Genomic DNA, 121,896 nt, shown 5'->3' with positions numbered 1-121,896 from the left:
ACTTTTTGTGCCTGGTACCTATTATTGTCCCTGTGCCCATCAGACATACCTAGAATGAATAAGGCAGGGAGGCTGGAAGGCAGGCAGAAAGGAAAAAAAAAAAAAAAAACAGGGTCCCAGACACCCCTAGCCCGAGAGGCTCCAGCTGACAGCAGAGCCCCCTTTTCCACCCCCACATTCCCACTTCCACCTCGGCCAGAAAATTGCTCCCTCTGCAGCCACGCTGCAGCGCATCAACTGTGTCATCTGGAGGGAACTGGGTGTCGTCCGGCATCGCGCGGCGGGGCGGCGCCGGGGGGCCCGCCCTCTCGCACCCTGTGGCGTGTGGTGGTGATCCCTCGCAGTGTGCCAGGCAGCCTCCGCACCCCAGGAGGGCATGCACCCCTCCGCGGGCAGCACGAGCACGGAGCCCCCAGCCTGCGGAGTTGCCCAGGAGGCCGGGTGGCTCCTCCCCGGGGACCCTCCCCCTCTGGGGCGCGTCATTCTCCCCACCCCCGGGTCCTGACCCCAGGGAGCTGGCCTCGCTGGGACAGTTCTCAGCCACCTGCTCCAGAGCCGGGGAGCCGGGGCGCCGGCAGCCCGTGAGCCGGTGCGAGCGCCCAGAGCCCCATGGAGCTGCCGGCCAGCAACAGCAGCTGCGAGAACGGTGCGTGGGGCCGGTGGGGGCCGCGGGGACCCGGTGCACCTTGCGCTTTGCCTTCCCTTCACGCTGCTCCTTTCTTCCGCGTCCTCTCCTGCCAGGGGACCCCAAACGGGGCAGGGGGTTCGCGCTTGTCCCTCCACCTAGTTCTCAAGCCCGTCTTGGGAGGAGCAGGCTCCTGGCTGGCTTTCCCCCACTTTGGACCTGGGGGGCGGGGAGGAGGGGAAGAGGGGGGAGTGGGAGAAGGAGGCGTGGCTTGATTGATTGGAGCTGGTCCATCCAAAGGGTTGAGGGGAGGGTGTCGGGGCTTCTTTTATGTATAGTTGCTTTGGATATTAGTACCTGCCCAGGCCTGTCTCCCTGGGGCTCACCAGAGATAGGGGAGTGGGCACAGAGCCCCACCACCCCCAAATCCATATCCACCTTTTAGGAAAAAGAGGGAAGGAAAAACCCAGGAAAGGAAAAGGAAAGATGCTGAGCCTCATGCTCGAGTTATGAACCTGCAGAGTGGACTAGGCTCTTCACTTGCATTATCCCAACTAATCCTTAACACAGCTCTAGAAGGCAGGTAGATATTACCACCTCTGTCATCATCCCAGAGACAGACAGAAATTGAGGCTCTGAAAAGTCCGATGAACTTGCTCAAAGTAATACAGTGGGGATATGGAATATAAAACCAGGCTTCTTGGATTCTAAAACCTGTGCTCACACCACTGTGCTCACCCCATTTTCTGGCATATCTCCATTTTTCTACCTGTCTTGGTATTGCAGCCTGTGGAATATCCATGGTTTTCTAACTTCTCTTCTCCAGTGAAGCTTTCAAAACAGGCCTGTTGGGTGTTGGCTGTCTTTGGTTTTCTGAACAACAGTGCAGTCCATTTTCAGCCTCACCTTCCCCTGGGGATAAATATGTTCCGGTCCGAGCATATTCTAGGGGAGAGGTAGGGATCATCTGGCCCAGCATCCATTTGGCAGCGGCGCATCCTCCTCAGGATTGGGTTCCCTTTGGCCCTCAGCCTTCCCTCCTTTTCTTTCCCCCGCTATGGGAAGACTTGACTTGATGGAGGGCACTCAGCTCCTTGGGCACCTCAGGCCTCCCCCAAACTGCCAAGCCCACCCTTTCGCTCCACCTGCTGGAGATGTACCTTCAGGAGGGCAGGGGAAGGGCGTGGGGGTGGGCTTGGACTTCCTCTGAGGAGTTGCCTTCCTTGGCCGGCATCCTCCCAGCTCTGGCTGTTTTCCTGAACTCAGGGAACTCCCAGGACTTGACTCCTGTCCAAGTGGAGAAACAGGAGTGAGCAGTCAGGACAAGTCTGATTAAGGACCCAGATGGTTTCTCGTCTGCTCTTCTCTGGATTGTGACACAGGTGTGGGAAAGAGAGGTCTCCCACTGCAGAAGACGCCTGGGTGTCTCTGCTAGGTTCCAGACCCAGTTCTGCCTCCAGGCTTTTGTGAGACTCAAGCAAATCCTTCCCCATCTCAGGGCCTCTGTTTTCCCAGCTGAGAAGAAAGATGGTTAGATGGGCTGCTGCTATTCCATGCTTTCTCTGCTGTGGAAGCAGGGTCAACATTGCCCTTCCTTTGTTCCACCAAAATGCCACTCTGTGCTCCAGGTGTGCCAGAGCTAAAGCTGCCTCACCTTTTGGGCACTGAGGCTCTTCCAGTACAGGCCCAAAGGTCTAGCTTGGCCCAAGGGGAAGTGCTAGGCCCAGCCTTATATCCTTGGCACAGGAGCTTGGCTCTTTGTGACACACAGTTTGAAAAAGACCTTCTCCACCAAAAGTCACAAACTCAGATGCTTCAAGGGGCCGAGAACAAAACAACGATGACTGAGGAGAGCTGGGTATGGACTCTGGGGAATCGCAAAGATCGTGTCCTATCTAGGGGCAAAAACCCTGCTGAGCTGTGGCCAGCGGTTGCCTATGGGACCGCATACCCAGCGAGGTAAGCAAAGGCAGCCCTGAAGTGGAGTTTTTGTGGGAAATCTCCTGATTTTTAAATGTTAGCGGTGAGTTCATATTTTACAATAACCTTCAAGAGGCTGAGTGAAACCCAGCCCCCTTGCCGCCTGCTTTGTGAAGGGTATGTAGTGACTGAGAGCATGGACTTTGACATTCTATGCTCTTGAGAAATAATGCTGGTTTCACTGCTTATCACCAGTGTAGCCCCAGGTTACAGAGCTTGTCAGGGCCCCAGTTTCTTCAGGTAAAACCCTGGGCATCATCACTGTGCCGTTTCCATGACAAAGATGCTCCTGGAAAGTCCTGGAGTGGTGGGCCTTGTGAGTCCCAGCCTGTATTTTGTCCTGATTCCTTGAATTTGGGCACCTTCATTCTACTGACTCAGGGTCTGCCTCTCATGCCCAGGTTTGTCCTCTTGTCTTTGCTGTTTGGGCCAGAAGAACCAGCAAGAGTGTGCTGGCTGAAGGGCATGAGAACTGATGATTCTTGCAGACTCAGGGACTTGGAAAGAGAGCCTAGACAAAGCCTGTGTGGGATGGCAAGGACCCTGATTCCTCTGAGGCCTGAAGGAGGCCCCAGCCACTGACCATGCACATCAGAGGTCTTCGAAGTAAGACCTGGGATAGTTGGTTCTCATAGACAAGGATGCTGGTATTTCATCACCTTCAGGCCTCAGAGGGGCTGTGCACTCCAGCCTCGCTCACTCCTATTACTTGTAGGGACTCCCTGCTATGGCTGAAGTTAAGTATAAGTGAAGAAGCCTCTGGAAGGGGAGAATATGTGTGCTCCTGAGCTGTTGGAGGCCTCTGTGCCCGGAGGGTTGGAGATGTTTCCTGTGGAGGCCAAGAGGTTGGATTCAGTGATGCTTGAGAGCTGGGGGGACCCTGTTTGGTGTGTGGGAGCATCTTTCTGGCTTAGTGATGAGGTGCTGGAGCTCGGGAGTCAGACAGCCTGTGTTCTTAGGCAGGGTTCCTGACCTCTCATGGCCTCCGTCTCCACATCTATGAAATGGGAATCAAAGATAGTGCTTACCTGACATGTGGTTGGAAGAACTTGATGAGTTCATAAAATCCCTTGCCTAGAGTAAGCACTCGGTGAACCTTAACTGTTCCTTGTTAGTTTGGAGCCCGGGATGTGGATGGAATGTGGCAGTAGCTGAAGCGTGGAGTCTGAAACAGTGGCCCGTCCCAGTGCTTGTAAAGCACACAGATGCCCCCACCTAACTCTCACCATGCTCTTCCCAGGTTCCCTGATCAGCCTGTACTGCTCCTCCCAAAAAGTCCTGTGCCAGATCATCAGTGACCTCCAGCCTGAGGTGCCCAGCAATGTCACCTCCAACAGCTGGCAGGAGAGGTTCAGGAAGAACTACAGCTTCTATGTCGGTCTGGGACTGGCCATCCTGTCCAGCTTCCTCGTCGGCAGCAGCGTCATCCTCAAGAAGAAGGGCCTACAGCGACTGGTGGCCTCGGGTGCCACGAGGGCTGGTAGGCTCCTGAGGGGGCAGGTGCAGATGGGGTGTCGGGTGGCGAGCCCTCAGCCAGCCCTGTGAGCCTCTATTTGTGGGCCCACTGGAGCAGCTTGCAAGCTGGTCCTAGATGGGCACAAAAGGCCTGCTGTCCATCCCATTGGGAATCTCATCCACCAGCAGGAGACCTTCCTTTATAATCCAGCAGTTCGTGAGAACTACATGATCCGTTAATTGAGGTGAAGACAGGGAAAAGTCCCAGGGCCAAGACTAAGAAACCCCACGTCTAGTTCTGTTTTTTTGTTTTGGGCTGCACCAGGTCTTAGTTGCGGTACTTGGGAACTTTGATCTGAATGCAGGATCTTTAGTTGTGGCATGAGAACTCTTAGCTATGTCATGTGGGATCTAGTTCCCTGACCAGGGACCAAACACAGGCTCCCTACATTGGGAGCATGGAGTCTCAGCCACTAGACCACCAAAGAAATCCCCTGGCTTTATTTCTTACCGATTGTGTCATTGTAGGCAAGGCATAACTTCTATAAAAAATGGGAATATAAAACTTCTGCCCATAACAGTGTCAGGCAGTAATGTGTCCTCACTTCCTAGCAATCTGAGCTCCTCTATAGGCTACAGAAGAATTACTGAGTCTCTGTCCACTGGGATTTGCTTGTTTGGAAAATAAGATGTGTATCCATGAAACAGTTGTTGAGAAAAGGAATCCTATGTAAAAGAATCTTGCCATTTAATCAACATTCATTATGTCCCTACTGTGTGCCAGGTGCCATGCTAGACCTGGGGACACAGTGCCCTTGTGGGTCATTGGGTTGAGTGAGAGAGATAGGCTAGTCAATGAGCACTTGTTCTGTAGCATGTTAAGTGCTATCATGGGGAAAATGGTTTTTCCAGTAGTCATGTATGGATGTGAGAGTTGGATCATAAAGAAAGCTGAATGCCAAAGAATTGATGCTTTTGAACTGTGGTGTTGGAGAAGACTCTTGAGAGTCCCTTGGACTGCAAGGAGATCAAACCAGTCAATCCTAAAGGCAATCAGTCCTGAATATTCATTGGAAGGACTGATGCTGAAACTGAAGCTCCAATACTTTGGCCACCTGATGTGAAGAACTGACTCACTGGAAAAGACCCTGATGCTGGGAAAGATTGAAGGCAGGAGGAGAAGGGGACAACAGAGGATGAGATGGTTGGATGGTATCACCAACTCAATGGACATGAGTTTGAGCAAACTCTGGGAGTTGGTGATGGTCAGGGAAGCCTGGAGTGCTGCAGTCCATGGGGTCACAAAGAGTCGGACACAACTGAGTGACTGAACTGAACTGATGGCAATATTTTGGAGGAGCATGTAAATCTTAGGCTTGGAGGGTAGGGTAGGTTTCCTGTAAAGGCTAATTTGAGGAGCTGAGACTATATGACATTGAGATAACAAGGTGGGAGAAGGAGAAAGATGTAGAATTCCAGGCAGAAAGAACAGCATGTGCAAAGGCCCAGGGGTGAGAGAGTGTGATTGATATTAGAAGTTGCAAGTATCTCAGGATGGCTAGAGCATGGAGGGGTAAGAGATGGGGTGAGGGCCAGCTCATGAAAAGTCTTATAAACTAGGCTCCAGGGTTTAAGTGTAATTGTAAGTGATGAAAGTTTTAAGCAGGCATAAATGATGTAGTTCGATTTATGATTTGAAAAGACCCCTAGCTGCTGGGTGCAAAATGGATTTGGGGGTAAGACGGGAGGCTAACAGACAAGTTAGGGGAGAAAAACAACAGATCTTGGGCAAGGAAACTGCAGTGGGAATGGAGACAAGTGGTGGAGTCCAGGGATAGTTTTTGAAGGTACAATGTACTGAATTCGATGGTGCCTGGCTCCAAAGGGAGGGTGAAAAAGTGAGTCAGGATGACTCAGAACTCTCCGATTTGGGCAGCTGAGAAGATGATGGTGCTATTTTCTGAGATAAAGGATTCAGGAGGAGCAGGTTTATAGGAAGCTGATGTGTTCAGGTTTGAACGTGTCCAATTTAATGTTCTGCGGGACACTGAGCTTTGGAAGCAGACTCCTTGAGTACCAACTCTAGCTCCTGGTTCCTGGTGATGTGATCCTGGGCAAGAAAACTCATTTTTCTGTGCCTCAGCTTCCTCATCTGACAAACTGGGGATAGGAATAGTCCAGGCTAAAGGATTGTTGTGGAAATATGTCGTGTGTTTAGAGAGATACTTGGCATAGACTAAGCGCTAGTATTAGTATTACTGTGATCTAAGTGGGAGGGCCTGACACAGTTGGATACCCGGGACTGGAATCAGATGTGCTCCAAAAATGGAGAGCTGTGAGGTTTGGGGATAAAGTCAAGGTCAGCGGTCATTGCTGCTCTATCTCTATGGAGACTAGTGTTCCAAAGGCCGGAAACCCCCTAAAGTACCAGAAAAACAGCTGCTTGCACTCAGGAGAGAGCAGGGCAGGTATCATTGATCATTCAGAAAGGCAGCTTTCCTGGAATGAGTTTTTTTCTCCAATCTGCTATTTCGATACCTTCTGAGATTTCAACTCAATAAAATGCTCTCAGAGCTCTTAATTTTTATGGGAGATTCTGACTCCCTTAAGAACCTGATGAAAGCTAAGGGCTATCTTAGAAAAATGGGCATTTACAAAAAAAAAATTCAAGTTTTAGACAAAACTGTCTAAAACCCATCCTCCTTCTCCTCCTCCTCATCGCTAACCTTGGGTTTTGACTGTGTGCCAGGCTCTGAGTCCACCATGTGACCAAAGCAGACACAATTCTTGGCTTCGTGGAGCTTCCATTTTAGTAGGGAAAATGCCAGAAAATAAATAGATCAATTCAAATTATAGACAGTAAGTGTCACTAATGAGTGTGATGAGAGAAAAACCCAAGGGAGGGCATTTTAGGGAAAGCAGCGTCAAGTGGAGACCTGTAGAGTAGGTAAAGATACAGGCAAATATTGTTAAGAAGACTATTCTGAACACAGAAAAACACACACAAAGCCCTTAAGGTCAAAACAAACTCATCATTTTTGAAGAATGCAAAGACAGCCGGAGTGGCTAGACTATAGTAGGAAGAGTGGTGGGAGATGCCTTTGGAGAGGTGAGCAGGGTCACAACTAGGATCAGGCTTGTTAGGAATCCTGGTCTTTATCCTAAGAGTATTTTGAAGCCACTGGCCAGCTCTAAGCTGAGGAGTGACATAATTGTTAAAAAACCCTGGCTACTATGAAAGGAATGGATTATAAAGGCGCAGGATTGAGCTGGAGGAATCCTAGGAGGCAGTTGCCTCCACCCAGGCCAGAAGTAATAGTGCCTGGGAGTTGGGTGGTAGCAGTGGAGTGGACACGTGTAGATGCTGTTTGGAGACAGAATGTACAGGATGGACTGGATGCAGACAGTGGAGTAATGGGAGGGTCCAGTGTGATTCCCTGGTTTCTGGATCAAGCAACTAGATACGTAGAGGTGCCCCTTACTGAATTTCATTTGCGGGTTATTGCTGTTTTGGTCGCTAAGTCTTGTCAACTCTTTTGCGACTGTATGGACTGCAGCCCGCCTGGGATTTCCCGGGCAAGAATATTGGAGTGGCTTGCCATTTACTTCTCCAGGGGATCTTCCCAACCCAAGGATCAAACCTGCATCTCCTTCATCAGCAAGTGGATTCTTTACCATTGAATCCAGCCCTCATTTGGTGGGTGGGAGCATTTTAAAATCAAGAGTTCCATTTAGGACAGAGTTTGAGATGCCTGTGATAGACCCAAGAGGTGTTGAGCAAGTAACCGGATACACATCAGGGCTCAGAAGAAAGGATCAGAATGCATACATGAGCTAGGGACATGAGCATCCAGACAGAACTTCAGACTTTGGAAGGGATGCACTCGCTCAGCAGAGGGCCCAGAAGGAAGCCTGGAGGATGCACCACAGCTGCCGTGTACTGAACCATCGGAGGCTGGGGAGGAAAAGGAGGGAAGGAAAGGTGCTGGGACCGTGTGGCCAACCTCTAACTCAGGGCGCATTCCTTTCTACAGTGGATGGAGGCTATGGCTACCTGAAGGATTCAATGTGGTGGGCTGGATTTCTCACGAGTAAGTAGGTCCTTTCTCTCTCTCTCTTTGTTTTGGCTGTACCTGGTCTTAGTTGCAGTACACAGAATCTTTGTTCCCCAAACAGGGGTCAAACCTAGGCTCTCTGCTTTGGGAACTCAATGTCTTAGGCACTGGACCACCAGAGAAGTCCCTTGTAAGTGGATTCTTTGCTACTAAGGACACTGCCCTATTGATGATAGAGGCAGAGATGAAAGAAGGAATAGATGTCTCTATTGTGCAAAATATGCATCCAAGGCCCAGATTTCTAAGGGGGAAACCTTGATAGTCTTTGCAGGTAGAACATTTTACCTGGCCCCTCAGGTTACTTTCTCCATCCACAGTGACGTCTTTCATCCACAAAGCATCTGTCCCCAGAGGGGTTTGTACAGAACTGGTAATGATAAAGGTATAATTTCTCAACTTCCCCTGAAAGGCAGGGAGCTATGACTGCCAGAGTCTCCCAGACTCCTACAGGGCACAGCCCAGGACTCCTAACTCAGCTGTCCCATTCCACAGCAGTTGTTGGCTCACTTAGGATGTGACTGGTCTGCCACCTAAGGTTTGTCCAAACTTGCACGTTCACACATTTCCCCCCACTTTCCACCACCCTTTCTGGCTTTCAAACTCTAATTCTTTGGGTTGGATGGAGAAGTAGTGAGTTTTCTGTTTATAATCCAAGTCAGGTTTTGATCCCTGTCTTAGCCTGAGTTATCACATTTATCACCTGCTTTGAAAGGGCAGACCCAGATCATTCTCTATGAGCAGAGAGACAGGAGTCTGCAAACTGGAAACTCATGTGGGGAGAAGTAGACCCTTTGGGAATGTCTGTCTAACCACCTGCCTGTCAGTCTAGACTATCCACCACTACTCTGGGAAAGACAGCTCCATGGACCATTTGGTACCTGGAGAATCGATGACTGTGGCTGTTTCTTTATTTGATAATTCACATTTCCTAGTTGTTGTTGTTCAGTCACTGAGTCATGTCTGACTCTTTGTGACACGAGAGACTACAGCATGCCAGGCTTCTCTGTCCTCACCATCTCCCAGAGTTTGCTCAGATTCATGTCCATTGAGTCAATGATGTCATCCAACTGTCTCATCCTGTTGCTTCCTTCTCCTCTTTGCCCTTAATATTTTCCAGCAACATGGTCTTTTCCAATGAGTAGGCTCTTCGCATCAGGTGGCCAAAGTATTGGAGCTTCAGCTTCAGCACCGGTCCTTTCAATGAATACTCAGGGTTGATTTCCTTTAGGATTGACTGGTTCGATCTCCTTGCTGCCCCACTTTTTAGAACTTACTTTAATCATACAGACCAATCATTGGTCTGAGATACCCTTAACTGTGCTCAGGCTAGAACCCAAGAGACCTCTAGAACATGAAGGTGCCGTATGACCCTGGACTCTAGGCCACCTCCTTATCTTTGAAATGAGAGGATCTGGTCAGGATGGTCTGGGCCTGACCTTTAGATGAGATTCTGCAGGGAGAAAGCTTAAGGATCGGGATTGTAATGAATGCTGGTCGGGGATTCTGTGAATGGGTGAACACCAAACGAAGCTGTCTCCACCCACATTCATTTGGGCTGCAGATGGCGCATCAGAGCCACTGTGACCTCTTCTCTCCCTTCGTTTCCTAGTGGCTGCTGGGGAAGTTGCCAACTTCGGGGCCTACGCGTTCGCTCCTGCCACAGTCGTCACCCCTCTGGGAGCGCTGAGTATCCTCATAAGGTTAGTCCCCTCTCCTGCTCTCTCTGACTCCTTCACGTTTTCAGTTGATGTCTGAAACTGCCAAATGGGGTCAATCGCTACTTGCAGTCAGGGACCTGGGTCAGTCCCAGCTCCCGGAAAGAGGCTCTGCACTGGGGACTGCGTGCTGCCTGTTATTCTAGCATCGCTTCTACTGCCTGGTTAGTGAAGGGACAGGCCAAGCCCCATCCAGGGAAAGGGCTGTCCCTGCCACCAGGCTGAAGGTCTCATGTCAGTGTTTTGGTGCCCACACATTGAAAGTACAAGCCCTAGGTTAACTGTCCCTGAGTTCTAACCTTATCTCTGCCACTTTGTAGTTACAATACATGGTAGGTCACTTAACTACTCTAAATGTCAATTTCCCATCTCCTAAGTGGGGATGTTCATAATGCCTGCCTGAAGGCATAGCTTCAAGGCCTCAATGAGATAATGCACAGAAAGTGCACAGTACAGAATCGGCACTGAAGAATATCCATGGCTAACGTGTTTAGGGGTTTTGTTGTTGTTCTTGTTTAGTCAGTAAGTCGTGTCCAACTCTTGTGACCTCGTGGACTGTAGCCTGCCAGGTTCCTCTGCCCATGGAATTTTCTAAGCAAGAATACTGGAATGAGTGACCTATGCTTTCTCCTGGTATCTTCGCAATCCAGGTATTGAGCCCGAGTCTTCTGCATTGCGGCGATTCTTTACCAGTACACCACCTTTAATCCTCACAGTATCCCTACTAATTAGAAAGGAGGGGAGACCTAAGGCCAAGAGAGGTTAAGCATCTTGGCCAAGGTCACCCAGAGCCCCGGAGACTGAGCCAGGATTCCCTCCCAGGCTGTCTAATTTCAGAGTCTGGATGCTTAATCACTAGGCCATGTTTCCTGGAAAATGTTTGATGATTTTAAAGGTAACTGCTATTACATGTGTGTGCTTCCCATTGCCCTGTTCCTCCCAAGCTATAAGACCCCTCCTCTGTGGGGGTCCTGAGTCCCATTTGAAGCTGGCTCTGATTGTTGCCCTAATCATGGAGTCCTGGCAAGTGCCAGCCTACCACACCCAATACCTATAATTTCCTGTTTTGTTTTACCAGCTTGAAGATAATCTTGCAACATCTATACACTCAAAAGCCAGATAGAGCCATGACTCACACGGCATAGTTGGCTGATGTAGCTGTGATACCACTGTTGCATATCTAGTTAGTTTACAAATTCCCATCCCAGGTAGTTAGGAGAGGCAGGGAACCCTTTACTTTGTGACCCCTGCCTTTGCTAAGGCCACCAAATGCTGGTAAAAAGGCATCATGGGTAAGATGCTTTTGGAAGTTTTAGAGGAGAGATGGGAGACATTTAGAGGAGCTTAGACAATAGTCCCCTCTTTCCTGATCTCTTTAAGCAGGACTCGTGAAGCTTACTGGGTGACCTTAGGTCAGCCAACAGATTTTTACCCTAAAGTAATGCCACCCTTGAAAGCAACAGAAGCACGCCCCAGGGATCATACTTGTCTTGTCCCATTTCCCTCCCATCTTCCCTCACTTTCGCCAGCTCATTTGGAGGAATGAAAGTCATATCACCAAAGAACAGCAAGGAACTGGAGGTGTTTTGCCCAGAAAAGACTCAAGTCACAGTTCTCCTCAGTGAGATGTAGAGGGAAAAACCGTAGGCTTTACAATTAGACAGAATTTGAGCTCAAATTCTGGCTTGTCTCATTAGTTGTATGATCTTGCCGCCATTTAAGCTTCTATGGGACTCGGTTTTCTTATCTATTAAATGCACATAAGTGTATTTTTTACTTCTCAGAGTTGTAAGATGTTAGTGAGGTAATACAACTCTGAGAAGTAAAGAATATACTCCCATTTAATAGATGTTAGTGAGGTAATACGGAGAAGGCAATGGCAACCCACTCCAGTACTCTTGCCGGGAAGGTCCCATGGATGGAGGAGCCTGGTAGGCTGCAGTCCACAGGATCGCTAGGAGTCGGACATGGCTTCACTTTCACTTTTCACTTTCATGCATAGGAGAAGGAAATGGCAACCCACTCCAGTGTTCTTGCCTGGAGAATCCCAGGGATGGGAGAGCCAAGTGGGCTGCCATCTATGGGGTCTCACAGAGTCGGGCACAACTGAAGCGACTTAGCAGAAGCAGCAGCAGCAGTGAGGTAATAAATAGAAAGTTCCTAGCATAATGCCAGTGCAAGAGATGCAAGAGACATGGGTTCGATCCTTGGGCCAGGAAGATCCCCTGGAGTAGAAAATGGCAACCCACTCTAGTGTTCTTGCCTGGAAAATTCCGTGGACAGAGGAGCCTGGCGGGCTACAGTCCATGGGGTCACAGACTTGGACGCAGCTGTGCCTGCACGCATGCAGTGCCTGCTGATAAAGTGCTCGAGACGCAGTGCCTGTGATGGTCATGATGGTTGTTTATGCTAGCATATACAGATGGAAGAAGGGATGGATTTGTTCTGTATGGTGCAAGGAATAAGATATGGGACAAGTAGAAATAACCACATTTGGGTAATACCTCATAGAATGAACCTACAATGGATTCATCCACATTGTGAAGGGGTGAGTTGTTTGCCACGAGAGACATACAAGCCAAAGCTGAAAGCGTTTCACATTTGTTTGCAGTGTTACAGCAGATGTGCTCACTGGGTAGGAAGTTAGACAAGAGTGCTCTGAAGGGCTCTCCCAACTCTTCTGTTTGGGGATACTCTCTGTCTCTAAATGAAAGAAATTCACGTGGCTGTTGTCCATTCCTCCAGCCTACACTGTAGCCCTCCCATGTAAGTTTCTATTTCAGACATTTCCAAGGGGTCCAGAAAAGCTCCCACGTGGAAGAGCAGTGAGCCCTTGCTCTGCCCTGGCCTTTCTCCAGGATGCTGGGGCCAGCCTGGCTACTCTGAGCCCTTTCTCCTCTTCTGCACACAGTGCCGTCTTTTCCTCGTATTTCCTGAGGGAGAGTCTGAACCTCCTGGGGAAGCTGGGCTGTGTGATCTGCGTGGCTGGCAGCACAGTGATGGTGATACACGCCCCCGAGGAAGAGAAGATCACCACCATCATGGAGATGGCTGCCAAGATGAAAGACACAGGTAGGCTCCAGCTCCCCTTGAGCAGGAAAGCACCGGGGGTGAACCCTGCGGAGGGCTGACTGGGTTATGGCTGTCTCAGGTGCTGCCACCTGCAGGAGGAGGAGGAAGCAAGCCTGGGGAAGAAAACTGATGGCCTGGTACTAAGGCTAGTTTCAGGGTCCCAGTATGATAGGCGTTGATGCTGTTTAGTATGTAATGGGTACTGTTCTAAATGCTTTGCACTGTCTTTGTTCAAATACGATAGACTGGGTGGCTTATAGACAATAGACATTTTTCACAGTTCTGGAAGCCATCATCAGGTCCTTGATCAAGCCCTATAGATTTTGTTCATAGACATCACCACCAGGTGTCCTCACCTGGTGGAAGGGGCAGGGGAGCTCTCTGGAGTCCCCTGGGGCACTAATCCCTTCATGAGGGCTCTACGCTTACGCCTTAATCACCTCTCAAAACCCTCACCTCCAAATACTGTCACATTAGGGGATTAGGTTTCAATATATGAATGGGAGGGGGCATTCAGTCAATCGAGTATATTATCTCATTTAATCTCACCAAAAAAGCTCCTATAGGGAAGGTCCTATTATTATTCCTATTTTAAAGATGAAACTGAGATCTTGGGGGTTTAATGAATAACTTGTACAAGTTATTAAAAAGTTGTGTTGCTGGGACCAGAACCCATGTTTGATTCCAGAACCTAGATTTCCTTTTTTAACAACACAGATTTATCTGTTTATTTTTACTTATTTTTTATTTGGCCGTGCCACAAAATGAGCTTCCCAGGTGGCGCTAGTGGTAAAGAACGTGCTGCCATTGCAGGAGACATGAGAGACCTGGGTTCAACCCCTCGGAAGGGAAGATCCCCTGGAGGAGGGCACGGCGACCCACTCCAGTACTCTTGCCTTGAGAATCCCATGGACAGAGGAGCCCGGTAGGGTCAGAGAGAGTCAGACACAACTGAAGTGACTTAGCATGCATAGTATAAGAGGGCTTCCCAGGAGGAAGTAGTGGTAAAGGATCTGCCTGCCAATGCAGGAGATGTAAGAGATGTGGGTTTGATCCCTGGGTCAGGAAGATCCCCTGCAGGAGGGCATAGTAACCCACTCCAGTATTCTTGCCTGGAGAATCCCGTGGACCAAGGAGCCTGGTGGGCTATGGTCCACAGGGTCGCAGAGTCAGACACAGCTGAAGAGACTTAGTTTCCTGACCAGGGATAAACCCACACCCGTTGCACTGCAGGTGCAGAGCCTTAACCACTAGACTGCCAGGGAAGTCCTCCAGAGCCCAGATTCTTAATGTGACATCCCGCGGCCACGGTGGATGCTGGTGGCATCCTCCCAGCTCAGGTCCTCTCTCTCCCTCCCCCACAAAGGGTACATCGTGTTCGCTGTGTTTCTGCTGGTGTCCTGCCTCATCCTCATCTTCGTCGTCGCCCCACGTTATGGACAAAGGAACATCCTCGTCTACATCGTCATCTGCTCTGTGATCGGGGCCTTCTCCGTGCCTGCCAGCAAGGGTCTGGGCATGACCATCAGGAACTTCTTCCAGGGGCTGCCAGTGGTGCGGCACCCTCTCCCCTACATCCTGTCCCTCATGCTGGCGCTTTCCATCAGCACTCAGGTCAACTTCCTCAACAGGGCGCTGGACATCTTCAACACCTCCCTGGTGTTCCCCATCTACTACGTGTTCTTCACCACGACGGTGATGACCTCCTCCATCATCCTCTTCAAGGAGTGGTACAGGATGTCGGCCGTGGACATCGTGGGCACCCTCGCCGGCTTTGTCACCATCATCCTGGGTGTATTCATGCTTCATGCTTTCAAAGACCTGGACATCAGCCAGAGCAGCCTGCCCCACATGCACAAAAACCCACCTGCCACTCCTGCCCCAGAGCCCAGTGTCATTAGACTTGGAGACAAGAATGTCCTGGTGGACAACATGGAACTCTCCAGCACCCCATCACCAGAAGAGAAGCCCAAAGTGTTTATAGCCCATTCGTAAAGCCTGAGGTAGAGAAGTGAGAGGATGAGCCCTGTGGTACAGCCTGACTGCTTGATTTCAGAGCCACCTGGTTACTTCCAACAGAACTCTTACCATTGGGCTCTTTTCTTGAGACTTTGATTTATACCTCATCGCTGTTTCCAGGAGAAAAATCCCTACTCAGTGAGCAGTGGTGGTATAACTTCCTGGAAACACAGCCTCTGTGACCAAATACCCTACTTTACTTGGTGCCAGCAGGTCCCCTGGACCTCCCTTCCCACTTGTTTCCTCTGTGTTGTGGGCAAGAAGATCAGATTTGACCCATTGAATGTAGCGCAAGCCAGGAACTTCCCTGAAACGCTGGTCATCGGGAAGTTCTCCTCCTGAGACTGACTCACTGTTCCCAAGTCCAAGGCTGAAGTGCACCTGGCTCCCCGGGGCCCAGAGAGCAACTCGCCATGCCCCCCATCCAGAACCAGTAGACACACAACTCTTGGCAAATGTCTTGTTGCTGTTGCCACCTCATTTTCGGAGACGGAAACAAGACCTCAGCTGACCTTCTTACTGTGAAAGCCGCCTGATGTCTCAGGGAAACCCTGCCACCAGCCCCATTCCCAGAGCAGCCAGCCTGGAGCTTAGCATCTGCTTCCATCCTCCCCACCCCTACCCTTACCTCTGTGCTGTGCTCAGTTGCTTCAGTCATGTCCAACTCTTGCAAGCCCACCCCTCTGTCCATGGGATTCTCCAGGCAAGAATAATGGAGTGAGTTGCTATGCCCTCCTCCAGGGGATCTTCCCAACCCAGGGATTGAACTCACATCTCTTATGTCTCCTGCATTGGCAGGCGGGTTCTTTACTGCTGGCGCCACCTGGAAAGGCCCCTCTCTAGATGCACCCCAAGGAGTTGGTCACAGAGACATTCAGGTGGTTGTCCAAGAACTCAACACAAACAACCACCACAACAAAAGGTGCCTCCCAGCTGAGCTCTGCTGGCCAAGCCCAGAGTTTCATTCTGCCTTACTGTAAGAGAACAGCAGTTGCACCACTCTTAAAAGCAGCCTGGTTGTCGAGTAGAATGCACTTTCCTTTTCCTCAAGGAGTAAACCACAATATGATTTGGGGAGACGGGGAGAAGAGTGAGGAGCAGAGTCAGGATTTGGCAGAGAGCAGACACAAGCTCTCTGGAAACCAGAGGCTAACCTGTGTTTACTCTGGTGGCTGACCAAGAACCCAGGTTGGAAAGGTAATCTCTGGGTGCGTGTGTGTGTTTAAAATGCAGCATGCAGGATCTTAGTTCCCAGACCAGGGATTGAACCCATGCCCCTTGCAGTGGAAGCATGGAGTCTTAACCACTGGACCACAGGGAAGTCCCCTTCTGCAGTGGAAGCTCAAAGTCTTAACCACTAGGCTGCCAGGGAAGTCTCCTCTGGGTAACTTCTGGGCTGAAGTCTTGGAGGCTTGGCCAGTGGAATCAGCTTTGAACTTCAGTGACCAAGTAGGGGCATAAGCTAAGTACAGGGTGTCATTCTGGCCATGGACCAGATTGCCACCAAGTCCCCACTCCACTGATGAGCTGCCCACCCTGGGAGGCGGCATGCCACAACTGCTGCACCACCACCTGCTTTGGGGACTGCCTGTGGTCCCCCCACATTTGGCTGGAGGCAGTCAAAAAACCAAGAGCAGCTGGAGAGAGAGAATTAATATCGTCTCCCTTCCTGTCTTCTTTCCAGCAGTGAGAATGTGACAGTTGATTCAAGGATCACTGATACGGAGGTAAGGGAGTCAGTATATTTGTCAGGAAGGAAGCCCTGGCCCTCAGCCCCCTGAGCTGGTGTAGAGCCCCACTGTGTAACTCCATACCTGTGCCTGTGTTTATGTCCCGGGCCCTCAGCACAGCCAAGCCCAGGCCAAATTCCTGCTGGCCTTAGAGCGCCAATGAACAGACTGGCTTTCTGCATGCACTCCAGCCTCAAAGCCCCAATTTTGAATGACTGTGGATTTCTCTAACTAAAATCAATGCAACCCGTTGGATGTTGAGAATGGTCATGATCTGAGGGCCCTGAGAGTGTGGTCTGTGGGGTCAGTAATAAAGACCTCTGAGTGTGTTTACTTGATGCTTACATCTCGGCCCTCCTTGGACATGGAACAATTAAACTGGTTCTTCTAGTGCTGGGGGTGGTGGGGCCAGGCCAGGCCCCAGTCTCTGGAGTATTGTGGCTATCAAGGAGGTCCCGTCCCTCCAGTGTCTTCTGTAGCCCAGCCTTCACTAGAGAGGGAAAGGTTGTCTGGGGAACACAGTCCGCTGAACACTTCCGCACATCCCTTGGTTTTTCGTTGGTTTGTTTTTACCATCCCTTGTTGATGCCTGAGCCCTTAGGAGGAACCAATCACACTGCTAAGAGCCTAAGCCCTCACAAATCCTCAAGGTAGGTCTGTATCACTCATGTCCCGAGTGACCCCAGACCTAAACTAGACCAGCCTTTGTCCAGGTGCAAAGACAAGCCAAGACCCCAGGCTTCTCTGTGGCTCAGGTTCTTCCACAGTGGTCTGACAAGCTGGGTGGATGGTCCCCGTGGGAACTCTTCTGAGGAGTCCTCAGGGATGGATCCTATCCAGGCTAGCCAATACAACATGAAAACAAACAAACGAGCTGTCAAACCAGCCAACATTTCAAATGACAATTTAATTAAATACAAACAAGGAAAAAAGGCACCATGGCCCATTCAAGTATTTTGCATAGATATACAAATATTGTAAACAATTAATAGGTGAATGAGAGAAAAGAGGATCTGTTTTCCGTGAACAATCTCCCAAATAAAAAAAAAATTCACATTGCCCTGGATCCCAGACACATACGTACGTACACACAGTGGGTGGTGAGAGAGGGTGGGTGGCCCTGGGGGCACTCGGCGTGGATTCTACAGATCCTCTCCTTTACCAGGTTCCCTAGGGAGGGGTGGGGCACCATTCCAGTTGGCATAGTCTTGGTTTTCTTGGGTGTCCTGCAGAGCTGTTGTACATACATTTAACGCAATCTCTGACTTTAAAACCAGTCCCCAATTTAAAACATGAGAGTTTTCTATACCCCCGGCAAAAAAAAAAAAAAAAAAAAATTCTGACATGGGTAAGAGGAGGCTTTGTTCTAAAGGATTACAGCAAGAGATGGAGAGGGGTCATGGCCATAGTGGATGGGACTACGACATCACTGTAAGATCTGCAACGAGACTCTGCAAGGTTCTCAGAGCTGGGACAGAAAGGAGCTTTTCTTTTACAGGGAGAAGTAAACAAGGCTAAAAAGAACTGAAGGTAAGCAGGCAGTTACCACTGGAGCCCAGTGCCTGGGCTAAAACCCACTGAGACAAGGAGAGCCAATGCAAGCTCCCTTGAGATCCCTTGAGGCTTACATTTCAGAGATGCCTCCCAGGCTCTTAAGGAAAACAAGTCTAGGGTTGAAAAAAATGGTAGGAGGCTAAGTTAGCTTCTAAAAAGATTTACATAGTCTCCATCTGAACAGAAGGCTGGTTAAGTCACTCCACCAAGCCTCAGTTAAGCTCCTTTCCTCTCCATCAGACCCTGAGCATGGACTCGCCCTCAGCCAGAGCCAGCATCAGCCCCTCCCGCAAAGGCTGAGCACAAAGTCTGTCCCTGAATGTGGTTCTTTCCAGCCATGCTCACTCCTTCCTATAAAAGGCCTCTTCCTTCTGAGCTGTGAGATGCTTATGGATCTTGCAGCCACTCAGCTCACCCAAGCATTCTCCTAAAGCAACTGCCCAGTGCCCCTGACTCAACATTCCCTTCCCCAGTCTTGCAGTAATCCCTATGAGTAAAGTCCTTCCTTCCCTAAATCCATACTGGGTTTTGTCACCTCAAAGCAGCACATGGACACAGGAGGGGAAAAGCGGGCCACAGTAGCCAGTCTTGTCCCCCTGGGCAGCCTCCCTGGCCTGCCAGAATGGTGCCTCCTGCCTCCCTGAACAGAACCAGGAGAGAAACAGTAAAGAGAACAGGTTGCCCAAAGTCTTACCAGATTTTAAAAATTCAACCATCTTCCAGTTCACAGTACAATTTTTATCACATGGAGGTGGTACTAAAATAATGGGAAACAAACACACAAGAAAGCAACAACCCAGGTCTCTTTCTGGTTTGGTTCCAGGGAGGGTGGATTTCAGATTCAAGAGGCTCACACCTCAGAGCCTTCCACCTCCTGATGTGGGGGAGGAAAGCTGGACCGAACCACAGGATCATTGGTGAGGCATGGGATTGGGCTTAAGGGTGATTTTGGTGGGGGAAGTGTTTTAGCCTTTCATTTTCTGGGACCCAGCCGTGAGGCCTGGGGCATCTAGAGTAGCATGCTTAAATGGAAGGCTGTCCCCTGACCCCACCAGGAAGTGAGGATGATGGACATTGGGTGTGGGGGTGCAACCAGAACCCTTGTCAGCAAGACAGAGGTGTAAATATCACCAACATCACAACTACCTAACTACCTGAGGGAAGAGAACTTCATTTCCTGAGCTCTTTCTAAATCTACCCCAAGAGTCCCCCAGGTGCACAGCCCAAATCTCCCACTTGTCTCCAAACCCAGAACATCGATTAAGCACCCATTGTGTATGGAGAGCTAGAATGGGGCCCTGGGCTAGTGGCTGGGGGTGAGAACTCAAGCCTCTTCCTTGAACTGAGGTTTTCAAGAGCAAACATCTGTTCATTGCAGGAGGTGGGCAGCCCCCAGATAACCAGCACATCTGGGGTGGGAGACAGTCCCAGAGGACCTCGCCGGTGACTCTGACAACTGTCCCAGCCTGCAGAGCACCGCACAGCCCCCCTCCCTGTGGGGAGGACAGGACCAGAGGAAAGAGCACAAGGAAGTAGATGAGAAATCGTCTCGCTGGTCCCAGCACAGACTCTGTTCCATCAAGGCTGCTTCTCTAGGAAGTTCTAGAGACAGGTCTGCTCTCTGCTCAGAGGACAACAGTCCTGTCTCGTTGCTGATCAGCCTGGGTATAGGTGGGGTTCCCAGGACATCCGCTCCCTTCCCTACACCTACCGCCGTCCCTGAGGACCATGCTCAGATTCAGGGCAGGGAGTAAGAGGAAGACCTGCGTTCTGCTGAGGTCACAAAACCACGGAGAGTAAAGCCAGGAGCTCACAGCCATGGCCCGAGGCCACGCCAGTCATCACTCTTGAGAAACCAGGAAATCCCGGGGCCAACCGTCAGGCAGGACCCTGACCTGCAAGTCAGAGCACCAGGTCCCAGGAAGTCGGGACTGCTGGGGAATCGCATTCCACAGCACCACACATTGGGCAGGTCCAAGCAGGGAAAGAGAAATCAAAAGCACGAGGCACTTGCAAAGTGCAGAAAAGAGAAAACAGAGCAAGCAAGAACCATGGCGAGCGGATGGCGAACTTTGGCTTGATGGCTCAGAGGGACCCAGGCTGTGCTCCCCCTGCTGTCTAAACGCCTACAAATAGTACCTGTCTGAGTCAGAGTGACCCGTGGGAATATGGGGAGGTAGGGGTTTGGGGGTGGTGGGGGGTGGTAAGGAGAGGGCTTGATTTGTTCACATGTGACCACTGAGCCAGGAGTTATGACCTTGACCAAGCCCTGGGAAGTGGGAGGGACCTGTCGATCCCAGAGCTAAAAGGGAGGCTAAGTGCCCACCTCCAGCCAGCCTGGGACCATGGAGGAAGACAGAAGCAATAGAAAGCTCTCACGTGTACCCTCAGCCTCAGACGTGGATGAATGGCTTCTCCAAGCTGAGTCCTGGCCTGAAGGTCGAAACCAGCTTCCCAGCTTGGCTCCAGCTGGGACCACCGGCACCAGCTGGACTGGCACCTCTGGGGGGACGGCCCAGCTGGAGGGTGGATGGGGGAGAAGCAGCCATTCGTCCTCCTCTGCTTTCCTGTTTCTACCTGGGGCTGGATATTGCACAAAACAACACTTGGATGCCGTGGGGTAGTAGTCACTCTGGGCCCCTGAGGAGGCCGAGGAGGCACTGAGTCGAGAAGGAGATTTTCAGAGATGCGCTGGTTCCAGAAGGAGGGGAACTGGGGAGGAGGAGCTCGGAGGCGGCCAGACATGCTTCTTCCAGAGCCCATGGCTAATGGCTCCTCTGTGGTATTCAAAGTCCTCAAGAGAAGGGAGAAGCCCCTATAGACGAGTCTAGATTTTCGAGCTAGTCATCCCCACAGCCCTCTGTGATCTGTATTCAGGAAACTGGGGGAAAAACGAGAGGAGGGAGAGAGACATCAGATCCGTGAGGATTAATGGAATCGTGGGGCGCTGTCCTCTTGCTTGTGATAGGTGAGCAGATGGGACAGACAGCTGGGAACGACGGTTTCTTGTCCATCAGCTCTCCAGTGAGAGGCATGGTGGCGCTGCCACCCCACTCCTGACCCCAGCTGATCAGCTATCCCCACTGCTCCCTCTCAACAAAGGTGTACCTCAGTCTGCAGTTTGCAGGGCCTCGTGGGAACACAGGGCAGTCAGCCAGCTTCCTCACTGGCTCCCGTCTGCCCCAACCCCCAGGACTGGCCGCACAGAATACATCAGCTTCGAGGGAGATATGTTAGGAAAGGCCATTGTGCACAGCCTACCAAGGCTGGCAGTTAATGGCAATTAACTGTCTTGACCTTCACAGCAACCCGGGGTGGGGGTGGGGGGTTGCCTACTGCTGCTTCCTAAAACCTCTTTCAAGATAAGGCATCGGAGACTCAAGAGTGACTTGCTCAGGGCCGCTCAGCTCATCAGCTGCAGAGCTGGTGTGAAGGTACCGGAGCTCAGCCTCCTTAACATCAGCTTTCATGTGAAACTAAAACACCTCTATCATCAGGGGGTGATATCACCAATTTAAGGGACAGTGATTCAGGCACCAAGAAACACTAAGCTTTTTGTCCTTGGCTTTTGTTCTGGAAGTTCAGCCTTACCCAAGAAGCATGAACTGGTCAGTTTTCTCAACCATATTTTTGCCCCCTGGATCCCTCTGCTCTCAGCTTTTACCTCAGGGGTTTCTGAAGACTCACCTTTGGGGCAGGTGCCACCAGGGGCCGGGTCTGCTGAGGGCCGGAGGGAGGGGGCCGCAGGATGGAGGCACCGCCTGGCCTAGGCAGGTTCTTGCGGCCTGGCACTGGGTTAGCCGGGAGCGCCTTCTGCGGCGGCCGAGGCCTGGAGAGATCCTGTGGAGAAAGCCACAAGCCTCACTCAAAGGCCAGAGGCGCCCATTCAAGAGAAAACGTCCTCAGTATGTTACAGGCCAAAAGCAGATGAGAAGAGGGATATACCATTTAAAAAGAATGGTCCCATTTATAAAAACAGATTGTGTACGTCCATGTTTACCTGCTCAGGAAAAAAAGCTTTTTTGTAGAGCAAGTTGGCAGTATCTATTAAAATCAGAAATCATACTCAATTTAGAAGTGATCATTCTCTGACCTAAATACATGATTCCACTTCCTTTTACCCATGTTAGAGAACTGTTTGCACAGGGCCACAGAAATGAAACCGCAAGGATGTTCCTCGAAACACTGTTTATGACAGCAAAAGAAATTATAAATAATTAAAATTTTCATCAACAAATTACTAAAATTACACAGTGACACATGAGGCAGCATTTTAAAAGAATGAAGTAGGCTGGTAAGTGCTGAGGTGGAAAGATGACCAAGAGGAATGGCAAGGCGTGGTACAGGCTGCGGAGGATAGTTTAGAGAAACAAGTCACCCTCCCCCGCCCCTTACCAATGTAAATGCAAAGGTATGGTGGGGGGAGTCAGAAAGGATGAAGACCAAATTGACAACAGAGATCAGAGGTTAAGAGTGGGCTGTGCATGGTGAGACGGGTCATCCAAGTGAACATTCAAATTTTTTTTTAACAAGAGTATATATATGTATATTACCTGTGCAAATAAAGTTTTTAAAAAGAAGAAATCATATTTTCCACATGGGTTGTCTGTGGGTGGCCCAATTCTTTCCTTTGTACTTTCACGTTACCTTCATGTTTTATTACCTTCTCAATAAGGCCTTCCCTAATGGCCTTATTTAAAATTATCACACCCTGCAAAACACAACCACACACAATCTAGGGATGCTGCAAAAGCAGTCCTAAGAGAGAAGCTCATAGTGACACAGGCCATCCTCAGGAAACAAGACAACTCTCAACAACCTAGCCTACTACCGGCAAGAATCAGAAAAAGCAGTTTGGTTTATACAAACAAAACTTAAAGTCAGTTTATGGAAGGAAATAATAAAGATCAGAGAGGAAACAAATAACAGAGATTAAAAAACAATAGAAAACAATCAATACAACCACGAGCTGGTCTTCTGAAAGGATAAACAAGATCAATAAACCTCTGGTCGGGCTCACCAAGAGGAAAAGACAGAGGACCCAAAAAAGCAAGAAATGAAAGAGGAGAAACAACTACAGACACTGCAAAAATACAAAAAATCATAAGAGAAAACTCTGAACAATTTTACACCAATAAGTTGGACAACCTAGAAGAAACGAACAAATTTCTAGAAACATACAGCCCTCCAAAACTGAATCAGGAAGAAATAGATACTTTGAACAGATTCATCACTAGAAGTGAGACACAATCTCTAATAAAAAAAAAAAAAAAAAACTGCAAACAAAGGTCCAGGACCAGTGGCTTTACTGGAGAATTCTACCAAACAGACAAAGAAGAACTTAAATCCTTCTCAAACAACTCCAGAAGATTAAAGAGAAGGGGACACTCCCTAAGTCATTCTATGAAGCCACTATCACTCTGATAGCAACACCAGACAAAGATCAAAAAAGAAAATTACAGGCCAATATTTTGGATGAATGTAGATGCAAGAGCCCCTAACAAAATATTAAAAGGCTGAATCCAACACATAAAAAAGATCATACATCACGACCAAATTGAATTCATCCGAGGGTCACAAGAATAGTTCAACATACGCAAATCAATTAATATGATACACATCAAGAAAAGACAAAAACCACTGATTGTCTCAATAGATGAAGAAGAAACATTTGATAAAATTCAACATTCATTCATAACAGAAATTCACCAAAGTGGGTATAGAGGGAACATATCTCAGCATAATAAAAGGGATTTATGACAAACCCACAGCCAACATAATACTTGACAGTGAAAAGCTGAAAGCCTTCCCAACTACAATCCCGAACAAGGATGCCCACACTCACCACTTCTATTCAACATAGCATTGGAAGTCCTAGCCACAGCAGTCAAGACCAGAAAAAGAAATACAAGGTATCCAAATTGGAAAAGAAGAGGTGAAGTTGTCATTATATGCAGATGACATGATACTATATATAGCAAATTCTAAAGACTCCAACTACAACAGCTGGGATGTTCAGTGGTTAAGACTCTGTGCTTCCACTGAGGGGAGTGCAGGTTCAATCGCTGGTTGGGGAACAACATGCCCCATGGGGCAGCCAAATTTTTTTAGATAATAAAAATAAAAGGGAATAGGATTTAAAAACCTGCACCACCCCCTCATTCAGCATTCCCAGACCCCTTTATCCTAATCTACTTTTTTTTTCTTGGTATATATCACTTGCCCCATCCCACCACAGTATACTCCCTTATTTTTTTCTTTTCTCTCTCTGTTCCCCACTAGACCAGAAAGAGGAACAGAGGTCCTTTTCTGTCTGATTCAGGGATACAGCTCAAGCTTCCTGAACAGGGCCTCATATACAGTGAGCACTCAACATCCACTAGTTGAAAAAAAAATAATAAAACTCTGCACTAGTCAGAAAAGTTTAAATAACTGTATTTCTTCTGTGATCAAAAAACAAATTTTAAGGGGCAAAGACTGGACCATGCCACCACCCACAGATCCCCAGGCTGGTACAAGAGAAGCTGATTCCACAAGTGAGGGTTTCAGGGCCTGCTGACCTGGATGGTTCCCCTTCTTGAGAAGGTCACGAGCGAGCATAAAAATGGCTAAATGGTAAGCATGGGGAGAGGGTGGGAGTAAATCAGAGATTTTCTGCAAGAAGCTTCTCAGTCAGCAGAAAACTGGGAGCAGAAATGAATAAGAGCAGCAGATTCTTGGGACCAAAAAACCACACCATCCGGCTCCATTCCTTCCCCTAAGGACCAAGAGATCCCACACGCTTCCAGGCCAGACAGCTGCCAAACCAGAGTGGCTCCTGGAGGCCAGGACAGAGACATTCTGGCGGAAGCAACAGCTGGGTGCAGATGTCAGGATGCAGTGGGGAAATGCTGTGCTCCCTTGGCTGCTTGCTGTGCAAAATGTGTGTTTGTGTGTGTGTGTGTGTGTGTGTGTGTGTGTGTGTGTGTGTGTGCTCACGTGCACACATGCTAACAGAGGTGATCTGGGCAGGAACCTCCTCAGCATGGCAACACTGGGCATCCCCGTGCAGGGTCATGCCACTGGCCATGTCTGCTCCAGCCCAGCTCGGCTCTACCGGAGGCCTCACCCAACACTGTTTTTCTGGGGTGGAAACAGTCCCTGAACTGCTCTGGCCCAATGCTCCATCCACAGCAGCAGCACCTCTGTCAGTCAAGCTGCACAAACCAAACCAGACACTGGGCAGCTGTGCAGGCAGGGATCATCCCCTCCCAACCCTTAGCAGTAACTGTTGCCCAAGTCCTGTCTATTTTCCTTTCTATACACCCCTCATGGGCTTCACCCTGTCAATGCTACCATTGCCTCTCCCCCGGACATAGTTTAAACCTTGTAACTGATAATGTCTGTGTACTCAGCCTCATCCCCCTCTGATAAAATGCCACCAGAGTGGGCCTTTCAGTTTTTAAAACTACTTTTTAATTAAAGTGTAATATACATAAAAAACATGAGTCATAAATATACAACCAAATGAATTATCAGAGTGAACACACTAACGTAATCCTCACCCAGGTTTTAAAAAAAAAAGGAAGATTAATAGCCCCAGAAACATCTCTCAACCCTCTCTTAAGCACTGTGCCTCCCTTTCCCCTAAATGTAGCCCAAAGAGAGATCCCAAAGCAAATCTGATCACATCACCCACACCCCACCACTGCCCCCCTGTTCCCATTGAATGCAAATCCAATTTGTAATCCAGGCCCAAGGCACAGTCTGGCCTCTCCTGGCTCTCCAGCTTCTTATCATAGCCCCTTGGGCCCCAGGCAAAGGGGCTCTGAAGCTCCTTCTATCTGTGGGCTCTCTTCATCAAAAAGCTTCCCTACCAGCAGATCCCTGGTCCAAGAACCTCTCCTGCCCCTCACAGCCTGCTAACTCCTGCTCACCCCTCAGGTCTCAGCTCCAGTGTCACCTCCTCAGGGAAGCTTTCCCAGATTTTCCAGACTAGATCAAGTCCCCGATAACTCTCTTTGTAAGCAAGCTGAACCTCTCCTTCATAGCACTAACCACTTCTGTAACTACACACATACCAGTGTCTTCCCCAGCAGGCTGTGAGCTCCAGGAGGCAGAAATGGCTTCTGCTTTGCTCACCAGTGCCAGGTACAAAGTAGAAGTTCACACACATGTGCAGAGAGAGCAGAAGAGGTTACAAAGCTTTGCCTACCAGCTCTCAAGAGTGGTCCATGTCACCAGGCTAGGAGGTGGTGGAGCTGAGACCTGAGTGTGGATGCTCCCAGAGCCTACCCAGGGCCTGACACACAGGGTGGTGAAGGGTCTGGAGTCAGCCCTAGGTGCAAGTCCTGGCTACTCTACTTACAAACCGTGCCCTTGGCCTGGCCCCTCCAACCCTGTGAGACAGCTCCCCCAAACAGAAACTGAGGGCAGCAGACTCAGTCCTCGGACGGGTCCCAGGAAAGCGTCTGCCCAGACTGAAGCCCTGCCGCCTGCCCTCAGCACTGTTGAGAAATCCCTGTTTGGGCCTGAAGCCATGCTTGAGGTGTATATTTTGGGGTACCTGCCACTGGCCGAGGGGCCTTCTGGGCTCTGGATTCCTGCTAGCAGCCTCCAGGGCTCCCTGCAGCTGGAGTCCACTACCCAGCCCCTCCCCCAACCTATTGCTCAGCACCTTGGGCTCAGGCTGAAGCCATCTCCATTCAACAAGCCTCCAGTGCGAGATTTTCTGGAACACTGGTCTCAGTGGACTGCCCCCTCCCTCCCTCCTCCTCTGTTCTCCCCTCACACCCTTGTCTGCACATGGTTGCTTTCTCCCCTCTTAGTCCCTTTCTCTCTCCTTCTGTGGCCTTCAAAACTCACATGTGGGGGCCACTCTAACCCCCAGTGTCTCAGAATGTGAGTGTATCTGGAGACACAGCCTTTAAAGAGGTGATTATGTTGAAATGAGGCCCTAGAGTGGGCCCTAATCCAATGTGACTGTCTCTGCGGACACACAGAGACATCAGGGCACACACACACAGAGGAGAGCCCACACGAGGACACAGGAGAATGCAGTCACCTGCAAGCCAAGGAGAGCTGCCACAGAAAAAACAAACCTGCTGGACTTCCAGCCTCCAAAACCGTCAGGAAGTAAGCAGTCTGTGGTTTCCGCACCACCCCACCCCCAGACTCTGGTGTCGGTTACAGTTGCCCAAGGAGCCCAGCACTCTCCCTGTCCTCTGCTCTCCTCCCTCTTCTTGCTTCTTCTCTCCCTGTCAGTCTTTCTTTTCTCTTTCTGTATGGAATTTCCTATCCCACTCCTGCCCCAGATGAGAAACACGGGAGAGCAGCAGTTTTGCAGGGCTTCCCAGGTGGCGCAGGAGTAAAGAATCTGCCTGCCAGATTCGGGAGATGCAGGTTCAATCCCTGAGCCGGGAAGATCCCCCTGGAGAAGGAAATGGCAACCCGATCCAGTGTTCTTGCCTGGGAAATTCCATGGACGGAGGAGCCTGGTGGATTACAGTCCACGGGGTCACAGAGTCGAACATGACTGAGCAATGGAGCATGCATTTGCAGCAGCTTTGCATCATCAGAGAACCAAACCTGTTGCTCCTGGCTCTGCTGAACCATGATGCTGCCATGTCCCAGGGACCCCAGGACCTGGAGCCAACCACAGTCCTTAGGGGCAGGGACAGCCTGGGCCCCCTGGACCATGCCCAAGAACAACAGTCCCAGGAGGAAAATGGGCAAGTCCCCTACCCCAACTGAGGGTAAAACACAGGTGGTTCCGGAAGGCACCACGCCTGGCCACCACCTAACATCTGTGTCTGTGCTGTAGGAACTCCTGCCGGAAGGTGTAGCTAGAGCCATCAGAACACAGACACGCCGGGTAAACAGACTGCTGGGGAAGATGGCTCTGCTTCTAAAGAACACCAGTGATGGGGGGAGAGCCCAGACCCTGCCCACCCCTCCCAGAGGCCAGGCCCCTTGACCTGCCCCCCAGATGAGCAAAGCATCACCCTACATCCCTCAGGAAGACTTCCCGACTAGTGCAAGGTACTGATCGGCACAACTTGGTGGAATAAGTACTATGATGAAAGACATGCAGGGACATCAAACTTGGGCTTGGGGGTCAGAGAAGGCTCTTTGGAGGAAGCAGCATTTAACAGGAAATCTAAGAATGAACATGTGATGTTGATGCAAAGTGTATATGGCAGAGGAAACAGCATTTGCAAAGGCCTAGCAGAGAAGAAAAGACCATGGCGAACTGAAACACTGACTGCACATGCATATTTGGGGTGGAAGATGGGCGCTGGCTGTCACAGGGGAGGCCAACCAGGGAGGACGTCCCTGTAGCATATTTCCCCATCGCATCACCCCACATTCTGTGTGCCCAATATGGACCAGAATGCAGAAAAGGCAGCCAGCCCAGGACTCAGCAAGCTCTCTTCCCAGCCTCCATCATTCCTCATGGCTGATGGCTTGACAAGTGATGCTCCTGATCCAGGGTTGCTGAGAAGCCACTTACCTGGGAGAGGACGCACTTAGGTGCAGGGGGCACTGGCCGGCTTGGGGGCGGTCCCCTGGATGATTCTTTCCTCTCTACTGATGGTCTGGGCCCTGGGGAGTTTCTAGCAGCCTTGCTGAGGTGTGCTGGCGATGGTGCAGGTGGTGACACGCTGTGCAGGTAGTCTGGAGGGGGCCGGGGAGGAGGCTGGGAGGGCTTCCGCAGGGTTTCAGGAGTGTTCGTCACCTGTATGCATAAGACGAGGAACGTCTGAGATACAAGAACCCTTAATGCACTTAAAAACTTGGGGGTGGCCTTGGGTGTCCCACTGGCACGAACAAAGACCTCGGACCCCAGAGGTCAGATGCAACTTTTAAGTCATAAGGGGATGGTAGAACCAGCTGACCATCTCTCAGGCCAAGAAAGTGTCGTTTATTACCAATCCCAAGGGGCCCACAAAGGTGCTTAAGGGAAAATCTAGCACAGTCCTAAGAGAGAAGGTCAAAGTAGCAAAGTTCATGGTGCAAAGCCCTTACCTTTCGCCTGCCCTGCGGTGTCTGCAACTTGAACGTCGGGTTGGCATGGCCTGTTCCACTGTTCTGAGACACCCTGAAGGGACAGCTAGCAACAAGGAAGGAGAAGCACAGGTTGTTCGTTGAAGGTCATTGCCCGAGTTCGCTCTGACCCAGGTGTGGCCAGCCAGCAGCTCAGTCTTCCCTGAATCTGCTCTGGCGGAAGTGGGATTGGCCCTCCTGAAGCCCGGCTCCCTCGGCATGGAGACAGTGGCCAGTGGAAAACTCCCAAGGAAAGACAGCTGGCCTCATACACAGTACAGCGTGCCTCAGTATCTTTTCTTCACCCTTTTAAAACCTTTCTCCCCCCAAGAAGACAAGGATGTTACCCGCCATCAACCAATCTCCCTCAGGCATCATTCCAGGAGGACCTGGGATTTAAAAATCTCCTCTGGAAAAGGTATGATTTATAACAGAGGACTTGGAGACTATACATTTCCAATATCCACAGGAATGAATTACTTAAGACAAAAATTACTCTCTGTCTTGAGCTGATGTCTAGCCACCTCTGTGATTGACTTGAGCTAGTCAGTTTTCCTCTGCTGCCTCACTTTCTGGGCTCTAAGATGGGGAGGAAATCCATTAGATACAGGATAGATTTCATTTCACATTCCAGCTTGAATTGGTTGGGGCATTCTGCTGAGAAGGCTTCGGAAGTGATGACCAGGCTCAATCAAGCTGACTTACAATAAAAATCAGGTAGTAATGTTTGCCGTGGTCATGGAGCGTAGCAGAAGGGGAGAGGGTGACGTGCACTGGGCATTTGCCTTCCACCTAAATGAGACCCACCACCACCACCTTCTTTTTCTAAAACCAAGCACTACTTTCAGAAAGCTGTGACCCCCAAGCAGCCCTCAAGTCCTTCACAGCACCCCATCATACCTGAACCGTTGCCTCAGCTTGGAAGGGAGGGCTAAGGACTTGAGGTAGCCCAGCTTGTTGTTCTGCTTACAGCAGCGGTACATCAGGATCAGGGCTACCAGCACAAAGATGGCTGAAAACACTCCAGCTACCACAGGACCAGCGCCTTCCAGAAACAGAACCCAAGTGGCAGATTTAGAAGCAGCTGGAGCTTCACTTGCTGTGTTAGTCACTCAGTCGTGTCCGACTCCTTGCGACCCCACAGACTGTAGTCCGCCAGGCTTCTCTGTCCATGGAATTCTCCAGGCAAGAATACTGGAGTGGATTGCCATTCCCTTCTCCAGAGGAACTTCCCAACCCAGGGACTGAACCCTGGTCTCCTGTCTCACAGGCAGATTCTTTACCATTTGAGCTACAGGGAGCTTCAGTAGTGGATTTCAAATAATATGCTCCAGATACTCTTCAGATCCTTGATTTTCATTTACCTTGTATTACTTATTTTAACTTAAAAACTATAACAAAAAAACACATACTATATCCCACTGTGAAGTCACTAATATTATTACTAGCTTCAATAATCAGGTCAACTTGCTTGGCAGAGACTTCACAGTAAAATTTCTCCAGCTACTTCAGTTTAATTGAAAAGCATTCCTTTTCATATAAGGCAAGAAGCTCTATTATTCCAGCTCTATTATTATTTACCACCTGTTTTCTGCCTAAATCATGATTTTCCTGGACACAAAGCAACCACAAAACACTGAGACATATAGATTGATCTAAGATTAGAAGTCTCACACATAATCCACAATTTCACATTTGGTTTCACCAAACTCACCTCAATGTTCTCATGAATTATAAATCTAAATGTACAAAATATATATAGATCAGTGAAACACTACTTTTAACTGTTTTACATATTGAGGTTTCCTCCTTGAAAGATTTTGCTCAAAAAAAAAATTTTTTTTGGTATTATTTTTTTCAAGTTTGGAAACCAAAGAGCTAGAATCCCTGAAATACATTTCTGAGTTTCTAGCTCATTTTAAGCTTTGTCCATCAAAGGGCATCTGAGTCACTATAATGTGACCTAGGTTCATGATTAATTTTAAGTGACTGAGAAGGCGTAGTTGCTACCACTGACCCCCAGATAGAATGGGTTATTCAATAACCTGTGGTCTGTCTTAATCTCTCTGTAAGCAGGAACAGGCTCCTCAACAGAAGGGACAGAGGCAGGGGAAGAGCAACTGAGCTGGGCCCCACACCAGGCCACTAGCCTGGGCCACTCCTCCCACTCAGTCCCTCTTGTTCTCTCATCTATAAAAATCAGGACGACAGTGCTGACTTATCATTCCTCTGCATTATACCACCCATCCCTCCTCACAAAGCAGGGCAGGAACCACGCAGGCCGGCCACTCACTCTCGGGGGGCGTGGGCCCACTGTCAATGCTGCCCCCTTGGCCCGGCGTGTTGCAGAAGGGTGGGGCCCAGCCCCGGAAGCAGTGGCAGTTCTGGTTGTTGTTGCAGACCTGGAGCAAGGGCAGGGCAGGGAAGAAGCGTCAGCACCCTAGAGAGCTCTTGCCTCCCATAGCGCCTGCCCCCATGGACGTCATCGCAGAGAAGCCCCAGAATCCCCAGCACGCGTACCCCGTTGCCATTGCACTTCTTCGCACAGCCTTCCATTTCAAAGAACGAGGTGTTCCTGCACTGCCCCTCAAAGCAAATCTGTAATGAGAAGAAACCAGTCAGTACAACAGAAGGGACACTGGTTGGCAATTAGGAGACTGAGATTTTGCATTCAGAACATGTGGGAGTCAAAAAGGCAGCCTGCTTCAGGCTATTATCATGAAAAAAAACAACCTAAAGAGTCGAGGACAGGATGGCAATTAACTAAGTTCTGCTATTTCTCTTGCGATGAGGGAGAAAACAACAAATACCACTTTTTAAGAAAATGTAATAATATAATGTGCGTGTGTGCGTGCTCAGTTGCTAAGTTGTGTCCGGCTCTTTACAACTCCATGGACTGTAGTCCACCAGGCTTGTCTGTCCATGGGATTCTCCAGGCAAGCCTACTGGACTGGGTTACCATTTCCTTCTCCAGGGGATTTCCCTGACCCATGGATTGAACCCGAGCCTCTTGAATCTCCCGGCATTGGCAAGCAGGTTATTTACCACTGTGCCACACTTGGGAAGCCCATATAATAAATATGTCTGATTTCATTCTATATTACTATATATTGGTTATATGTTAATTGCTTAATTGTATATTAATATGTACTAATTTAAATATTATACTTAAAGATAATGACCATGGTGATAGCTGTTTACTTTGTGCCAGGTACTACACCGAGTGCTTTCAGATGTGTTAACTCTCAGATAGCGGGCCCAGGCTTCCCAGACTCCTAGTTTAGACCATTTCATAATTCATATGATAATTAATGATGAGGATAAAAGAGATATAATAGCCAATCCTTCTAAACAGTTTACAGGGATTATCTCATTTAATCCATACAACAATTCTATGGGGGTGGGTCTTGCTCTTAATAACATGCTCTATAAAGAATGCAAGCCATAGGGCTAGAGAGTTTGGGGAAGCTGGGATTTGAACCCAGGCATCCTCCCCTAGACTCCCACTTCAATCACTGCCCTCTGCAACCCAGAGGCTGAGTGAGGCTGGAGGAAGGAACTTACGTGGTTATGGCCACACTTGGTACCGGTCATCACCAGGCCGGGGTCCAGCATGTCACCCTCCTCCTCAGGACCTCGGTAGACGTGGGTGCCCCGACATCGGATCTGCCTTCCGTTTATCACGATGACAGTGTCAATGGGCACTGCATTAGACTCCAGGGGCCGGGCCTCAGAACTCTGACACTGAATCTTGCCACACTTGGCATCTCTGAGCCCAAGAGAGGAGAGGGAAGGAGATGGAATCAGAGACAGGGAAGAGCTGGGACACCAAAGAGCTTCAATCTTTCTCGACTGGGACAGCAGGTTTGTATGGCGGAGAGGCAAAACGCAATGAGTGTGCTGTAGGGACTCAGCCAGAATTCCTCTGTGCGGTCTTAGACCAAGGATAGGATGCTACATCCTTATTCCCAAGCAGATGTAGCCAGAGGGCTGGCCTTGGGAAGTCCCCTTTACCACAAGAACAACTGCCTGACCTGAGCCACCTAACCCCTTGTGCTCTCTGTACCCCCGCAAGCACTCGGGTGTTGCAGCCAGAAGAAGCCTGGTGTCATCCCAAACCTCCCTCCTCCGTCCTATATACCAACCCAAATTCACACCACCATCCTCTCTCACCTAGACACCAGGAAACTGATCTCCCTGCTCCAGACTTGCCCTACAAGGGCCTAATTTCCAAACTGCTCTCAAGCCAAAGTCCAAACTCCCCTAGCCATGTACTCAAGGTTTCTCATGATCTGGTCCCTGCTCAACTAACCAGGCTCATTTCTCAGTAGCAGGCCTCCCCCAACTGCACCCCAACATTATACTTTATTAAGTTGCTATCAATTCTTCCTACCACCAGCTTTTCTCTACTCATTTCTCTGCCTGGGACACTCTCCCATATATCAGCACCATTCCTCATCCTGTTCAAATAGATACTTTCTCCAGATTGCAGCTTAAGCATAACTTCCTCTGGGAAACCACTTCAGCCCACTAAGGTGGGTTAGGTGGCTCCCACCATATTTCCATTATTACACTATCTGTTAAGTTCCATGTACTCAGCCCAGTGTCTGGCACATGGTAAATCCACAATAGATAGTGGATGGGTGGGCAGGTGGATGGATGGTTGAAATGAATGAATGACTGGGTGAATGACAGGCTCTTCAGATGAGGGTGTAATTAGTGCCCTGCGGAAATGACTCAAGAGGGCTGATGGGCTGCCCTAGTATAAGAAGGTCCCAAAAGGAAATGTGACCAGTCTTCTAGGAAGCATTGCATCCACACCCTCCCTCTGACTTCCTTAGGGCTGAATGGTGCATTGTCGAAAGGGCCTGCTCTAGGGCCAGCCAAGCTGATGAGTGGGCAGGAGTGACGAAAGAGCAGGGCTTGCTTTCTCATCCTCATCTCACGGGGTCTGCCTTATGGTCATCACCTCATGTTGCACTTCTTGTATTTTCCATTCATGTCCTTCCCACAGTTTCCAAAGGTGTCCCCCGCCACATTCACCTTCTCGAAGCAGAGATCAGGAGCAGGCCGGGCTCCTGGGTGGGCAAGAAACATTTATTAGCACACTAGCCAACTTTAGTAGGAGTCAGAAGCCCCCAAAGGACAGAGCTAGCCCTTGGCAAAATCAGGAAGTTAAGGAAGTTTTGTGGGAGGGAATATTCAGCCTTTTCTTTACCCCTATCTGTTATTCCACCCCCACCTTCTCAAGACCTACTCATAAAAAAAGGTTTTATATCAGTTCTTTACATTTTATTGAGGTTTCATATCTGTGGGAGGTTTGTGTGCTAAGCCTTCTTTCTAATGAAGAAGCCCTGTCTCATTTCAGGTGTTTGTTATGGTTTTTTTTTTTCTTTTCTTTTTTAAATAAAGGTAATACCTGCAGAAGATTTTTAAGAATAAAATATGTCTTTCAGTTTTTTCTACTTAGTCATTCCAGTTCCTACATCCCTAAAACCTGGAGAAGCAATCAATTAATAGTGCATTTTCTAAAGATAACTTAATCTCTACCTTCTAGATACAATTCTTGTGTATCTTCTAGAGATAATCTCTCTCTAGTGGCAGCATAGTCTAATGAGTGGCAGCATAGTCTATTCACATGATGTTTTTTTACTTAGTACATACAGAGCTGCATCCTTTTATTCAGCTTATGGAGTTCCAATGTATGCGTGAACCAGAATTACCTTAACTGCTAGGATTTATTGAAGGATTTATGGGTTGTTATTGCTCTAACAATGCTGTAATAAATATCCTTGTAAATCTACTTGGCCAAATACAAAGGTAGGACACATCCCTAAGCAGTAGAATGGATGGGTCCAATGATAGGTACACTTAAAATTCTGCTATCTCCAAACTGCTTTCCATTGGGGTTGTACACATCTGTTCCCCCACATGTATAATATGTTTTTCTCCACAACTATATTACTATTGTTCTTGTTACAGTATTATCATTCCAACTTATCATATTAATTCTTCAGTCTCTGCCAATACGATACATGAAAAAAAAAAATCCCATCTCATAGTTGACACTTTGCTCACAGCTCTATCCTCCACCTGTTTTATTGGATTATTCTTATCCATTCACTCACTGTGAGAATTTAAAGCATCAAGATACTAGGAAGAACACTGTCTACTGCCTCCTACTGAAAGTCTACCTTGAGGCAAGGGGATTTAAAAAGGTAATATCTGGAGATGCTCTTTTAAAGCCTGATTCTAAGCAATCCAGAGTGTCTGAAGGGGGAGGCTGGCTAGGAAGCAGTGGAGCGGCAGGAGGGTGGTCCGCTCCCTGGGGAGCGCCTTACCAGGGCCCCACAGCTGCTGGCACTGCTCCTGGTAGGTGAGGCACATGCCATTGTAGCAGTAAGCCTGGCCGTCCTCACAAGGGGTGCCGTCCATCTGGTAGAAGTTGGTGGGGCACTGGGGGGACTTGCCCGTGCAGAACTCCGGGAGGTCGCACTGCCGGGCCTGTTCACGGCACAGTGTGCCCGGGGCCAACAGCTGAGCCGAGGAACAAGAAAGGGGGATAAAGTCAACCTCCCACCTGTCCTCAATCCTCCCAGCAAGGGCTCATGAGCATCACTCCCATGGAACAGAATTTCCCCTTAGCATTATTTCAGAGCACTTTTCATATGACCTCACTAGCTTAAACCACCATAAATCATCTAACAGGAAACATCTAACACTTAGTTTCAAGGTGGTTTTACAAATGTTAACTCTACATAGCAGTCTTAAGAATCATGTAAGAAATAATATTTATGCAACTATTTACAGTTCACTAAGTGCTTTAGTAATAACAGCTTATTTTATGGAGCTCCTACTTAAATGCCCAGTACAAATAATATTTCATTTAATCTTCAGGACAGTCCTATATAATATAATTATCCTTGTTTTATAGATGATGAAATCTGAGGCATGTCTTCAAAGCCTCATGGTTAGTAAGTGGCAGAAGAGCAAAGCCCACTGGTATATATGTACAGACACGCGCACACACACACACACACACAAACTAGCATTCATGCATCTTTGAAGTCACAAGCACTCTGGCAATAATACACCCACATTACTGAGTCAAGCTCCAGGCCAAGTATGTTGCACATGTTCATCTCATGAGATCCTCACAATGTCCATGAGCTAGATACTGCTATTTGCCCCATTCTGCAGGTGAAATAACCTGATCAAACAGCACACCTTGGGCAACTGGTAAAGTCTGAGTTTCTGTTCGAGTCTTCCAGCCTCCCTGGGTGGGGTCAGTGTTATTAGTACTCTTCCCATCTTACAGATAAAGAACTCAGGCTTGGATGGGTAATAGGCTGCCCCCGATCACACACACGGCTGGAAATGAAGATCTCAGACTTCAGGGCTCATCTTTTCCCACATACTTCTCTGCAGGGAAACCCTTTCCAAGATCCAAGCTGAAATCCTTAGACCCGTAGACGAGTGCTCTCCACGTTCATTCTCAGGCCTCAGCCTGAGACCCTGACCTGACACAGCAGAGCCTCTCTGAGGGATGCCGGGTCTGTCTTAAATGAAACAGATGGCATGGGAGTTCCCCTGAACAGGCAAAGAGACCTATGTCTGAGAACAGCACCCTGCCACACTCCTGGGTGCCTCCATACCACCCACGAGGGATCCCAGGAGGGAAGGTGGGAGCGGGCCAGCTGAGCAGCTTGCTGACAGTCTCAGAGCAAGGGTGGCCTCAGATGCATTTCCCCACCCAAGAGCAGATTGGAGGGGAAAAAGACTCACCAACCCTGGAGCCAGTCTGCCTGGGTTCAAATCCCAGCCCCTTAGGCCGCAGACCTCTGTTCATGCACTTTCTCATGCGTGCATAAGGATAATAACCCTCTCGTGGTTATTGCTAGAAGCTCATGCTAGAAAGAATGTTCTAACAAAGCACTTCAACAGTATGGGGAACATAATGAGCCCTGAGCACAGTCCACGATCTGATCTAAAACCCTGGGACCAGATGGGCCCCAGACTTCACAGATTTGAGAGAGCAGACATTACACAGATGTACATACATATGTATATGTGTATATCTCTCTATATATACATACACATGACATATGTATATTACATAACCCAGCATCAAGGCCTAGGATTATATGTTATAATCAAACACACTAATGTTTTTGCAATGAAATACACTATTTGCTTTAAGTGTGATTTTTTAAAAAGACTATAATTAGATCCATGTCAATTCAAATCCAATTTTGCCACCAAATGAGTTAAAAAAAAATTTTTTTTTCAGTTTTTAGAACTTCCTGAATTTCAGAATTGTAGATAAGAGAATGCAGACCTATAGTAACATTAGTGGTAAAAATGGTGTGCTCTTCCAATCAATACTAAGAATGTGGGCTCCAGAGTCAGAGAAACCAGGTTCAGCCCCCTCCTCACTGTTTAACCCTGGAGAAGTCACTTATACCCTCTGAGCCTCAGTCTCTGCATCTTGAGGATATTAACATAAACCCCATAGGTGTTCTATAAGGACTGAATGAAATGACACACATAACATTCTCTGCACTGTGCCTGGCACCTAACAAGCAATCCCTTAATGTTAATCAAAACTGTGATGAGAAATATTATGAACGCCAAATAAAATCAAGCCTACTCTCTCTGGACATTTTTTTTTTTTTTAAACAATTTCCCACTTTCCAGGAGGCCCATACAGCCTTCTGGGATAGTCTGAACTCAGTGAGGTCAAATATAGAAAAAGGGAAAGTTTGTTCAAAGGCTCTTTCTGGCTCCATGTTTCTGAAACTTTGACACCACCGCTTCCCCAGGACTGAGGCTGAATCCTGGCCATCAGCCCCTGCAGAGCCTCGGACTGTCAGGTCAGAACCCTGGGCGGGGCGGGCCCCTTACCTTACAGCGGTGGCAGCAGGAGCCATGCGCACACTCGGCCCCCTCTCTCAGGGTGCAATTAGCGGCATTGCAGCAGGGGTTATCACATTCCTGGGGAGGCAGCGAGAGGGGCGTGAGCCTCAGAGGCAGCAGGGCAGAGAGACGGGAGACAAGGCAGGACGAGAGGCCTTTACCCCCTACCCCACCTCATGTGCCCCTGGAACTCTAGCTCCCTGGGAAATCTCTACCCAAAACACTACTTTAAAGCTTTATCATTAAGATAGTATGTATATATTATAAAGAATATACATAAGCAGAATCATCAGTAACACACAACTTAGACACAACTGCATTTTGACACATTTATAAACATATAGTTATTTTACAAAATCACAATATCCATACCACTTTTAAACTTAACACACTACCCCCACTTTTCCTTGTAATCATGGATTCTTCTAAAATGTGATTTTTAGCATAGTACTACATTATAAGGAAATGTCATGATTTGTTTTTCTCATCCCCAATCCAACATCCAGAGACCATGTCTTCCTGGGATCCAGGCAGACCCGTGTTCCTCCCCTTCTAGAGCACCAGGCATCTTCCCACCCCAAGGCACAGCTCTCCTACTAGCTAAAGTGTGCCTTCCCCTCCTCGTGCCCCTCGCTAACTCCTACCTCAGCCTTCGAGTATAGGATCAGAGTCTACCCCCACCTGAGTAGGGCAGCTCCCCTCATATTACATACACTCCTAGCATCATGCTATTGGCTCTCCTAGTATTTACCACAGTTGTATTTATACATTTTTGCAGCTATTTGGTCAATGTGTGTTTCTGGCTTTGGACTATATACCCCATAAGGACAGGGACCACGTCTATTTTTTTCTACCTATTTATTTTCCTATCCCTGGGACATGACCTAGTATCACATACTCATTTGTTGAAGGAGAAACTGCTCTGAATATAAGCCATTGGCCAAGCCCACTCATAGGAGTGGGCCCCTCAACCTCACTGGGCCCTCCATGATAATACAACTCTGTCCTTTCTGAAGGGTCTGGGCTGATCTCTCTGAACTCATGCTGGTGCAGGTGGGAAGCCTTTAAATGGTTCTTGTTTTATTAAAGTTACGTGCTGGCATTTAAAAAAAGTCAAACCATAGAGAAGATTAAAACAGCAAATAGTCTTTGCCCACATATATAGACCATCAATCTCATCCCCAGAGTTTATTCTAAATCCATAGACTACTGACACATTCTCCCACAAACTGTTCTGCACGTTAACGTTCATATTTTCACGCTTCATAAAATAGATATGAAACTATCCAGTTCTGTTTTCTGCAGAACCACTAGCATCTGTTAGAAGTGACAGAGCTATGATATGCCCACTATATTCATCCTGAAGATCAGAAGGAAGGAAAGGGCTTGTACACCACCAAATCTGCTCTTTCTTCCTCCTAGAAGCCCCTTTCAGACTTGACAGGACTTCCTACATCCCCTTTCAATCATTTCTTCTACAGTTCAAAGAGCATGAGCTTGTTATTTTAAGTATCCTCATAATGCCCAGGTTTAAGTTCACGTATCTGGCTGTGGACAGCCAAGGAGGCCATCTGTAGCTCCACTGGCCAGGACAGTGGTTTCTGGGTAGATCAGATGCTCACAAGGAGAACTCCCCTGCATTTTGGACACAGATACTGTCAACCTCAAACTGGGAGAATCTACATAAATGGTCCAATTTTAAGGCTTACTCCCGATATGTTATTTGTGATGGGGTCTTTGACTGCCACGTGTATGCAGGAAATGCCTATGACTAATTTTCAGATACATGCTCTTTGACCTTGAGATTTGAAGTCACTGTAAATTCTTCCCCTCCCACTAACATGGCATGACACCTTACCTCCTCCTCCCCACAGTCACACTCTTCCCCATCTTCCAGGTACCCATTTCCGCATCTCCGGCCTCCATACAGCGTCCTGGTGTCTGGCATGTTGGAGAGACACATCCCCCCGCCTGACTGCAGATACCTGTCCAGCTCCCTCCTGTTGCATCTGTTGAACACTCTGGGAAAGGGGTGCCTGGGAGGAGAGCCAGGGCGGAATCAGCTGGGGGATCTGAGCACCAAGCTGCCACAATAGCATCAATCCTGCTGCCCATGAGGCTGATTCCAGCTGGATTCAGACCCCCACAGGCCCATGCACATACATTCTGCCCCCTGAGAACATCACCTGTACATTAACTTTCTATGAGCTAAGAAATATTAACTACCACATAATGGTTTTTTTTCCCTTTCTCTCCATGGAGGATTTATTTGAGAATCTGAAGCAAAGATTTCAGCCCTTTCCATGAATGAGTTGCAATAAATAAAGGATAACTAATATGTTACAATAGGTCTCTTGAGCCTTAGAGTGGAATAAAATTCCAGCCAACCCAAACTTTTCCTGAAGCTGATATTAGATGGAGATTTTCTTAGAACAGAAGACCAGGCCAAAAAAGGCCAAGTTTATGGGTTTAATTTCTTTGTTGGGCCAGTGATCTGATCTCTGCTCTAATGATGCAGGCAGCACTCCAAACTCAACCGCCCAACTCACAAACACATGGCCTGTATCGCAAGAGTGTGAAAGGCCCTGCATCCCGCTATTGGGGAAAAGAATCAGAAGTCATGCACTCCTTGGTGAGAGGTGGGTACCATGATTTGGGTGTACAGAGGAAGAGTTATCCTGATCCCAATTACCTAAACCAAGTGCAGGTTAGACACTGGAGGGTTTCCTTCAGTTGTCAGGAATGTCACAAAAAGCCCGTCACTAAAAATTGTTAAATTACTAAAATGTCTGAACAGTTTAAAACAAATTGTAGTAATTAACATAATTCTCTCAACCACCTGTCTACAAATAAGATTTTTAGATTGAGAGAGAAAGAGGTGGACTTAACAGCGAGCTTGAACCCTGTTCAAACAGCAGAGATTTGAGCACGCACCACAGAGCTGTCTCCTGCATATCAACATCATCCTTTGTGTGACACTTTCTCCACGAAGTGAGGAGAAGACACTGGAACACCAAGAAAGCTGCATCTCCTCTCAGAGACACAGCAACACGACTCCCTGAGCAGCATGAGCCGGCCCTAGTGGCTTTCCGTAGGAGGAACACAAGCTCCCACCGTGATGCCTTCTGAAGAGTGACTCGGGTCCCTGAAGAACCTGGTGCTCTCTGCTGTGTGAGTCCAGACACTGACTCTAAGTCCTCTGAAGCAACTTGAGAGTTCTCTTTAAAAGGCTCTGGTTTAAAGACCCCTCAGAACTACAGTGAGATGGAGCTGCCTTGTCCCTGTTCCTTGTGGTAAATGCAGCCTGCAAAACCCCTGAGGAGTCACCGTGGGGTGTGGGGTTGCTGTCCTTCCTTCTCCTTGTTCTGGAGGCAACATCAGCACTTCCAGGCCTAGGCGTGACAGCCCTGATCACACTTCCTTCACATGAAGGGATGAAGGGTTATGGCTGTTATAAATGGGTTCTCAGCAAAAAATCGTGAAGTGGAAAAGACACATGTGTTCAGACCAATTTTACAGCTGAAGACCACTGAAGCAGAAATTAAGTGAATCTCGGGTTTCATCAGCTTCCCTGGTGGCTTAGTGGTAAAGATTCCACCTGCCAATGCCAGAGATGCAGGTTCCACCCCAAGGTTGGGAAGACCCCCTTGGAGAAGGAAACGGCAACCCACTCCAGAATTCTTGTCTGGGAAATCCCATGGACAGAGAAGACTAGTGGGCTACAGTCCATGGGGTTACAAAGAGTTGGACTAAACAACAACAACAGGTTCTACCACACCAAAGTTTCCGCTAGAAACCTGCGCTGCTTCCAACATTTGTTTTCTTTGTCTTCTTCCCCTTCTCTCTTCAAGGCATGTGTCAGAAGTATAACAGAGGCTCCCTGGGCCAGGAGCAACACTTGGGCTGCACTGGCCTGTCGCACTCTGCCCTCCTCCCTGTACTCAGCTTCCCGCTTGACTCACCCGGTGGCCGCAGCCATGATGCACCCACCGTCAGCCGCGCTGGCTGAGCAACAATCCGCGGAATCGTGGCTCATGCCGAAGTTGTGACCCATCTCATGGGCCATGGTGGCAGCCACGCCGATGGCATTCTCGGAGTGGTCCTGCTCGGGGAGAGAGCTCAGGTCAAAGACAGCAGCCCTCTGCAGCCCTGCCTTTTCCTTAGCCAAGCTCTCCACTGATAACACAATTGCTGGGTACACAGGCTCAGGGACTAAAGTCCATGATCTTAAGTACCCTGCAGCATTTGTCAGTAAGCACAGGTCACAGAGAGGTTGGCAGATAAATGCCCAGCAGCCTCCTTGCTGTCTACTTCACAGGCCAGAAATGAATAGCACAAACATTCTCACAAACTCAGAGAGAATGTCAAAAGAAGGCAATAATTTCCTAACTGTGACTTTGAGACAGGCTCTTGCTCCATGAAGATACACAGAACAACCCAAGGCTTGAAATAAAATCATTTTTATCTCTGTATCTTAAAATTTGTCAGCCCTGGTCTGGACCATATAAGAGATGTAGTGATGTATGATTCATGTAATTGCTTCAGGGTTCTCCTGAGTTTGAGAACTGGGGATAAATGACAATAAATGAAAACTCATCCCTTAGTACCTCCATCTCTTAGAACTTAATACCTTCATTTAAAAAAAAAAACTTCCCTTCTTTATATCCAACCTTTTTTCCTGTAATACTTCATACACAATTATTGTTAGAAGATGACCTCCTATTTTGTAGGGCAGTTTTCTACTTTCTACGGCATTAATAATGGCTTGAGACTCACCATGTTGACTCCTCCAGACTGGTACACAGAGCACATGGCCATGAGGGGGGCCAGGCCAATGGTGGTGCCATGAAAGGACATGCCCCTGCGGGAAGGGAGGAGAGGTGACTAGGGTAGGGGCTGAGAGGGCTGCTCCCACGTGCCCAGAAGCCATCATGGCCTTCCTCGGCCCTGCTGACATTCCCAGATCATTCCCAAGGGGAGAGGTTCTGCTACTCTAAGCCAACGTAACAATTCCCAGGTCACCACACCTCTCTATTCTTCTCACCTACTCTCTAACTGCTCTAGACAAACAGAAAAGAAAGCAAAAGGTCACTTCTTCCCACAGTACGGCCATAATCCCATCCCCTGGAAGGAAATGGGCAGGGCTTGCAAAGCTGCATCCCATTCCTGCTAGAGAGGAAAAGGTCAGAGGGTGGGGATGAGGGAAGGGTGGCACAGATTCTACTGCTGAAGTGAATCATGCCCACTTCCGCCAGCTGCCAAGGTCCCCCGCCATATCCCTGGCTCTGTGGTATGTGTACGGCAGGGGACGGGGTCGGGGGAAGGGGGGAGGCCGGTGCGGTCAGGGCAGCAGCTGTGGGCGCTGATGTTTCTCTGCTGAATCACTCTGGGGCCAAGGAAACAGCTGTGTCCCATAGGGATAGAGTGCAGCTGGGTGTGAGGATGAGCTGTTTCTGCCTTTGTTTTGTGACTGTGACCCTAATCTGCAACAGCCAGCTACATTCCCCTAGTTTAATACACTCTTTTCTCATCTGTCTGCATCCAGCACAGGGGCAAAGGAATGAATCAAATACCGGTGTTTTCATGCATGCCACAAACCATGAAATTTATTTAAAGGATCTACATGGAAATTCATTACGTCATGCTTTCGTATCTCTGTGTTTGCCTTCTTATATAGTCCATGACATCTCAGAGAGCCAAGACTATCTTATTTATTTTGGGATCATGAGAACTTAGCTTAGAATCAGACACACAGCGGGTGCTTAACACATGTTTGCTGAATTCAATGCAGATTTATCTTTAGAAGAATAATTTGCAAAAAAAAAAAAAAATACATGCAAATCTCTAGGAAGCCCTATTGATTGTCTGATAAACTCAGACATGGCACTGAGGAAGTTATACTGGAAACTGGATTCTAGGTCTTGCCCAAAGCAGGACACCAGACTTTCAAAGATCAGGCCAAAGCTTTGGTAATCAAAGACTCTTCCTAGGTAAGTGTGTCATCAAGAAATAAGAACTTAGGTTTTGGGTAGAGCTATTTCCTCGGTCTCTTTTAAAGTGGAAACAAAGGTTTAAATGATTGTTGTTTCAGAGATATTTAGGGAACAGGAAAAAATGGCTTTATTATTTATGTGCTTTTTGTTGTAACTTCCTCAGAATACCTTTGGAAGTCAGCACTAATAAATACCAGATTGCCATCATGGGGGACTGTCACGGGCCGCCATGACCCCCATCAGTTTCTGCTCTTTTCTTTCTGGGATTGAACAAACTCCAACACAACCACTCTCTCCCCACCATGTCTCCCTCCCCTCAAACGCGCTATTCCTGCATCATCTGCCACTTGACTACCTCGCAGTTGGCCCTGAGACCCTGGGAATGACATGAGGACAAGCTGGGGAGGCCCCTCTCCTGGGCCTGCATGGGGAGATCCACTCCTGCACTAGAAACGCCATGAAGATCAGAGTGAGCCCCTTAGAAAGTCTGTTTCAACGCGGCCATGACGAACAGTCAGTCACTTCCCAAACACACAGCCAGTTGATTCAGAGACTCAGCTAAATATGTCTAAGGCACTAATTTTCTAATTTGGGTTGTAAACACTTCTTGGAATTGTTATGACTCGGGCTTTTTAGTATTTTCCTGAATATACTGGGCACAGAGCACATGCCTGAGGAATATTTGGTTACTGGAATGGAGAGTCAGGATAGCTTAGTCCAGCCAACTGTCAACACTGGGGAGAAAGGACAGACGGCACATGCACTGGGGGCAGGGGCTTTGCAGCCAAGGGCAAGGCAACACACATGGAAAAGGCTATTTACGTGATTAACTGCGCGTTGTCATGGTTCTTCCGGGTGAGCAGCTTGCGCCTCCAGCTCAGAAATGACCAGAGGGTAGAGTACGGGTTCTCTGAAACTTCACACATGTTCCCATGAGTCCACACTTCCAAGCCCACAAGGGCAATCCGGATATTCAAGGATCGATAAAACTGAAAACACACACGGAAAAGTCACAGCGTCATCTGTCGGCACCACCTGAGAATATGAACCCCTTCCCAGCAAAAGTGCTCGGAGCTCAGATTCCAGATTTCTCTTCTCTACCTGCCTCCAGGGGAGGAGGGAACAGGTGTTGCTCTTCAGATTTCTCAGAAGGGGAACATCCTGAGAGAGGCACAACATCCTGAGAGAGGCTCAACATCCTGAGAGAGGCTCTGCCTCTGGTAGTAGAGCTGGGATGACTTAGCTTAGAGAAATGAAGACTGAGTCAGGACACAGGGTTGCTTTGAGACATGCACAGGGCTCTTAGTGGAGAAAGGGGCAGCACTATTACACATGAGCCTAAACTGGGGCTCAGTTAATAGGTAAGACAGACAGGAAGATACATTTCATTTTAAATTAGGAAGAAACTTTCAAAGCTGCTCAAGAGCTAAGCCTCACTGTCATCTGTAACAAGTACCCTTGGCTCATGTGTCTGGTACAATCACCCCACCCAATTCCTTTCACGGCCCTTATTTTTATATATGTCTAAAAAGTTCTCTTGTATATGAATATTTAAAACAACTTTATTAAGGTGTAATTTATACATCATAGAATCCACCCACTTTAAGGGTAATATTTTTTAGTAAATTTACCAAGTTGTAAAGTGATCACCATAATCCAATTTTAGAGTATTTTCATCATACGAACAAGAAACCTTATGTCCATTTACTATCATTGCCCGTTTTCACCCCTAGACCGGGGTAATCACTAATCTACTTTCTATCTCCACAGATTTGCCTTTTCTGGATATAGCCTATAAATGGAATTATATAATACGTGGTCCTGTGTGTCTTCTTTCATTTAGCATGTTCTGAGTCTCATCCATCTTGCTGTCTATATCATTCTGCCACTTCTTATTGCTGACCAGTATTCCATGCCGTGGATATACCAAATTGTATATGACTTTACTGAAAGGTGTCTCCCACTCATTTTGGAAGTAAATGGGTATAAAATGATAATATATACACATAGATGTGCTTACTCTCAAAATTTCCTTCCCCATCACTGGAAGTTCTCGGGTTTTGTAAAGGATACCACAAACAGGTTGTAAGCACGAGGCTGTAAACGTCCCAGATAATCCTCATGATTTTACGCAATCCAGAGATACTGAAATTCTATAAATGAGACCTGATTCTTGGGCTCCTAATGCTAGAGCTATATCTAACCTTTATTACACAGTATCTTTCATCTCACGCACACATAGCAGGAAGAAGGTTTTCTTTAAAGCTAAGTACTGGAAGGTATATATACCAGAAATTCCCTGACTGGCCAAGCCCTAGAGAATACTGAGGCAGCAACTTAAAAAAAAAAAAGTCATCATGGGGACTTTCCTGGTGGCTCAGTGGTTAACGCAAGGCGGGCACGGGTTCGATCCCTGGTCAGTGAACTAAGATGCTGCATGCCTTATGCTTTGGCCTAAAAAAAAAGTCATCACAGCCAAACCTAGGTCATATAAGCAGGAGATGTCGTCTCAATCCAAAAGTGGCAGGTACAGCCCCTGGTAAAAATCACAATCGTAGCAACAGTGTTTATCAACTACTTCCTACATATTAAGGACCGAGGCTTAGAGAAGCTCAGTAACTTTCTGAATTCTCAGCAGGAAGCTGGCAGAGTTGGGACGAAGACTTGGATTATTAGACCTCAGAGTCTACTCATGACCCTACATGAAGTGCTGCCCTATTTACCCATCCAGAGAATCGACTTGCCCCTAGGAAATTGTGGTGTAAATGGTCTCCAGATCCAGCAAAATATCAGTTGATTTCAATGGAAACTGTGATTTTCCTGTTTTGTGCCAGGTCAATCATTCCAGAAAATGAAGGGTTTGGATTCCAATTCAAACTTGCTTCACTAGGGAGCTTTTCAAGGACTTGACTTGGCTTTTTCACAGGGAAGGAAAAACATTCTAGACTGGGTTCATGATTCGGCAAATGAGTCCAGTGCATTCCAGTTTTAGTTCCATAACAGTTCAGTTCAAGGAGCTGGGTCAGCAAGCCCGAGAGAAATGGGCTTGCCTGTCCTCACCCCAGCCAGGGGTGACTAACCTCAGCTGAAGATGAGAGAATCAAGGCTGCTTCACAAAACAAACCAGCAGGCAAGGTTGGGGACTTCCAGCAAGGATGGGGGCTGGCTAGTGCCTCTCTTCTCCTTCCACTTTTCACCAGCACCCCTAATTCTAACACCCGGACCAGCTGCAGAGTCCACAAAGGAAACCTAGCCAAGTCTCCCACCTGCAGCGTCTCCAGAACAATAGCCGTCACGTGGGTGATAACAGGGTCTACCCCAGGGAAACAGCTTTTCTTATTTTCCCAGATGCTGAGTGTTTGGGTTGTGGGATCATTTCAATGTGATTGTTGAGGAGTTGAAGGCGGGAGAGAGGACTGGACTGGGTCCCTGGAGTGCTCCCTTCCAGGAAATGCCAGTGTTTGTGTTTAACTTTCACCTGTCAAGGACCATCACTTCCAGAGTCATCTAAAGCAAAAACAGAGGGCATAGACCCTCCCATCCAATGAATCCAGAACACTACCAAATTTGCTTGTAAATCCCTAAAAATATTGAAGTTCTCTTCTTTATCCTCCAATATTTAAAAAAAATGATTCCCCCTTCAGACTTGGGATCCATGAATCCCTAGCAGACCAAGAGTTAAGCCTCAGACATTTCCTGAGTGCCCTGAGACTGTATAATAAATGTGATCAGATTCTCAGAGACCTGCAATACCAAATGATTACAATCTACTTTTAAAAACTATTTACTACTTGCCTACCAAGACGTCACTGTCATTCTAGGTTACCTCTTTTACTTCATTTTGCATTCTTTCATATAAACAAAGTATTTCCAAATCCCAGACCAGCCTATTCTAGTCAAATTAAAGAATTTGGGTATTTCCTAACAGCATGTTTTAAAAGAGCCTGACCTAGAAAAGTTAACCCTCTGCTCAGCCTTTCTAAGAGACAAAACCAAATAATTTTAGAACTGTTTAACAGGCGGAGATGACACAGATTGACCCCAAGCAATCCACTCCTCAACTTTAAGGCAGGGATGAGGGGGAGGGTCTCAGAGGACAGTGCTCTGGGTCCTCAGCCCTGCTTCAGCTTTGAAGAGTCTGTTTTCCTCAGACTTTTATATTAGACGTTGGAAAAAGGAGCCCACTGGAAAAACACAAATAATCAAAAGCTATTGGTTTAAATCAACCCTATTTTGTAAATTAAAATACAAAACCACAACCCAAACAAGACAAGTTACTTGGCTAGGTCCATGCAGCTGATGACTTGTCGTGAGCACCGAACCCCTGCAGCATCACTACTGCCTCCTGGAAGCTGTCAGGGCAGCCGCTCCAGGAAGAGGCAGGTCAGCTCCTGCTGGGCAGCTCCGCTAAGGTGCTGGCACCTTTCCCACAAGTACACACCTGGTCTCACCTTATCAACATAATTGGCGATCTCCATAAGCTTGTGTCTGGTGGCATCTTGGTCCCGGCCGTTCTTCTGAAACTAAATGGGGCAAGCAGAACTAGGTGAGAACCCAGAATCCTTCCCAGGACCCCACGTGTGTCTCATTACTTGTCTGTGAATTCCTTCACTTTCTCCCATCTTCTGTGAGCAGTCATTTCCTTAGGATTATCTCCCTTTGACAGCTCAGCGAAGGCAGAACCTGAGTCACATCCATCCTGGTATCTCCAGATAACAGTTCAGTTCCGGGCATACAGTAGGCATGCAGTAGCTGTGTAGTGAACTGAACTGTCTTCCTCCAGGTTGACCCTGTTCTCCTCTCCCCCTAATTACAAGGCCTTCTGCAAACTCCCACTGTGGCTTAGAAGAGGGACCAATCCAGTCCTTGCCACAGTCATTTCCCCAGCATGGAGCCACCATCACAGGGATCACCCAAGGACTCCATGCAGGTAATGGTCAACAGGGTCAAATAGTTGCTGAACACCCACAGTGTGCAAGGCACTGCACTTGGTGATGGGTAGGGCTCAAAGTATGAGGTCCTGGCCCTCACCTTGAAGGAGCTTCAGCTAGAACACAGAAGGGATCAGAAATAACAACGAAGGCAGATTTTGTATTTAAGGAGTATCAAATTGAAATGGGCTGAGAAAACCTGCACAGAAATAACTGCAACAAGAGGCCACGTGAATGACACAAAATGAGTGCTAGCAATGAGGATCATAAGATCCTGGCAAACAGGCTTCATCTGGCTCATCACTCAGATCAACTGAAGTGCCTTCCACAGTGAGAAGGATTCTGAGGCTGCAAAGGGCTCAACAGGAAAGAGTGCTGTACTCGATCAGAAATGTCTGCCACAGGTACCCGGAGGAGCACATTTCCATAGGTAGCCTCACATTCACCATGCCTGCTTCAAAAGAATATATCATGTTCAGTTGCAATGATGAAGGAATGCTTCATGGCATAAAGATAAGATTTGCCACAACTGCAGCCTAAATTTGAAAAGAATAGGTATGTCCCACACACTGCTGTGGTAACACAGAATTACTGTGTTACTATCTGAATTACTCTGGATATACATGAATATATGTTACTTCAAACCTTCACATCCTTCCTCCACAAAATCCCACAAGAATATTCAAGAACAAAAAGAACAGACACCCTGGGGTATTTGTCTGGATAGGGGGGTGTCTCAGCAAACAAACAGGGAGAAACCTGTTTCCTTTTCTCCCGCTGCTTTGGGACCCTCCTGGGCCTCCATCAGAATGGCAACCAACTCATTTTCATGACTGCTTTTTACACAGTTAAAGTCCATGTAAGACTGTGGGACTGAGACCTTTCCAAGGTGTCAATCCTGAAGCTTCTCTTTACAGAGTCACTGCATTTCTAAACTGGTCTCACTGCACAGCAAGCGTTGCAGCATTTACTGAATACTCCTTAGAACATCAGAGGCAGACTTCATTGTCTTTCAAATATATTAACCCTATCTTCAAACAGCTACCTGATAATACCACCACAGTTTAAGGAAAGTATCATGCTGTCCTGAAGAGCTTCAGGCAGGAGTCAGTCAACTTTGTTTTTTGTAAATGGCCAGGTTGTTAACATTGTAGGCTTTGCAGTCATACTATCTCTACCAGAAGCACTCAAATCAGCCACTCTAGCTCAAAAGTAATCATGGACAATACATGCATGGATGTGTTTCAGAAAAATTTATAAAACCCTGGAGTGGGCTGGATCTGGCCATGGGCTATAGCTTACAGACCTCTGACATAAAGAAAACAGTGCCTCCCCTTCACACTTTCTGGGTGGACACAGACACTGCAATACAGTGCATCGGCTGGTCTTTCCCAGCTGGCCCACGTCCCGTCTGTGTCTTGAAAGTCCTTGGCACACCTGTTCTCACAGCTACCCTGTCTCCTACAACATCCCATCTTGCTCTTCCTCTGCCTAGGTATCCCGCTTTACTGAGGAATGAATAAGCTGAAAACCACTCCAGGGAACTTCCCTGGCAGTTCAGTGGTTAAAACTCTGGGCTTCCAAAGCAGGAGGAGCAAGTTCGATACCTGGTCAGGGAACTAAGATTTGACATGCTGTACTGCGTAGTCAAAAATAAAATAAAAAGCTTAAAAAAAAAAGTACCTGCTCTTTCTAAAAACAAATAAACAAAAAACAAAACAAAAAAGCAAAAGACAAACCACTCCAAGTGCTCCAAACTAGGCCCAGGGAGCTGCTTGATCATTTTTTCTGCTACAAACCCTCTCTCCAGGCAGTAACGCCATCCTTGTCTCTATTCCCGATGCCGAGTTCAGAGCCCAGGAGAAGCCTGGCCTGTCTCAGCACCAGGTTATAAATCACAGATAAGGTAGCCTGCCCTGTCCCTGTCTTTCCATCCTTTCAGATTAACTCATTGTCAGGAATACATTGCTGCCTGTGGAGGATATGAGGCCACTTGGACAGGGAGTGGGGGAAGAGGAAGTGACGGGGCAGGGATTTGTGAGCCTGTGGGCCCAGCCTGGCCTCTCATATCCTCCACTCACCGTTGTCATAAATCAGCCAAAGCAGGGACCTGGGAAATTAGCACAGAGCCTATCCACCATCCACAGAGCGGCAAGAATCATGGCCTGTGGCAACACCTGCGAGGCTCCTCCTAGTGGAGGTGCTGTCTTCTAGAACAGGAGACAGTTTTCCAGGGCACCATAGCCCTGAAAGCATCTGGGGCCGACAGTTTTCCTGTAGGGGTTTTGCTGTGACTCTGGAGGTCAGGAGACTAAAGACCCCAATTAATACCCTGCTCTCACTTCTCCAGCTTCTAGACTCACACTCACTGAAATCTTAAAACCCAGCACCAAGAGTCCTCTGGGGAGACTATAGGGCCAAAGGGCAGCCTCACCCCATCTTTGCTTTAGAGCAGCTGTGTTTCTACACGCTTACCTATTAGGATCCCAGGAGCTGTCATCTGAACAAAGATTCTGCGGCTCAAAACAAAAAGGACACCCCTGGTCCAGTGGCTAAGATGCTGTTCTTCCACTGCAGGTGCCACAAGTCTGATTTCTGACTGGGGAACTAAGATCCCACATGCCACACAGCATGGCCAAAAAATAGGGAAAAAACAAAAAAAAGGTTCGAGACGACCTTATTAGATGACCTTAGGTATAAGAGGGTCCTCACCCCTGCTTCAGCTTGGAGAAGTCTGTTTTCACTGGACTTTTATATTAGACATTGGAAAAGGAAGTCCCACCGGGAAAACAAAAATAATCGAAAGCTACTGATTTAAATCAACCCTAGAGGAGCTCAGCTTTCAACCAGCAACCCTCCCAGGAGAGCAGGTCTATGAGTCAGGGGCCAGGGCCGTTAGCCCCTCCCAGACTGCATAGCTGCGGCTTTCAAATCACCTTTGGCTTTTGCTCCCCATATCACTCCCCCAACCTGCACACACATCAGTCTTTGGAAATGAAAACAAAAGGGAGAAAAAAAAAAAAAAAAAAAAGGCTGCTGGAACAACCAACACCAACATCAATTAAAAAGCAAAACTCCTCTCAAAGCAGAACAAGATGTTCCCTTGGCCTGGAGGGCCCGGCAACTCCTTCTCTGCCCAGTAAACTCGCAGACACTCAAGGGCTGCCTCCAAGACTGGAAGGCCGCTCCCCCAGCATGAAGTCCAATGTTCTCCCCAACCCCATACAGCCTCCAGGACTAACCACCTGAGAATAAGCCTCTGGGGAGCTGTCAGGAACCCATCTTGTAACAGGAGGTAAAGCCGCAGGGCACAACTTCTGAAAGAATGACATAGCCCAAGGACACAACATAAACCGATCAGAATCAAATGGGACCAGAATGGCAGACAAGACTAGACCTTAACCAACAAGTGAAATGACATACCCAGAGGTGACAGTTCCACTGTTAAAAGACCAAAGAGTGGGCGGTGGCCCAAATCCTGGAAATCTCTACCCCCTCCCAAAATAGCTGGAATAACCCTCCCACTCATCAGCATATGAAATTACCCAGCCTGTAAAAACTAATCACACCAAATTTCAGGGCAGCATTCGCCCTCTGTGATGCCCCACACTCTGTCTGTAGAATGTGCTTCTCTCTGCATCTGAATAAAACCACTTCTCACCTATCACTTTGTCTCTCACTGAATTCTTTCTGTGATGAGACATCAAGAATCTGAGCTTCAGTGGGTCCTGAAACCAGGTACTGTGGGTTTTGGCTGGGTTTGAGTCCCAAGCAGGGCTTTGGCTGGGTTCGAGTCCCAGCCGTGTGGGTTTAAGTCCCAAACTGGATTTTGTCTGGGTTCGAGTCCCAGCCTGAGGTAAAAGGTTTCAATCTGGATGGAGTGTGACAGACGGGAGTTTCATGAACGCTGTCAAAGGGAGCCCCAGGTGAACTGCAACGTTAGAACTAGGGAGCGATCAGTTCACCTCACTTTCTACACCTGAAAGATACGTCAGTTATGTGGTTGAGCTACTACACAGAGTGAGAATGAGGTAAAATACGGCTAACTTAGGCAAACCTGGGGTCTGACCTCACTCTTCAGGAGTCAGCTTCAACACCACCACCTCAGGAAGGTTTCCCCCAGTTTCCAAGACCACGCTGCTACTGCTGCTGCTAAGTCACTTCAGTCATGTCCGACTTTGTACAACCCCATAGACAGCAGCCCACTAGGCTCCTCTGTCCTTGGGATTCTCCAGGCAAGAATACTGGAGTGGGGTGCCATTGCCTTCTCCAATGCATGAAAGTAAAAAGTGAAAGTGAAGTTGCTCAGTCGTGTCCAACTCCTAGCGACCCCATGGACTGCAGCCCACCAGGCTCCTCCGTCTATGGGACTTTCCAGGCAAGAGCGCTGGTGTGGGGTGCCACTGCCTTCTCCTATGCGTGAAAGTGAAGTTGCTCAGTCATGCCCAACTCCTAGCAACCCCATGGACTGCAGCCCACCAGGCTCCTCTGTCCATGGGACTTTCCAGGCAAGAGTACTGGCGTGGGCTGCCGTTGCCTTCTCCACGCTGGGCCCCTCATTATCTGTGCTCTAATCCTCTCCAGTGTGCAGTCACCACACTTGGAATCAGAGGGTTTTTGTGCTGCTTCTGTAAACTCTGCCATGTGGGGGGCAGGTTTGCATCTCCGGGATCTAAGCACTGTGCCTGACACATAACAGAGAATCAAGAAATCAATGACTAAATGAAATGAAAGAGTGAGGGAAATGAGTGTTTATTAAATTTTAGAAGCCAAGGCACATGAGAACCTAACTGGAAGAATGTGGAATTAAAGGCCAAACAGCTACTCCTTTAGGTCAGTAATTTTCAAACTTGCCTGTGCACCAGGATCACACAGAGGCTTGTTAAAACATGGATTGTTAGACCCCAGCCCCACACCTGGGGATTCAGAGCATCTGGGTGCAGCCCCTGAATCTGTATGGTCACAAGTCCCTGGGTGCTGCTCATGCTGCTGGGCTAGGGACCACATTCAGGGAACTCCGGCTTAGGTACTCATTCGGCATGATTATAACATGATTATAAAAATGGACCACATGTTGGCAGAAAATTGTATTCACTCAGATAAATACACTCCTTATCTTTGCAAAAAAAAAAAATGTTTTTTTAATTTCTATAGAGAATTCATGGATTCCCAAAGAGTAAGCACAAAAACCTAAGGATCTCCCAGATCTGGTCTAGGAGTGTTAATCCAAATAACAGTCTTTGTCCTGATTTTCTGATTAATGTATTGAGCTTGAACGTCTTTCTCCTTGCTTTTTTTCCCAACTAGGTTTAAAATAGCAAAAAGAGCCTTTGGTCAGATTTAAGGTCAAAATTACATGGCAAACTGAAAAAAGATGCATTGTTTTCATCATTTCCCCCATTCAGCATTTTGGCACTTCAGCATTTCCCCAAAGCAGTTTGAAGACTGGAATGGAAGTGATTAAGAAAGTGATTTTTCTGCTAAACCCCACTGCCCCTCCTTACCTCTGCATAATCAGCCACAAGGTAAAGCTCCACATACTTCATGGAGTGTAAATCTTCCCTTTTCATCTAAGGAAGAGACATAAGCACATCAGAGCTATGGAATAGTGGACTTGGCCTCATTTCAAAACACTGCTCAGAAGCGGTGGAGTTAATAAGCAGTGAACCTCATTACCAGGTTCCAGAGACAACTTAGCTATGATCGTCTCACCATCACCCTCACTACACCCTCTGCCCGCCATCTTGGTTATCACAGGAGGCTGCTCTGGGACACCGGGTCCAGCCCTTTAGTCTCCAAAAATAATGAGCTGGCTGTCCAGTGCAGACAGAACAGAGGCCAGCATACTGTGAGGGAACATGTTGACAAACTCCCAAAAATATTTAAACCACGTACCTCTATTATTGGTATAAATAAATACAAGCATTTTGTGCATGTGGTTAAGCAGCTATTTCAAAAAGGGAGGCATAATTTTTTTTTCTCACATTTTAAAGTTTCTGAAATCAGCACCTCAGAGTATTTTAAATGAAGTAATGTTTTCCCCTAAGCAGTTATTATATCAAATACAAGGGTTTCTCACACTCAACAATGACTTAGACTAAAAGGAAAATGCTGGGACTTCCTTGGTGGTCCAGTGGTTAAGACTCCACGCTTCCAACGCAGGGGGTGCAGGTTCAATTCCTGGTCAGGGAACTAAGATCCCACACGCTATGTGGCGCAGCCAAAAAATTATTTTTAAATAAACAAAAGGAAAAAGCTATTGCCTCCTTCTTAGCCATCTCCATTCAATTTAGAAACACTTCTGGATCCAAGGAAAGGGTGCTCAGAAGGGATTATCTCCCGGCTGACTCTTGTACTGAGAAACTCACCCTGCGAGGTCGCTTCTTGGTCTGGTTTGTAAACTGGGGGACCCAGTCCCTGGTGGTGGACTCGAATCCACAGTTCCCGAGAGGCAGCTTGAGATGTTCGGATCTGTAAATACGGTGGTGGCTCTCGCTGTCAGGAAGGGGCTCGATGATATAGCTGAGGTCACTGCTCACTATAATCAGTCCTCTGTCGACAAAAGAATTAGAATCTCTGGTCAAAGACTATGGTCCTGGAAAAGCCCCTTGCTCGGGCCTCAGTTTCCCCATATGCAAAATGGCACAGCTGGTTTTGATCACTGCTTTTTAATCTTATTAAGGGGTCATGCACTCCCTGGTGAGAATCTGATGCAAACTGGGACCTCCTCTCCAGAGAAACGTCATGTGGGCATGAGATGTGGTGCACAGTTTCAGGGTGTGAAAGCCTATCATGGAAAAACTCGAAGGTTCTAAAAGGGCTGGAATAGGGACAGTTAATACTTGTAAAGGATGGCAGGGCTAGAATTCCAAAAAGCCTTCGAATCCCAAACATGGCATACAGCAAATCATAGGTGAAAACTTTACAGGCTGAGAAAGAGACGGTATGTTTAGGACAGGAAGAGTGCTGGTCTAGGGGAGAGAAGACCCAAGTTCTAATCTTAGCTCCAGTATTAAATTGCCAAACGCTCTTCAACAATCTTCTTCAGTCACTCTGTGCCTCAGTTTCCCCAGATGCAAATGCCAATGTTAATTTTCTAACTTCACAGGACTCCTGGGATGATTAAATGGAAAGACAAGTATCTTTGTTTTTGGAAGCCAAAGCTAGAGTCATCAGCTACCAGCCCCAATTTCCCTAGATCAGGAACACAGCTCTGTGGTGAGGTGGTGGCCACAACCAAGCATATGTGACTACTTTTTTCTCTGGGTTACATATGCTAACCTTGAACTCAGAATAAAGATGTATATTTGTTCATTATATTCTTTCACTCATTGAGTCCTTACTCTGTGTTAGATGTAATCTAGACACAATCCTTGTCCTTGAGTAACTCACATTCCATTGGGGGACAGACATTCATTCCACAAATGCTTCCTGCTATGTCAGGCATTGTGCTAGTTGCTAAGGATGGAGTAGTAAACAGGACAGATAAGATGCCTGCCCTCATGGAGCTTAGAGTCTGAACATAGGAATAAATCACTGTAGCATGTAACAGTGGAGAAGGCAATGGCACCCCACACCAGTACTCTTGCCTGGAAAATCCCATGGACGGAGGGGCCTGGTGGGCTGCAGTCCATGGGGTTGCAAAGAGTCAGACACGACTGAGCAACTTCACTTTGACTTTTCACTTTCATGCATTGGAGAAGGAAATGGCAACCCACCCCAGTGTTCTTGCCTCGAGAATCCCAGGGATGGCAGAGCCTGGTGGGCTGCTGTCTATGGGGTCACAGAGTCGAACATGACTGAAGCGACGTAGCAGCAGCAGCATGTAACAGAGAAGGCAAAAAGCTTTCCCCACCCTTAACCCTGATGGATTGGACACAGTTGCATGGAATGCTGCATCATTGAGGCTTCTGGGCCCTTTATCTGGATTCGGTGAGAAAGAGTGCCATGACTTATTATCAATCATTATCACCAATATCAATGGAAGGGATAGCAGAGGCCCACGTAGCAGGTATCTACCATCCTTGACACTACAAGATGAAAACTAGAGCAATGGAATGTGACCAGGGCTCTGGGGAAGGAAGATCCCAGCAATGAATCCCAGGAGTCCCATAGCATTTTGTGTGCTCCAAAACCTCAGGCTTTATCCACCCAGAAATTTCAGAAGGTAAAGGACCTGGCAGGACCCCTCTTAGACTGTCTCAGCTTCCATCCCTAACCTGGACCCCTCCAGATCCCTGCCCAGGTTTTGCCCTTTGGGAAGAGCCTGCGAGGCTCTCGAGAGACAATGCCACGTCCTAGTCAGCAGCAGCCCTTCCTGGAATCCATCCCCGGTTGACCTCGTTCCAGTGTCAGGGAGCCTGACGACTTTCCAGCTGCCTCACCCAGGCTGACACAGCAATCCTGAGCCAGCCCCCAGCGGGACACCTAAGGTGCTCCCTGAGCAGCTGGGGGTGGGGATGGAGCAAAGACCAAGGGTCACATCCGCTCCTGAGTCCAGACGGGAAAGGGCAGGGGGCAGAGCTGCTGTGGGCATCCTGTTCCCAAGCTATCTGCTCATCTCGGCTGACCAAGGCCCCTCCCGACCCCTCAGTTTCCCCCAAAGGCTGCAAACACTGGAAGCAAAGGGTCTGACCACAAACCAGGTGACGGCTTTGTCTGCATTCTGCTGTGGCTATGGAAAGTCCCAGAGTAGCTGACAGGGCATCGCCTGAACAAGCCTCTAGGCCAAATAGGACAGAGACCACACAGGATTCTGGTGCACAGTGAACAGCAATCAAGCTGGCTATAAATCACTGAGTCTGTGCTATTGGCCATGCACTGTGCTAAATATTTTACTATTCACACAAACTTCTATGATTCTTACAAATATTATCCTCATTTTACAAATGAGAAAACTAAGGCTCAGAGAGGTTAATTAACTGACCAAAGTCACACAGACAAGAAGAACCTAAGCAGCCTGGTTCTATGTCCTGGGATCTTAACCATGACTTCACTCTGCCTCTGTCACAACAGCCCTGTAGAGTGGCTATCAGTGACAAAAATCAGCAACTCTCCTCTGAGGTGTGCTTGGCCATCACCCAACTGGCTTGTCTGGAGTAAGACACCAGCTGGGAGAGGCACTGTCTACTTTTCCTTTTTAGACACCATTTTGGGGAGAGTTAATTATGTGCCAGGCTTCCCAGAGTCGAGTCTGGAGTAAAGAGTCCCCCTGCCAATGTAGGCGTTGCAGGTTCGATTACCGGGTTAGGAAGATGCCCTCGAGAGGGAAATGGTTACCCACTCCAGTATTCTTGCATGGAGAATTTCATGGACAGAGGAGCCTGGAGGGCTCTACAGTCTATGGGGTCATGAAGAGTCAGACACAAAGGAGTGACTTAGCACACAATTATATGCCAAGGGCTCTGCATACAATTGTTCTTATTTCATTCCCACATTAATGCTATAAAGCACCATCATGGTTCCCATTTTATAGATAAGGAAACTGAGCCTCAGAGAGATTAATTAACAAACTCTCATGCGTATTGTGTGGCCAAAAATTTAAGGTCTGGCAGAGTCTAGACCCTACTCCCTTAACCTCTGTGCTATCTGCCTCTATCAATGAATTCCAAACCTATGAGTCAGAGATAACAGGATAAAAGCTCCCAGAGCTATCCATTAGAATATTCTACAGAATGTATTTAAAATGTCTATGTCCTAGAGACTATCACACAGAGTGAAGTAAGTCAGAAAGAGAAAAACAAATATTGTATATTACCACATATACGCGGAATCTAGAAAAAAACAGATGAACCTATTTGCAAAGCAGAAATAGAGACACAGACGGAGAACAAACATAAGGACACCACTAGGGGAAAGGGGATGGTGGGAGAAACTGGGAGACTGGGATTAACACACAATCATATACAATGTATAAAACAGGTATCTAAGGAGGACCTACTGCACAGCACAGGGGGAGGGGGCGGGGAAGGCCTGGGTCCAGGCCCAGTCTAGGAAATGCAGATTCTGTAGTCTGAACATCTATTTGCACTGGGGGCAAGCCCCACGCAATCCCCTGCGCAGTCACCCTCAGCAGCTCTGACCTGGAGCCCAGGCTCTGGAGGGGCCCATCTTTTCACAGAGCTCCAAGCAGTCCTGTTCCAGGGAGTGGGCAGATTACCACTGGAGAAACACAAGCTCAGAGTGACCCTGAGGGTCCTTGAGCAATAGGACTCTGTGGCTGCTCTCTGCCCCTCCTTCATGCGGTCCCCCATAACTTCCCTGTGTCACAGCTGCCATCCCCCTACTCCCTAGGGTGGAGAAGAGGCAGGCAGGGGCCCTAGCACATCACAGGGAAACCAGCTTTGAGAGTGGGGGGACCTGTGAGAACCTAGTTCCCAGGGGCCTCCCCTCTCACCACCCCCAAGCCCTGCTAACTGTCCTTCCCTGAGCACTCCCCAGTCATTTCTCCTCCTAAACATCTCTGCTGATCTCATTTGTGAAATGTAAGCACCGGCAGAGCTTCGCCTGGGGGTGGAGGTGGGGGCTCGGGAGGGGGACCCAGGAGGCAGGGTGGCCACGACCTCACACGCAATTCTCCACTCTGCTCTGCATCCTATTCCTCATTGTTGAGAGCTTGATGCAAATGAAATTGTACAGAGGAAGCCTGGCAGGGCAGGTCAGGCAGGCAGTGGATTTAACCCCTGAAAGACTGCTAGACTCACCCAAAGGCATCCTTCCAGGACCTAGATTTGAGAACAGCTTCTTGGGAATTATTCCATTCGGAGCTAAGCCTAAAGGGGCCGCAGCCTACAAGGCTACATCCAGAGCTTCCTTAAGAGGTAATCACTCCATCACCCTTCTTTCCTTCCCTCAAAATGTGCGTGCAAGTGAGAAGGAGGGAGTTTCAAAGGCAGCACTGAGGGGAGCCAAGAAGGCACGTGGGTGATGTGATCCCTCCGGGATGGGGGCGGCAAGGCACAAGCGGAGAGCCTGGGCTCAGGAGCGGGGACATACCTGGATTCAAAGTCTGGCTCTGCTGTCTGCTAGCTGTGGGGCGTGGCACTCAACAAGACTGCCCTCTCACAGGGCTGCTACGAAAACTGAAGTCATAGGCAGTGCTTACTAACCATTAGGGTAAAAAGACAGCTAACAGTCACTGGGCATGTATTATACACATGACTGGTACAAGGCATCTTATCAGTAGCCATTCAACACGTGTCCTGTGCGTACCTAATGTGCGCCAGGAACAGTTTTAGGCACTGGGGATGCAGAAGGCTTATAAAAAACAAAAATCCCTGCTCTCAAGGAGGCGGCACTCATCATCTAGTGTAAACCTACCAATGACATCACTACTGTTGCTCCCATTTCACAGATGAGAACACTAATGCAAGAGATCTGAAGCAAAGCATCAGGCTTTAAAGCAGGAACTGCCTGACTCCAGAATCCACACCTGGCACAACCTGATGCTGCCCTGTGAGAGTTTACTCGGTGCCTGACACACAGGTGGCCACCTTATCTGTTCTGCAGCAGGAAGGCCAGATGGGCAAAGGGGCAGACAGGCAGAGACTGGCTTCTTCTGTCCCAGGCGACCCGCCTCCCAAAACTCTGCCTAGTCTCCCTGTGGCGCAGAACTTCCGACACCGAAGGATCCTTTTCACGGTCTGGTCTACCCTCCTTTCTCGGACAAGAGGAACAAAAACCCAGAGACACAGGAACGTGCCCAAGGTCACTGAGTGAGGACCTAGGGGCATATCCCAGGCCTCCTGTTGTCCAGCCTCATTACTTACGCGCGGGGCCCTGACGCACCCTCAGCCCCCCAGCCAGGACCCACTCCTGCACCATGGGCACCATCTGGGCTGAGTGAGGCTCATGGGAGGAAACAGCCGGGCCAATGGAAAGCCGGAAGGAAATGAAATCAAGCAGGGAGAGAAACACTCAACAGATCACACAGCCGAGAGGTGTGAGACGAGATCTGAAACTCAGATCTCTTGACTCTGAACTGTGAGCTCCTTCTAAGCCATCACACACACGTTCACACACATCCTCCTGTGCTCACTCTCAGCTTCGTACTCTCCCCCACAGAGTCTGAGTCCAGGGAGCCGGGGTAAGGTGTAAGCACAGTGAGTGTGAGCCCCAGAGCACAAGGACACATCTGCTATAATCTGAGCGATGCATCAGATGACTACAGGTGATCTACTGTGTGTCTCTGAGAAACTCTACATGCAATTAAAGCTACCAGACATTAGTACATAAGATACTATGCACCTATTAAAAGAATGAGTTTGATCTATGTGTGTCTAAGACATAATGTTAAATTGAGGGGGCATAAAACTGACAGAATGGTATGTACAGGGTAATCTCATCTGGATTAAAGAAATCATATATATATATATATATATATACACACACACACACGATTACATATTTCAATTATGTATACCCCTCCAACAGTGATTACAGATAGGAAATGAGGTTGACAGAAAGGGCAGGACAGGATAAAGAATTTTCACTTCGTTTAGTTTTACGCTCTTTGTATTAATTGAATGTTTAACACACCCATTAGCTATATAATGATCATTTTTAATGAGTATTTTCTTTACAAATAGACTGATCATTCAGGTTAAAAAAAAAATGTTTTTACTGCAATCAATACCTCTCCTGCTGACAGACAGACAGTGAGTGGGGTAAGCTGGGGACACACACATGGGCAAGTACACACAGTGTCTATCAAATCCCACAGGTTCAATCAAGGACATCTCAGCCCAGTAATGCCTAGATCTCCTCACAAATAATCACTGCTCCTAACATTTCTACTTTGTGTGAATCTGCAAAGCATTTGTGCACACAAGATGCTGTGCAGGACATTTAGAAGATGGGCCCTTCACAGAAGAAAGGCTTGGGGACTGCGGATACTATGCTGTTATCAGTCGCTAAATCATGTCCGACTCCTTCCAGTTTCATGGATTGTAGCCCACCAGGCTCCTCTGTCCACGGAAGAATATTGGCGTGGGTTGCCGTGCCCTTCTCCAGCGGACACTAAACATCCCTAAGAAATGGCGCACATCCCACATCTTTTCCTTGGTGTAGTCTGTAAGTATCCACAGCTGCCACTCAAATCTCAAAGGGGTCAGTGGCCTAAGCAAGGTTACAAAGCATTATATCACATATCCATGTTCCTTTTTGGAAGGAGTATTTCTAAAAGGAAACACAAGAAAGTAGTTAACAATGACTACCAAGAGGGATTCAGGAAATAGGAAGAGACCTTTTCCACTGTACATTCTTGTATTATTTGAATTTATTTTTACTATGATCCTGTATTACTTCTTTAGTTAAATTAGCCTAAAGAACTGCTTGGGGGAGAAGAGGGGACCCAGCAACAGCCTAGAAACTCAGCTGAATTCCTCTGGATTTGGATCATCACCCTGAGGATCCTACTTGGTATAAATCCTACCTACTTTCTCCAAATCACAAAGTGCTTGTTTCCAGAAGAGAAGCACAATTGCTATGGAGATTTTCCATTGCAGCATCACTTTATGAGCCTTGGTGGGGGGACAACGTGAGGGCTACATGGGTTTGAAGCCTGCTGCTGCTGCAGCTGCTCCTTCTCCAGAGTCCGAATTGAGCCATCTGGCTTGCGATTCCAGCTCTTAAATCAGTCAGGCCCGCAGACACCCTTGGTTTCTTAAGGTGTGTAGCGAGAAGGCTCGGAAAATAAGGCGGGTGAACTCCACCAGAGGTAAGTGTGCAAAACAGAAACACATGGATGGCTCACTCGGTTCTCCCCTGTCAGCACAGCTGTGGGAATGATTTATAAGAGTCTGGGCCAAGTTCCCACTGCTGCAGACCAAGAGGACAGAGGAAGAGGCAGAGAGAAGTGAGTCGCACCTGCATGTTCCCTTTCGTCCTTCTTGGGACAGACGTTGTTTACTTGCAGGCTGCAGGTGGTGGTGGCTGGGCCTGTAAACACCACTGGGAGTTGGCCAGGCTCAATCAGGTCACTTGAGCAGGGGATTTGGGGCCACTGTTATGGTCTCCCAGCCAAAGCTTGTTTCCTGCCTAATTCCCTCCGGCCGACTCAGCCTGAAGCCTTACAGAGGAGACATGGCTCGATTTATAAACAAACACGTGGGATCAGCAGCATGATGGGCCTCACATTGGCATGCAAGCCTGGGAGAGTCTCAGAATGGCTTCACTGTGGTAAGATGACAATAATCCTGTCTGCATGCTTTAGCACTTGGCATTCTCCACCATACCTATCATCCATGCCCACTTTACAGACAAGACTGAAGGCTCAGGAAACTACTTTTATATGCCTGTCTTCCCTCAACCTGTGTGGGGCACTGGCAGAGAACAGACAGCCAATATTAACTTGCTGAATGAAAGGAGCAATCATTAATGTCCACTGATGGATGAACGGATAAAAAAAGCTATAGTACATATATAAAATGGAATATTACTCAGCCATAAAAAAGAACAAAATTATGCTATTTGCGGCAACAAGGATGGACCTAGAGACTGCCATAATGAGTGAAGTAAGTCAAAGATAAATATTATGATATCACTTATATGAGGAATCTAAAAAAAATGGTACAAATGAACTCATTTACAAAACAGAAATGGAGTCCCAGATGCAGAAAGCAAACTTGTGGTTACCAATGGGGAAAAGCAGGGGAAGGGATACACTGAGAGATTTGGACTCACATATATGCACTGCTGTATATAAAATAGATGACTAATAAGTACCTACTGTTCAGCACAGGGAACCCTACTCAATACTCCCTAGTAACCTATATCGGAAAAGAAACTAAAAAAGAGTGGATATGTGGATATATAAAACTGATCCACTTTACTGTATAGCCGAAACTAACCCAAAACACTGTAAATCAACTATATTCCAATAAAAATTAATTTTAAAAAAAGAAACAATTATTGACTGAATCAATCAAGAGAGGAAGGGTACACGTAGAAACACCTCCTTCTGGCTCATGAGAGCTAACATGTGTAAATCTTCCCAATGATGCCTTTAGTAACATCACATTGAGAGCTTTGAATTGGCCATGGTGGGAATATTTTTATCACTATATTGGCAAATGCTAAAAATAAGGGCTTTACTTCTGTTTTTGTTTTCACAGAGCTAGTTTACCAACACACTGGGCACTACATAGTGTAGGAAATTAAAACTGAGGCAATTAGTATAGACAATTAGGTTTTTCAAATCATCATCCCTTTTCCAAAAGGAAGGGAGGGTGGGAAGAGTATAAATAAATGATATTACTTCAATAGACATGTAAATCCTACTATATGCAAAGCACCAGGGTAGGCTGGAGGAGAGAAACAGATATTGAGACAGAATTCCTATTCTCAAGGGACACACATACTCAGGTATAAACTATAACTTGCACACGAGTCATCTGGGGATTCTGGTAAAATACAGGTTAAGATCCAGTAGGTCTGGGTGGGACTTGAGATACTGCCTTTGAACAAGCTCCTAGGTGATGTTGATGATGCACCTCTGTGGGCCTCACCTAAGAAGCAAGGGTCTGGGAGGTGACCAAGTGCCCGTATGTATGGGCCAGTTAGCTATCTATTAGCACAGTCTATGCTATTGTGCTATCTCAATGTGCAACCCTCACAACATGACAGAGGTCTATTTCCCTTACCCACATTTTACAAGTGACCGAGCTGGTCAACTGCTATTGGCTCAAAGCCAGGTTGTCTGGCTCACAGAATGAAGTCACTCGCTTTCCAACATGCCATCTAGATGGAACTTTTCACCTCATTTCCTGTCCTGAAGATTATCCTTGCTCCTCCCTTCTCTTCCTGCTCTTTTCACTAGCTGCCCATTTCCCTTTTTACTGCTTATGAGCACTTCTACTGGAGAAGAGCAAAGAAGTGGGAATAAATTCTCAAACTCATCAATTTCAAGTGTATGAACCATTTCCTTTACGTCCTGTATTTTGGTGCTTTGACATCTGGGGCCTTGCCCCTGCCCCCAGGGTTAGCCAATTCCCTGAGACAGAACTCACCACTGAGCACAGCATGCTGCTCCAATGGGGATCTAATTCTCTGGGCCACCACTCCCTTGCCTGTTCACCCCAGGGCCAGGTACCAGGCACCTAGCAACAGCCCCATGCCCCAGATCCCACTGAAACTATTAAAACTAGCCAATCCTAAGCTGCTTACCCCACCTTGCCTGTTCCTTCCCATAAAAACCATAATAAAGACTTGCCCATATTCCCTTCTCCCCCTCTGCCTCCTGAGTGACCCTTGGGCCCCCCACCAAGCATGGCACGCCCCAACCTCTTGGGATCTTGAGCACAGCCATCTTTCTAATGGCAGCTGTCTCCTACTCTGCTGGCTTCCCCATGCCCAAATAATAATAAAACCTCAAGTTCCTCAGGAAAGAGTATGCTCAGTCCCAGTGAATTTGCGGGTTATTTTTATCATCATCATGAGGGATTATCATTCCCTTGTCCCTCCCGAGCTCAGCCTTTCTCAGAGCTGGCTTGCACACGTTCTCTACGGACAGCTTCTCAAAGTCCCTGCCCAAGGCCAGCCCCACTTGTCCTCCACATTCCCTTCTTGGGGAGAGAGCCAGGTGCCCCTTGCACCGCAGGGCCTCTTACCTCGTTCCCCGGCAGGTGCTGAGTGTGACGCTGGACTGCTCCGCCTTCCTCACCGTCCCGTGGTAAAAGCAGTGATCCTAGCAAGGAGAGAGCGGCAGTCAGACCACAGGACACTACAAGTCAGCATGCTGGCATCCTGAGACAGGGATGACTGTACACCTACCGTAACCTCAGGTCTGCAAAGAGCTTTCCCAGCCACTGTTTTATTTGATCCTCATGATACTCCTGGGAGGAGGGACAGGGCAGATGCCATCATCCCCAGTGAATTGATGAAGAAGCCAAGACTCAGAGGAGCAGAGGGATTTGCTGAAGGTGTCTCTGCTGGTTGGAGAAGCCAGGATTTCAGATCTCTTTCTATAACATGATGCTGGTCACAGGAAACACTGGCTTCCAAAAAGCTTGCCTCACCACTAGAGTCACCTCTGTGACCACCGCCCATGGGAGCTGAACTGTGTCCCCACCAAAATTCACGTCTACCCACTCTGTATTTCCAGTGCAGGGGGTACAGGTTTGATCCCTATCAGGGAACTAAGATCCCACAGGCCATGTGGTACAGACAAAAAAAAAATCCATATCTACTCAAAACCTCAGAAGGTGATGTTACTTGGAACAGAGTCTTGATGTAATTAAATTAAGATGAGGCAATACTGGACTAGAATCCTTCTGAAAAGAGAAAAGGACACTGACACACACACCAAGAAGAAGGCCATTTGCAGGCAGAGGCAGAGATTAGAGAGATGAAACTAGAAGCCAGTGGGCACCAAGGACGGCCAGGAGCCACTAGAAGCTGAAAGAGGCTACGGAGGATCCTTCCCTAGAGACTACGGGGAGAGCATGGCCTTGGTTTTGAACTTCTAGCCTTCAGTGATGTGAAAGAACACATTTCTAATTGTCCTAAACCTCCAAGATTACAGTACTTTGCTGCAGCGGCCCTAGGAAACTGATCTATCACCCATCTTCCCTGCCTCCCTTGAATCCCCTGCACACCTGGACCAGACCTGATTTTGCACCTGTGTCCATGGACACTTGCAGGCCTACTGCTGCGCTCTCACCAGGACATTTGTCACGGCCATCTGGTCTTCCCAACCCAGCTGGATTCCTCCTGGCTACACACGATGTGCCAGGCCCGGGGCTAGGCCCTAAGACACAACCATGAGTAGAGTCCAGACTTTGTAGGACTTAGCGTCTTGTGAGAGCCAGTCGTAGTTTAAAAGTCATACAGAAATACAAATCATAAAGAATGGCTTGAAATAAAGTTTGAGGTGTCAGCAGAATGTTTGATAAGTAGGGTAGCCAGAGTATTTATGAGGCAAAGCAGGACTCTGCTGAGAGTGATAAAGCGCTAAACCAGACAGACGGACACAAACCAGGGCTGTCCTCAGCAGACCTATGGGTGATAACAAGGGACACATTCCTATAAACTTCGTCCCAAATAAGTCAAAAGAGATAAGTTGGAGCAAAGAGAAAAAAGGTAAAATCCCCAGAGCACAGTCTGGTTCTAAGGTCTTAAAAAGGATGTAAACTATGTAGTTGCAGACACGGAAGCCTTATCTTTCCCCACCAGCGTCCTGTGAGCAGGGCCAATCAGAAATGTCCAGCATTCGCCCACATAACAACAGTCTGACTGAGCCATCACCAGGACCTCACTTGACTGCGGTTGTTCCCTGGTCCCCAGCAGGCAGGCCTGTGAACCAGGAGACAGCTAAGTAAGCCATTTGTCTACATTCTCCAGTTCCAGTACCGCCCAGCTCTAGGTATGACTGCAGTGTAACATGCTTTAAATATATAAAGGGTCTTCACACACATCACCGCATGACATAATAATGCCTGCCATTTACTGTCATTAACAACAAGAGCTAACATCTACCCAGCTACTGCTCCTGGATAAACAACTTACATAGATTTTTTTTTTTTCCCTTTAATTTTGATCATAGTCTTATGAGGTAGATACTGTTATTCTCACTCTCAACTAAAGTTGGAGAGGTTTCAAGTCATTCACAGACCACAGTGCAAAGTGGAGATGCAAACCCTAGCAGCCTGATTTCAGGCTCCACGCTCGGCCTATCTTAGCAAAAGCAGACCCAGCAAAGTACATGGGCTTAATTTGTCAAAGCTCTATTATCGGGATCTTGGAGATCCAGTGGCTAAGACTCCATACTCCCAAGGCAGGGAGGCTGGGGCTCAATATCTGGTCAGGGAACTAGATCCCACGTGCTACAACTAAGAGCTTCCATGTTGCAACTAAGACCCAGCACAGTCAAATAAATATTAAAAATAAAAATAAAAAGCTCTATTATCTTTCAACACTGACTCAGACTGAGGTGTTAGTCTAAGCCTTGCTGCTGAGAGCAAGCAAAAAAGCATGCTCCTTTTTCCCATCTTCTCTCAATTTCCTCATCTGTAAAATGTAGTGTTGGAAGAGATGCTTATAAATTCCCATAAAAGTCAATGATTCATCTTACCCTTCCATATCCTGAGAGTCATATCTTAGCATATCCAATATTCAGATGAGGAAACTCAACGTTAATATGGCTGAAAGGGTTTTTCAGGTCACACAGCTGGTTAAAGCCAAGACTAAAACCCTGGCTTCAGACCGCAAACTCTGCAATTTGTTCTACTGGAACACACCATTCCCCCTGTGACCTGACCTAGATCAGGGCTGGAACCCACGGGCCTGGCAATGAGCAGGATCAGGTTCCCAGAACTCCCACTACCCCCAGCCAAGTTTTGTGAGAGAGTGTGGTCTACATCACTTGGGTCAGCTGAAGCTAAGTGATTTATTCCATTCCCATTTCTCTTTGGGTCTTCAGCTCCCAAATAAGAATACTGACTAGGAACCCCCGGGGCTGGGTGGGGGCTTTGCAAGACCCCAGCAGGAGGGGATGTACCGAACAAGAAAACAGAGTCACCCTACATTAGCTGGGATGCGCACTGGTCAACGAGCCCTTTGGGAAGGAGGGGCTGTCTGGGAGGGAGGGGAAGTTCTCTCACTGCCCTCTGTTTGTCAAAGGCCCTCACAGCATCTCTGCCCAATCCTGAGAGCACAAAGAACAAGTACACGAACACAACAGCCATGAAGTCATCGCATTCCTTCTCAGTCTCTCGGCCTGAGGGGGCCACCCAGAGGGGGCTTTCGTAGCAGGAAGCATGAGCTCATGGCAAACTCATGCACTGAGACCCATTCTTCGGCTCTGGGTACAGAAGTGCAAGAGCCCAACGCAGAGGAGGGTGCTTTGTGAGGTCATAATGGCGAGGGGCTTCCGGCGCTTGTCCGTCCCCTCCCATCTCGCTGGAGACAGAGAACCAAAATCTGAAGCGAGGAAGAAGTTTCAACCAGGGGCCATGAAAGGTGTGGAGCCACAGCTGGGCCAGCTCCCCCAGAGATGAAAGGACACGGGCTACTTTGCTGCAGGCACTGGCCACTCCCTCCCCATCCAGGAAGGTCTCAGTGAAGAAGGCAGCACTGATCCTCACATCCAAAGATCCAACATAGCCCCGCAGTACCTACTTACTTCAGACCTCACAGACCCCACCGAAACATAACTGTCCTGTGTCCCTCTCCTTACTCAAGGGTGATCTGATCAACTCATCTGTGCTGTTAACAACTGACAGTGGCTGTTATTGTCTTCTAGGCTATTCTAAAGACTGGCAGGGCTATTTTAAAGACAGGGTCATGTGGGAATCTCGGGTTCCACAGGAAGCTGTTGGAGGGTCACTGAGGCACTGTGCTGCCTACCCGGCACACCTCCCAGGTCTGCAGCCATGAAACCCCATGATGCCCGACCCCAGAGGCAAAAGACACTGCTCCTCCTGCCTGCATCCATCTTCCCCTCTCCTTCACCCCTGCTCTTTGCCATAGAGTTTGAGAGTGCTAAGTTGCTTCAGTTGTATCCGACTCTTTGTGACCTTACGGACTGTAGCCTGCCAGGCTCCTCTATTCATGGGATTCTCCAGGCAAGAACAGAGTCTGAGAACTAGAATTTCTCAACTTGGGCACCACTGACGTTTGAGACAGGATAACTGCTGTGGAGGGATGCCTGTGCACTGGAGAGTAACTGGCACATCCCTGGCCCCTACCCACCAGACAGTAGCAGCCACCTCCCAGTCATGACAATCCAAACTATCTCCATACATTGCCAAGCCTCCCATCCTTTGTTGGCTAAAATGGTCAAAGAAACAAATAGAACATTTTAGTTTATTTGCACCTGATTAAAATTGGTATAAATCATCACGAAGCATATTTTCTTTGCTTTATTATGTTAGTTACCAACATATTCAACAAAGGTTTTTAAGAAATGACTTAAACCAAAATCACTCCTAATTGAGAACCACTACTCTAATCCAAGTCGGACACGACTGAGCAACTGAACTGAACTGAACTGAACTGACTCTAATCCTACAAATTCTAACAGGTCCCCTCTAGGAAAAGCTAGCAAATCATGAAATGTGTGTGATTCATGAGCTTAAATGTCCACTGGTGACCAAATGGCATGATGAAGCAAACTAAAAGACTAAAACTGAAAGACCAGCTTTTAAATGACAAATTTTTGTGCAAGGGACTTCCCTGGTGGCCCAGTGGTTAAGAATTCAGCTTTCAATGCAGGGGCTGTGGGTTCGATCCCTGATCCAGGACCTAAGATCCTACCTGTTGTTGCTGTTTAGTTGCTAAGTCATGTCCCACTCTTTTGCAAGCTCATGGACCGCAGCCCACCAGGTTCCTCTGTCCATGGGAATTCCCAGGCAAGAATACTGGTGTGGGCTGCCATTTCCTCCTCCAAGGGATCTTTCCAGACCAGAGATCAAACCCTTGTCTCCTGCATTGCAGGTGGAATCTTTACTGCTGGGCCACCAGGGAAGTCTAAGATCCTGCATGACGGGTGGCAACTAAGCCCACGCACCACAACTAGAGAGCCCGAACACTGCTAAGACCCAACGCAGCTAAAAATAAATGAATTGAAAATTTTTTTTTCTTAAATTTCTGTACTAACAGCCAGACTCAAGTTTGAGGGAGAAAAACAGCCAATGTGAAAATAGCAGCAAAATAAGAAAATCTTCACATCCTAAACTCACATTGACAAAGCAGACCACAAACCTTTACCCACCCATGTGAAAAGGCAACTAACACCTGACTGGGTGAAACAATCGCAAATCATTTCTTTTACTTAGATTTTTGTTAGGATGTGGGCAATACAGTGATTTGTATCAATTTTAAACAGATGCCATAAGCTTAAAATATGGTTTATTTCACCTTTTTAGCCAGCAAAGCATTATGAATCCATGAAACAACAAATTGATATGTTGTTTTTCCTGCTCATTCCCTGGATCTCAGTCAGGGAAAACAGTTCCTTCAGCGGAGGCATTGTCTTCACTGAGTTGCTCTCCTGGCTTCCTAGGGGTGGGGTTGGGACAGGGAAGCTGCCTGGGAGATATGTGTTGATCTGAACTTACCTCGGATTTCAGGGTAGTGGTTTGAGCGTCGCCACTTGGAGTATAACGCGTTTCTGTGTAGGCTGGAGCAAAAAGGTGCCTGAATAGAATAAAAAAAGACATTTGTCTCCTTAGAAAATAGACTTTACCCTCCTGGCAACAGTAGCCAGAGATCCTAACTGAACCTGGTAGAACCACCCCCAAGCATCTCCATGCAGAAGAAACAGGGCAGCATTACGGAAGGGCTTAAGGAATAAAAAGAAAAGCAGAATGAAGTTGGTTATGAATTTTGTGTTCACTGGGATCATCACTTAATTCAGGCACAACCAGATGCTGCTTAGCACCAAAGCAGTGATATTAGATCTTAATTTGTTCTGGGTCCTGGGAAGATCATGTGTAAACACACTCACAGAATTTCCTAGGGTCTGTGGACCCTACTGTATACCTTAATTGATTATTTTCCCAGCACATCCACTAACTTTTGGTATCAGCACACCAACCATTCTTTAAGGGAATCCCTCCTCCCTGTTGCAGGTTTTGTTAAGATTGACAATTGACAATCAAGGTATCCTACCTAGCCTTGGCCCATTGTGCAAGCCAAGCCAATGGAGTAATGCTGCAAGAACGTAACAGATGGGAGCTATTTATCTGCTCCTTTGTTCCTGCTGCAAGGATTCTGGAAGTTTCCTTTGCCCATCTTTTATGAGACTTAATGGTTCAGATTTCCTGAGACCTGGTTCTGTGTGTTACCTTTTCAATATTTCTTTTTTTTTTTTTCTTTCTAAAATTGGATGTTGGTTTCTCTCCTGTTACAGACCTCTAGAAGTTGAGGTTAAGAATCCTTTGCCCAAGGCAAGGTGACCCCGAATAAGGCTTTTAGAATTTCTCTGAAAGTTAAAAGAGAAATAAAAATGCCAAATGGATTCTTCAACTAGTTCAGCCACATTAAAAGCAGAATGAATCTAAAGAAAATCGAGGTTAGGAAGCAAAATGGTTTTTAATGGAAGGCATCATTAAAAACTGGAGTCTAACAAAAAAGAATTAAGTGGATCTCTATCTTTTACTACGGAAAGATGTTTAAAATGGAGTCAGATGAAAAATTTCAGGAAAGTATGTACTTTTTAAATCCCTTTAAATGGAAAAGTAATAGCAGTATACACTAGGGCAGGCATTGACAATAGCTGGAGAAGGACATGCCTGTCGGTAGTGGTAGTGATCTCAGGGGACTACAGAAGATGTTCACAATGTAAGCTGTATATTTCTGAAAAACTGGCTGATTAAAAAAAAATAATTATCATGTGTTTATTTTGAAAACGGAAAATCTAATTTGAAACTGCCTTTTAAAAAAAGAAAAAAATACAAGCTGGTGCCAGCGCAGAAAGCCAAAGGAATCCTCAGGGACCACCCTGGTTTTGTAAGAGGTGACATTTCCCACAAGACAGGGTCACTGAAGAGGGTTTCTAGGGTCACTCCAGAGTCACTTCCAGCTCTAAGTTCTGGGACTCCAGACTCTCAGATTCCCCTCCGCCCCCAGAGCACAGTCAGAAGGCAAATGCCACAAAGATCTTCTCCTGCACGATATCAAGCCCTTCAACATCCAGCCCTGAACAAGAAGAAAAGAAACCCAACAGGGAGATGTAAAAACAAAGCAAAGCAGAAAACCTAGTTTGTGTAGAGAAACTCCAACTTACATGGCAAGTTTGGGTCAGTAGCTAAATTGCCAGATTCTTTCTTCCTCTTTCTCCTTAACATCTAACCAGCCAAGGATCTAAGGGAAGAGTCACTCATTTGTCTGAAGGAGATAAACTCTAAGCCCCAGGAGGACAGCGGCCAAGCTGTTTGCTCACCAGTATATACTGATGCTTAACATTTACTCAAAGGAAGGATGTGTTAACTACTGAATGAATGAATGAGTGAGTGAAGGAGGTAGTCACTGAGCATGCTAGGAGCTTAGGGCATGCTGTGGAATCTGAGAGACTAAGCTTCAGCCCCTGCTCTGACATTTACTATCTCTATAGCCAGAAGGGAGTTACTTTACCTCTCTGAACCTCTGTTTCCTCTTCTGCAAAAACCCTTCCGCTCAACAGAGTTGTCATCAGAGTAAAATGACATAATGCATGAAAAGAACTTAAAATCAGGCCTGGCTCAGAGTGGAGCTCAGGAAACATTAGTGATTATCACAATTGCTTTCAACAGGGATTGTGATGGGAAGAACCAAGAAAAACTGGCGGAATTTACCTATTTCCTTCCAACTCCCCCCAGCCATAAACTCCCCAGTATATCACTTGAAAGAGGCGAGAAAACAATGAGCTCATTCCTGCAGCCCATTTCTGTGGTCTACTTTACAGACTGCATAATGGATGGTCAGTCAGGAGCTCAGAATATAATGGTTCATCCCGGGTGCCAGATGTGAATATTCCCACAAAGTGCACTCTTGGAACCACATCCTCAGCCTCTTCAACGTCTTGGGAGTTGAGGGGTGGGGTGGAATATTCATCTAGTAACACCAGGATGATCCAAAAAAGAGAGCAATCCAGACAACCTCAGAGGAGTCCAAATTCTTGTCAGTTCTCAGCCACATGTCCTCAGAAGGGTGAGCATCATTCTACACCTTCTTGTTCTGAGGTTCTGCCTCTGTCACTCAGAGCCTCAGCATTGAGAGAGACGTCAAGAATCATTAAGCCAAACTGGCTAGACTATGTGTTCCTTGAGAACAGGGAGCACATGGCTGCCTTGTTCAAGGCTTCTGCTCAGCTCCTAGCACCAGGCAGGTTTATTCTGTGAAAAAGTGGATGAATGGATAAATGAACGAACAAATGAATCCTGTACCTCGTGTAGGAATCTGCCAAATGGCCATCCTGCACTGGACATCTCCGGACCACCCACTCCATTCCTGACCACATACGGTAGTTAGAGAAAGTTGTTACACTGAACCAAAAGCTACCTTTCTCTGTAATCTGTACCCACCGGCCTCATTCTGTCTTCTGAGTCTACATGAAACAATTCTTCCACCTAACTGCCCTTTTCAGGATCAGCAGCATCAGCATCACCTAGGAACTAGTTTAAAATGCAGATTGTTAGAAACAAAACAAAAAACGATGCAGACTGCCCGGCCTCATCCCAGATGGCCTGAAGAACACAGAAACTGATACTGGAGCCCAGACATCTGTTGTAATAACTCTTTGAATGATTCTCATGCAGAACCACCACCCTAGACCGCAAGTTCGCAACATATTTTTAAGGCAAACTTCAGAAATATCCACCTGTCTCACCTTTCTGCATCCATCGCACCCTGTATCTTTCTGAGCTAAAGAAACCCCAAAAAGTTGCCATCAAAATAGCTCACGTGTATTTATTTAAGTGTGAAATCATTCCACCTTCACAACACACCTATGAGGACACTGTGACCTCAAGACCTGTAATTTGTCCAAGCTGTCACAGCACAGCATCAGAGGCAGGTTTCAAAGCCAAGTCTGTTAGACCAGACCACTTTTTAAGGAGCTGTCTGCTCTGTCTCTATTAGAAGTGATAGCTGAGTGATAGTTGCTCAGTCATGCCTGACTCTTTGCAACCCCATGGACTGTAGCCTGCCAGGCTCCTCTGTCTATAGAATTCTCCAGGCAAGATTACTGCAGTGGGTTGCCATTTCCTTCTCCAAGGAAGGAAAAAGCATATTAGAAAGCAGAAGCATAAAATGAAAACATTGTCAGCAGTAGTCCAAGGAACAATTTCATGGTGATGACAGCAGTTTTGAGAACATGTGATGCCACAAAAAGGAGGCTCCTGGCTCTTAGATGTGAGAATATCTGCAGAGAAGAGAAAAGGGATAGCAAAACACAGGGCAAGATAAAGAGGATGGACATGTAAGGACTTCAGGGCTATTTCAGTTGCTTTTTTTCTCAATAATCCTTTCCCCAAATGGGGTTGCAATATTAGTCAGGAAGGTCATCCTTCCTTCTATTAGCAAAAGGATGAGTCACGTTTCATCACTACCATCTGTGCAATTGTACTGATTCATAAAACGCTGCTTTTAAATGCTCCCCAGTGCCCCCAAGCTAGGCTCATCTATGCCCCCATGCCCAGGTGGTGCCTTGGCACTGCTCTAAGCACCAAAGACGATCCCCTCAGAGACGGGGCCGCAGAGCCCCTGAGCGGCCCAGCTCAGCCCAGCCGTCCCTTCTCCAACCACATCTTGTTCTCATCTCCTCTCTGACAAGGGCCTGGCTCAGCAGATCTGCAGGAAGCCGTCTCTCACCACTGGAGTGTATTAGGTTTTTCAGGAAACAGTTGTGAGTGATGTGCATCCAGGAAGAGAGAAGGACTGCCCAAGATTTCCCACCCCGCCCCCTCCTTTTTCTGGCTTTGACGGAAAAGCAGTTTCTGAAGAAGTGCCTCCCACCCGTGCCCTCAGGGCTCACAAGCCCATCGGCAGGCAGAGATCACACACCATCCCAAGGCTCACTGCAGTGCTCACACTTTGGGAGAAACCCTGGCTGCCCTGGCCCCAAAGTCCTCAAGCAATCTCCTGACTCTTTGCGTCTTCTGAAATCCAACTGGGAAAATAAACTGTCTTCCAACTACTGGACATAAAATGTAAGGTCACTCTTCAGAGCAGGACAACAGAATGGCTCATGGTGGCCTGGAAACTGTACACTCAGCCAGACCCCAAACACGCTGCAGTTGCAACAGCCCTGACTCACCTTTTCCAAGGCTCACAGGCCTCAAATCCAGAACTGTCCCTTTAATGATTATATGTTATTAAACAATAACTAAATCGCTAAATTGTATAGACTCTTTGCAACCCTATGGACTGCAGCCCGCCAGCCTCCTCTGTCTATGGGATTCTCTCCTTGGGATTCTCCCAGCGAGAATACTGGAGTGGAGAGCCTTCTCCAGGGGATCTTCCCCACCAAGGGATCAGACTCTCACATCGCCTGCTTGGCAGGCAGATTCTTTATCACCGAGCCACCAGGGAAGCCCTTAAAGGCTATGGACTTGTCAGACCAATTTCAAATGCTTCTTAGAAACTTCTAAGAAACTTCTTAGAAACTTGGAGAAATAAGTTTCTCTAAAACTCCTTCTGGGGAAAGAGAAGTGACAGGACTAAAACAAATTTGCAAAACATCTTCCTGAGTTCAATCCCCCTACCCTGCTACTACAGATAAGCAAATCAGTGAAGACAAGTGATAACAATTTCCAAACTACCTTGAAAAACAACCTACCCAGACAAGCTCAGCATAAACAGACATGAGTCTGCTCATCCCAGTGGCTATTTTTACTGACACCTCCTTCTCCCAGGTCTTGTTTCATATCTGGCTCTTTCAGGAGTATTGGGGCACTTATACACTGGTAGTGCTTGGGAGGTAAGCTGTGCTGGTCCCTCTCCTCCTCTCCGGGGGAGCTGCTCCCTCACCCCATCTACCTGTGGAGCTGGTAACACAGGCTTTTTCATTTCTCACTCATATTCCTAACGCCGTCATTACGGGACTCGCCACAGTAACATCATACCCGGAAATGCTGTGGAAAAATATAAAACCCCAGGCCCCACTGAGAATTTAAGTCTCTAGAGAAGGACTCAGAAATCTATATTTTTAATAGTTTTTCCAGGTGATGCTTTTTCAGGCTGTGGGAATTCTACTCCATTATACCAATTTTAACATTCTTAATTCTTTTTCTCATTTCTAGCCTCCTAAAGCACCCTCTCAAAATCTAAAGGTGACACCAGCTCAACCTAGACGGCAAGTCCAGGGCCCAGACAGGGCTGGTTTCAGTACCAGTTGCACTCTCCAGCTGTCATTTCAAACCCTGAAAATCAGGCAAAAGGTCACAGTGGTGCCTTTCAACGTTATACAAGAGCACTGACAAACTGCAGACTCTGAGAAGCCTGACTGAGGTTCTTTGGACTCCGTCGGGGGAAATGTAGCTTTGAAAGACTATTTACAATTAATTAAGGCAGCTCTTGTAACACCCTGTAAGAGTAGATGTTAACTTGTAAAAACTTTATAAGATACAACATCGATGCAAAGGATTTCCACCTAACAGAAAAGATAACCCTCAAGGTTATGATTTTATTGCCCCTAGGATAGGAACCAATTTTATATGTAATTTAGCAATGTTATCTCAGCATTCTCTGTCCACTATTGAAATATAAATGTGTATATACACGTACACCTATATATGTTTCCCTTATCTATCCAGTTTTTATACCAGTTTTATAATTTTGTTGGTTCCCTCATTAATTAAATAAAACTTACACAAAAGCTCACTAGTGAAAAAAAGAACTGTTTTCACTTGAGCCACCTAAATTCTGTTTCCTAGACTGCAAATAAACAATGTGATAATTATGATCTCATAGCCCCACTGAGAGGATCAAATGAGAAAATACATTCAAAATACTAGCTATGACATTTTTAAGTTCTGTGAATTTGGACAAATTAGTTAGCCTCTCTGAGTCTCAGTTTTCTTATCTATAAAATGGGGGAAATAATAGAATCTACTTCATAGAATTGTTATACAAAGTTAGAAAAGTATCTATGAATATCTGCTAAATAAAATGAACAAAAGCAAAAGAACTCTTTGTAAAGTATAAAGTATTTGTTTCTACAAATATCATTGCGAACATTTTCTCCAGGACTAGCTATGTGCATGTGGGCTTCCCAGGTGGTGCGGTTGGTAAAGAATTCGCCTGCCAATGCAGGACATGCAAGAGACCTGGGTTCAGTCCCTGGATTAGGAAGATCTAGAGAAGGAAAGGGCAACCCCCTTCGGAATTCTTGCCTGGACAGAGGAGCCTGGTGGGCTACAGTCCATGAGGTCACAAGAGTCAAACACAATTAAGCGACTGAGTGCACACACACATCTATGGGCACATGGGGTAAAACTAGGTAATTTTCAAACCAAGACAATGGGTTTCTGAGGTTTTAATAATACTAGTCTCTCTCCCTTTGGGTATGTTTGGAAATTTCTATATTCATATTTTTTTAACCAGAGAGGCAATACTAAGCATGTCACAAGCTCCTCAGCCTCAGTTTCCCTTTCTCTCAAATGGAAATGGTGATACCCAGGACAGGCACACACTGGGAAGAGCTTTTGAAAAGCAGAGAGTGACATTCTAGTATAATGGCCAGTGTCCATATTTGGGACAAAATAACAGATTCAGTAAGTAGTGTTTTGTGGTCTTTTGTTTTCAAAGAGCAAGAAAGAAAAGGGGAGGAGAGAGCTCAATCTGTTTCAGAACCAAGACTTCCAAAGCCATGCTCATTTCACCTCTGACTCTAAAGGAATGGAAACAAAGCAACATGCCAAAGGCAAGGATCTAAAGCCAAATAAGGGGCCCACAGGCAGAGGCACTCCTTGGGCAGAGGTGTTTCTTCTGATGTAAAGAGTAGGAGATCTCCTCTACTGCACTCACTCACTTGGATCAAGCATCGTGGCTGCCAGAGGGCCAGCTCCAGGAGCAGTGCCACAAAGCAAGATGGTGCCCCCACAAGCCTGGCGCAAAGCCAAAGCATGTTGTCTTTCCTTCTATTAATGAAGTGTCCAAACAATGCATTAAATCAACACTGTTTTTCACAGATCGAATCTCATTACATCTTCTCCCAGTTCCTACAAGACCTGCACCCTTCCGACCAGCTCCTGGTCCTGTGTTTGGCTTTTGTGTTGTTGACCAAAGGATGTTTGGATGAGCACTGTTTACTCCTTTGGTCAGCAGGGCCTTCATTTAATCCTCTTCAGGCCTCACTCTTGGCTGCCTCCACGATGAATAACCTGTCTGTGCAAACAGGGCTGACCTCTTGGAGTGGGGATGCTTAACTGTCAGGGACCTAAGAGGCCTGCAGAATGGCTCACCCAAGAGGAGTTTATAAGTTTGTTTTGCAGTGTCCTGTAAAGTACCCATATAGGCACTTAGGGAACTGGATAAGAAGAGTTCGGGGAAATGAGAAAGCTAAAAAAAAAAAAAAAGTGCCTAGTGCATTAGCAAACAGTTTCTGGTAAATAACCACAGTTATCAGATTAACCCAAAGGGAAGAGTCAATGCAGGAGGCAATGGTTAAACTATATAGTAAACTTTGGGGATAAGACACGGGGCAAGTGAAGAAAAGAAACCTCTAAGACCACAGGACCTCTGAAAATATGCTTAGAAAAAGGGAGTAGATAGGCCATCCCATGAATAAAAGCAAACAAACAAAAAGCGAAGACCACAAACGAACCTGCCCTAAATGTGAGTTCCTGGTCCCTTTTAGGCTCGATTAAATATCCCAGTAACTTTGATAAACCTTGCCCAGTGTTTTTCAGCATGCTAAAGGACAAATCACAGCAAATGCACATGTCAAGAAGGTTTGAACTTGAAAAGTCTTCCTAGATCACAGTGGACATGTGTCATCCTGGACTGCCCAGTATCTCTGCCATTTTCCTGGGAAAACATTGCCAAGTTTGCATTTAGAGAAATATTCCCCTCTTGCTGCATGCTGAGTTGGGTCACCTGGAGTTAGTCGTAACAAAGTAGGACAATCAGGTCTCATTTCACTGAATTTCAAGATGAGTGACACCTGGTGAAAATGACTGGAACTGAGACACACCATTGGTGGCACCAGAAGAGACCACCTAACTTCCTGGACCCTGTCCTTTCAAGCCTTATTTCTTCAGCTTTTCCCTCACTCTGTTGTCTCATACCCTGCTCATAAAGCAGTTTTTTGGAGAGGAGGGGGATTGTGAATAAATTTCAGACAGCAACAAAAAAAATCTTTATATATGTAATCAGGTTCTCTGTTCAGTGCTTCTCCCCACACCACCCTCTACTCTTACCAATGTAGAATTTGAAAAAGAACAAAAGCAACCTACCAACATCACACAATTGTATTTTGCTTCAAAACTCATCAGTCTAAATAAAGTTAGCTAATCATCAGCAGTAGATAATCCAAGGGTTGGGCCATCCAGACACTGCCAGGCGGCAGACAGGAAGGATGTTCATGAAATCTCATCAATGAATGCTTATTAAGCAGCATAATGTGGTACAAACTACAGGGCACGCGACCTCAGGAAGGCCAAGTCCCTCCCCGCTTGAATTCATCATGTATTTGCTCTGAATTCTTGGCCAAGATGTGGTACCTCTTCAGAACCTCAGGCCATGCACTTGCAGGGCCTCTTTGGAACAGCCATTCCACAAATATGTACTGAGGCCAATCATGTGCCAGGCACTGTGCTAGGTGGTGCGGAGGAGGCAAGTACTGCTTTCCTGCCCTCCACGTGGCAACTCGCTCATGAGGATTAGAGGAGGCTGAAGGGGTGGCAGATCACAGCACCCCGGATGTGCAACTTTAGTGAAAGGATCATTTTGAGCCAAAGGCAACTGAGAAGAAGCAGATACAAGGAAAGGTCCCTGTCCACCTTCCATTTGCCTAAAAAGAAGACATCAGTTGCCCAAGGTCCTCTACCAGGAAAGACAAAAGCTAGTCAGCAGAGACAGTTTTAGGCCCCATCAGCCTGGAGATGGTACCAGAGGAATCTACACAACAAACATTACAAACCAGCCTTTATCTATCATGCAGTTCCCAAATATTTACCTTCCCACAGTTACCTGCCTTTCAGTTCAGTTCAGTTCAGTTGCTCAGTTGTGTCCGACTCTTTGTGACCCCATGAATCGCAGCACGCCAGGCCTCCCTGTCCATCACCAACTCCCGCAGTTCACTCAGACTCATGTCCATCGAGTCAGTGATGCCATCCAGCCATCTCATCCTCGGTCGTCACTTTCTCCTACTGCCCCCAATCCCTTCCAGCATCAGAGTCTTTTCCAATGAGTCAACTCTTCGCACGAGGTGGCCAAAGTACTGGAGTTTCAGCTCCAGCATCATTCCCTCCGAAGAAGTACCAGGACTGATCTCCTTCAGAATGGACTGGTTGGATCTCCTTGCAGTCCAAGGGACTCTCAAGAGTCTTCTCCAACACCACAGTTCAAAAGCATCAATTCTTCGGTGCTCAGCCTTCTTCACAGTCCAACTCTCACATCCATACATGACTACCAGAAAAACCATAGCCTTGACTAGGCGGACCTTAGTCGGCAAAGTAATGTCTCTGCTTTTAAATATGCTATCTAGGTTGGTCATAACTTTTCTTCCAAGGAGTAAGCATCTTTTAATTTCATGGCTGCAGTCACCATCTGCGGTGATTTTGGAGCCCAAAAAATAAAGTCCGACACTGTTTCCACTGTTTCCCTGTCTATTTCCCATGAAGTGATGGGACTGGATGCCATGATCTTCGTTTTCTGAATGTTGAGCTTTAAGCCAACTTTTTCACTCTCCACTTTCACTTTCATCAAGAGGCTTTTTAGCTCCTCTTCACTTTCTGCAATAAGGGTGGTGTCATCTGTATATCTGAGGTTATTGAGATTTCTCTCGGCAATCTTGATTCCAGCTTGTGTTTCTTCCAGTCCAGCGTTTCTCATGATGTACTCTGCATAGAAGTTCAATAAGCAGGGTGACAATATATAGCCTTGACGTACTCCTTTTCCTATTTGGAACCAGTCTGTTGTTCCATTTCCAGTTCTAACTGTTGCCTCCTGGCCTGCATACAGATTTCTCAAGAGGCAGATCAGGTGGTCTGGTATTCCCATCTCTTGAAGAATTTTCCACAGTTTATTGTGATCCACACAGTCAAAGGCTTTGGCATAGTCAATAAGGCAGAAATAGATGTTTTTCTGGAACTCTCTTGCTTTTTCCATGATCCAGCGGATGTTGGCAATTTGATCTCTGGTTCCTCTGCCTTTTCTAAAACGAGCTTGAACATCAGGAAGTTCACGGTTCACGTATTGCTGAAGCCTGGCTTGGAGAATTTTGAGCATTACTTTACTAGCCTGTGAGATGAGTGCAATTGTGCGGTAGTTTGAGCATTCTTTGGCATTGCCTTTCTTTGGGATTGGAATGAAAACTGACCTTTTCCAGTCCTGTGGCCACTGCTGAGTTTTCCAAATTTGTTGGCATTTTGAATGCAGCACTTTCACAGCATCATCTTTAAGGATTTGAAACAGCTCAACTGGAATTCCATCACCTCCACTAGCTTTGTTCGTAGTGATGCTTTCTAAGGCCTGCTTGACTTCACATTCCAGGATGTCTGGCTCTAGATGAGTGATCACATCATCATAATTATCTGGGTCGTGAAGATCTGTTTTGTACAGTTCTTCCGTGTATTCTTGCCACCTCTTCTTAATATCTTCTGCTCTGTTAGGTCCATACCATTTCTGTCCTTTATCAAGCCCATGTTTGCATGAAATGTTCCCTTGGTATCTCTAATTTTCTTGAAGAGATCTCTAGTCTTTCCCATTCTGTTGTTTTCTTCTATTTTTTTGCATTGATCGCTGAAGAAGGCTTTCTTATCTCTTCTTGCTATTCTTTGGAACTCTGCATTCAGATGCTTATATCTTTCCTTTTCTCCTTTGCTATTGCCTCTCTCCTTTTCACAGCTATTTGTAAGACTCCCCAGACAGCCATTTTGCTTTTTTGCATGTCTTTTCCATGGGGATGGTCTTGATCCCTGTCTCCTGTACAATGTCACGAACCTCATTCCATAGTTCATCAGGCACTCTGTCTATCAGATCTAGGCCTTTAAATCTATTTCTCACTTCCACTGTATACCTGCCTTTAGAAGCCTAAAACCTCTTTCCTTTTTCCTACCATTTCTCTACAAACTTATTGGCTTTTGTTGAAGATGCTACAGAAGCCTGACTGCCAACTGTCATTTATTTTTCTCTGGGTACCTCCCATGTATACACTTAATAAACTTCTGTTTTTCTCTGCTAATCTCTTTTGTTACAGCTGAGAACTTGAACAGATAGTCATAAATTGATTTTTCTTTCTTTCCAAGGCCATCTGTGAAAGTACTTTGAAAACACCAACAGGCCACACAGAAGGTAGGTATTACTAGTTGGTCCCTAGAAACCAAGTTTCTGTTTTATAACCTATTGGGCTGGCCAAAAACTTCCTTCCTTGCTAGAACTACTGCAAACCAGAGCAGCAATCAACTCCCAGTTTCCCTTAACAAGCTGCCTACAGCTTTGGAGGAGGGGTGCCTGTGCACGAGTGTGGGTGTGTGGAAAGCAGAGACAAGAAGAGCTGCCTAGGGGTCAGGGACTCACCATCCTCAACACTGCTAGTCTCCTTTTCCACAGCCATATTCCTGTCATCACACAAATGAAAGGCCAGTTTAACCTTTGCATTCTTACCGAAGCCCCCAGTCCAGCATTAAAGCCAGATAAAGAGCTTTTAGCATACAAGGAGTCTAACATCTCTCCCAACACTTAGATTCCCTCTTTCTCTAGCACTTCAGTCTTCCTCCAAGGGAATCCCTTCCCATGACTTGTCCTTCCTTTCCCGGGAAGGGGGACTTGGAAAGAGAAACCACGCCTGATATAATACAGCCATTCTACCCCGTGGCCCATCTGGATCTCTCTCCAGGGAGACTGATGCAAGAGAAGAAAACATGGGGGCTGCCAGTTTTCTGCAAAATCATAACCTCAGGGGTGGAAGGAGCAGGAAAAGGGGGCAGTGGGGCACATGGGTGCTATGGAGGGGCCTGGATGACAGCCATAAGTACAGAAGTCATAAAGACCCCAATTCTCCTTAAACTGGCTGAGGAGTCTGACTCAGCTCCACCCACTCAATGATATCATTGTTTTCAGCAAAAGTCAATCTGAGAATCCACAAGGAGGTCCTCAGTGAGGCCTCATCAGTTCCTGGGAGACCAAGTGCTTAGAATTGTAGATAAGGGAGGAAGTCTATATACAAAGAGTCCAAATTATAAAGATAACCAGGGTAAGGACATACTTCGCTTCTGCCAGGATTTTTAGGGTCATGGAAAGAATATAGGATGCTACTTTTCACATAGATTTTATCAGTGGATTCCCAACCACCACAAGCAGGCAAAGTTGATGACTAGGGGTTGTTCCCTTCAACTAATGGGAAAACTAAAAATCTGAGAAGAGAAGTGGCTTATCCAAGGTTCCACTACCAGCTAAGGACAAACCCTGGGACTCAAACCACTGTCCTAAAAAAAAAAAAAAAAAACAAAAAAAAAAACCCACTGTCCTGCTACTTTCTCAAGTCAGGAACCTCAGATTGGCCTTGGAAGCCATCCTCTTCCTCAGCTCATATTCAAGCCATCTCTCGGTCTCCGTGATACCACCCTAGTAATATCTGTGGAATTTGACTCTTCTGCAATCTCTTCCCTAAATTAGATCAACATCACCTCCCCTTCAGATTCTAAAAAAGCTTTTGAATGAGTCTGATTACTATTGCCAGTCTTGCCCTTTTAATCCATCCTCCAAACTTTCATCTAAGTAATCTTTCTCACATGCTTTGGATGCTGTCAGTATATGGCTTTTAAAATCATCTTTGTCAGCCTCCTGTTGCCCTGAAGATACACACCAACCCTTTTAATGAGGCTACAAAGCCCTTCAAGGACTCTCCCCTGTCCACCTGGACCATTTCCTTCCTCTTGCCTTCTATTCTAATTTCATCATCAACAAAGGCCTTTGTTCTTGCTACCGGCCCTGGGTGGAACTCACCTCCTTGTATAAACCAGCCCTCTACCGCCCCCCTACTTCTTCCTTTTACTTTACTTCTCCTCGAAGGCTTCCCCAACCCCTGAGCCAGGGTAGATTCCCCTTCCCCATGCTCCCACAGTACTTTCTACTTCCCCCCATCATAGGATGCCCCACACTGGTCAATAATGATTGGCTTATCTTTCTCCTCCACTGAGCAAGCACCAAGACAGCAGATTGTGTCTTGCTTGCCATTACTCTTCCAGGAACACTCAGGACTTAGCCCAATGCCAGCCACATGGCTGGTATGCACAGTATTTGTTAAATGAAGGAAGAGAAAGTAAGAGAGACAGGAAGTTAAGAATTCCCAACGAGTAATCCATAACTCAAACCCAGTACACTGGAGACTCTTGTTAGTAAAACCAGGGATTCTCTGACCCAATAACTGCTCCCAGGTGAGTTTGAGCAAGACCTGCAGTTTGCTCCAGGGTACCCAAAAGCCTGTTCATTCAGTATTCAAGGTATCAACCAAAGGTGTGTGTATGTCACTGAGTTCTAAATAGAGAAAGAGTAAAGGTTACCTTCTTAAAATCAGATTAAATCTCAGGACAGAACCAGTCCAGAGGCCTCAGAACTGGCCTCCTCCCATAGAGAAGGAGAACTCTTCCCCAGATAATTATGTTCCATTTCCTAAGCACAAACGCTGAAGAGCAGAGTTATCCTCCAGCTTCCAGAGAGTCTGGATGAAGAATCTAGGCACATCCTTGAAGATGAAAAATTAGGTCTGTAAGGTGGGACTTCAAGCACATCTCCCAAATCCAAATGCATAGCCATATGTCAATCTCCATCCTGCTCTCCAGGCCCTGCTTCTCAGGAGACCCCATCCACCCACTCTGAGTTGTGGAAGAAGCTATATTTCCCTTGGACCAGTCCCTCTCAGGCCAAGGCTCCATCCACCAGGTCCATCTCCTTTCACTCAGCTCAGCCCAAATTTCCCTTCAATGAAGAGGGGTGGAGAAAGGGCTTCTACTCATCGAGGTGCAGGAAATACAGTTCAGCTTTAAATCGCACCTCAAGCCTCTTCCCTAAAAATGTCACACCTACCTCTCTGACCATGTGGTTTTACCAGAAGCAAGAGAGAACCCAACTCAAGGTCAAAAATAAGAGGACCAAAAAAAAAAAGTGAACTCTAAGTCACTCAAATCCTCAGGTAGCCCAAATGTAGAAGGGCAAGAAACCCCTTCCCCACTGCCACATACTACTCTTCTGAAATACAATGATTTGGCTAGCTGGAATACTGAATTCCTAAGAGTTTATTAGCACTACAGTTTTGGTTCCCCTACATCCAGACCAAATATTTATATATTAATTTCTCAGTCTGAATTCCTTTCTCATTCTTCCACTCATCTCTCCTCCCTCCTTCATCCAAAGCCTCCCCTCCTTGCTCCCACAAGACAGAGCTCCAAGGAACCCTCCTTAGGGAAGCTTTCTCTAGCTCCCAATCAGAAATTCTTCCTTCCTATGGCTCCCTCTGTACTTTACTTTTAACTCTATTAAGTAAATCTATAACCAGCTTCTTATTATGCTGTGTGAGTATATTCTCTCCCACAAAGAGTAAATAGCTGGAGGGCAAGGATATGGTCTTTGCATCTACTCCCTAGAACACCTAGCACAGGACTTTACACATGGGTGCTCAATAAATATTTGCTGAAATCAATACTTCCAAGATACAGTAATCAAAACAACATGGCACTGGCACAAAAACAGATATGTGGATCAACAGAACAGAACAGAGAGCCCAGAAATAAACCTGCACACCTACCATCAATTAATCTTCAACAAAGGAGGTAAGAATATACAATGGAAAAAAAGGCTCAGCAAGTGGGGTTGGGGAACTTGGACAGCTGCATGTAAATGAGTGAAGTTAGAACACATCCACTCACCAACACAAAAATAAACTCAAAGTGGCTTAAAGACTTAAACATAAGACATGACACCATAAGCTCCGAGAAGAGAATATAAGCAAAACATTCTCTGACATAAATCATACCAATCTTCTCTTAGGTCAGTCTCCCAAGGTAATAGAAATAAAAGCAAAAATAAACAAATGGGTGCTCGCTTCGGCAGCACATATACTAAAATTGGAATGATACAGAGAAGATTAGCATGGCCCCTGCGCAAGGATAACATGCAAATTTGTGAAGCATTCCATATTTTTAGCAAAAATCAACAAAGCGAAAAGCTGGTTCTTTTAAAGGATAAATAAAACTGACAAACCATTAGCCAGACTCATCAAGAAACAAAGAGAGAAAAATCATATCAATAAAATTAGAAATGAAAATGGAGAGATCACAACAGACAACACAGAAATACAAAGGATCATAAGAGACTACTATCAGCAATTGTATGCCAATAAAATGGACAACATGGAAGAAATGGACAAATTCTTAGAAAAGTACAACTTTCCAAAACTGAACCAGGAAGAAATAGAAAATCTTAACAGACCCATCACAAGCACGGAAATTGAAACTGTAATCAGAAATCTTCCAGCAAACAAAAGCTCAGGTCCAGACGGCTTCACAGCTGAATTCTACCAAAAATTTTGAGAAGAGCTAACACCTATCCTACTCAAACTCTTCCAGAAAATTGCAGAGGAAGGTAAACTTCCAAACTCATTCTATGAGGCCACCATCACCCTAATACCAAAACCTGACAAAGATGCTACAAAAAAAGAAAACTACAGGCCAATATCACTGATGAACATAGATGCAAAAATCTCCAACAAAATTCTAGCAATCAGAATCCAACAACACATTAAAAAGATCATACACCATGACCAAGTGGGCTTTATCCCAGGGATGCAAGGATTCTTCAATATCCGCAAATCAATCAATGTAATTCACCATATTAACAAATTGAAAAATAAAAGCCTTATGATTATCTCAATAGATGCAGAGAAGGCCTTTGACAAAATTCAACATCCATTTATGATAAAAACTCTCCAGAAAGCAGGAATAGAAGGAACATACCTCAACATAATAAAAGCTATATATGACAAACCCACAGCAAACATTATCCTCAATGGTGAAAAATTGAAAGTATTTCCCCTAAAGTCAGGAACAAGACAAGGGTGCCCACTTTCACCGCTACTATTCAACATAGTTCTGGAAGTTTTGGCCACAGCAATCAGAGCAGAAAAAGAAATAAAAGGAATCCAAATTGGAAAAGAAGAAGTAAAACTCACTGTTTGCAGATGACATGATCCTCTACATAGAAAACCCTAAAGACTCCACCAGAAAATTACTAGAGCTAATCAATGAATATAGTAAAGGTGCAGGATATAAAATCAACACACAGAAATCCCTTGCATTCCTATACACTAATAATGAGAAAGTAGAAAAACAAATTAAGGAAACAATTCCATTCACCATTGCAACGAAAAGAATAAAATACTTAGGAATATATCTACCTAAAGAAACTAAAGACCTATATATAGAAAACTATAAAACACTGATGAAAGAAATCAAAGAGGACACTAATAGATGGGAAAATATACCATGTTCATGGATTGGAAGAATCAATATAGTGAAAATGAGTATACTACCCAAAACAACCTACAGATTCAATGCAATCCCTATCAAGCTACCAGCGGTATTTTTCACAGAACTAGAACAAATAATTTCAAGATTTGTATGGAAATACAAAAAACCTCGAATTGCCAAAGCAATCTTGAGAAAGAAGAATGGAACTGGAGGAATCAACTTGCCTGACTTCAGGCTCTACTACAAAGCCACAGTCATCAAGACAGTATGGTACTGGCACAAAGACAGACATATAGATCAATGGAACAAAATAGAAAGCCCAGAGATAAATCCACACACCTATGGACACCTTATCTTTGACAAAGGAGGTAAGAATATACAATGGAGTAAAGACAATCTCTTTAACAAGTGGTGCTGGGAAAACTGGTCAACCACTTATAAAAGAATGAAACTAGATCGCTTTCTAACACCACACACAAAAATAAACTCAAAATGGAGTAAAGATCTAAATGTAAGACCAGAAACTATAAAACTCCTATAGGAGAACATAGGCAAAACATTCTCTGACATACATCACAGCAGGATCCTCTATGATCCACCTCCCAGAATTCTGGAAATAAAAGCAAAAATAAACAAATGGGATCTAATTAAAATTAAAAGCTTCTGCACAACAAAGGAAAATATAAGCAAGGTGAAAAGACAGCCTTCTGAATGGGAGAAAATAATAGCAAATGAAGCAACTGACAAACAACTAATCTCAAAAATATACAAGCAACTTCTGCAGCTCAATTCCAGAAAAATAAACGACCCAATCAAAAAATGGGCCAAAGAACTAAATAGACATTTCTCCAGAGAAGACATACGGATGGCTAACAAACACATGAAAAGATGCTCAACATCACTCATTATTAGAGAAAAGCAAATCAAGACCACAACGAGGTACCGCTTCACACCAGTCAGAATGGCTGCGATCCAAAAATCTGCAAGCAATAAATGCTGGAGAGGGTGTGGAGAAAAGGGAACCCTCTTGTACTGTTGGTGGGAATGCAAACTAGTACAGCCACTACGGAGAACAGTGTGGAGATTCCTTAAAAAAATTGCAAAGAGAACTGCCTTATGACCCAGCAATCCCACTGCTGGGCATACACAGTGAGGAAACCAGGATAGAAAAGACATATGTACCCCAATTTTCATCACAGCACTGTTTATAATAGCCAGGACATGGAAACAATGTAGATGTCCATCAGCAGATGAATGGATAAGAAAGCTGTGCTACATATACACAATGGAGTATTACTCAGCCATTAAAAAGAATACATTTGAATCAGTTCTAATGAGATGGATGAAACTGGAGCTGATTATACAGAGTGAAGTAAGCCAGAAAGAAAAACACCAATACAGTATACTAACACATATATATGGAATTTAGAAAGATGGTAATGATGACCATGTATGCAAGACAGCAAAAGAGACACAGATGTGTAGAGAGGACCTTTGGACTCTGAGGGAGAGGGGGAGGGTGGGATGATTTGGGAGAATGGCATTGGAACATGTATACTATCATGTAAGAAACTAATCACCAGTCTATGTTTGATGCAGGATACAGGATGCTTGAGGCTGGTGCACGGGGATGATCCAGAGAGATGATATTGGGTGGGAGGTGGGAGGGGGGTTCATGTTTGGGAACTCATGTACACCCATGGTGGATTCATGTCAATGTATGGCAAAACCAATACAGTATTGTAAAGTAAAATAAAGTAAAAATAAAAATTTTTTTAATAAATAAATAAACAAATGGGACCCAATCAAACTTATAAGCTTTTGCACAGCAAAGGAAATCACAAACAAAATAAAAAGATATCCTACAGAATAGAAGAATGTATTTGCCACCAAAGTGATGGACAAGGGCTTAATTTCCAAAATATTCAAACAGCTCATACAACTCAACAACAAAAAAACAAACGCCCAATTCAAAAGTAGGCAGAAGACCAAAACAGACTTTTCTCCAAAGATGACATACAGATGGCCAAAAGCACATGATAAGATGCTCAACATCACTAATTATTAGAGAAATGAAAATCAAAATTACAATGAGGTACCATCTCACACCAGTCAGAATGGCCATTATTAAAAAGCCTACAAAAAACAAATGCTGGTGAGAACATGGAGAAAAGGGAACCCTCCTACACTGTTGGTGGAAATGAAGGTTGGTACAGTCACCATGAAAAACAGTATGGAAGTTTCTCAGAAAACTAAAAATACAATTATCATATGATCCAACAATCCCACTCCTGGATACAGATCCAGACAAAACTATAATTCAGAAAGATACATGCACAGCAGCCAAGACATGGAAACACCTCATGTCCATTAACAGATGAATGGATAAAGAAGATGTAGTACACACTGCTATATTTAAAATATATAACCAACAAGGTATACTGTAAAAAAATTAAAAGATTCATTTTAAAAAGAACTGTGTATGTCAATAAGTGTTAACAACATGAAAAAAAGATGTGGTATATATACATATACAATAGAATACCACTCAACTATAAAAAAGAACAAAATAAAGCCATTTGCAGCTACATGAGTACCACTAGAGATTATCGTCCTAGTGAACTAAGAAAGACAAATACCATATGATATCACTTATATGTGAAATCTAAAATACAACACAAATGAATCTATCTATGAAACGGAAACAGAACTGTGGACATAAAGAAGAAAGTTGTGGTTGCCAAAGGAGAGGGGATTGGCGGAAGGATGGAGTGGAAGATTGGGGTTAGCAGTAGTGAACTATTATATATAGAATGGATAAACAACAAAGTCCTACTGTATAGTACAGAGAACTGTATTCAATATCCTCTGATAAACCATAATAAAAAGAATATTAATAGAATATATATATATAACAGAATCACTTTACAGTACAACAGCTGTTAACACACTATAAACCAACTGTACTTCAATTTTTTTTTTTTTAAATTTGCTGAAATCAAACTTGTAGAGTGGAGTCAAGTAAGCTCTGGCTTAAAAGGCAGGAGATCCATCAACTGATGAATGGATAAGCATAGTGTAGTACATTCATACCATGGAATACTATAAAGCAATAAAAAGGAATGCAATACAGATGCATGCTATACAACATGGAAAAAACTCAAAAACATTACACAGTGAAAGAAGCCAGTCACCCAAAAAAAAAAAAAAAAAGACAATACTGGATAATCTCATTGATATGAAATATCCAGAGTAAGCAAATCTATAGTGACAGCAGATTAGCAGTTGCCTAGAGCTGATGGCATTGGGGAAACGTGGGGAGTAATTGCTTACATTTGTTTGCTAAGGCTGCTTTAACAAAGTACCACAGACTTAGAGATTTAAAAAATAGAAATTTATCATCTCACAGTTCTAAAAAGTTAAACATAAGATTAAGGCACTGGCAGGGCCATGCTCCTTTGAAGATACTGGGGAAGGATCTGTTCCAGGCCTCTCTCCTAGCTTCTAGTATTTCCTTGGCTTGCGGCCACATAATTTCACTCTAGTCTTCACATGGCATTCTCCCTCTATGCACGTCTGTGTCCAAATTTCCCCTATTTATATGGACACCAGTCATACTGGATTAGGTGCTATTCCGGGATGACCTCATCCCAACTAATTACATCCACGATGACTCTATCTCCAAATAAGGACACTGATGTTCAAGGGGTTAGGACTCTGACATATGACTTTGGGGGAAAACATTCAACCTGTAACACTGCTAACTGCTTCTTTTTAGAGTGATGAAAATGTTCAGAAATTAGAATATAATGATGGCTGCACAACTCTGTAAATATACTAACACACACTGAATGGCAAACTTATTTAACCAGATCAACTATGTGGTATGTAAGGTACATTTCAATAAAGCTGGTAAAAAAAAAAAAAAAAAAAAAAAAGAGAAAAAAGAAAAAAAAAAAACAAAGTTTGGATTTAAAGCAACTGCCCAAGCTCAGCAACTAATCAGTTAGTGACAGTATGTGAAACAACTTCTCTCAACACAGGCAATGGGTTTAACTTACACAGAAACCAAAAGCAAAGTGCCTTTATCTACCTACATGTTCTGTGTAAATTCCCTGTGATCCAGTGGTTCACATCTAGGAAGTGATCCTCCAGAAGTGCCTCTCAAAGAACATGAAGGTGTCCACTCTAGCACTATTTGTAAAAATGGCGGAGGGAGGGGGGGAAATAAAAGAAAAAAATTGCTTGAATACCCAACAAAATGGGTGATTATATTAATCACGGCATCTTGATTTTTACTGAATCTGAATGATGGGTATATGGGGATTCATTATATCATTCTCTCTACTTCTGTGTGCATTTGATAATTTTTCATCATCAATCAGTTCAGTTCAGTTTAGACACTCAGTCATGTCCGACTCTTTGCGACCCCATGGACTGCAGCATGCCAGGCCTCCCTGTCCATCACCAACTCCCAGAGTTTACCCAAAACCATCATAAGAAATTTTAAGTTAGTTATGGCATACACATACAATGTACTATCATACAGACATTAAAAATGATCCCATAAATTTACATAGAAATATATCCATAATATACTCCCAAACTGTGGTATAGCCTTTGAGGAGGAATCTGTGGAATGGGAAGTACAATTAGTCAAAAGTTAAAACATGTTAGACATATATGCTATATGACCTTGCAGTTCTATTGCTAGGTATTAATCCTACACTAATACTTGCTGCTGCTGCTGCTAAGTCACTTCAGTCGTGTCTGATTCTGTGCGACCCCATAGACGGCAGCCCACCAGGCTCCCCAGTCCCTGGGATTCTCCAGGCAAGAACACTAGAGTGGGTTGCCATTTCCCTCTCCAATGAATGAAAGTGAAAAGTGAAAGTGAAGTCGCTGAGTCGTGTCCGAATCTCAGCGACCCCATGGACTGCAGCCTTCCACGCTCCTCGGTCCATGGGATTTTCCAGGCAAGAGTACTGGAGTGGGGTGCCATTGCAAATATGTTTAAAGATTATGCATAAGACAATTACTGCAGCATTACTTGTAACAGTGAGAAACCATTCAGTGGAATCCTCTGTCATCATTAAGAAGAATGAAATAGGTCTATAAATAAGCTAATGTGGAAGGGTATTGAAGCCAAATAATTAAAAAGCAAATTACAGAATGGTACATAAAGTATCATCTCATTTATTTTAAAACCTTATTTTGTTGTTCAGTCACTAAGTCACTTCCAACTCTTTTGTGACCCCATGGACTGTAGCCTGCCAGGCTCCTCTGTCCGTGGGATTTCCCAGGCAAGAATCCTGGAGTGGGTTGCCATTTCCTTCTCCAGGGGATCTTCCCGGCCCAGGGATCAAACCAGAGTCTCCAGCATTGGTAGACAGATTCTTTACTACTGAGCCACTTGGGAAGCCCAAAACTTTATTACTTGTGTAATTTTTTCTAGAATTTTATTATCAATGTTTCAAACACTCCAAAAATTTCTTCTGTAATTTTTTTAAAAAGAATTGATGATTGTCATGCTGTATTTCAAAATTTTTTTTAAAAAATAGATAATAAAATTTAGGCTATAGTATGACCCCATTTGCACAGAGTTGGACATGACTGAAGCGACTTAGCAGCAGCAGCATGACCCCATACGGATAATTTTACATGGAAATATATACAGGGTTAAAAAAAAAAACTATGTAAAATAGTATGCTCACAGTAAATGTTCACTCATTGGATCCCAGCTATCGTTATTATCTTAAGGTAAACAGATGATGGTCAAGGGTTCCTCAAACTCAAGAATCAACTCCCGACTTCCTCCAAGTACACAGCTTCCCTTTGCTCTGATAAAGGTCCATCTAAGGCCAACAGGGCAGTTGACAGCTTCCTTCCATTCATTTTACCCTGTGCTCTTGCTGAAGGGCTGCCAGGAGAAATAAGCTTGAGACAAAAGAAAACCATGGACATCCTTCCTGGCTACACAGGCAGCCCTGGCTGCAGGTCCCTGGAAGGAGATAGAGCCGGAAATGGTGAACAAATTCTACCTGCTTATCAGACAGTTCAGAGCCTCGCCTAGGGAGGGCACGGATTCTGCAGGCAGAGACAAGAGGTACAGTTTGGCCGACTGGACAGCCCTGCAAAGCTGTATTCTGGAGATACAGTTAGGTCAAACTGGGCACAGCGGGGGAGCAGAAGTGAGTTTCCTCCCAAGGGCAATGGACTTTAAGGTCGTCTTCCTAATTACATTTGGAAACCACCTCAGGGGAATTCCCTCTTACTACATTCTTAAATGTTTTTCCCATTCTGCAAAATACAAATAGCGACTCTTGCGCTCTCACAGTGCACCAGGCACAGAGTAAGTCCTCGAAGAGCATTGCATTATCGATTAACACACAACATCTGACAGTTCAGTTCAGTTGCTCAGTCGTGTCCGACTCTGTGACCCCATGAATCGCAGCACGCCAGGCCTCCCTGTCCATCACCAACTCCCGCAGCTCACTCAGACTCACATCCATCAAGTCAGTGATGCCATCCAGCCATCTCATTCTCTGTCGTCCCCTTCTTCTCCTGCCCCCAATCCCTCCCAGCATCAGAGTCTTTTCCAATGAGTCAACTCTTCGCATGAGGTGGCCAAAGTACTGGAGTTTCAGCTTCAGCATCATTCCCTCCAAAGAAATCCCAGGGCTGATCTCCTTCAGAATGGACTGGTTGGATCTCCTTGCAGTCCAAGGGACTCTCAAGAGTCTTCTCCAACACCACAGTTCAAAAGCATCAATTCTTCGACACTCAGTTTTCTTCACAGTCCAACTCTCACATCCATACATGACCAATGGAAAAACCATAGCCTTGACTAGACAGACCTTTGTTGGCAAAGTAATGTCTCTGCTTTTCAATATGCTATCTAGGTTGGTCATAACTTTTCTTCCAAGGAGTAAGCGTCTTTTAATTTCATGGCTGCAGTCACCATCTGCAGTGATTTTGGAGCCCCCCAAAATAAAGTCTGACACTGTTTCCACTGTTTCCCCATCTATTTCCCACGAAGTGATGGGACCAGATGCCATGATCTTCGTTTTCTGAATGTTGAGCTTTAAGCCAACTTTTTCACTCTCTTCTTTCAGTCTCATCAAGAGGCTTTTTAGTTCCTCTTCACTTTCTGCCATAAGGATGGTGTCATCTGCATATCTGAGGTTATTGATATTTCTCCCAGCAATTTTGATTCCAGCTTGTGCTTCTTCCAGCCCAGCATTTCTCATGATGTACTCTGCATAGAAGTTAAATAAGCAGGGTGACAATATACAGCCTTGACGTACTTCTTTTCCTATTTGGAACCAGTCTGTTGTTCCATGTCCAGTTCTAACTGTTGCTTCCTGACCCGCATATAAGCTTCTCAAGAGGCAGGTCAGGTGGCCGCTATTATTGGCCCCATCATGTGGATGAGGAAACTGAGACTTGCAAAGGTAAAGCAACTTGCCAAAGCTTACACCTCCAGTAGGTACAAGGAGCCAGGCTCTGAATCTAACATGCCGAGGTTACATCATCACAATCCACTGAAATCCAAATCCAACTAGGGAAGGCAGAAGGAAAGCGAAGAAGGCAGGCAGAATACCAGAGAACACCAAGTGTTGATTGAAGAGCATACTGAGTAAGGACAGGGCATCCATGAGGCAATCTGAGGCCACAGCTAAGAGCCTGGGCCTGGAGTCAAAGAGCTCTAGCTCTACCCTTCCGACCAAAGTAACTATGACCAAGTCGGGCTGCCGCATGCCTCAGGGTCTCCATCTGCCAAACAGGACTAACACAGGTAATGACAACCCACAGGGTTGCTGTGATGATTCAATTAGATGAACTATGCAGAGACTGCACAACAGAGCCTGCTATAAAGGCATCTCCTACTTTGTAGCTGTTACCATGATTGACGAGATCATTATCCCTTTCTGATGATCATTTCTCAGCCAGAAGCTGCCTAAAGGCAGATCGCATCATACAACATGACCCGGAACTCAGGAAATGCTGACAAACTATAACCACACATGCTATGTCTCAACATGTTTTTCTCTTGTCACTCTTACTTGAAAACACTCACAGGGGCCATATGCAATGGTTTGCATCACCAAGCCACTTTAGAAAACATCTGTTCATGATTTTACATTAATGAAAGTTAACATGTACTGAAAACCAGCTTACTTATGCACCGTAATGATACTAAGCACATCGTAATACATTATCCCTAAGGCTCACAGACATCGTGGATTTGTTTCCTGTGCCCAGTGTGTGACAAATTACCAGAAACTGGGTGGCTTGAGACAATAGAAAGTTAGCGACTCCCCCGGTGGTCCAGTGGTTAAGACTCCATGCTTCCACTGCAGGGAGCACACTTTCCATCCCCGGTCAGGGAACTCAGATCCCACTTGCCCCAGCCAAAAAAAGAAAAGAGGAAAAAAAGATGAAGAAGAAACCAGAAAAAAAATTTTTTTTAAACAACAGAAAGTTATTCTTTCAGGGTGCTGGAGGTCAAGAACGCAAAGTCAAGGTGTTAGCAAAGCTGCACTCAGTCTGAGAGGTTTCACTCCTGGCCTCCTCCAACCTCCAGTGGCTGCCTGTATTCCCTGGCTTGCGGCTGCATCACTGCCCTCTCGGTGGTCACAATGCCTTCTCCTCTTCCCTCTGTGAGCAAATCTCCCTCTGCCTTCCTCTTACGAATACTAGTGACTGAATTTACAGCCCACCCAGAAAATTCAGAATCATCTCTTCTCAAAATCCTTCATTAAGTCACACTTATAAAGATTATTTTTTGCCACATAAGGCAGTATAGTCTCATGTTCCAGGAATTAGAATGTGGGTCTTTTGGGGGGTAGGGAACATTTCTCAGCCTACCTTTCCCACAATGAAGTTATTTTCATTTTCTATGTGGAGGTAAAGTATAGTAAGAAGCAAATGGACCTGAGTTTGACTCCTGGCTCTGCCTGAGAGTCTCCCCATTTATAAAATGTGAATAATACTCATACCTTCTCAAGAGGGTTGCCACGAGGATTAAATAAGATGGTACGTGAAGCACCTTTGCACAGTGCCTGGCCCTCAGTTAATGCGTGACCATTATGGTGCCTACCGAAGAAGAAACAGCATTCGGAAGACAAGTGACTTGCTGAAGGCCACCTAACCAGACAGTGTCAGTGCCTGGGACTTAATTTGGGTCTTTCCAGCACCAAAACCCAAGCCTGTCCACTATGGATTAGGCATTTTGCCTTACATTCTCACAGCCTTCAGAATCAACACATCTGTGGGAGGTGGGAGGAAGGCTTAAGAAGGAGGGGGTGTATGTATACCTATGGCTGATTCATTTTGATGTATAGCAGAAAGCAACACAATATTATAAAGTAATTATCCTCCAGTTAAAAATTAAAAAAAAAAATCGACACATCTAGGTTATTACAGTTGTGGATGCTGCCTGATACTCCCTTCCAGCTATTGTCTAGCTGCATCCACGCAGACCACCATTTCCAGTTACTGAGACTGAGTTTACACAGTGGACCCTAACAAAGCAGTATCATGTTTCTAATGATTCAGAAATAATGGAGCCCCTGCTTAAGCAGGGGTGGGGCTGAGAATTTAGCTTGTAGAAAGACCACATCACATTGGCTGGCAATCCAGTCTACAACTCCAGGGGTTCTGGGCAACATGGGAATCGTGAGATCAATCTCTATCTACAAAGCTACAATTGGAAGCTGCATTTCAGACAGGACTATGTGGTCTCTCTGGGGCAAGGTGCCTAACCTAGCACTTAGAATTTAAATCTACTTATGCATTCACTGCCTCAGAGTCAATGCAGCAGGGTTAATTCCAGTTCCTGGTACTTCAAAAATATATATATATTTGAAAAAAATTTCAGCCACTTGGAGGCAGCTCTCTGCAAATTCTGATGTCCCCACCCATCTATCCAACGGTTTCCTCAGTGCTGGTCTAACGGAGTTATAGGATCTCAGCTGCAGGGAATGGGGAGCCCAGCTGTGTGCTGAGTTTGGAAAAACATTTTGAATACTTTGGAACTGCCAAATACTTGGTTAAAGAACGATATCCTCCAATTTCTTAAGCCATGTGTATTTTAAGTGAAATGTAAGCCATATGTCTGTGACTCATTTAAATGCACTTCAGTGAAGCATGGTTTACCAACAGTGCTGGGATATGCCTAAGCCTTTCTTAAGCTTCTCTTTGATCCAGGAAATTGAATTCTGCCAACAATAAATGAAGCTCCTGACAAGAGAGGGTCAAAGAGGGCTGTCCTTTATCCTAGATAAGATGTTAAAGTCTATTCCTCACCCACAAGGAAGCAGGGAGCCGGGAAGAGGTCTGTGGGGTGGTATGCAGAGTTTTGCTCCAGATCAACTATGTATTAATATTACCACCAGGCCTCCTTGGAAGAGAAGTGCAACAGTAAGCGGTGGTAACTAACCCACCCAATCTACTGCTGAGAAAACTCTTCTGCCTTTCTCCCCTTCTTGGGTTCTCCAGTATTATACATGACTCAAAAAGGGTTGAAGAAAAAAAGAGTCAAGGAGCTGGATCAGTCCATTAGCAGTGAACGACTATTCATTTTCCAGGCTGCAGCTTGATTTCCAGGATAACAAAAAGTCTCCATCCCTTAGATATCTCCGAGGGACTGAAAAGAAGTTAGAGATACGAGGAGAGACGAAAGTCAGAAGTACTGGTAGGTACAATAACCAGTAAACCTCCAAATACCTAAATTCTGCCTTGACAATTACTATTCCCCCTGAGGTCTGGAGGCAGATATACACACAAAATAAAACAAATATCCACTCTTATTAGCCAGCCGGTACAAACTCTGTTTCTCTTTCGTTAACAGGGCTGTGGTGAGACCAAGGTATATCTCTCCCTTTCCCAAGCCAAAACCTAAATCTTAGCATCATTTAGACTCAAGGGAGGAAGTCTAATGAAGAGATGACAGTTCCAGAACGTGTTTAAGGGATGAGCGGAGAGAAGTAGGTGGCCGAAGGTCCTCTGGGCTGCTCCACTGGCTGGGCTGCTCATCTGCTTTTGAAGGTGACCTTGTAATGTAGTAACATAGTCAGTGAGCATCCTGCAAGCAGGTTCAACAGTTCAGTGTGCCCTCCTTTGGGGAAAAAGTGAGAAGGGAGAGAGTCAGGGCCTGCATCTTCCTGGAGGCATCCAGATGTCCAGATGCCTACAGTGAAGAAAGACTCCATTTGATATCAGCAAACAAGTTGTTGTCCAGTATGGTTTCTGGATTGATGAGGCAGTCCTCAGTGTCTGGGGGAAATTACATGGAAGACAAATATTATGGATTTATGCCTCAAAATTGTGGGTTATGAAAATAGCAGCCTGTAATTTCTTCCCTGTAATTTTCCTCCTTGTGTTTATGTTGCTTAAACAATGGGTCCTGAGCTAGCAGTTCATCCTCAGCTTCTGTGGTTTTGGGGGTATTTGCCTTTATCCCACTGCCCCCTCTTTCCAGGAATGTCTCCAGAACTGGGGAGCAAAGGCCCTGAGGCAGGGACTTCTTTTTCATTTTCCACTTATGTGGTGTCCCTTAAATAGGTAATGCAGGAAAGGCTCTTAGAGCCTAACTGGGACAAACCCCCCATGCAACAGATGAGAAAGTGGAAGCGCAGCAGGGCCAACTGGCTTGTTGACCAATTCCACATCACCTGTCTCTGAGCTCAGTACTCTCTCCACTGTACCAGAGTCCCAGTCACAAGCCAGGCTCTGTTAACCACAGCTATGCACCAACATTTGCAAATGATCAGTATAAGTGTGAATAAATATAGAACTAAGGAACATATGCTGAAATTAAAGCTCCAATACTTTGGCCATCTGATGCAAAGAGCCGACTCACTGGGAAAGACAATGATGCTGAGAAAGATCGAGGGCAGGAGGAGAAGGGGGCAACAGAGGATGAGACAGTTGGATGACATCACTGACTCAATGGACATGAGTTTGAGCAAATCCTGGGAGACTGTGAAGGACAGGAAGCCTGGAGTGCTGCAGTCCACAGGGTCACAGAGTCGGACAGGATTGAGCAACTGAACAACAAAAGGGAACATATATTTTATTAGAGCAGAATACTACCTTCATCTCTTCAGTTTCGTCTATAAAAATAACTGTGGAGCAGCATGTACAGTAGTCTCATTTCTGCTCTTGCATCATCACAAAAGTAGCAGCTTGGCTGTGCTTCTGTGTGACTGTGCCTACGAGTATCTATGTGCATGCTCTCACACACAGAGAACCGGTCCATGGTGGGCCCACCAATCGTTCATGGTGGATTCTCCCTGTGGGCAGGAGGCTTTCATTCTTTTACTCATTATACTTTGGTAATGCTACAAGTTTTACAATGAGTATGCATTGCTTTTGCAATTAAAAAACCAGAAGCAAGAAAAAGATAGCAGCTGTCTCCTACAGGGTATACAGAGTACAAGTCAGGCACTATGCTGGCCCCCTGACAGGCACCATCTCATTTTGTCCTCCCCATGGCTCTAAGTGTGGAACTCAGATATATTATATCCCAGATAAGGAAACTGAGGCTTGAAAAGAACATACAGTTAGTAAATGGCAGGGTCAGGATCCCACATGGAAGCCACATTCAGATATCCTTGTGATGTCACTCTTTTCCACCTGCAATCAGTAGGGGAAAGGGTGTGTATCCCCCATGGGAATGTCAGCCGTTTATCCTGAGCTGCCTCACAGTGGAAAAAGGCTGCCACTGGCCATGCTATGGAACTAAGGCACTTTGGGGTGTCTGCTGCCTGAGCTGAAGACCCATCTGCTATGCCCTCGCTCCTGGCCCAAGCCCCACACTCCTGCAGCCTCACCACTGTTGGCAACCTCTCCACGTGTGAATTCCATTAAAGGCTGGCTCACTGCTATTTTGGGCCACGCATTAGCGCTTGGATTTTGATTAAATGAGAGAAGGCCAGACACCTCGGGATGATGAGAAAGAAATGAGAAATGTCCTCTCCCTGCCCTCACAGTTCCAGGAGTCCTTGTCCACCGCTCCTGGGAGGCCTGAGAACCTAACATGTGGGGGAATGTGGTTGGGGGTAGGCCAAGGGAAGGGAAACTTCATAGTCTAGTAGCGTTTTTGAACTCGGCGGCTGTTCCTGCTCCTTGGAACTGTCACCTCCCTGCTGTTCATGTGGCTCACTTCCTCACCTCCTTCAGTTCTGGACTCAAATATCAATTCACCACCAAGGTTGGCTCTGGCTGCCATTCCAAACAGCACCTCCCTCCCTCTTCGGAGCCCTAATGCTTCTTTGTTTCCTCCATAGCAGTTGTCATCATTTGCTTGTTTATTTATTGCTCACCCCTACTGGAATACAAGCTCCAAGAAGGCAGAACTACTTTATCCACAGCTGGATCTGCACTACCTGCTCTGGTGCCTAGAATGCTATAGATGTATCCGAGATGGGAAGATGAATGAATCAGTTGAGGATATTAAGAATCAGAGCATGAGGATCCCTTAGCACAGGGCCTAGTTTCCCCTCAAATATCACAGGATGATAAAAAGTTTACCATTTTTTTATAAGGTTTGAAAATCAGAAAAGCAGCACCTCCTCCAAACCCCTCCCCACCCCCCAAGCTGTTTTGAATCCAGGCTCGCACGCACCATGAATGAAAAGGCTTTGGGAAGTAAACATACTAGGAAGTCGTGTGCAGTTGGAGTTCCGCTTGCTAACTCATGTCCAAAAACAAAAAGCCCAGTTTAGACGAAAATAGCAGGAAGCCATCCCTAGGGATACCTGGTGAGGTCATATTGCTTGGCTCTGCTGCTTCCATTTTTGTCAGATCTCCTGCCTTCTGCCAATTGGAGGAGGCCAGGAACCATATCCAGCCCACTGCTGATCACTGGGAAACAAGAGAGCTGCTCCCGGCAGCAGACAACTGAACCACATTTCCGGGCTCTCCTCTGGAACCTCAGAATGGGATGGTAAAAAAAAAAAAAAATCACAATAGCAGTCAATTATTTACCGTGTGCTCTGTAAGCACTTTGTGTACATCACTGCATTTAGCCCTCATAGCCACGCTTATGAGGCAGGTGTTACTATCCTCATTTTATAAGGACACTGAGACTCCAAAAGACCCAACAATGTGTCCCCAGGTTAATCAGCTAGTGAGTCGAATCTGGGTTTCTGTGACACAAATGATCCTCATCTCATCTCTCCCATTTACTTGCTGTGTGGCCTTAGACAAGCTCCTTTCCTTCTCTGAGCTGAAGTTTCTGCTTCCACGCATAAGACTACTGCACTCAGTGTTTCCCAAGGCATCTTTGTGCCCTAACTTCCTATGAGCTCTTGTAAAGATTACAAAATATGAGGGAAGGATGAGTCCCGGGATCCTTGCCTGGCCAATTCAACTCCCAAGAGTTTGTCCATGACACCAACCCCATCACATGGGCAGCCCAGAGGAAGCTGAGGAGTCAGATACTCTAAATGGAGGCAGGAGAGGACAGCTGACATGGAGGTAGCAATAGAATATCTTTAGTTCAGAGCTAGAGGGCTGGGACTGTAAGAAACTGAAACAGGCCCTGAGAGAGACTAAGAACACACCCTTTGAGACTCCCCTGCAAGATCAGAGGAAGACAATGCAAGGAGAAACCCCAGGCAGACAGGGCTTATGCTCTCGGCAGACACAGCCAGCCAGGTCTATTCCAGGGAAATGGAACAGAAAGAACACATTCCTGGGCCGGTTTCACTTCAGGAGGAAGGCACAAGGAAAGGACTGCTCTCACTCCAAGGAGGAAAGCTGCAAAAATGACTGAGATGCCCATTTTTCTGGCTTCCTAAAGGCCACCGCATCCTGGAGGCAGAGGAAAAACATGGATGAGCACTGCACACACTGCTGAAGTCATGCTTATAATGCACTTCCAACACCACTCATCCTCCTCCGCAAGTGTCCAAAAAGCCCAAATTTGGAATAATTTATATTCTTGCTTTCCACCCAAGCTGAGCAGTCATTCCCATCCTTCTGGATATGGGAAGGTCCCTATCTATCCCTTTCTTGGCAGTGATGTGTGTGATTACTCATCTGCTTCCAGGAGACTCCACAGGCTGCCAAGAGGACACAGGCAGTTCGCTGAGCCATGCAGCCTTATCTGCAAGGTCTGTGTGGCAGAATGTAAGCAGGACTGTTGATGAGGAGACAGCAGAAGCCTTCAGAGGGCCCTGGCCAAGTAAGGAAAGCTCTCCAGTGCCCAAAACAGACTGGGATTGGTCAAAGAATGGGCAACACATGCAACCGTGCCTTATGTCTATCTGCTCGATAACATCAATCAAGATACAACTGTGCTTGACAGCAAATCAATGTGGAAATATTTCTGAGCGAGGCAGCCACCCAAGACAAATGAGGTTGGGGATATGGAAGAACCAGGCCGATGAAGCCAGGAGACTGCTGCCCATGCCCATATTGGCAGAAGCTCAGAAGTAACTGAGCCAGAAGAGAAGGAGCAGTCAGGGTGTGAGGGTCAAATCCCCGAACACCCCACCTCGCCTCTCTCTTCCCTGCTGCTTTCCTCTCATCTCCTTCACTTCCTGCCATGCGCTGTGCTGGAGCGAGGAAGACAGCTGCCCAAGTCCTCCAGCCCATCCCTTCCTTCATGTCTCTCTGTCTCTCTGTCTCTCTGTCTCTCTCTCTCTCTCTCTCACAAACAGACAGTGAATCCCTAAGAGGCCCCAGAAATCTCCCCAGCTTGAGGAAATTCAAGGAAGACGGTAAACAGTCCAGTAACTTCACAGCAAGTCAAGAGATGGTAGAAGTGCAGGCTTTGCAAGAATGCTCTCAGTAAACGAACCACAGGCTGACAGCCTGGGTCACTTCATTAACTACTTCCTTCCAAGCCAGTGGCACCTGCATCCGGCGCTGCCACTCAAGTGGGTTGTCTCATTTTAGACAAAGGAGAAGTCCACTTACTCATTCTTCTCCAGGTCCAGGATCAGCTCTCGCCCCTCAGCCATCACCCTGAGCTCCGCTTTGAGTGGATGCTAAAAGAAACAACGAAAGAATGTCAGTTCCGAAAAGCAGGGGCCGAGGCTCCCAGGGAGAGACAGAGGGTCCAGCCAGAGCTCTGACGTGGATGGAGCCACAGGAAGTGAATGAGAAAGGGTCAACTGCACTTGCAGCCCAAACATGAAATAACTTCAGTCCCAGACGGACCCAATTCTCCTCCCCCATCTGCCTTCTCCTCAAAGACAAAGGAAAGAAACTCCAAGCCGAAATGTGGTGTAAAAGCATGCATGCAGGCCTGGTAAAGGCAAACCCTAAAAAACACGATCCTGGACAGCAAATTTGGGTGGAGTCAGATCTGGGATCAAGTGTAGGCTTCAACACTACAGCTGTGGAATCAGACATGTTACTGAACCTCCCTACAGCTCAGCTTCATTTGTAAAACAGAAGTAATAGTCAGCTTTGTGGGGATATTGTAAGGACTAAGTGACAAAGTAAACATAAAGAATTTATTATAGTGCTTGGCACACAGGAAGCTCCTGTTACATGCTGGCTGCTACTTAAGATACCAGGGAAAGCCTCTTCATCATGGACTCTTATTTTATAGTGGCTCTCAGTTTGGATATTCCTTAATCATCTCAGAGGAGACAACTGGAAGAACCTCCAAGTAAGGATTTAAAGGTCCAAAAGATACATTTTACACAAAAAATTTACTAAGAACCAAAGTAGCTAGATACCCAGAATAGACCGTTTAAAGTATCATACAAATGGTCAATAAGCATTAAAAACATGTTCAGCATCACTGGTAACTGCCCCCCATCCAAAAGTATTTTTTAAAGATATCTTTTTAAAAACCAAAGCAACAAAGATTAAAAAAAAAAAAAAAACATAAATCACAATGCAGCAGAGTATACTATAGAATGGGCACTCTCACACCCTGCCTGTGAGAATTTAAACTGATATCTGCTCACCAGAAAATAATCTGACAGTATGAACCAAGAGTTTAAAAATGTTTAGACCCTCAAACCCTATAGAAGATTCTATCTGAAGGGAACAAATGGAAACACAGGCAATGGTTTATACACAAGGATGCTCATTATTTACAATAATAACTAATGAAAAAAATCCAAATAATCCAAATGTAGGAGAATGGTTAAATAACCAATAATCCATTCATATGACAAAACATTAGACAGCCATTCAAAATTATGGCTTTCAATCATTTTTAAATTATCAAGAAAGTACACATGATAATGATTAAGCACAAAGGTTTAAAACATAACACTGTATGCTTTATTCATACATATTTTTATAAAAGGACGAAAGTAGAAATAAACCAAAAGGTTACCATAGTTACTTCTTGTTAGTGAGATCATTTGTTGCTATTTAGTTGCTCAGTCATGTCCTACTCTTCTGCAACCCCATGGACTGTAACCCACCAGGCTCCTTTGTCCATAGGATTTTCCAGGCAAGAATACTGGAGTGGGTTGACATTTTCCTTCTCCAGGGGATCTTCCCGACCCAGGGATTGAACCTGCATCTCCTGCAGGTTGGGTTCTTTACCACTGAGCCACCAGGGAAGCTCAGTGAGATCATAATTCAATTTAATTTTATTTTGCGTACTTTCCCATGTTTTTATAATGGCCTTTTATATTTTCAGAAATGGACTTTTTAATCTCCTTTTATCTAATTATTGTGGAAAATTTCAAAGACATCAGAAATCCAAGTCATCATAAACTTTCATGCTTTAACAAAAGTTCAATTTAGCACAGCTGAACTTTTCTTAAAGGCAGATATTATTTAATTAAAACAGGGTATTTACATATTTAAACATTTTTAAAAGGATCGATTATTTGGATGTTTCAGATACACATTCTCCAATTTGGGACCAAGGAAGTGATAAACTCGTGAAGTCTCTTTCAATTCACATGAAGCTCTTGCTAGAGGAAAGCTTCGATCCCTTGTAAGGCCAGCCTCAAAACTTAGTTTTGGCAGGTATGAGCAAGTGCGTCACCTGCTTTGCCACCTCTGGTTGGGGGCCTGCCCTTTCTAAGCACATTTCTCTTCTTATCAGCTTCAAACCCCATTTCCCATTAGGGTCCTGGGCATCCCTGAGGCTTTTGTGCCACCAAGGGCTCTGATATGGTCCGAACATTGTGATCTTGGATGGTTGTGCAACCCTGTCCTTTGCTTTGTTTTGCAAATTCATCCTACTCACTTCTCTTAAGGGACATGTCAAAAACACGGGAAAAGGAAACGACAGGGATGTTTACGCAAAAACTTGCACTAAGAAATTCACTTCTTTATTTTCTGATGCTCGGATTCAGCTCTACCCATACCTATTTCTGGTTTGTTGTTCACTCTGGGGAGTTCTGGAGCAAGGGCCCTGCCCAATCACATTAAGCATCAGGGACACAGTCCCAAGTGGACACTTACAGCAATAGAGCTGTATCTATTCCCTTTTCTAAGAGGAAGGTAGACTAGAGTCCACACACAAAGAAGGAAAGTTGACACAAATCAAATCACTGTCACTTCTCCCCCAAAGAGACACAAGTTGCAGCCTGAGTATGAATATTTAAGTGGCTAATCCAAAACTATTGCTCTCTAGTCTAGAAGATGCTCAGACACTGATATTTAATATATGATGTTCCTTGTTTCCAGGAGATGTTGCAACCAAAACAATGAAACAGCACTACAAAGATTCATGTAACTTCCCTGTCCAGATTTACTCAGGTTTTTCTCTCGCAACTCCACTCTGTGCTAGGAAGGGGCAACATCACCTTTCCTAGGAAGTGAAGGGAGTTGACCCACTGTTTATACTTCCCCAGGGCAGGGTTTTAAATGCCTTTCTCTTTTGAGGTAGATTAAATAGATCTTCAGCTGTACAGGGTATTGGAAATCTATACTATGTGTCTACATCCCCCTTAAGACATAGTATATGTATATTTAGTATGCATTGTTCAACTAACATTTGCTAAATGAAGTAATTACATGAATGAGAATAAGATGCCTGACTGAGACCTACCTCTCCTCTCCCTCTCTGACATTCCCTCTCTGACATTCATTCATTTGTTCAACAAATATTTATGGTGCCAAGCTAGTCCTACAAAGAACAATGACCTGGGCAGATCCTAGGCAGACAATGGCTGGGAACAAAGACAGGATCTGAGCTCCACTTTGTTTCTCAGGCCCTTCCTGAGGATGCCCGGCATCCCACATCTGGAGAGAACAGAGAGGCATCTATAAAAGTATCAGATCCATTCCTCAGACAATAATGGATAGGCTGGGATATCCAAGATCTGAATTTTTAAAAATAACCTGCCCTAAGATGTCCATCCATTAATTTGTCTAGACTTTTCCTGGAGCTATTTTCAGTCTCTCCTAGTTTTGGATGAAATGAACTCCATGCATTTATTATCTTTAGGATAAAATATCATTTGCTTTCATTTGTCCTAATATTTTTGCTGTAAGTTTCCTCCAAATTGGAGCACTCTTTTGGACACATTTGCATTCCCCCAGCTATAATTGCACAGATTCTGGGCATTTCTACTCTCCGTTTACCTTTCCAGACTCAAGGACTTAGAAGTCTGAAATCTTTCCTGACACCGCTCTCTCCTCTCTCTCCTACTATAATCTTGCTGTTATATGTTGCCCAATAAATCACTGACTGTTTGAACCCAAAGCACTCTTATTAAGCACCTCTCCTCTCCAGTCCTCTTCCTTTTTATCCCCTCTAAGCCCTATTTTTTTAAATGAGGAAACTGCGCTCAGAAAGTGAAAGGTCCGATAGCTGGTTATTGGCACACAGCAAACATATCTTTCTTTCCTGTCTCACTTCAGCTATAAGAACCAGAACCAAAGACTATCCTAGATGCACAGATCCTTCCTGCAAGAATGGGATAATGTTGTCTGTCTTATTCCCAATCCCCTCAATGAGGCCTAGCCATTCTGCTAGTGTTGTGGCCCAAGGAGTCTACTGAATTTTAAGATTATTGGATTTCAAGACAGACTTAAGGCAGTACTAGGTCCCTGTGTGTGTGTTCAGTTGCTCGACCGTGTCCGACTCTTTGCGACCCCATGAACTGAAGCCCCTCAGGCTCCTCTGTCCATGGGATTTCCCAGGCAAGAATATTGAAGTGTGTTACCATTTCTTCCTCCCAGGGATCTTCCCGACGTAGGGATCAAGCCCATGTCTCCTTGCATTGGCAAGTGGGTTCTTTACCACCGAATCACCTGGGAAGCCCTACCCTGCCTCTTATTTTTAAAATAGTTTGGATTGTCATTTTTCACTCCAAGTATATCATCTCATGAATAAACTGAAGCACATACTATGCAGAGCAAAAGATACTAATGACAACATTTAGTCAATCCCAATTGAGAGTCAGTGATTTTTGTGAAACATACTTGCATTTAGCTTATGCCAGCATTAACATGGATTTTCATTTCCTCAACTACTGGCATCTGGAAGTGTTATAGTAGGTTGTCACACAGTGAAGGGAAGTCCCGTCGAGGATTTCCAAAAGTGGAGTACACAGAGGACAGAGTGGGCCAGAAACAGAACTACTGGTCATAACCATTAGCACCTCCAGAAAAGTTAAGTAGGTGACCCCCACGCCTCACAGAACAGAGTTGTCAGCTTTTGCCTGTGAAAATGAGATGCTTTGAGTCTTACCTTTTCTCTCATGGGGCTTTCTGCAGTCTTCCACTGAGGTATTATCAGTTCATGCTGCAGCTGGGGGCTGCCTTCCCCACTTCCTCCTGCCAATACAGCAAACACATCACTGGAATCCCAGATCTCTGTACCCTAGCTAAGCCAGGCATGCAGTGCCAACAGGGAAGACTCCACATTGGGGTGTTAGGAGACCTGTGGATTCCAGGCTCCTGGCACTTACTATGGGTCAGGCACTCTGCCAGGTGCTGATAATAGAGTGGTAGATCTGTGTATACTTCACTGGCTTACTTTCTAGAGATGGGAAGAGGATGATACAAATATTCTCATATGGTACAACAGGGTCATAAAATAAAGAGACACTGAAGAGGGGGTACCTAATTTAGGATGATCTTCAAGGATAGCATTTAATTGAGACTTGAGGGACCGGAAAGAAGATGCAAAGATCTACGGGTCTAAGAGTGTCCCAGGGAAAAGGATCAGCAAGAGCAGAAACAGCTTGGCCTATTTAAGGAATAAGCAGAAGTTAGAAGTAGCTAGAACTGAGCAAATGAGAGGGGAAATTGGCAGATATGGTCAGCAAGACAGATAGGGGGTCTGCTATCACAGAGGGCATGGAAAGTGTCTGGATTTTATTATAAATCCTGTGACTTGGAAGGCACTGGAGGGTTTAGACACAGAGCAATATGATCTGTATTCAGTTTGTGAAAGATCTTTCTGACGGTTGGGTGGAGACTGAAAGTGTGGAAGTGCTGTAGGGACAGGGATGAGAGTAGAAGCGGGAAGGCAAGGATGGAGCCTTGCCTTGTCAGAGTTGCTGGTAACTCAGACTAGAATGATGTCAGTGGAGAGGAATGAAGCGTTTGGGTTCTGGGTATATCTGGAGGGCAAGCCCCTGGGTATTATTCACATTGTGCTTCAGTTTTCTCATCTGTAAAATGATACCCACCTGCCCATCTCACATCATTAGTGGGGAGAGTTACTGTGATAGTGCTTCCCAAGCCACAAAAGCATCATTGCTTTAACCTGAGCTTCCTAAGGGCAAGGCTGCATTTGCATATCACATCCTACTTTCCAAATAATTCTCACCACCCAGATCTCTGTACTCAACACAACCCTGGGAGATAGGTAACAAGATTCCTGTTTTTCAAGAAAGGTGAACTGAAATCTGTTTGCAGAGAGACTTGTTCTAGGCAGGGCAGACTTCAAACACTGGTTGCAGACAATCTTAATAAAGTGGTAACTGCTCAAGACCTAAGTAAATTAGTCTCTGGTAAGAATAGGCCACACCCACAGAACTCCTGAGGTCCTAAGTGAGGACTCCAAAAAGCTATTCTTTTCTAAACTAACTACATGAATCACATAGAATATAATGAATTACATAGAAGATGGCCATATTTGTTCTGTTACACTGGCCCAATGATGAGTGATTAATTTCCATTTTAGATTACTGATACGATGCATTCTCAGTCAAAATACATCCTAAAAAAAAAGTCATTAGACTACATTAGTGTTATCATATTAGTAAAAATGAGAAGCAATGCATTCATTTACACATTTTCTGAGTGCTTAACTACAGGCCAAACACTATGCTAGATGTCTGATACTCACTGGGGAATCAGAAAGACAGTTTCTGCTCTAGTGACTCTGATAAATCTAGATTCTTTGCAACAAAAAGGAATTATGATATTTAATAGAACATTTAAAGGAATGAAATGATCTTTATGATTGTAAAAATTATGGAAAGCTAGGCTCAGTAATAAAGAAACAGTACAACTTAAGAAAAACTGTTCAAACTTTGGAAATAAAGCAAAAAGAGCAAGTAGGATATCCTTTCACATCACATTTGGAGCATTGGCTAGCAGGCCTTTTCACAGATTACTGAATTATCTAGGGAAATGTACCTTTGTTTGCCTTTATTTACTAGTAATTAAAGGCTATATACTCTGCGAAGTTCTGTGTTAACTATAACTTTCAGTCTGGTAGAGATGCAAATGACTCCAGCATAATAAACAGATAACTAAGAATTATGGTTGTTTGGCCCCATGGAGCACTGACCACTTTTATATCTGTCCCAGTACAGGATTTCAACACTGTCTCCAACGCCCCGTATCACCCCTTTTCCCTCTAGTGCTTTAAACTAGCTTTACCATTCTATTCACTGCCTCTCTGAAGAATCAGATCAATCTTTGCCAATCTTCCATCCTATATTTGTATGAGAGTCGTGTTTTTAACTTTCTGAAAATTGTACTTCTGCAATTTCTTGGCGGAATTTACAATCATTGAAACCATGTTGTTGGAGAATGTAACGATGTGGAAATGCTCATAAAGTGTAATATGCAAGACACAAAACCGTACATATGGTATGGTTCCAATTTTATCCAAACGTATTTATAGGCACACACACAAAGACTGGAGAAAAGAGGAGAGACTCGGAAAGCAGCGGAAAAGCCAGAAAAACAGAGGGAAAGGAGAGAGAGGGCGGCAAGCCGGGGAGGGGTCCACTGTTTTCTGCTGCTCTGGCTCTCCCGCATCTCCACCACCTCCCGGGGCGCATAACGTGGGAACAAAGCCGGGGCTCCCGGGCTAGGAGACAGCAGGGGCGCGGCTCCGAGTTGCTGCTGGGGGTCCCCAGGTCCCCCAGTCCACCCAGGTCCCCCAGTCCACCCACCTACAAAGCCCCCGTCACCCACCCCCCACCCGCTCCGCTCCGCTACTTACTTCTGGTCCATCCAGGCAGGGCGAGCACCAGCAGGCAGAGCTGGGCGATGCCCACGCCCCGGGGCATGGTGGCAGCTGGCCCCTTGCGCAGTCGGCGCTCACCAGCACGCGGCCATGCCAGCCCCCTAACCAGGCCGCCGAGCTTCTGGAATCCACCGCGGTCGCCCAGCAGCTCCCAGCCCGCTCCCAGCCATTGACCGTTCGCTCCGCCCCTCAGCTCCACCGGGGCTGGAGGAGGGGCAGGAGGAGGCTGGGTGGAAGCCAGAGCGACCCCTGAGCCTGGCTCGGGGTTGGGGCAGGGGCGGGGGAAATTGCTCAGGTGTCGGCGATCAAGGGAGGGAGACTCCGAGCCCGAGGAAGGGTAGGGATTCTTTACGGTGGGCGTTGCCTGAGGAGGGTTGGGGGCTCTAGTTTGTAGGAATTAAACTGGACCCTTCTCTGCACAGCCCATTTTCTCTGTCCCACGCTGGGCTAGACGCCTTGGGTGTCACTCAAGAGGCTGCTCACCAGCACCGGCCTCCACTCTTGGAGGCAGGCTCCGAAAGAGTTAACCTGGCACAGAGAACTAAGTGCTATATGGAGTTGTTTTCTTAGCAGGACACAAATCAAGGATCCTCTCCATCTGACTGGGAGGAGCGGGGTGGTGAAGAGAGGATTCCCAGAGGAGATGACATCTGAGCTCCGGAGGAGGCGAAATGGAGCAGAAAACCCTAGACAGACGGACTAGGGCGGAAAAGCCCATGGGCTGAATTGGGGGAAACTGGCATTTGGGATGGTTAGCATTTAGGGGTTTGAAGGAAATTGGAGGGAGATGAGACTTGAAAACAATAATAATAATGACTGTCACTTACTGAAGTTATGCTGTTTGCTAGAAAAAGAAAATAATAACTAACACCGATACAGCATTTCCTAAGTGCCACCTTTCTCAGCACTTTACATATGTCAATTTATTTAATTAATCTAGGAGAATTACCTTTTATTGCCCTTTAAAATCTTCCAGGGACTTTGTATACATCATGTCTTTTTATTAGCTCAATAATCCCCTAAAGTAAGCACTAACAGTATCCTGGTTTAGAGATGAGAAAACCAAACCTGACAGGCTAAGTAATTTAGTCAAGATCACACAACTAAAGTCTGAGGCTGGATTCAAGTCCACATCTGAATAGTTCCAGAGCCTCTTATAGCACATCTTATTTTACAGATGAATAAACTGGGGGTTCCCAAGTGGCTCATATGGTAAAGAATCTGCCTGCAACGCAGGAAACCGGAATTTGATCCCTGGGTCAGGAAGATCCCTTAGAGAAGGGAATGGGTTCCCACTCCAGTATTCTTGCCTGGAGGATTCCATGGACAGAGGAGACTGGTGGGCTACAGTCCATGCGGTTGCAAAGAGCTGGACACAATTGTGCAAGTAACACACAAACTGATAATCAGAAAAAACAAACAAACAAAAAAAACCTGTCTTGCCTACGATCCCTGGCAAAGTCTGAGCCTCAGATCTGTTGTTATCTATTCCTTTCACTCCATCTCCTTAAACTCAGGGTTGTACAGCTAAACAAGATGCTGTTTGGGGAAGGAAAAGGCATACCTGAAAATTAGTAGGTATGTCTATTGAAACCAGTGGGCATAAATAAAATATATTAGTCTGTTCATGCTGCCATAACCAAAAACTAAAGACTGAATGACTTGAACAACAGGAGGTTATTTTTCTATAGTTTTGGAGATTATGGTGTTGGCTTGGTTGGGTTTCATATAAGTCCTCTCTTACCAGCTTATAGGTGGCTGCCTTCTTGCTGTGGCTTCACGTGGCCTCTTCTCTACTTGTTTGGAGAAAGCAAGCTCTGATGTCTTCTGCTTCTTAAGGACACTAATGCCATCAGACAGAGCCCTACTCTTATTATCTTCTTTAATTTTTACTACCTCTTTATAGACTCAATCTCCAAATACAGTCACACAGTATTTGAGTGGTTAGGGCTTCAACATATGAATTTGGGGAATAGTTTAGTCCATAACACTCTATTCTGTGGTCCCCAAAATTCATGTCCTTCTCACAAGTATCAACTGAAAAAAAATGCACAATATGAAAGTTGTGAGTTAAGTTTTATTTGGGACAAAATGAGGACGATAGCCTGGGAGACAGCATTTCAGGTAGCTCTGAAGAGCTGCTCCAAAGAAAGGGCAGGTCAGAATTATATATGATTTTAGGGAAGGCGGGTGGGGGTGGGGGTGGTGTGCATGCAGTCAGGCACACATTTTGAGAGATGCTTGCTGCTAGTCACGAGGAACAAATGTCACCGTTAATGATTTTAGTGCTTTTGTAGATATGAGGAGACACAAGAATCTGAGCTCATAAAATCTTCTCCTAAAAATATCTAACTATCTCTCTAAAGGCCTGTTCTGCCAGTTTTTCGCAGAGCACAGTGCCTCTTTCTTGATCTCCACCCTTACCTCCTTTCAGGGAGTGCTGAAGGTCAGCTACTGCAGTGGCTAGTGACTTGTGTGCATGTGTGCTCAGCTCTTTCAGTGGTGTCCGACTCTTTGCGATCCCATGGACTGTAGCCTGCTAGGCTCCTCTGTCTATGCAATTCTCTAGGCAAGAATACTGGAGTGGGTTGCTGTGCCCTCCTCTAGGGGATCTTCCTGACCCAGGGATTGACCTTGCATTTCCTGCACTGCAGGCAGATTCATTACCACTGAGCCACAGGGGAAGCCCAGCTAGTGACTTACTTCATTCTTATAGAGGGATATGGCAATTTTTAGTTGATACATGCAAAATACATTTATCCCATCCCAGCAACACCAAAAGATTTGACCCATTCCAGCATCAGTTCCAAGCCCAACGTCTCATTTAAATATCATCTAAATCAAGTATGGGGTGACTCAAGGTATGACTGATCCTGAGAAAAAAATTCTTCTCCATCCGTGAACCTGTGAAACCAGACAAGTTATATGCTTCCAAAATACAGGTTAGGAGGACTTTCTCATTCCAAAAGAGAGAAAGAAGAAAGGAGTCTCAGGCAAGCCCAAAACCTAGCAAGGCAGATTCCATTAGATATATTTTTTAATTTAAATTTCTTTATTTATTTTGATTACACTGGGTCTTTGTTGTGGCCTGCGGGCTTTCTCTAGCTGTGGTGAGCAGGGGCTACTCTTTGTTTTGGTGCACAGACTGTAAACCAACAGGCTTCAGCAGGTACAGCTCACAGGCTCTAGAGCATGGACTCAGTAGTTGTGGCCCAGGTACTTTGCTGCCTCAAGACATGTGGAATCTTCCCAGGCCAGGGATCGAACCCATATGCCCCTGCATTGGCAGGTGGATTCTTATCCACTGCACCACCAGGGAAGTCCTCACTGGATCTTAAAGCTCTAGACTAATCCTCTGGTAGGATGTTCTGCCTTCCCAGCCCACTGTCCTATGGGTCCCAGCAGTTCAAAAGTCCTTGTGTTACCTCTGTTCTCCTTGGTCCAAACTGGCAGTGTCTCTGCTGGCATAAGCGCATCTCTATTTCTGGTAGCTGCAGAGATGGCTGATAAATGGCTTGAGTCATCTCCATATAGAGTAACTGTCCAGTCACACCCTCTGTATCCTCTCTAGAACATGTGTTCTCCTTTTTGGCAATGTTGGGCTGAGAATTTTCCAAATCTTCAAGCTTTGGTTCCTTGTTGCTTAGATTCCCTTCAGTTTATCTCCTTCCTCTTGTATTTTACTGTGGGCAGCGAGGAGAAACCAGGTCACACCTTGAATACTTCTGCTCAGGAATCTCCTTAGCCAAATATTCAAGTTCATCGCTTGGAATTTCCACTTTTGCTGCTGAAAGCTCAGCTTCTCTGTACATGGGTGCCGAGTCAAATCTCAGAGACAGAGTTTTGGGTGAATGACAAAAGGATAGCTTTATTGCTTTGCCAGGCAAAGGGGACACAGTCAGCTAATGCCCTCAAAACCATGTGTCCCAACTTGGGGAAGATAGTGAGAAGTTTTATTATAATAATTGTTCAAAGAGGGCATGATCAGCTTGTGGACATTCTTCTGATGGGTTAGCAATGAGGTAAGTGGGAGTCAGCATCAACCTTCAGGTCCAACTAGTCTAGGGTCTATATGCTTGTGGGCAGCATATCAGTAACTTCTCCCACCTGGAGGAGGTTTCAGTATATGCAAAATAGCTCAAAGATATTGTTGTGTGTATACCTTGATGGGAAACAGGACTTTGCCCCAAGGCTGCTCTTGGCTGTTTGTTTCTCCCTGGTCTGGCATCCCCATGTGTGCATGCTAAGTCAGTTCAGTCATGTCTGATTCTTTACACCCTCAAGGACTGCAGTCCACCAGGTTCCTCTGTCCATGGGATTCTTCAGACAGGAATACTGGAGTGGGCTGCCGTGCCCTCCTCCAGGGCATCTTCCCAACCCAGGGATGAAACTGGTGTCTCTTATGTCTCTTGCATTGGCAGGCAGATTCTTTACCACTAGCACCACCTGGAAGGCCCTGGCATCCCCTCCCTTCCCTAACAACTGCTTGAATCTGCCCATTGGAACTCAGGGCAAGTCATGAGGCTGAATGAAGGTTGTTTCCTATAATCAAAGAAACAGAGTCCCAGAAAGGCCTTGTGCACAGAAGCCCCATGGGGCCTGCACGGTATCACTTTCCACAAAACATGAGGACACAATTCAACCAAGTTCTTTGTCTATTTATAACAAGGATCACCTTTATTTAGTTTCCAATAACATGTCCTACCTTTCCATCTGGGACCTCACCAGAATCACCTTTAACATTCATAGCTCTACCAATGGTCTCTTCATAATATGTGTCTTCTCAAAAATGACAGTCACTTTCTTTGCAGTACTTCTGTTTTCTTCCTGAACACTCACCAGAATTGCCTTTAACGTCACATTTCTACTAACAGCCCCTTCAAGGCAATCTAGGTTATTTGCCATGGACCTCAAAACTTATCTAGCTTTTACCTAGTACCCAGTTTCAAAGTCATTTCTACATTTTTAGGCATTTGTTATTGCAGGACCCCACTTCTTGGTACCAAAATCTGTATTAGTCTTCAGGGCTTTGCACAATTGAATACTATTGACTAGGGGTGGTTTAAACAACAGAAATTAATTACCTCAGTTCTGGAGGCTGGAAGTCCAAGATCAAGGTGTTGACAGGGTTATTTTCTGGTGAGACTTCTTTTCCTGGCTCCTAGACAGTTGCCTTATTGCTATATCTTCATATGGCCTCTTCTCTGTGTGAGCCTGCAGAGAGAGAAGCTCTGATCTTCCTCTTATGAAGACACTAATCCTATCCAATCAGGTATAGCCTCATTTAACCTTACTACCCCCTGTCTCTAATATAGTCACATTGGGAGTTAGGGCTTCATCATACGAATGGGGGTGGGGAGGATACAATTTAGTCCAGAACAGGGGCTATAGCCCTAGAAACATGAGACTAGAATTCTAGACCCAGCTCTCTCCAGCCAACTCTGTGACTCTGAGTAAGTCTTCTGGATACTTCTCTTTTCTGGGCCTGAGTTTCTGACCAATAGCCCAGTGGTAATGGTCACCCCAGTCCATCTCACTCAGGACCTAGGAGAAGTTATTGAGATAATGGTGGTGAAAGTGCTGTGCCAGGTAAAAAATGCTAAAGTATCAAGTCTAACTCATTCTATGGACAGTCGACTTGCAAAAGGCATCCAAGCTCCATACCTGAAATTTGCTCCCATTTCCTGACCCTCAGTTGATCAATATTTAATCAGCTTAGGTACCTGAAAATTGGGAAGTAGCTCATGAGAGAAAAAGTTTGGTGGTCTCTGCACTGACCAAAAAATGAGAAAATTCCCAATTCCCAATTTCCCAATTCAAGAAATGAGAAACACTTATATACAAAAACATATACACATCAACTTTTGACCCCCCATAAGACTTTCCATTTATTTATAAATAATGTGTTTGTTATTTATAAAGAATACTACATTTCTATATAATCTTTAAAATATTCATGCCATTTAACCTAATAATTACATTTCTGGGAAACTAGCCTAAAAAAATAATCTGTGATTTATGGACTAGAATGTTAATAGTAGTGTTATTTATAATAGTGAAAATATTGGAAACAACCTAAATATCCAACTGTGAAGGGACAGTTAATAAATTATAGAATATTCGTATGATGGGTTACTATGTGGCCACTTAGAATAGTGTTTGCAAAGAGTTTATGCTCTGATGTTAAGTGAAAAAAAAACAGTGTCCAAAATTACAAATGTAAGTATGATCGCAGCTATGTAAATAAAAAAGTTTTTAAAAAGACTAGAAGGAAATGTGCCAAAATGGTAGTGGCAGGTACCTCTGGACGGTGAGACTATGGAAGGATGAAGGGTTTTTTGTTTGGTTTGGTTTTGGGGGGTTTGGTTCATCATTTTTTGTTTGTCTGTTTTACCTCTTCTATTTTTTACAATATTTATATACTTACTGTGTAACTTTAGCTGTAGGGGTGGGTGGATAAATGGTAAACACAGGAAAGAAACACAAAAGGAATAATGGTTCATCTTGGTGTCTTATGAAGAGAGTTTTGCATACTTGACCTCTCTATACAAGCTTGACTCTCTCCTCTGATGTTAGGGAAACTGAGGCAGAGTGAGACTCACTAGTTTCAGATTTCAGGAGTCCAGGTGAACCAGGTTCCTTTGAGCTACAGTGAAAGTACAATATCATAGTTAGAATGTGGCCACGCTTCCATGGCTTAAATCCCTTTTCTTTTCTTTACCAGCTGTGTGACCATAGGCAAATAAATTTTCTGTGACTCTGTTGCCTCATCTATAAAAGATGTTAACTATAGTTCCTAAATGATAGAATTTTTGTGAGGCTGAAATGGGTGCTTAGACTAGTACCTCTCACATAGTAAGCCGTTAACACATGCTAATTTTAATTATTCTCATTCTACTGTTAATAATGTGGGAGTGGGGACCATATTCATAATGTTTAGCTTGTGCTTTTAGTTGTATAATGTGTGAAGAATTTAATTATATACTGATTCCTTAATTATTATCAAACATAATTATCATGTTATGCTGTATTAATAATTGTCTTTTTCTTACCCCACATCCACTACATTGTGAGTCCCTTGTGAACAGGAGCTGGACTTTTTCCTTCTCTCATCCACATCTGGAAGACAGACAATAAATGTTTAAGTTAATTATAAATTAAATGTGTGTGTTAGTTGCTCAGTCGTGTCTGACTCTTTGCAACCCTATGGGCTATAGCCCACCAGGCTCCTCTGTCCATGGAGTTCTTCAGGCAAGAATACTGGAGTGGATTGCCATTCCCTTCTCCAATAAATTAAATAACTAATAATAATTCTTTTACTCTGGTTCAGGATGAACTTCCAAGATGCTCATGGAAGAACTGTCCTCATGAACCCTTACTGTGAAAATAATGTTGGCCCTATGATAGCTTTCCTTTGTAAACCATTTCCCAGCAACTAGCTTTTTTTTTTTTTAAGTTCAGTTTATTCTAGTATAATTTACATACATTAACATTCTCCAGGTTTTTTTTGTTTTTAGTACACATGGCTATTAGCTTTGACAAATGCATATAATCTAATAACCACTTTCACAATCAAGATCACACTCCTGTCTCCTGTCACTTCTAACCCCTGGCAATCACTGATCTGTTTTACGCCCCTTTGTAAACCATTTCCCAGCAACTAGCTTTTTTTTTTTTTAAGTTCAGTTTATTCTAGTATAATTTACATACATTAACATTCTCCAGGTTTTTTTTGTTTTTAGTACACATGGCTATTAGCTTTGACAAATGCATATAATCTAATAACCACTTTCACAATCAAGATCACACTCCTGTCTCCTGTCACTTCTAACCCCTGGCAATCACTGATCTGTTTTACGCCCCTATGTGCATACGTGCTAAGTCGTTTCAGTCATGTCCAACTCTTTGTGACCCTATGGACAGTAGCTAACCGGGCTCCTCTGTCCATGGGATTCTCCAGGCAAGAATACTGGAGTGGGTTGCCATTCCATCCTCTAGGGGATCTTCATGACCCAAGGATCGAACCCTCATCTCTTACATCTCCTGCATTGGCAGGCAGGTTCTTTACCACTAGCGCCACCTGGGAAGCCATGCCCCTATAGTGTTGCCTTTTCTAGAATGTTATATAAATGGAACCATACAGAATGTAGCCTTTGGAGTCTGTCTTTCACTGCTGCTGCTGCTGCTAAGTCGCTTCAGTCGTGTCCGACTCTGTGTGACCCCATAGACGGCAGCCCATCAGGCTCCCCCGTCCCTGGGATTCTCCAGGCAAGAACACTGGAGTGGGTTGCCATTTCTTTCTCCAACGCATGAAAGTGAAAAGTGAAAGTGAAGTCACTCAGTCGTGTCCGACTTTGTGACCCCATGGACTTCAGCCTACCAGGCTCCTCCATCCATGGGATTTTCCAGGCAAGAGTACTGGAGTGGGTTGCCGTTGCCTTCTCCGTCTTTCACTGAGCATAATACATTTAAGATTCAGCCATAATGTTACACATATTAGTACTTTTTTTTTTAAGCCTCACAGCTTGTGAGATCTTACTTTCCCAACCAGGTACTAAACCCAGGCCCATGACAGTTAAAGCTCCAAACAAGGTTTTCATCTCTAATTTTGAGTTTTTACCCACAGAGAACGCAAATATCCCCCTAACCTGTAGGAAACCCATAAAGTTCTCAGAATCACTTACTTAACAAACAGCATTTACCATATGCCTGGCCTTTGCAAGGGCTTCCCTGGTGGCTCAGAGGGTAAAGCGTCTGCCCACAATACAGGAGACCTGGGTTCGATCCCTGGGTCAGGAAGATCCCCTGGAGAAGGAAATGGCAACCCACTCCAGTACTCTTGCCTGGGAAATCCCATGGACAGAGAAGCCTGGTGGGCTACAGTCCATGGGGTTGCAAAGAGTCAGGCATGACTGAGAGACCTCACTTTCACCAAAATAGTGATTTCTAAGATAGAGAGAGAGAAGTTGCTCAGTAGTGCCCGACTCTCTGCAACCCCATGGACTATATGTAGCCTACCAGGCTTCTACGTCCATGGGATTAATAATAATAATCACTATCATGTATTAAGCACCTCAAATGGTGCCAAGCACAGTACCTATATTATCTCATGTAGTTCTTGTAACAGTCCCATGAGAGATTTTAGGTTAAACCATATGGTATTATTGATTTTGAAGGTCATAAAGAATCAGACGTTGGCAGTATAACATGGTTCAACCTAAAGTGTGCTCTGCTGGGCTTAGTTGCTCAGTTGTATCCAACTCTTTGTGACCCTATGGACTGTAGCCTGCCAGGCCCTTCTATCCATGGGGATTCTCCAGGCAAGAACACTGGAGTGGGTTACCATGCCCTCGTCCAGGGGATCTTCCCAACCCAGGGCTCGAACCCAGGTCTCCCACATTGCAGGCAGATTCTTTACTGTCAGAGCCACCAGGGAAGGCCAAGAATGCTGGAGTGGGTAGCCTATCCCTTCTCCAGAGGATCTTCCCAACCCAGGAATCAAACTGGGGTCTTCTGCATTGCAGGCAGATTCTTTCCCAGCTGAGCTACCAGGTAAGCCCTCAACCTAATAAATAATAGTTATAATTGATTACACAAAGCTTACAATATGCCCAGGGCATTATTCATTTTATCCTCAGGATAACCCTCTATGTTAGTTGCTACTAATATTCCCACTTTATAGATGATACAACTGAGGCTGGAAGTGATGGCAGAATGGTAACTTAAGTATGTTCATGCATTGAAAACAAAGCGTGGATTGAAACTGAAATGTGAAGAACTTCACAGTCACTGAAGCCATAATAATCTGTATATACTATGGTGAAGTGAAGTGAAGTGAAAATCCTTCAGTCATGTTCAACTCTTTGTGACCCCATGGACTGTGTCCATGTAATTCTCCAGGCCAGAATATTGGAGTGGGTAACTTTTCCCTTCTGGAGGGGATCTTCCCAATCCATTGCAGGTGGATTCTTTACCAGCTGAGCCACTAGGGAAGCCCAAGAATACTAGAGTGGGTAGCCTATCCTTTCTCTAGCAGATCTTCTCGACCCAAGTAGTGAACCAAGGTCTCCTGCACTGCAGGATTCTTTACCAATGGAGCTATCTGGGAAGCCTATATATGCTACTTTGGTATTATGAGAAAGGAGCAAACTGAGTGTAAAGGTGAAGTTGTCTGAGATGACTGTGGGATCTTCCATGCCCAAATGTTTAGGGCATCCTAGCTTCAAATTCCTGGCCAAACTGCCCCTTTTTTTTTTGCTTCACCTCCTTTAGTTCAGTT

The 121,896-nt window shown here is 45.9% G+C and overlaps 2 protein-coding genes across 3 annotated transcripts; one reads left to right on the top strand and one right to left on the bottom strand.

The window, feature by feature from the left end:
• On the top strand, positions 280 to 17,044 carry NIPAL4 (NIPA like domain containing 4). 2 transcript variants are annotated; one of them, XM_018050110.1, is made up of 6 exons: positions 282 to 646; positions 3,846 to 4,085; positions 8,095 to 8,151; positions 9,785 to 9,875; positions 12,802 to 12,962; positions 14,329 to 17,044. In XM_018050110.1, the coding sequence occupies exons 1-6, from the start codon at positions 610 to 612 to the stop codon at positions 14,955 to 14,957; spliced, it is 1,215 nt and encodes a 404-aa protein (XP_017905599.1). In that variant the 5' UTR covers positions 282 to 609; the 3' UTR covers positions 14,958 to 17,044. The 2 variants fall into 2 exon arrangements, with proteins under 2 accessions (XP_017905600.1, XP_017905599.1); XM_018050111.1 differs by lacking the exon at positions 8,095 to 8,151 and having other exon boundaries at positions 280 to 646.
• ADAM19 (ADAM metallopeptidase domain 19) lies at positions 17,599 to 111,986 on the bottom strand. The gene is made up of 23 exons (XM_018050109.1): positions 111,594 to 111,986; positions 108,876 to 108,961; positions 104,171 to 104,241; positions 71,186 to 71,264; positions 65,738 to 65,814; positions 55,499 to 55,682; positions 54,635 to 54,700; positions 48,651 to 48,722; positions 45,022 to 45,188; positions 42,983 to 43,067; positions 42,169 to 42,308; positions 40,065 to 40,242; positions 38,195 to 38,284; positions 35,632 to 35,827; positions 34,260 to 34,368; positions 32,855 to 33,059; positions 31,811 to 31,888; positions 31,584 to 31,692; positions 30,191 to 30,335; positions 29,273 to 29,357; positions 28,758 to 28,982; positions 21,953 to 22,105; positions 17,599 to 21,146 (listed from the first exon to the last, which is right to left on the bottom strand). The coding sequence occupies exons 1-23, from the start codon at positions 111,658 to 111,660 to the stop codon at positions 21,093 to 21,095; spliced, it is 2,721 nt and encodes a 906-aa protein (XP_017905598.1). The 5' UTR covers positions 111,661 to 111,986; the 3' UTR covers positions 17,599 to 21,092.

The sequence above is a fragment of the Capra hircus genome, chromosome 7 (genome assembly GCF_001704415.2).
Source record: "Capra hircus breed San Clemente chromosome 7, ASM170441v1, whole genome shotgun sequence".
Lineage (NCBI taxonomy): Eukaryota > Metazoa > Chordata > Mammalia > Artiodactyla > Bovidae > Capra > Capra hircus.
This window is presented reverse-complemented; position numbering and strand designations above follow the sequence as displayed.

Bases quoted from the DNA above. Each gene is read 5' to 3' on its own strand.
- ADAM19 (XM_018050109.1), bottom strand. From the start codon at position 111,660: ATGCCCCGGGGCGTGGGCATCGCCCAGCTCTGCCTGCTGGTGCTCGCC. The intron at 33,060-34,259 runs GTGATGACCATA...TCTTGGGCTCAG, and splicing joins TACAAGAAGTGCAACATGAG to AGATGCCAAGTGTGGCAAGA. The intron at 30,336-31,583 runs GTGAGTGGCCGG...TGTTTCTGGAAG, and splicing joins TGGGCCCACGCCCCCCGAGA to GCGCTGGTCCTGTGGTAGCT.
- NIPAL4 (XM_018050110.1), top strand. From the start codon at position 610: ATGGAGCTGCCGGCCAGCAACAGCAGCTGCGAGAACG. The intron at 647-3,845 runs GTGCGTGGGGCC...TGCTCTTCCCAG, and splicing joins CAACAGCAGCTGCGAGAACG to GTTCCCTGATCAGCCTGTAC. The intron at 9,876-12,801 runs GTTAGTCCCCTC...TTCTGCACACAG, and splicing joins GCGCTGAGTATCCTCATAAG to TGCCGTCTTTTCCTCGTATT.